The 144,179-nt window shown below is 39.6% G+C and overlaps 1 protein-coding gene across 3 annotated transcripts; it reads left to right on the forward strand.

Annotated features, from left to right (window-relative positions):
• Nucleotides 1-36,954: 36,954 nt before the first annotated feature.
• Nucleotides 36,955-115,112, forward strand: LOC124876634 (polypeptide N-acetylgalactosaminyltransferase 10-like). 3 transcript variants are annotated; one of them, XM_047379569.1, is made up of 15 exons: nucleotides 55,165-55,286; nucleotides 57,943-57,982; nucleotides 59,196-59,292; nucleotides 61,386-61,524; nucleotides 69,913-70,079; nucleotides 94,572-94,757; nucleotides 97,360-97,543; nucleotides 99,916-100,033; nucleotides 102,922-103,029; nucleotides 105,674-105,895; nucleotides 109,411-109,527; nucleotides 110,344-110,493; nucleotides 110,735-110,968; nucleotides 114,439-114,599; nucleotides 114,725-115,112. In XM_047379569.1, exons 2-13 carry the CDS (start codon nucleotides 57,956-57,958, stop codon nucleotides 110,897-110,899), a joined length of 1,680 nt encoding a protein of 559 aa, XP_047235525.1. In that variant the 5' UTR covers nucleotides 55,165-55,286; nucleotides 57,943-57,955; the 3' UTR covers nucleotides 110,900-110,968; nucleotides 114,439-114,599; nucleotides 114,725-115,112. The 3 variants fall into 3 exon arrangements, with proteins under 3 accessions (XP_047235523.1, XP_047235524.1, XP_047235525.1); XM_047379567.1 differs by lacking the exons at nucleotides 55,165-55,286; nucleotides 57,943-57,982 and adding an exon at nucleotides 36,955-37,196; XM_047379568.1 differs by lacking the exons at nucleotides 55,165-55,286; nucleotides 57,943-57,982 and adding an exon at nucleotides 49,300-53,150.
• Nucleotides 115,113-144,179: the final 29,067 nt, after the last annotated feature.

A 144,179-nucleotide genomic window follows, 5' to 3' on the forward strand; every position in this document is an offset into this window, starting at 1 on the left:
ATTAAGGTACACGCCTGGCTTGACTTTCTCTCTGAGGCCTGCAGAAGCAAACGATGTTCCAGAGAAGTAGTAGAGAAGCTGTCTCTAAGCCGAGTGAAGCGGTTTTCCCTGCCTGAGAGGAGGACAACAGGAGCTTAGTTCCAAGACTAACTTCACGTCACTTCCAGATTCTTCAAGATAATCCTTGATTCTCAAACATAAACATTGCATGGTAATATTGCATCACTCTTTTGGTCATGGTTTCCAATCATCTTTAATCAACTTGTTTATATTGTACATAGTCCATTAGTCTTCCCTATTCTTTAATTCTGCTTGGTAGTTTAGTTGGATTGTTTTAGCATAGTAAAGAGTTTGTTGATTGAAATATGTTTAACTTTGAGTTGACTTATTTTTGTTAATAAATTCTTGTATTTTAAGAAATTGTGTGAATTCATTCCATGTGTGTGCAGAGTTGTGCTGTTCATCTCACACCTTTCTATTTTCTCCTAATATTATGGCCTTACTGGGCTGGTATTCACAGGACAACACTTAACAGACCGAAATATTATTTGATAAAATATTAAAATATTAATATTAAATAATATTCTCAGATTCATAATCACAGCACTGTTTTTCTCTTCCTAGATGCTACATCAGTCCTGGCTCTGTGTTTAGCAGTGGCACCTTCCTGGACGGGGACATCGGATGAGCTGCTGCTGCCAACAACCTAATGTTCTCCATCTTTAGATGATACACTTGCTCCTGTCTTTCAGTGTTTAACCCTGTCTCTCTCCTAGACATAACTACTGGCTGAGCTTTGACTGTGACTAACTGTATGTGCTCTCTTTCATACTCTAGACTTGAAAACAGGCTCAGAGTTCACCTGCTTATCTGTCTTTCTCTCCTAGATGAAGCCACTAAGGGAGCTCCAACCATTATTGTTTTACTTTTTTCCCACAGAAAGCACTCCTGGATCAGTGCTTCTGTGTTTTTTTTCTGTCTCCGCTCTGTTCTCTCAAACCCCCAGTCGGTTGTGGCAGATGGCCGCTCACACTGAGCCTGGTTCTGCTGGAGGTTTCTTCCTGTTAAAAGTAAGTTTTCCTTTCCACTGTTGCTACATGCTCATCTAGGAGTAAATGCTGCAAGTCACTGACTCAATGCAATCTGCTGGGTTTCCTTAGATAGAAATACTCTTTAACCAGCTTGAATAATAAACTGAACTTGACTGCACTGTTAAATAGTAAGGATCAAATGGAATGTATGTACCTGACTTGAAATCTGTATGATGTCATTGAATGGACTTTGTAAAATGCCTTGAGATATACAATAGTGATAAAAGGTTTTAGACACACTAATTTACTCAGTCAGTCATTTTCTACCGCTTATTCCACAGTGGGTCGTGGGGAAGCTGTTGCCTATCTCCAGCAGTCTATGGGCGAGAGGCAGGGTACACCCTGGACAGGTCGCCAGTCCATCGCAGGGCAACACACAAACAACCATGCACACACTCATTCATACACCTAAGGGCAATTTAGAGTGAGCTACTAACCTAACAGGCATGTCTCTGGACTGTGGGAGGAAGCTGGAGTACCCGTTGAGAACCCACGCATGCACGGGGAGAACATGCAAACTCCATGCAGAAAGACCCCCGGCTGGGAATCAAACCCAGGACCTTCTTGCTGCAAGGCAACAGTGCTACCAACTGCGCCACCGTGCACTAATTTACTGTTTTTTTCATTCTCATGACTATTTACTTTGTACGTAGATTTTCACTGAAGGCATCAAAACTGTGAATGAACACCTATAGAATTATGTAGCAAACAAACAATTGTAAAAGAACTTCAAATATGTCTTATATTTTAGATTCCTTAAAGTAGTCGCCCTTTGCTGTGAAGACTGAAATATTAACCTTTGACTGTCTCTCAATGAACCTCTGGGAAGTTCTTTCAAGACTCTTTGGAAAAACATTTCAGGTGACCACCTCATGAAGCTCATGGAGAGAAAAGAAAGAGGACAAAGCAGTAATCAAAGCAAAAGGGAGGCTATTTTGAATAATCTAAAATACAAGAATGTTAAGACTTATTCCACACTTTCTGTTTACTATATAATTCCATGTGTGTTCAGTCACAGTTTTTATGTCTTGAAATATAGTCATGAAAATAAAGAGACCCATTAAGTTAGAAAGTGTATCTAAAATGTTTGACTGGTAATATATATATATATGTATATGTGTGTGTATATGGGACTTTGATTTTTGTTTCTTAAAATGCGATTAAATGGATTTTTCCAGACTTTAAAAGAGCCTGAGTTTACAATATTCATGCCTGTGTTATTATTTAATAGATCTGTCCACTAAAATCTATTTAAAATAAAAATGATGCTGTTTATGGCAAATATTGTTAATTTAGATTAAAATGCGATTAATCAAGATTAATTAATTACGAAACCTCAAATTAATTAGCTTTATTTTCTCTAATCGAGTCCCACCTAATTTGAATATAATATTATCTTTGAAATTAAAGAATTTGTTTGATGTGAAGCATTTAGTTGTGGCAATACTGAAAAAAAAACTGCAAGTAGGCAAAAACTTTAACTTTAACTTGTTAGCTTGCTATTTTGTACTGTGTAAATATAGGTACACAATTTAAAGAACACTTGCTAGAGAGAGGAAGACATGCAGCAAAGGTCAAAAGGCTGGAACTCTAACCCATGCGTTGAGGACTGTAGCCTCTGTCCGCTTTACCCCTGCGGCAATGTCACACTCTAGCTAAAACAACAACATTCACAATATTTATGAGGTGAATGATTTAGTTAATCTTAAAGTAGTGTACAGCATGTCTGTTTTGGCAGCTTAATGCAGGCATATACCAGTTAAAAAGTAAAGCCCAGGAGGAAAGAGAGAAACTGAAAACTCAGCAGATAGGGTTTTGCCTATCAGTAAAATTAATAGGCTTTTTACACAGTGGATGGCATCAGCCAGGGTAGCGACTTAAACACTGCAGCCAGATGACTCTAAAAAGATATGTTCATTCCATTACGGCAATGACAAACAAACACACAGACCCACTCATATATCTCTCTAGGATGATCCAATTACAGTAATGTTGTCCTATGTAATGCTCAGCTAACACTGTACAACAAAATGACACAATTAAACTAAAATGATGTCGAGTATGAGAAACAAATCTCTTTTCTTGGCCCCAAACCTGCTTCAATTCTGTTAGCCGTTTGTTGACTGCCTGCTCATATGCAGCTTTAGGGCAAATTTAAATACAAAACCTGGGAAGCAAAAGAAAACACCAGCGTGCTTTATTTGTAATGCAAATACTTCATGAATAAAAAAACATTGAGAAGATGTTCGTTTTCATTAGGAAAAAACTACATTTGGACTTTCAAAACTCAAAGCTTTAACTCCCTTAGCTGTTTTTCCTGCTAAATTAAAGAATGCAGGCTGGCTTGGCCATTTCAGGACCTTAATGTGTATCCTCTATAGCCACTCTTTCATTGCCTTGGTTCTAAATTTGGGGTCATTGTGTTCTAGGTAAGGGAATAAGATTTTCCTCCAAGATTTTATGCTATATGACCCTGGCCATTTGCTTCTCGATATGATGAAGTCATGAAATATACCCAGCAGAAAAACAACCTCATCTTTCAACCTCCATGCCAGCTGCGTGAAGCTGGCACCCCACCCACGTGGAAAATTCCAGCAAGTAGATTGAGCGGTTAGTGTTCCGTTTGTGCTGATTTGTGCCGTTGAAATTTTCGTTTGTGCTGCTTTGGTTTCTGAGATATTGATGATTATTTATTTAGGTCATCCAAATGTCCCCATCCGCCCATCTTGCTCCAAAACAAACCAGAGTGGTCTGCATTTTTAATGCTCCGTTTGTGCTGGTTTGTGTCGCCAAAAACCATTGTTTGTGCTGCTTTCGTTTCTGAGATATTATGAATTATAATTTCGGCCAATGACGTCACCATCCCCCCATTTTACTCCGAATTGAACCAGAGTGGTCTACTTTTTTAGTTCTTCGTTTGTGCAGGTTTGTGCCATTAAAATTTGCGTTTGTGCTGTTATGGTTTATGAGATATTATAAGTTTAAATTTCAGCAGATGACGTCACCAACACCCCATTTTGCTCTGAATTGAACCACAATGGTCTCATTTTTTAGTGCTTCGTTTGTGCAGGTTTGTGCTGTTAATTTCAGACAATCACATGACTTTACCTGTGACTGTGGAAATGGATTTCACCAGCTGCAGGCTGTAATTGGCAATTGTTTTTAGTTTCACGTTGGTTTCATATGTTCCAGTACATCCTTGTTCACAATTTCAGTTGTTTCAGAAGTTGAAGTTGGCAGATGTTACCAATGTATCTGTCCAGACAGTGGCAGGTGGCGTGGCTATTTTGGCGTTTTGGAGTATAGCCTTTTTTGAGAGTACTGCAAAAAGGGAATTCCTGTCTCCCGATGGCTGTCGGGGCATATAATTAAAGAATAGAAAAAGAAAAAGCTTTGATTAGCATTGATCAAAAGATTAATTCTGGTCACATAATCTGTCTGGAGCCACAAAACATATCACTCTACAGCAATACCTGGACACTTACTGCTTACAACCTTCAAATCACAACTCATTAAACCCCATTAAATTTGGAAAGTGTTCTTGGGTGTCTTGAAAGATGCCACCAAATAAAATGTATTATTATTTTTACTACTTGGCTTGCAACTAAATGTACCTGTTCAGTTTTGAAAATGTTTCTTAGCCCTCTAGGGTCACAGACGCTCCAAAGCATCCGTTAATGAATATGAAAGTCATATCTGTGAGACAAAGCCTAGCTGAGTCTTCATTTCAACACGTATCAAAAGTGTGGATGTCAAACTATATTACCAGTTTTGTATTTACTTGAATGCATGATTGCAATATCCATCCAACCATTCATCTCTCCTAATCCGGGGCAGATTGCAAGCACAGCAGACACTGGGTGAGAACTTCAATTATAAAGTTGCAAAAACTGCTCTTTTTCGTAAACCTTGAAGAAATTTAATAGGTCAATTACGAAAAGAAATGTGATTGACAAAGTAAAATTAAAACAATGCATTACAAATTTGATTGATTAAAGTAAAAGTACATTATGCACAATATATTTCTTAACCAAACTTTATTTAACAAATTTACACAGAAAAGCATAAAGTCATTTTAAGAAGACAACAAGCTGAGCAGCATCAGATATTAGTTATTATAAATGTTATAAACATTACATGATAACGGTTGCAGGCCATAGACGTCATCAGTTCCTGTCAAGGTAGGCTGCAGCTGGTGAAATCCATTCCCACACAAGGTGGTGTTGTTGTAATCGGACGTAATCAATTCAGGTGAAATAATGTGATCATCTGAAATTAAAACTTATATCTCATAAACAGCACAAACCTGCACAAACGAAGCACTAAAAAATGAGACACTGTGGTTCAATTCAGAGCAAAATGGGGTGTTGGTGACGTCATCTGCTGAAATTTAAACTTATAATATCTCATAAACCATAGCAACACAAACAAAAATTTTTCCTGCACAAACAAAGCACTAACCATTCTGTCTATTTACCAGAATTTTTCATGTGGGTGGGGTGTCAGCTTCACTCAGCTCTCCAAGCCTCACTGTGGGGATGGTGTTCTTCAAGACATTCCTATAATTTATCTTCCTCCAAACACAATGAGTCATGTTGGAATTATGATTATTGATTAATTAATATTCATCAAGAATTATAATTAACAATCATAATTTGACAAAATTAATTTCTTAACCAAAATCCTCATTTATGAATCGAAGCCAGAGATGTCCTCTGGTGTTGTAATTGTGGCTCTAAGCCTTTGATAATTACAACCGTTAAATACTCAGTAATAATTGATAACTACTACCAGAGATGTCACTGTTTAATCAACCGTTTCTGCCAAAACGTGTGGAACTTTAACCTTATTTTGACTGACAAATCACTCTTGCACAAAATAAACACAAAAGCCTTCTCTTTATCTATGTGAATATTTATTAAACCAATCAGCCTGATACAATCAGCTCTTCGATCCAATGATCTTCACCTACTCAAACAGTTCTACACAAAAGGGCAAAATACCTAACTAAACAAAATAAAACAAAACAGCAGTGGGTGTGTATGAGGTCAAACCAGCAGTTATGGCAGTTATGGCAAAATAAAAGGGGAATATGGTTGAACGAAGCTTTAGGTGCGCCCCTCCCAAAGTGTAGCTCAGCGGGACACGGGCAGTCATAAACCTTCCCCCAGCAAGGTTGTAAAACTCAGCCCACACAAAGGATCATGAACCCTTTTGGCGGCAAACCAGTAAAACATGAAGTTTAAGACAGAGAAAATGGTTGATTTTCACCATAAGGTTATTACAGCGGTCCAGTTTCACAGTGCACCTGCACGCAGGTGTTCGCACAGTAAAGACACACTTGCGAGACACTGCGGCCTCTGACAGTACCAGCAAGTTTGAAAACAATGGCATGCACATACAATTCAGAACACATAGACTCTAAATGGCGACTCTAATCGCATTAAAACCTCCTACTCTATCCTGCCCACGCTATTCCTAATAAAGAAATAAAAATAAAAGGATGAGTTTTACTTTGTTGAAGTCTTCCTTCTGAGCAGAGGAAGAGAGGAGGAGGGGGAAAGTTGGAAGTTAACGTGTGTCCACAGTTAACTTTGGGAAGAGCGGTCAATCTTCGTCCTTTGGCCTCCTTGGCAAAAAGGAAAAATATGATCTGACCGTCAGCAGTCGACTAGAACCAAGCAAGGAGGGAAAGTTGCGTCTCCTTGAAACTCCGTGGTTTTGGTTACGTGTTAAACTCACGTCTTCGATCGGCAAAGTGAAATTTTTGGCCTTCTCAGTCCAGAAACCTTTCATGAATTTTTCGTTGGCCAACGAAGGAGAATAAATGAAGACTCCACATGGGACCTCTTCTTCTCCAGAGAGAGATGCTTCAGATGTTGGTCTGGTATCCAACGTAAAAGCGCTTCTTTCAAATGTTCTCCTTCCTATATTGCCTCCTGTGACGTCAGACCTGGGACGGCCCCGTCATATCAGCCGCAGTGGCCGCTGGGTTTTGTAGGACAGACTATCCTGCGGTACAAAATGACCGATGACGTTGGAAAGGCATAGTGGCGTCCAACAACATACAAATGGTCCAATATTCAGCAAACAAGTGGTCCAACAGTCATGTTATAATAAGGAGTTCAATTTCAGTTGTATCTGACCACAGTATTTTCTCCCAGGCAACCTCTAAATCACAGGTGTCAAACTCCAGTCCTCAAGGGGCAGTGTCCTGCAACCTTTAGATGTGCCTCTACTTCAACACACCTGAATCTAATAATTAGATCATTAGCAGGATTCTGGAGAACTTGACTGCATACTGTATTTCGGCCATAGATTCAGATGTGTTGGACCAGGGACACATCTAAAAGTTTGAGGACACCAGCCCTCGAGGACTGGAGTTTGACATCCCTGCTAAATCATTTAGATGTAAAATTTGTCTAATTAACTTGTATTGCATTGTATATTTGGTTGAAGGATGGGATTTCATAAGGCATATTTTGTTTTTACTTATAAGTGGAAATATCCATGTTCCAAGCTGGGAAAATAAACAGGAAATCCATGGGGGTCCATGTGGGAAAGTTGGAGGGGTTCTGACCAAAACAGACCTAAAATCCAATAGGACAGCTGTGTGTAATACGATGTTTATTTGCACTGCTGGTGATTTGTATCTAATTAAAAACTTAATTTAGAGTACATTCTCATTTACTGTTGGAACACTTCTAAAATGCAGAGAAGTGGGTCTGCACTTTTATTGGGGTGTAATGCTAATGGTACTTAGCATGTCACTGAGCATAGCAGTTAGCTTTGTTTTCTGTTGGTTGATTGAGCTTATAGTTCCTAAACCATTTCTCACTGCACTTCCCTTTTGAGTGATTTTGGTTTGAAGCAAAGATCAATTTGTTTAAAAATTTGCTCAATTTTACTGTTGATTAGCTTTGTGTTTACCTTGTAAATAGTTGATGCAACAGCTAATAAATTACTTATGAGTACCAGTAAAATGGACCCAGGTAGTACCAGTGGTACTTGTACCACAATTAGAGAACCATGAATCTAAAATCATTCTATTGTAGCTCTTGCTATATGTTTAGAGTCTGCGTCCTGATGGAAGGTCAGTTTTCTTCCAGGAATGGCCCCCATTAAGCTTTATCTTCACAAAGCTTCCATGAAAAACATCTCAACAGTATGATGCTGCTGCACCACCAGCTTTCAGATGATGCCAGATACAGAGGACGTTTTCAAAGATTTATTTTAGAAATAAAGCTGGTAGGAGTAAAAAAAAACCTCTCTTGGAACACAATGGGGACACTGAATGGGAATGTTGATGCGGATGATTAGGTCCTTAAGACCGGTCTCCAAATCCAAATGGTCCCTCTTAGACACACAGTGAAACTCTTCTTGATAAATAGTGCAGCTCACAGGTGCGTGCAATAAGGCTGATTGCTGCAGAACAGGTGGGTTTGGCAGAACAGGGAGCATACACACACCAATCGTGACAGCTGTACACTTTTTCAAAACCTTATATCTGACCTTTCAGCTGTGTGGCTTCGTCTTGGTGTTTTTTTTACTAATATTCACTAACAAAACCCTAAGGCCTTTATAGAGCAGCTGAAGTTATACAGTTACACGCAGGTGGGCTCTATTTAACTTTTAGGTGACATCTAAAGGCAAATGGTTGCACAGAAATGTATTAATGGGTGTCAGAGTGAAAGGAGATGAATACCACACATGGATCGTTTTCTTTCCCCTATTGCTACACTACCCACTCAAAAATGACCAATCAATACTGTATTGATGTTTCTTGATGTATAATGAATTTCTATAATAATCTCTATCACAACAATGTGCTGTTTACAGTCTCCTCATTGATGCATGTTAACACACTCACAATACAGATCTGCTGATGCAACACCAACCCAATCACTGTCACTCTATAACTGCTCAGATTTTCCTTCTTTTTCATTAGTTGTTATTGGCTGTGATTTGTTTCTCTCCTCTCAGAACACTACCTCCACATCCCCAGAAATCTTCCATCACTTATTTTGCAATCTAGCCCAGGAGCATTCTTGGTTGGGCTCCATATGGCAGGGAGCTGAGGCAGCAGCTGGCCCTTTATCACCACACAGAACCTGGCCAGATTACACACTAACTCACTTCAGAGAATCAGAAATAAAATAAAGCACGCAAATGCAAAAAAAACATCACCACCTGCACTCCTGTAAACCCGTGGCCAGATTACACAATGCATCACAAACACATGCAGTGCAGAATTTACATGGAGGATTACATGAAGCGGAACGAGAACATAAGATTTATGTGAATGCACACTGTCAGAAATCTGGCACTGTAGAATGTGTACACATTTTAACCAAAAAAGACAGACGTCATGCATGTTCAGACTCTGCTTGTATGATTTTCTGTACTTCTGTCACATTGCCTCTTCATCAAAGGTTTCTTTTTTGCGTTTTGTCGAAGATGTTGCCACTTCAGAAGTAGAGAACCTTCTGTGCTTGTCCCATCTGTCATTTTCAGCCACTCCACATTTTGTTCAAAGAAAGTGATAAAGTGCTCCTCATGTCTTGGATCGAAGTTACTTTCTTTAACCGCTCACAAGCTTTGAGCTGCAATGCACATTGAAATTTTGCAGCTGTTTAGACATCATGTTACTCACAAAGCATTTCTTTTTGCATTTTTGCATTAATCCCAGAGATAAAAGAGCTAGCTTTATATTTTTCCAAAGAACATGATGTGTTACTCAAGTCAAACAGTTTTATCATACATCAAAATTTTGTTTGTAAGCAGTGTTAAAAACTAGGTTTTTATATTTGTTTTGAGCTAAAATAACGGCTAAATTTATTTAATTTTAGACTAAATTGAGTTATTAATGCACTTCAGAAGCAAAACAAAATTTCTAAAAATTATTTGAACCTAAGCTCAAGTGTACAAAACATAGAACATGTTCCATACTATAATTAGTTATTAAACTAAGATAAAGTCAAAAGTGAAAGTGTAAGTCCACCCTAGTCGTTCCAAAAGATTTGAGGTGTGAACGGCTTCCTGTCATGTCTGCAGTAGAAGCCATTCAGACGGTTCGCCAGGCGAGGACTCTGTTCAGGAAGGGTGGGGGGGCTCCTATAGGCAGTCAGGTTTCTCAGACCGGTCCATACAGCTGAAGTGTCACCAGTAGAAAGGCTGTTCTTAAGCTTCTCACTGTAGCTTCTCTTGGCTGCTTTGATCTCCTTTGTTAGTTTGTTCCTGGCCTGCCTGTACCGCGCCCAATCTCCACTGCTGTGAGCTTCTTCCTTTTCCCTGCGCAGTGGATGAAAGTTAGGTTCATTATTCAAATCGGAAAAAGGTTTTCTGTGTAAGGAAACCCAGTCAAGAGCATTCATGTTTGGCCAGTGGAAATCAAATCTCCCCCGAAAAAAACCCTTTCATCCACTAGCTTCTGCTTATGCAAAGTCAGGTCTAGGTTGGTAGCCCTTTACCTCTTTCCATCAGCACTCGCCAGCCCCTTCTGGATCTTCCTGGGATTGGACATCCTGGTGAATTCTCCTCATGGTCACACTGTCCAATGCTCAGAGAAAAAGAAAATCAGAGAGCTCCACTTCTGACTCTACAGGCGGGTAAATATCAGTCAAACTTAAACGTATAAATTACGAATCATGGCCATGTTTGGTTCCAACAGGACAATAATCCTATATACATATGAAAACTGGAATATGCAGGTTATAAGCAAACTGCGTTTGCCATTTTCGCTAACCTTTGCTTGAATAAACAACACAAAATGTGTGCTTCTTCAGACTTAATCAAATTTAAGTTTTGTTAAAACTCAAATAGCATCTCCTCCTGTTTTCTCAGGTAACAAGTATAGGAAATGTCAATATTTTTCATATAGTAAAAGTATTTTAATGGTTTTTTGTTTTTTTAGATTAACACTGGATGATGTAAAAAACAAGTAATACACATACACAAAGAAATGAAAGCAGATTAGTCAACAAATAAAGTTATGGTTAAAAAATTGGAATGAGACAGGGAATAACGATTGAATACATTCTCAGAAATTTATTAAATGCTTTGTAGAAAACCTTTATTGTCTCCACCAGAACTCTATTAAGCAAGAAAAAACTTTGATGTGTTCAATACATATTTTACCCATCGTATACACAACAGAGGTAATATAAAATATTTAACCCACTGCTCTTTTGCAATCAATACTTTTGTGACTGCCCTACTTCACTCTTGATGCATTGTGTAACAGATGGGTCCCAAAGCTGAATCATCCAACCATCTAATTTATTACCAATTACTTGATTTCTGCCTTGTTGTGGTCAGATACATTGATACAGTGAGGACTGACAGTGAAAGCTTCATTGTGCACATGATCAATACATCTCAGCTAGAGGCTAAATTGGCATGAGCCAGAGCTAAAGATATATGGCACCGTCAAAGGGCAGCTCATTAATCAGGACCAGTTATCTACTCTATTATCTTTAGGTTGGTTGCTGACTGACCAAAGATAAATCCTTATCTGTACTTTGTAATTTCCGTGAGTGAGGGACACTAGCCATTGTGGGCCACTTTTATACCAATGATTTGAAACTATGCTCCAAGTAAAAAAAAAAAAGCTTTCCAGTGTAAACTCAATAAATGGCTTAATGACATTAAAGAAGATGTAAAAAGCTTTTTCTCAAGCAGGCATCTTGAGGATGTGATGAAATATCTGTAACTACTATAGTTGACTTTTTTGACTACATTGGCTGTAGTGTTAAAAAATAAGTATACCCCATTATTTAGCACTAGTTGCTAAAAATATAGACACAGAAAAAGATTAAATAAACAAGAGCTGGAGTACCATCCAAAGTGATGCAATACTGAGTCAGATCTATTTTAAACCCTTTCTCATGGTTGGTGAAGTTTGTACTGGACCAAAGTGCAGACAGGAACTCAGTAGCAGCATGGTGAATGGAAATAATTCAGTAATGAAAAGTTTTGGAAAGTAGGTTAAAAAAATGTATTAAACGCCTGATACTGTGTATTGTACTTGCACAACACCAGTTTGGAAATGTTCCAACCATACTTTACTCAGGAACAGGACAAGGTGGTTATTACAGATGGATGCTTAACACCAGCAAAGAGTTTCAACAGATTCTCATTTTCACTTCACTTTCTAAACATGTCATTTGTTCTGTCTATGTTTGAGTGTGCAACCCTTAAAGCTGTCAGATTCCCCCCCCCCCCCATGAGGGTTCACATCACACACATGCACCTGTCATTTCTAAGCCTCACTGCTACATTTCCCAACTGTTCCGTCAAACGTGTTGGCAGCTGGAGCTCAAACATAGCCAAACACCTAAGCTGTAAGCAGAAAAAGTTGCCTTGAAACTTTGAAACTTGGATTGAAGAATGGCCCGCTGGACCATCCCCGTTCACCAAGTTACTTTGAATGCTCTGACAAGCTATTGCTTTACTTTTCAGATAAGTTAACAAGAGTTTGAATGAGGGGAATTTAAATGCTCTGCACAAGGATGGTGATCCCTGCAGTAAGCTGTTAATGTTAAAAATGCTTCATAGATTATCAAAATCCATCCATCCATCCATCCATCCAGAATTAGAAAAACTTACAACAATCCAGACTAGTATCATATCTGCTGGGTTGTGTGTGTGTGTGTGTGTGTGTGTGTGTGTGTGTGTGTGTGCGTGTGTGTGTGTGTAGTGTGTGTGCTGCACACTCTGTTACAGACTGGCTGACAGGTTCAACAAGCTCTAGCTGCATAAAAGAGTGGCTGAAGGGACAGAAAATGACCAGTTCATTCTTCATGTCTCTGTGGTAAACTAGCTTCTTGTTGCTGGGAATATTTTCTCACATAATCTCTCAACCATTTCGATTCCTGGATTCCTGAAAGTCTAAGTCGGAGTGTTTCCTCTGCTCCCTCATCAGTCTGGCTTCAAAATAAACAACTGTTTCAAATAATCTTCTCTTTATTTATCACTAACCAAACCTATGTGTCCTTCTTCCAGTTCTCCAGATAACCCAACCGCCGACCCAGAAAAAGGAAAGTATTATTTCTTATTGCAATCGAAATTCTAGAACTGCTGTGTCTGTAATCTTTGAAACAGTACTCGTACTCGTACTCGTCGTCTTCCGCTTTATCCGGGACTGACTCAGCAGAGACGCCCAGACATCCCTCTCCCCAGATACTTCTTCCAGCCCCTCCGGGGGGAGCCCAAGGCATTCCTAGGCCAGCCGAGAGACATAGTCCCTCCAACGTGTCCTGGGCCGTCCCCTGGGCCTCCTCCCGGTGGGACGTGCCTGGAACACCTCCCGAGGAAGGCGTCCAGGAGGCATCCGGTATAGATGCCTGAGCCACCTCAACTGGCTCCTCTCGATGTGGAGGAGCAGCGGCTCTACTCCGAGCCCCTCCCAGATGGCCGAGTTCCTCACTCTATCTCTAAGGGAGTGCCCGGCCACCCTATGGAGGAAGGTCATTTCAGCCGCTCGTATCCGGGATCTCGTTCTTTCGGTCATGACCCAAAGTTCATGGCCATAGGTGAGGGTAGGAACGTAGACCGAGCGGTAAATCGAGAACTTCGCTTTTCGGCTCAACTCTCTCTTCACCACAACGGACCGGCACAGCGCCCCCATTACTGTGGCAGCCGCACCGATCCGTCTGTCGATCTCCCGCTCCATTCTTCCGTCACTCGTGAACAAGACCCCGAGATACTTAAACTCCTCCACTTGAGGCAGGAACTCCCCTCCAACCTGAAGAGGACAAGTCACCCTTTTCCGGTCGAGAACCATGGCCTCAGACTTGGAGGAGCTAATCTTCATCCCAGCCGCTTCACACTCAGCTGCGAACCGCCCCAATATAACAGTGTCAATATAAAAACAAACATAACATTGTTCTAATTTCCTCCGCTCTTCTATAAAATTTGTTACATTCAGTTTTGATTTGATAAAGATGAATACCTTTGGGTTCTTATCGAGGTGAATTAGGTTTTAGTCAACATGCTATTTTACTTTAGTTTTTCCAACTTTATTTCTGTTCCATTGTTCAGTCAGTTTTGCTTTCTATATCTGCATCAACCCTGGTTTAAATCTCTGATTAATGAGCTCAAGTTTAAATGTTTATTTCTTTTCGCCATGTTAGTGTCAGAGTCTGAGTCTGTATGTGTGTGTGTGTGAGCGTGTTTGGTATACTTGTCTTCATAATAATTCAGTGTTTCAGTTGGTGCTGGAGCTCTCAGGTGCGCTGGATGGCAGGTGTCTCCTATCTGCTGATTGCTTGGAGGAGTACTTAAGCGGGAGGCTGCCAGGACTTCGATGCCAGAGTGTTTGCCTTAGTGGTAACAAGCTAAGCCTCTACTGATCTTTTGCTTCGTTTTTGGACTTCAAGTAATTTTGTATTTTGTTCCCATGCAGGTTTTTACCTGAGGCTTTGTTTACCTTGCTGAGTTCTGACTTCGTTCCAGAGCTTTTCTGAGCATCTGGATTATCAACTACGGAGTTAAGGATCTATCCTCCTGTGGATTTCTCTCACTACTGTCTGTTCCTCTCGGACACGGACTAACCTGCCGGCTTCCCGTTTCCTCCAACTCCAGGACCCAGGCATCAGCATACCCTGTCCCTTCCTCCACCTCAAACATCGGCACCTGAGGTCTATTTGGCTGGCACCAAGATCATAACAAAGCAGACAACTGAACAATCTTCCTTCGCAAGTTAAGACTCGGAATCTCTCTGCCCCTGGTGGTTCAAGCTACAACAATTTAGTAAGCAAGATCCCAGATCTAAGTAATCGGTTACTTCATATCATTTGTTTGTTCACCAGTTCATTCTTCTTGCTTCCTGTGCAGTTGGTGTTTCCAGTCCTCATCCCAGATTACTTTGCTGACAATAAAATCTGTAAAACTTCTGAGTGTTCTCTGCATGTGGGTCAGATCTATACCGGAAATGAGTTAGACCTGTGGTTTCCGTTCTTTTGCTTGTTAACCCTTGTGTGGTGTTCATATTGTTTTTACTCAGCCAATGTTTCTGGGTCTGGTGGACCAGTTGCATTTTGTGATTTCTAATGCCTCGCAATCAAACACTTAAACAATTAAAATCATGATATGGGTGGAAATGTAAAATTAATTTACATTGATTGTATAATTTTTCCTTCAGTAAATAATGAAAATGGGTCCCACAGACTCGAACACCACAGAAGGGTTAATGAGTTTACACTGCAATTGAGCCCTTCACCCCCTGACTGACACACATGGAAAGAATTATTGAAATAAATGTATAGCTTTTTACTTTGAGTTTTAAACTTGCCAAAAGACAGATTTTCAGATTTCTGGCTCCTGTCAAAGCATCTGGCCTCATTGATTTTGCAGTATTTGACTAGAATGAATAAAATATTCTTGTTTTAGCTAAAAAGACTTTATTCTCTTTGACTCACAACATTGTGTATGTCTGTTAAATTACAAAGGCAAAGCATTGGTTGGAGGACTGGATGAAGTAAGCACTGAAGTGTGTCTGTGATCTTTTCCTTCGTGTTTTTATTCCACCAGTCTGTTCTGTCTTTCTGTGACATTTAGACTTCAGAACTTAGTTGGATCGTGTTTGCCTCCTCTTTGGATTAAAAACTACCCCAAGACTTGTATTTGCATATTTTAATAGTGTGTAAGAATTAATGTTTGAGGCCCGAATACTTATTCAGTGCCTTACAACATATAAAACATTAATATAAAACAATGTTTTGGCTGGATCATAAATATTTTATGGCCTTAAGATGTCACTAATCTGTAAAGACAGACTTCTCCATGATAAACTGACTTTTATCCTAGCTCCCTGGGAGTGTTTTTTTTTGTATTTTTGTTTATATTTAGCTTAGACTGTGTTGTCCAAATGGCATATATGTCAGGGTTTTGGGTTCTGTGTGTGTGTTTTGTTTTTGTCTGCACTTTTGTTGCCAGTTTTCAGATGGTGCTGGAGATTCTCAGGTGTGCTTGGTGACAGGTGCGACTGATCTGCTGATTGCATTGAAGGAGTATTTAAGCAGGAGGCTACCAGCACTTCGATGCCAGTGTTTGCCTTCTGTGGTAACAGCTCAGCCACCTCTATGCTATGCTTTGTTCTTTGCTCCTAAGCTGATATTGTTTGTTCCTTCACAGGCATAAACCTGAGCTTACTGATCATTCTTTGTTGAACTTTGGCTTCGGTTCCAGAAGTTTTCTGGACAATCAAGATTACCTATGTTTGGTGGATTTCGTTTGGATTTCGTTTCCAAGCATTAAGCTGGCAGCTTCCTGTTCTCCTCCGTCTCCTGAACCAAGGCAGAAGCGTAACCTGTCCACCCTCCCACATGAGTACCTGAACATTGGATTAACTCCTGAACTCACCAGAACCCACTCTACAGCTTAAGTAAAACCATCTGGTTTTCTCCGCTACGCTCACCTGGGCCCCGACTCCCTCTACCCCTGGCGACCTGACTACACTCACTTAGTAAGCTATTTAACTGTCAATCATAATTACTTCTCATTTATTCTGCAACATTATAGTTCTTGTATTCACCAGTTCTCTTTCCATACAGTTGGCGATTCTGCTGTTCACGTTCCTGTGTCACTACTTGTAAATAAAACACCTTTTACTGATTCAGTTGTCCGTCTAAGTGTTCTTCTGTATGTGGGTCAGATCTATCTCGAGCAAAATGACAATATATAGACTAGGTGAAATCAGTGTCAAACATTTAAGCCCTGAAAAATTTACTTTAAGCCTTTGTTGAATAGGCATATATTATCTTTTGGGGAAATGTCAATCCAGACCTTCACTCAATTTCTATCTGCATTTAACTCTTTACAAGGTACCATACCATACCTGGTGCCTAGCTCCAGTGGTCAATGAGCAAGTTTCAGGGTCTACCCTAGACAGGTCAAGAGTCCATCAAAGGGTAGAAAAACAAACTGCATACATTGATGCACAAACTCAGGCCTGAGAGCATTTTAGAATTAACCTTTCATGCACATTTTTGGACTGAAGCTGGAATACCCAGAGAAAACATTAAAACTCTGTGCAACAACACCCACCATGCAGCTTATATGCAGACAATAAAAAAAAATCACTGTTTAAATACCAAATTATCTCCACGTTTCAACCATTTACCTTTTTTATTTGAAGTTCAGTTGGACATTTTAGAGATAACCCTCCTTCTTTATGTTCTATCAACTCGGTGTAAAGCACCAGAACCACTGGCAGGGAAATATTTCAACAGTGTGATTTAACCACCACCATGCTTGATTCGGATAGCCACACACATGGATAAAGTTTCCGTTAAGCTTGGAGGTATTTGGGCAGGGTCTTCTTTCTTATTGAGCACCATCTCAGTCCGTGGTGATGCAAAACTGGCTTCACTTGGACCTTGACACAGTGTTCTAACAGTGTCCTTGATGGTTCCTGACCATCACAACCAATTTCCTTTTATCTAAAAAAATATGGGACTTTTCCAGACCTTGGCAAAGTGTTGAAACATCTGAATAATGTGTACTTATGTACATATGTGTGAATAGATGATCTCCAAATCTGCACTTGTTACGAATGGGCTATGAAAGATATTACCAAGTTGAAAATCCAGAGTTCACTTTTTTAAATCATTGCTGAATTCCTTGGACTTTCCCATTGTTCTGAGTATTGGTCAATCAAATATGTGCTGTCAAACAAATGTATTTTATGCTGAAAAGACAAACTTCCAGCTATAGTCAATCATAATCACATTTTAGAAGTTAGGACTTCTCCTTGTTAAGTTGAAAAAGAGAATATTCAAAACTATAAAGCTTTAATGAATGTAAATGAGGCATGGTAGTGGTAGCAACATGCTATGGGGCTGTTTTGCTGCAAGAAGATCTCGTGCATTGCACAAAGTGAATAGGTTAATGAAGAAGGAAGAATAACTCAATATTCTCCAACTTTACTTCAAATCAACAGCTGAATGGTTGAAGATTGGGTATAGCTGGTTGTTCCAACAGGACAATGACCGAAAATAGAGCGCTGGTTTTAGCTGTGTGCTAAAACCAGCCGCCACATGCTTTTTCTCTGATGAACACTTGACAGTCAAAGTTCCAATCAACTCCATGCATACTTGGACTGACCTCACATTATATTCTACTGTAAAGTCAATTGTGTATATATGTACATTTAAAAAGATATTTAGGGTTAGTTTGTCTACAAACGTGACAATTAAGCTCATTCTGATTCTGAAATACCATCAAAACAGGCTTTGAAATGGATGAAGCCTGATATTAGGCTTCTACAATAGCTCAGAACTTTACATATATATGAATATACCCTTGTGATTGCAGGTATAAAATCCCTGAACATAGTACTATATACACTACCGGTCAAATGTTTTAGATACACTTTCTCACTTAATGTCTCTCTTTATTTTCATGGCTTTTTATATTATAGATTCTCAACAAAGGCATCAAAACTGTGAATGAACACACAAGGAATTATATTGTTAACCAAAAGTGTGAATTAACTCTAAACATTCTTATGTTTTAGATTCTTCAAAATAGCCACCCATTGCTTTGATTACTGCTTTACACCCTTAGCATTCTCTCCATGAGCTCCATAAGGTGGTCACCTTATGAACAAAGCCTGGGTGAAAAAACTGTCTCTGTGGCGGCTTGTTTTAGTGAACAGTGCTCTGTAGCGGCGGCCTGAAGGTAAAACTCTAAACAGTTTATGTGCAGGGTGTGTGGGGTCTGCAAATATTTTAGCAGCTCTTTTCTTGACCCTAGACCTGTATAAGTCCTGGATGGAGGGAAGGTCAGCTCTGATTATTCTCTCTGCAGTCCTGATTATTCGTTGCAGTCTGGACCTGTCCTGTTTTATGGATGAGCCAAACCACACTGAGATGGATGAAGACAGGACAGACTGAATGATGATCACAGTATAGAAGATCACCAGCAGCTCCTGTGGAAGGTTGAACTTCTTGAGTTGCCTCAGGAAGTACAGTCTCTGCTGGGCCTTCTTTTGAACGGTGTCTATGTGTGAAGACCATCTCAGGTCCTCAGAGATGGTGGTTCCTAAGAACCTGAAGTGGTCCACAGCGATACAGTGTTGTTGAGGATGGTGAGGGGGGTGTATGGAGGTGGTGTTCTCCAAAAGTCCACCACCATTTCCACAGGCTTGAGTGGGTTGAGTTTAAGGTAGTTCTGACCGCACCAGTGTACCAGCCGATCCACCTGCTGTCTGTATGCAGACTCATCACCATCCTGGATCAGTCCAATGACAGTGGTGTCATCTGCAAACTTCAGGAGTTTCACGGACGAGTCCGATGAGGTGCAGTCATTTGTGTACAGGGAGAAGAGGAGTGGGGATAGAACACACCCCTGTGGGGCACCAGTACTTATTGATCTGGATCGGGAGAAGATGCTCCCCAGTCTCACCTGCTGCTGTCGGTCCATCAGGAAGCTGTTGATCCACTGACAGGTGGAGGCTGGGACGTTGAGCTGTGTGAGCTTCTGGTGGAGGATGTCTGGTATGATGGTGTTGAAGGCCGAGCTGAAGTCTACAAACAGGATCCTGGCATACGTCCCTGGGTGGTCGAGGTGTTGCAGGATGAAGTGTAGACCTAAGTTAACAGCATCATCTGCCGACCTGTTTGCTCGGTAAGCAAATTGCAGGGGGTCCAGCAGGGGGCCTGTGATGTCTTTCACAGGCCCCCTGCTGTGAAAGACACCAGCCGCTCAAAGGATTTCATGACCACAGATGTCAGGGCTACAGGCCTGTTGTCATTTAATCCTACGATGGTGGGTTTCTTGGGAACTGGGATAATGGTGGATTGTTTGAGGCAGGAGGGGGGACCTCACACGTCTCCAGTGACTTGTTGAAGATCCTTGTGAAGATCGGAGCGAGTTGATTTGCACAGGCTTTCAGGCATGATGGGGAGACGTTATCAGGTCCTCCAGCTTTCTTTGTTTTCATGCGCTGAAAGAGCCTGTTTACATCTTCCTCTGAGATCTTTAGTGCAGGCGGAGGATCTGATGGTGGGGGGTTGGTTGTTTTTTGGGTCGAATTTGTTACTGAATGGGATGTGGAGGAGTTGGTTTGGGGTGTGAATGGCTTCTTGTCATGTCTGCAATAGAAGCCATTCAGACGGTTGGCCAGGCGAGGGTTCTATTCAGGAAGGGTGGGGGGGCTCCTATAGGCAGTCAGGTTTCTCAGACTGGTCCATACAGCTGAAGTGTCACCAGTAGAAAGGCTGTTTTTCAGCTTCTCACTATAGCTTCTCTTAGCTGCTTTGATCTCCTTTGTTAGTCTGTTCCTGGCCTGCCTGTACCGCGCCCAATCTCCACTGCTGTGAGCTTCTTCCTTGTCCCTGCGCAGATTCCTGAGATGTGGAGTAAACCATGGTTTGTTGTTCCCAAAGGTGCAGAAGGTCTTGGTCTGCACACACATGTCCTCACAGAAACTGATGTATGATGTCACCACATCAGTTAGTTGGTTTAAGTCAGTGGCCGAGGTTTCAAAAACAGTCCAGTCTGTGCATTCATAGCAGGCCTGTAGCATCTGCTTTGATTCCTCAGTCCACTTCTTAACAGTGTGAACCGTGGGTTTGGAAGCTCTTAGTCTCTGTCTGTAGGTTGGGATGAGGTGGATAAGAGAATGATCCAAAGAAACCCAGAGCAGCCCTGGTAACAGCTTGATATGAGTCCTTTAAAGCTGTGTAACAATGGTCCAGTGTGTTTTTGTCTCTGGTGGGACACTTAATATGCTGCCTGTATTTGGGGAGTTCATGGGAGAGGTTTGCTCTGTTAAAATCTCCCAGTATTATGATGAAAGAGTCCGTGTATTTTTTCTCCACGTCTGTAATGACTCCAGATCAGGACTACATGTTTTTCCCAGCACTTTTATGTTTGTGCACCAACCTTCATTTATATAAAAGCAGATTCCGCCTCCTCACTTCTTTCCCGACAGCTCCACTCTAATCCGCGGAGGTCCGTGTTTTTACTGGTGAGAAGAAGCAGCTCATCCATCTTGTTGCTTAGAGAGCGGACATTTGCCAGGTGGATTGAAGGCAGTGGTGTGCGAAGTCCTCTTTTGCGGAGTTTTACCAGGGCGCCAGCTCGCTTTCCCCTCCGGAGCTTCCTGCGCAGTGTCCCGTAGAGTGCCGCAGCTCCGCTTGCCAGGAGCTCAGTAAACCTCGGATCGATGAAAGATGGTGAAAAAATCCCAAGAGGACTCTCTGATGTTGAGAAGTTCCTCTCTACTGAATGAGACCACAGGATTGTGGCCCGGGACCACAGTACTGTGGCTCGAAAAACATATAAACACACAAAATACACAAACAAAGAGAGAGCGAAGCTCCGAGGCGGCCATCGTCGGCGCCCTCAACACGTTCATACGAGGTTTGGTGTTTGGGCAGAGTAATAGGGAAAGATTTAGATTGAAATGATCCAAACGTTTTTCCTTTTATGAAGTTTTGGTTTTGTTTGTGTTGAACTCCGCTATTTTAGTGCTAGCAGGCTGTCTGCAGCACATGTGCTCAGGTTGTGTTCTGTGTTTGTGGGTTTTTAAAGTTAAGATAAACTTTATTTAAAGGGTGATTTTAAACACAGAAGATTGATCATAACGTGCCGTTCGCGCTCATGCATTTTAACCCTTTTATTAACGGTATTTTAAAGGTGTGTGTTTGATTCTGGTGCTAAGCTATGAGCTTCTTTTTTTAGCTTTCAATGCTAACAGGTAAGAACACATGTTTGCCTGCTAGGGAACATTTAACAGAAAGGTTGTTAGTTTTCAAGCTAGTGAATAATAGTCCCTAAACATTATTTTACTAAATTTGATAACTAAGAAAACACCATTAAGCCCCATTTCTCCAGAAAGATTTGGCTCTTTTCCAAAATACTCCCTTAATAATATTTCTTCAAATATTATTTCAATAAGTAAAGGCAGCTAATTAGACACCGTTGAGAAATGGTCATCCAGAAGGTTGGTTTTATTCAGCAAATCATTTTTTTAAATATTATTTTATTAAATAATATTTTATCTGATCTTGCATTGTGAAGGGTTGTCTAAAGGTGTGCTGATTATTTCCTAAGTTGGTTCCAAGACTAACTTAACTTCATTTCCAGGTTCTTCAAGATAATCCTTGGTTCTCAAACATAAACATTGCATGGTAATGTTGCATCACTCTTTTGGTCATAATTTCCAATCATCTTTGATCAACTTGTTTATATTGTACATAGCCCATTAGTCTTCATTATTCTTTCATTCTGCTTGGTAGTTTAGTTGGATTGTTTTAGCATAGTAAAGAGTTTGTTGATTGAAATATGTTTGACTTTGAGTTGACTTATTTTTGTTAATAAATTCTTGTATTTTAAGAAATTGTGTGAATTCATTCCATATATGTACAGAGTTTATGCTGTTCAATAATGTCAGAGCTCGTCTCACACCTTTCTATTTTGTCCTAATACCATTGCCTTACTGGGCTGGTATACAACCCTTAACAGACCCAAATATTATTTTATAAAATATTAAAATATTAATATTAAATATTAAATAATATTCTCAGATTCATATTCACAACACTGTACATGACAAAGACAAGATAAGCACAAGAATGAGTGTTTTAGCTGTGTACTGTTTTGTCTTTGGAGGTCATCTGTATGAAAACTATTTGAAAATGCCTTCATCTTTCAATCCTAGGTAAATTCACAGCTCCCGAGCAGATAAATTGGCACACCATCTGCCCAACTCATTAAGACTGCACTGTTTATTTAGAGGCTGATGAAAGAATAACGGCAACAGACGGGAGAAGAGAAATTAGAAAATGGGTAGAAAAGTGGATGGCTGTGATTTGTATATATGTCAGAGATGGAGGGTTTTGTGAGGATTTTTAGAGTGCAACAAAATACAGATAAACCCGTTTGGCTCACAGGGTGTGATCATCGAAGCTCAGAGTAGATGATGACGCCTTGGAAAAATACAAACTGAGAAAGCAGAGATGGACAAATACTGGCAGAGAGATAAAAATCCACAAACAGAGAAAGATGAAAGTATTAACATGGTGGGAATGGAAATACAGCCTGTCTGACGGTCTCCATGGTTGTTTATGAATGCTCTGAAAACAAAAATCTCATCTGTAGTCGTCTTTCAAATCATTCAACTTCTCATTTTAATTAAGATTTTATTTTTATTGACAATTATCCCACAGGAAAGGTCATGTGGCAGGAGCTCCAAGGTCAGGTACTGAACTCCAGAAGAACTCATTGAGTATCAACAGTTCCCATGTATAGGACGCCTGATCTATCACTATGCCATGTATGGCCCCATTACCTCTCTTCCAAACCTAGCTTCAACAACTTATTCCTATATCTTCATTGACTGGGTCATCAATTTTGTATCTCCACAGTTACTACAACTCTGCATATCACCCTTGTTACTAAAAGATACAGAAGTACAAATGTTCTCCTTTGTTTATCCATGTACTTACTCTTTAAGACTATGTTAAGCAAACTGCTTTCAATGCCTGTCTATTCAAAAATAAAAATAATTGCACAGGAATTTTATTTGTGGAGGAATCTTTGTGTTTTTTGTATGGTGTCCAGAGATTAGAAACCTGGATGGGGCTAAATACATACAACAAAAAATATATAAAGTACATTTTGCAAATTCTCTTCTTATTTTGCCATATTTGCTTGGCTTTCTACATGTTAGTCACCAAACATTATAAAAAAAATCATGAGATAATTTTAAATACATGAAGGACAATTTTCACATACTTTTGTGCCCATTTCTTCTCATTTTTATTCTTTCAGCTTTTCCTAGTGTATAATCAAGTCATCTCCAAGACAGAATAATTGAGGGCGCAAAACTGAACCAATAAGTACCAGACAAAAACTGCAATTACATCATTTATAGGTCCAAAAGTGATAATAACCAAATATTCATCGCTGAGTGGGACTTGGAATGGTTTTTGCCCTGCAGAACCAATCTTCTGGTTAAAACATGTAATTTGCAAAACTGCTCAAACTGGTAAAGATGAAAAACCAAAGATTGATGGAAATGCAGAACATAACAGTCAACTGATTCTACATTTTAAATTCCAAAATATTTCCAGGGCATGTGATGAAAGTTTATTGTAACATGCACTGATATAAGGAAGAAAAAATTAGATCTCATGTGCATTTCTTTATTGTTTTATGATTTTTAAAGAAGCTTTAGTTGCAGATTTGCCTGGATGGCCTCATTGGTGAAATTCTGACCTTGTTTGACCTCCAAGCAGATATTTATATGAAATTTCTGGGGAAATTATTAAATCAATTGTTGAAAGTCATGGCATTGAGCTGAATTGTGCCTTCCAAGAAGACAATCTCTTCAATAACAAGCAACCAAAATGAATCAGGCACACAACATTGTCAACAATTTGGTGTGGAGCACTTATGGCATTTCTGCCCAAATAAATTATACTTATCAAATGAAAAGATAAAGGAACGTGACAAGAGTATAAAAATAACCTTCGTACAAGCTACAGTTTTCTGGACAAGTTGTTTTGTTTTATTCCCCTAGATAAGTGGCTTGGGAAGAACAGAGATTGCCTTATGTGACCATCAAGTAGCATTTGTGATTTTTGTCTTTTTTTATTGTTTACCCTCACAGCCAAAGCTGTGAGGGTAAATAAATAAATACCAAGAATGTTAATGTGATGTAGGAGATGTAATTACCCTGGGATCAGAGATGACACATTAACAGATGGCACTGTTTCAGAAACAGCTTGGGGAATATTCCAACCTAATCTCTTTTCTCTGCCAGTGATACCACGAGTCAGAGGGAACTCTCCCAACGAATAATTATTTTAACAGAAATCCAGTGTGGGCTTCAGCATTGGCAGTTCAGTCCGCTCCCAGAACAGCAACATGTTGGCTTTGGATGGTACGGGCACTATCAAATAGAGTGGTTTGGACTTCATGAACAACTTCAGCTATATGCTGCTCTTCTACCATGGCTTTTCTGGTGTTAAATTACAGCTGATACTGAAAGTGGTTCTGTAAAAAAGAAACTGGTTTCCAAAGCCAGAACACCAGCTCAACCTTTGTTCTGGTAAATGTTCAATCATATAGATTATCTGCTCAGATTACAATATGTGTCTTTTTACCTTTAAAAACAGATGTTTTAATACCATAAACACAACATAAGATGACATACCATTGGTACCATAAGTTGCAATGGTATGTCAAAAAAAGCGCCAAAACTAAAGATATTCAAAATAATGTTTACAAAATAAAAGTCTTGTATTTGTTGTATAATTACAAATGTAAGTTTTAAATACTTACTTGGCCCCTACAAGCAGTTTCACAACAATGTTCACAAATACTTTCAAAATAAAAGCCTCAATACTTCATTGATGAAAATATTGCAAAAGCAACACCCATGATACTAATAATAAATCAGTAGAGTAAAAGGACTAGTTAGCCCTTTAAAATAAAGTGTTACACAAACTCTTTAAAATCAAAGTCTAAATGTTTTATGGGTTTGCTTAGAGCAGGGGTGCTCAGGTCAAGTCCTCAAGAGCTACCGTCCTACAACGTTTAGATAAAATAGCCAAATTCCCTCATTAGCATCAGTCATTCCGCTCTGCAGATGCAACGAGCCATTCATTTGATTCAGGAATGTTAGAGAAGGGATGTATCTAAAAGTTTCAGCATAGCAGCTCTAGAGGATTGGACTCGGGCATCCCTGGCTTAGTGCAAAGCCATGTTTTTTTTCTAATTGATATTTATAAAAAAATAAAAAATAGAATAAGTGTAGAAAAAAAGTAAAACAGAAATAAAACGTCCAACACTGAATGAAACAGCAAAAGGTGTTTGTCAACACTTGGTACAAGGCCAATCATAATTTGATATCTCTTTTCACATTTATAAACAGCTCTGCAGAGAAGAGTTACACAAACCCTTTAGGCACAATCAGCAACTTGTTACAATAAAAGGCCCATCAGTTCAAAGAAATACAGCTACTAACCTTGAATCTGAATGAATTTGTAATCATTTGTTTGCACTATCAAAAAATAATAAATAATAAAAACAATAAAAACAATATTCTAGCAGATGGAGTGACTGAAAAATAAAAATAAAACAAAAAACAAATCCTATGTTTTTTTAAAAACTGAAATTTTCTGTAATAAATTAATTAAGAAAAGTTGTTATTAACTGAAATTTTCTATTGTTATTTAACAAAATAAAACTGTGATGTAAAAAACAGAAATTTATCTTTTTAAATCAACAGAAAATAACTATCAAAGACACTCAAGTCAAGTCAACCTCTCTTCCCTAAGCCCTTTGTTCAATGTTGAAGCTCATTTTTTTTTTTTTTTTTGCCCAAATTAAGCAAATCAAAAGGTAGCCTTACCTTTAACATTCAATCATGGTATTCAAAGCAGCTTCTTGTGTGTTTGTCTATGTAAACCCTGTCATATTACGCCAAGGTCTAAGGTGCAAACAGGAGTGTGGGAGCTGCATGGTTATATGATATGAATGATATGATAAGATATGAACAGGTAAACTTACACGGAGACCTAGGACACGGAACATAGGCATGGAGCAGGCTGGCAAACAGAGCCAAACAGTATCATGGGGAATATGGATATGGAGCAAGTCACCAACAGTCTAGGCAGGAGAAACAGTAGGATCTAATGGCAAGCAATGAAAACAAGAGAGCTTAGATATAGAGGTAGGGTGGATAAATGACCAATGGACAAGAAGGGCTAATCAGGAGAAATGTGGAGCTGCTGGTGGCAGTGAGGCTAATTAACACAGGTAAGTGGGAACACAGAGGAATAACAGAAACACCAGAATGAAAAATTTATCTAATCTAATAAGAAGAACAACAGAAACTCAACAGGGAAGTGCAGGAAAAAAGACAAGAAACTCAAAACACAAACAGCTAAAAAAGAAGAATCATGACAAACCCAGCCCTGGTCACTGACAAAAGCAGTGTTCTATAGAAAACAGTTAATAACCTAATGCTTCTGTTTCACTTTTAACAGAGAGTTTGTGAAAGACCATACTATATGTCAGATTTATTCCTGCAAAGCCATGTTTGAGTCTCATCACTTCAAATTAGAAACACTTTTCAAAACAACAGGTAGTGCTTGTGCAGGCTCTTTGCAATACCAAGCAGCTTTGCTCACCCCTTCTCAATAATATAAAACAGCAAAAGAAAAGGGGTAAGGCAAGGGTTTTCAAGTATGTTTGATAAGCACCACATAGTTTTCACTGATACGTTTCAGGAACACAAAGAAGAGCAGCAATTTTAAAATCAGCTTCAAAAGTAGTTACAAAATGGACACTACAAAGACAACAATACAAGGTAGAACGTTAATGCAAATTCAGTGATGATTGGGAATTTATTCATGCTGATATTGATTTTGCACAAATAAAACATGCCGGGACAAACAATTGCTTTACATTTTATAACAAAAATAATCTATTATCATACCTATTTTTTGTATTGTATTGAAATATTCAAATGCAGTTTCATGAATTCCAGTTTATCAAAATCACAAACTTCGTTTATTATCACAATTGTCAAAAAGCTTTAATGACAGGTGTAAAACTTGAGAGGATCACTCTTTCCAGGCTGCTGCACTGAGGGAGTTTTAGCACAATATCCCAGGGCAATTCAGCTGATCCTCAATGTTCTTAAGTCCAACCTCACAATGAGTTGAGGCTTGCTCATCTACACCTACAGCCTCCCTAATCTTCTGAGGTAGTCCTGCTTCTTTAGGCAGCCTGGCACCCTCATGAACTTATCGTCTTTGGTACTTCTATGTCACATTATTTTCCAGCTGTTAATTCTTTATATTGCTCTGCCTTCAATCGTTCTATTGCCTTGTACCCTCTTTTTATTTTTGCATTTTTCTGCCTACTGCTTCAGAGCACTTAAATTACTTTGTCATCCCTCATTGAGGTCTCAACTGATTGTGCTTCAGGATTTCTCAAAGATCTTTCAAAGTTTTTCCTAATTCAAGGCAAAATCAATGAACAAACAGGGCATCGACCTGAATAAAATGCTTATATAATGATTGAACATGAGTACAGGATCTTGCTGTGTTGTTTTAATGTCACCTCTGCTTTTTGAAGTTCTGAAGGATTTTGGCTCGTTGTGCTACTCAGTTTTTGTTTTGTGCCAGATTATTTTAAAGAGGTTTCAAAAGTATAATTTTTTGCTCAACTTTGAAAAGTGACACTGTTTTACAGATTAATGGGACTTTATCCCCACCAAAGTGATCCTGAAGGAGATATTAGCTGAAAACCTTACAGCAGATGATCAACTGCATCTTCAAGGTCCTGTCAGATCTTGACTTTCAGATCCTGTCTCTCTTCTGCAGGTAGTTTCTTTTAAGCCTTACACTTCTGCTTCCCACTTTTTCACTTTCTTTTATTTTAAGCACACTGCTCAAATGTTGTCATGGTTATGAGACGGATTAAAAAAGCTACCAAAATACCGGAAATACCTTAAGCAAGCTTAGGAAAACTAAACATGAAAACACCTTAAAAAAACTGGAAGAAAGTCTGTTTGCTTGGAAGGAAAATATGTAGAAATTAAAGTTGGTAAAAAAAACCTTTGCACAGTGCTGTAGTTTGACACTTTAAATACACAAATGTATTTAAAGCATGTGGACGTTTTTATTTCTTGCTTCGTTAGATGAATATCCCCCCCTTGAACTCTTTCGAGTTTAGCCCAATGATTGATTCCTGCACTGTATAGACACAGCCAGAAAAGCTGAACATTTATATGGGAAGCATCTTATGAGAACAGTAAAGTGGAACCATAAAACAATTGTGCCTCCGTTCCATTTGTCCAACCACGATCCCAGTCATGCCATTTATTATTCTCCTCAGTCTTGCATTGTGCAGCGGTCATTTCTACGGTGAATTACCACTTCTTGACCTTTCATGGCATTACGAAAGCGCACTTTCACACATAAACTGTGCGTGGAGACTTCCTCCAGCCTGTTTAACAGCAAACCAAAGAAAGCAAACACAGCAAGGGTGTGTCATTATTGCAGTTTGTATAGGAAATACTAGTGATAAACGCTATCACCTTTTGCAGTGGTGTCACCAACAACAATGACAAATCTTTCAGGGTTTATTTTGTGTGAAAGATAGGCCTAGTTCTGCAATTAAAGTTATTAAACTGAACTATTCTTCATTCAACATGTGAACTTTGTCAGCATCCACTGTGCTCATGCTCAAGGATCAAGTAGCCATATGAAAAGTGACACAACAGACACAGAAGACCATGAATACAACCACACTAAACTGAATGAAATGGACAACTCATTTTTCCAAAGATGGGCTCATGGAGACCAAAAACCAATTAAAATGTTTTTGAGCAGCAAGTTTAAAACACATGAGTTGGATTTAACCTCTATTAAGACTAACAAGACATTTACTGTGTTTCAAAAATGTCTGGTCAGATAGTACTTGTAGGTCAGCATGTAGTGCTACGTTAAACTGTTTTAAATTTAATTTAAAAAGACTTTTGCAGCCTTATTTAAAACCTCAGTATTTAAAACTTTAGCTGGCAGTACTATTAAACACTGATTAGATGTTGTAAAGGCAGCTCACTATTGTAAAAAGTCATCAAAAATGCACTGTTTTAAAAACAATGCTATTACAGCACCCTCCACACTTGTGAAAATCCTTAAAATAAATTTGCCTTTATTGCAGCTGCTTAATCTGATTCTGAAATGGTTGGAAAACCAGTCTTCCATTTTAAGTAACTTTTTAGGAGGGGGAAAATGCAAATAAGTAAATATATTTTTTGACATAAGTTAGAAGTGGTACACTCATTGGCAACACTGCTGTTAAGACTTTGTAGACACCCAATTTTTGCTAATAAAATAGCACCTTCACTTCCTTCCATCCATCTAAAAAAAGTTTTGTACAAGATGGTAAAGGTTACCAAATGCATCAGCATCCATCCATCCATCCATCCATCCATCAATTCCATCCATCCATCCATCCATCCATCCATCCATCCATCCATCCATCCATCCATCCATCCATCCATTGTCTATACCTGCTTAAACATGTTGAGTTGTGGGGAAGGTGGTCTCCATCTCCAGCTTCATCAGACAAGAGGCCGGGTCCATCCTGGACAGATCACCAGTCCATCCCAGGGCAAAACAGAGACAGTCAGGACAAACAATCATGCATGCCACCCAACAGCCTGCACCTAAACTCCTCCTACAATATAAACTGTCAGCATACAGAAAGAGTGCTCTTTGACCATTTGACCATTCCTCTTTGCACAATCTTTCTAGCTTGTCTAGGGTCCTGGGTCCTCATGTGTTCTCCTCTAGCAGCACGCTCTGGAGATTTTTTGTTTTTGGTAGGACTTAGCTCTGGAGCACAAGATGATCATGGGAAATGGTTGCCTATGTTTGTCACAGATGACGGTTGCTTATGTTGCAGATGTTGCATGTTTCTGTATCTGATGAACAATGTCTGTGTTTAGTTGTCAATATGTTTTGGAGTATTATTCTGCTTAAAGACCTAATATCAACTCATTTTACTGAATCCACCAGATTTGTACTTAAATGACCGATTATTTCGAAGAATTTCTGATTCCATGCACAATCAAAAGATTCTCAAGCCCTTTGAAAGAGAAACTGACCAACAGCATCCCAGATCCTCTACCAGGCTTAATGTAACGTGTTGTTCCACAGATTGGTTATTTGTTACAGCCAAAACCATCTGGGGCGTTTTGTTTTTGCTTAATCTCAGTCTCATCTGACTAAAAAGTTTTGGTTCCAGGTACATGTTTTGTTAACTCCACATAATGATATTTGTGATGGTAGGACAGAAGGTTGTGTTTTTTCTGGGATCACTCTCAAACAACTTGTTGACATATAGATAGTGTCTATTTTTTGAAATGGAGACTTTGCCACCTTAAGATGCCACTCTTTGTTGTAGTTCTCTAAAAGTGAGCTTTGGAGATTTTTTTCATTACCTCATTACCATGTTCCTCCCTTGGGTTGTTGCCCAGCCATATTTGCCATGGTCCCAATTGTTAATCTGTGTAGATATGAGCAGGTTCAGGAAAACGTCTTCCTTTCCTTGTTGCCATTTCAACACATGAGACAGACCAACACACATCTGCATTACTTGAATGGCATGTTCTCAAGTTTTGAGATGCTCAAAGACAAGCTCCTATGTCACATCATGTTTAAACAGAAAATCATGGATTACTTAACAAATGTTTTTAGATTCTCTGATCAACTTAAAAAAGTAAATAATTAATAAAAATGCTTCAGTTACTGTCAGGCACGCCAACAAGAGGGACAAAGGAGTTTGTTGTCCCGGGCCCAGCATGGGGGAAGGGGCCCATTCTGCAGTGCAGTTACAGTTATTTTCAAAGCAGTTGTTAGAGGATGGCAATAAATGCTGTACCAATAATTCTGTTAAAAACAAATATTTCTGAACAAGGGATATTTTCCCTTCCTAAAAATTGACTCAAATCAATAATGAGTGAAATTATTTGTTTTGCATGGCTCCTTAATGGGGGAAAAATATGGCTCTGAGCTGGCTCTCTGGCTGTAGAGTAGAACAACTATTTTCTGTTTGTCTACAGCCAGTTAAGAACCATCTCTACAACATGTGTAGGCTCAGCACAGATATGGTTTTGGCAGAAACAACCTAGCTGAAGCAGGAGCTGACATTCCCAACCTGTTTCCCAATCCATTTAGCGAAGGGTGAAACTGTTTGTGTTACAACCATTTACTCTTCTAAATTGTCAGTAAAAAACTAAGCATGGAAAAACATTTCTCAAAATTCAATAGTCTTTAATGGAAACCACAAGTTCGTTACTAACTGGATTACAAGCTAACAGATAGTAGATGGTGAATCTTTACTGGCAGGTTCCCTTTCGTAAAGAATGAGCATATATTTGATGTTTGCTCTTTGATGCAGTTACCCTCCATGCACCAAACTTCAGAGCTATTGAATCCATGTTCTCTGTCCCCCATTTACATTCATTTTGCTGCCCAGCAGACATTTGCTCAATTTCCTGTTTGTAATTATTCTCTTTTCACTGACGGATGTATTTACATTGTTCTATGTTGCAGCTGAGTTGGCCTCTATAACCTCTGACACACGATGAACAAACCCTCGTTTCTGAACCAGTGAAGCGTCACACTAATCTCCTCTAAACCATTGAATCTGCTAGTCTAGCATATTAAAGCAGAAATAGAGGGTGGGGAGGGAAATTTTCAGACCATTTAAATACTTAACTTGATCCAGCAATGTGTTGAACTCTCTCATTACTTTTATCTAGAGCAGAAACAATAGAACATCCTTTCCCTCTCTTAAATTTTCTTATTTTGTAGGAGTTTAGAAAGTCTGTTTCTGTTTGAATTATGGAAGAATTTTTTTTGGGATCGGGCTTCAAAATCTTTCCTCTTATGTCAAAGAGCCAATCTAAAAGATGCTCGCAGGAGGACGAAAAAAACAGCTAGGTAATTTGGAGCACATCAAAGCTCAAGGAAATGCTAGTATCATTATCTTCTGATAGCAGAGAGCTGATTGACTCCTCCTTGCTGAAAGCCATTAGCAGAGCTGATTCAGAGAAGACTGGGCCATGACTTTGCTGATAAGCAATTACCAAGGTGTCATTCTGTCGCGATGAAGTGAGCTGTGAAATCTGCTCCTTCGGGTCAAATAGATAGAAAGTTTAATCAACGCTCTCTAAGGAAGAGCAACAAAAATATAGAAAGATGCATGAAACAAGAAGTGTAAAAGAGCATGTTCTTGTAATGTTCAGTTTTTTACACTGCATCAATCTCCAAATATATTCGTCTTTTCCAAATCCAAAAGATAGAGTTACAGTGCCCTATTAATTTGTAGATAGCCCTTGACCTTTTTCACATTTCATCACCTTACAACCACACAGGGGTTTTGTGCGGTAGACTGACACAAAGTGGTGCGTAATTTTGAAATGTAAGAAAAATGACAAATAGCTCACAGAATTTTTGTTAAGCAAAATGTAATAAGTATAGCATGCAAATACATTTAAGCCCCTTCATACAGATACCCCTTATCGAAGTCAAGTCCAACCCATTAGTTTTAGAAGTGACCAAACTAGTAAATATAGTACATCTTCATGTTATTTAAAAATCAGTTTATATCCATCTATTCTGTGAAGGCCTCACCTTCCCTGATCCTGAACCCGATTGCCTGAAGTCATCCCTTATTATTCTTGTAAATAAACATTTAAACTGCTTCCTGAGTTCTGTCTGATTCCCCATGTGGATCAAAACAAAAACTCTCCAGCATCACGACAAGAAGAGCATGGCACGACTGCAAACTTATCAAGACATCACTCTCCACCTAAACTGACAGGCTGGGGCAAGCAATTGATCAGAGAAACAGCCAAGAGGCCCATGGTAAGTCTGGAGGAGCTGCAAAGATCATCAGTTCAAGAGAGCCAATTTGTCAACAGTAGTTGTGCACTCCACAAATCTAGTCTTAATAAACAAGTGGTAGGAAGAAAGAAGGCACTGTTGAAAGAAAGCCACAAGTCCCTTTGTCGTGATTTGTGGGTGTTTTTGGGTTCTTATTATTATTATTTCTGATAGGTTTTGAATCATGCTTCTGTTTATTATTTTCCTGGTCATGCTTTAGTTTTTGTCTTCTAGTTCATGTTTTATCAAGTTTGGTTGTTTTGGATCTGGTTATGCTTTAGTTTCATGGTTTACTAGTTGTGTTTCTCTTAGTTTGAATTCAAGAGTCTCTGTTTTGCTTCCGCCACATTTTGTTCTCTCCTGTCTGTCAATTAACTTTTTGCTCCATATATACACCTCGGTTCTGTTCATTCCTCGCGGAAACATTACAGATCATGCTATGCCTGTCTTGCCTGCCTGTTTATTGTTCCTGCCTCCTCTTATGAGTGAGTTGTGTTTTTATAAAGATTAAACTCTTCTGCTTTCAGTCATGCTGCCTGTCTGTCTGCATTCTGGGGTCCTCCGCTACACCTTGACACCCCTTTTTTCTAAGTTATATGCTAGGGGATAAAGCAAACATGAGAATAAATGCGCTCTGCTCAGATTAGACCAAAATGTGACTTACAGTATTATATCCAAAATAATATGTGAGGTAGAAAATGAGCACTTAACATCTCACTGAGCACATGATATCCATAGGAAAAACATGGTAGTAGTAGCATCATGATGTGTGGGTGCTTTTCTTTTCAGCAGGGACAGTGAAACTGGTCTGGGTTGATAAAAAGATGGATGCAGCTAAATTCAGGGCAATCCTGAAAGAAAGCCTAACAGCAAGACAATTGCCCTAAACACAAAGCCAGAGCTGCAATGCAATGGTTTAGATCTAAGCATTTTCATGAGCTAGAATGACCCAGTCAAAGTCCAATGTTTCATAACTCCAACTGAGAATCTGGTAAAAGACGTGAAAATTGCTGTGCTCTCCATCCAGTCTGACCAGTCTGACTGATCCTGATTACAGCAGCTGTAATAACAATGATCGGTTGTTCTGAGTGAACACATGCGTTCAGGTGGCGCTGAACACAAATGTATACCAAACTATTTAGAATTTTGTGAAAACAACGTGAACATTATTTATACTTTTCCTCAAAGTCCACATTAAGCTGCTCTTTGTGTTGGTCTGTCTCATAAAATTCCAAAATAATATATTGAAGTTTGAGGTTGTTACATACTTTTACATATCAAAGCATCATGACATAATGGTGCGGGTAGCCAGAGGGTACAACAGGTCACCTCTAGTAATGATTCAGGGGAGCAAGTGGGACTGCGTCAGATGTCAGCTCACACCAGGTGGCCAGTTTGTTGGGCTTTAAGGGTCACTATGGTTATGGGTAAACAAAAAATATAATTATGTCCATCCATCCAGCTCATTTAAATGGCTGAATTTGTCTCTAAGTATCTCAACAAGTTCTGCAGGGGGTACTATTGACCTATTGATTTGATTTAGGTGTGTTGAACCAGGGGAACATCTAAAACACTCAAGAAACTGGCCCCTGAGGACTGACCTTTGAGAACTTTTGAGAGAGATTATCAGTTAAGACAAGGATAATTTAGCCAACAGGAAATGAGAAAATGTTTGCCATCTGTACATTGACCATTGTCAGAAAAAATCCAGTATGAGGCAGAAACTGTTTGTTTGTGCTCAGTGTAGCAAGGTGAGCCGAACATTAATGATCATAAACCTTAAGGGAACATGGAAATTGGTAAACTGGTATGATAAGTGGGAAACAAGTTGGTTTGATCCATTAAAGCCTGACACTCTCTCAGTCTGAATACATTAATGTGTTACTCCAGGGTGTTATTATGCATTTCAGTGACAGTTTGCGCTTTTTCTACCCTTATTAATTGTTGTCAAAACAGCCATTTGCCCTCTGTTTGAATATTTAATTACTTCTTTAAGCATATCCTCAAAAAACATATGCATAAACCGAGTTAATCTATTTTATGATAGGCAGTCATGGTATACATTAATCAGGACATCAGCCTTCTATATACGGTCAGAACACGGCTCCATTTGTGATCCACTACATTATACTGCTAATCTTTAAAACTGCTTCAAGTTTCAGAGAATCACAACTCGCAGGAAAAAGACCCTTGTATCTTTTCAAAATAAAGGTGGCGCAAGCCACACAAAGTAAATTTGGACAAATTAATCCAGTAAATAATGTGATATTTGATTATTTACTTTGTTGAATATAGAAACCTCACTGTCATACTACTGAAGAAAAATGTTTTAGTGTATGCTGAAGAAGAATGAAAAAGGGTGTTAATATTTCAAAGAGATCTTTTTTTTTTTAGCAATTATATTAAATTTATCTGTAATTTATCATTAATATTGAACAGGTTCTGTACTGGTGCGAGGAGGATTTTTCCTTGGGCTTCCTGGACCTCTTAGTCCTTTTTTTCTGCAGCTGAACATCTTATCTTGAGTGCAGTTATCTGAGTGCAGTTATCTGCAAAGCAATGATTACTCCACATTTCGTTCCAGGTAAACACAATGACACAAATGCATTCCAGCATGTCTGCCACTCTTTTAGCACAACCAGTCTGCTATTAAAACAGTTTTTAGTTGGAGTCTTTGACAGTCTTGCCTGTGCTACTGAAATAAAGTCAGCTGATCATTTTTGGCAAAATACAAGGAAAATAGGTTTTGCAAGTAAATCTGTTAAGATGATAAAACTTTCTGCAGTCCATTAATGTCCATCTGATCACTCTGCGCATTAATCTAAAAGCAAGTGAACAATCATCTTATGAACTGGAACAGACGAAACATTGGTGTAACTGTACAGTGACACACATTATATGCAATGGATTGATGTAAGCAGGAGAAAGGTTATGGGGAATGAAGGAAGCAAATGATCCAGTGTAATGCACCAGAAAAGTTGCAGCCTTAAAAAAAAGATTAATATTTTATTTTATTTATCTATCTATCCATTTCCAACACCAACTTAATCCTTGAAGGGTCACAAGGACCATAAGGCCATTTACAGAGGCCAATCAATCAAATTTGTTTTGATGGTGGGAGGAAGCCAGAGTATTTAAGCATTCCCAGGGAGAAAATAAAAACTCCAAGTGCTCCACCATACAGCCTAAATTACCAATTTGACTGAATATCAAAGATAACAATAATAATAATTATCGTTATAATAATAATAATAATAATCGTTACCATTATTATTAATGCTTATTTGTTTGGTTGTTGTTACCAAAACCAACTGTTTGTTTGACGGAGTCATGAGTACGTTCAGTATTTTTGTTTTGAAAGTCTCATCCGGATGTGACATCAATCCTGATCCTGACGGAGCTTTTAGAACAGTGGCTCCTCCGTCAGTTGAACTGAAAGTTGTCGCTGGAGCGGACCTCCGTCAGGACCCGGCAGCTTATTTACTTCCTCCTCCCGGACAGAGACAACGAGATGCGGCGGAAGGAGAAGAGGCTGCTGCAGGTCACCGGGCTGCTGCTCGCTGCGGCTCTTTTCTTCCCGAACGTTGGCCTGTGGTCTTTATACCGGGACCGAGTGCTGGACAGCGGCTCGTCTGGCTCAGCGGACGGACCGAGCCGGATCTCAGCGCTGCTTCAGGTAGGGCTGTGATTTTCTATTATTACTATAATGACAACCTCGCTGAAAACATCCACACATGTGCGACCAAAGTCAAACATAAAACATAACTGAGATCGGTAATTAGTCACATTTTCATCTGTCAATTTAAGCTAAGAAATGCAGAATGAGAACGCTGGAAAGTTCTCGGCACAGCTTCAGCACCATGGAGAGCGCAAAGACTGTAAAAGAAGAACCAGCATGTCCAGTCAGCAAGAGTTGAAAGGATTTGCTTCTGTAAACGGATAAAACATTACAAGCACAACTGAACCCATCACCCGTTTAAACCACGATCCTCTGAACCAGACTTAGATACGGTTTTTCCAGAAGATTTCCTTCTTCAGCATGATTTCAGCCATCTGTATAAATCCAGAAGTTATTTATTTACCACTTTCCATACAATGAAATGTAACACAAAGTTCTTTTATAAAAATTAAAACAAAGGAACATTCATTCAAACAATCAGATATCACAGCAAAACATGCTGAATTAGGTAAATATATAACATTTATTAAACAAATCAGAATCAGAATCAGAATCAGAAAAGCTTTATTGCCAAGTACGTTTTTGGACATACAAGGAATTTGTTTTGGCGTAGTCAGTGCAATACAATACAAATTAAAAAGTATAAACATATCTACAATATAATATAAATATATGTGCACAGTTTTAAGTGAGTGAGAGTAAGTATAGAGCAGTATAAGATGCAACAATACAACAGTGCAGGTGATCATTGTGCAAGTATGGCAGTGCAAGTAAAGCAGGAGTCCAAGCTGAGCGTTAATGTAACGCATAGAGTTACAGGTTACAGGTGTCCTGTCAGCAAAAAAAAAAAAAGGGGGGGGGGGAGTGTCAGTGTGGTTTGGTTTCCGGGCTTTGTTAACAAGGCTGGTGGCAGATGGGAAAAAACTGTTCTTGTGGCATGAGGTTTTGGTCCGGATGGACCGCAGCCTCCTGCCAGAGGGGAGAGTTTGTGACCGGGGTGGGAGGGATCAGCCAGAATCTTCCCTGCCCGCTTCAGGGTCCTGGAGGTGTACAGTTCCTGGAGCGACAGTAGACTGCAGCCAATCACCTTCTCAGCAGAGCGAATGACACGCTTCAGCCTGCCCTTATCCTTGGCTGTAGCAGCGGCGTACCAGATGGTGATGGAGGAGGTGAGGATGGACTCAATGATGGCTGTGTAGAAGTGCACCATCATAGTCTTTGGCAGGTTGAATTTTTTCAGTAAGATGTCACCTAACATATTGAAAAACTATAAATTCTAGAATTCTAGAATTCCTAGAAAAAAATGAACTCTTACCACAAGACGTACATGCAGATAAAACCTAAAATTACATTACATTTATGATGAATTATCCAATAGTGGTAAACGCTAGATATAGTACAGAAATATTATGAAACGCATTAACATCTAAATTAAAAATGCCATAGAACCAGACTAAGATAAACTTACTTAAAACCTAAATAAAGCAAAGTAAAATATCTTTAAATAAAAAGACAGACGAACTGAAGTTCAAATAACAGCCAGACTAAAAAGCTGGTTTTGCTTTTAAAATCATCAACACTCTCAGCTGTCTTCAGGAAAACGTGTTCCAATGTTGAGGGCTGTAATAAATGAATAATGCCTCCTCTCTCAGAGGACCTGAGTCTGGAGCGCAAGTAGAGTAAAAGCAGATCTGATAAAGATGTTAGACTAAATCTATTAAAATTTCATTATTTAATAAATGCATCATAAAACCAATTCTAAAACACACAGGTAGCCAGTAGAGGTATACTTTGTATTAGTTTTATGGAGTTCAGCAGGTCATTAGACATTAGCAACACCTTAATTACCGTAGTCAAATGTTACATATGGTCTCGTCATGTGATAAACTTAACATACAAGACTAGACCTGCACAGTAAAAATAAATACCCAGAAATCATCAAGCAGCATTTACATCAGCTTTGTTCCTCGCTAGCAATAAAAACATGATCCAGTCATTTGGTCTGTCAGCCAATTTGTTAAATAGGAGAAAAATGGACCAACAGGTTTCATGATTTCAGTCTATATTTTGTTTTAGTAAAAATAAAAACTCATCCAAAGCTTCTTCTTCACCACGGCAAACCAGAAAAGATTATGTCAAGACCTAATTTGTCTTTTCATTTATAATTGTTTAAATTTATTTCTGATGAAATTAAAAGGATAAAGGGAGAAGTGTTTTATCAGACTGATGAGTGAGGGTGTGATTGTGGGACAGAGATCTGGCAGAAAAATCAGTGTCACAGTGCTCTGATGATGTTGGGAAAATTGGTTTTCCATCAGAGCTGCTTCTTAAAGCAGGAAAAGCAGAAACACTTTTCATAGAAAAGAACAACATACATTGAATAAGAAAGCAAATGTAGAAACAATAAGCATGTCGATGTTCGAGCGCTCCTTGTAGGCTGCTATTGCTTCACTGAAGTAGATAAAAATCGATACCATAATCCCATTCAGGTTTTCCCACAGTCCTGTTGGAGACATTTGAAGCTGAGATTCTCTTCCTCCCTTGCTGCTGTTAAAAAGAGATTTGAATAAAACGCAAATGGGATGAGCTCATTTGCACACTCACTGATTTGTTAGATAAGGCAGAATTAAAATAAGACTCTTACAGATCTATTTGCACACAAAGAAATGCTTATAGTACAGAAAAGACTGCTGTAGTTTGACACTGAAAGTTTGAATCGGGGTGAATAAGACTGACAGCTTTGTCTGACTGTAAGTAAACATCTCAAATAAGGTCCTATTTACGATTTTCTCCAAACTCCACTCACATGTCTCCTACAAAGGAATCCACAATCTGCATTTAGTTGTAATGAGGGTTCTAAAATATGTTTTTCTTCAAAGTAAAAATCATCCCCCTTAAGCTGGACTGAAATTTGCAGAACCCACGTGTATGTTTGAAGAATTCAAGTTGGGGCCTTCAAACCTCAGAACAATGTACCAACTGTCAAGCATGGTGGTTGTAGCATACTGCTGTGGGTATGTTTCCCTGTCGGTGGTACCAGTACATTGCACAGAATGGGGGAAATATTTATGGAGGAGGTCAACCTCCAAACTCAACTCTAATCAACAGCTTTGGACACAATTGGGTATTTCAACAGGAAAATGATCCCAACCAAACATTCAGACTGGTTTTGGAATTGATTGTACAGTTTCTTAATATTAATCCTATTCAGTTCTGTCATACTTTAGTAGTCCCAGAGAGAAATTAGACAGTTCCCAACCTTATTGAAAATGGATGAACCATGCTTTGGTCCATTTCAGGAAACCACCTAATCTCATTAGGTGGTATGTACAGTATATACACTCACTGGCAACTTTAGTAGGTACATTTTGCTAGTACTAGGCTGCACTCCCCATTAGACTTCAGATCTAGTTTAATTGTTCATGGCATAAATTCAACAAGGTGTTATTGTCCGAATTTGTTGAGCCTTTGTAAATTCTACCATCAGTTTTCAGTCCTTAGCTGACAAGAAACGTTTGGTCTCTTGCTGCTGTAAACACATCTGCTTTAAGGTTTAACATGTACATTCAGAGATGGTATTCAGCATAGCCTCGTTGTAACAAGTGGTTAATTGAGCTGTTGTTGGTGTTCTATCATCAGGAACTAGTCTCCCTTTCTCCTGTGACCTCTGATCAACAAGACATTTTAATCCACACAACTGCTGCTCACTTGATATTTTCTTTTTTTATAGATTTTCTATAAACCAGTGAGGAATGATTCTGTATGAAAATACCAATGTGTCAACAGTGTTTGAAATATGGGATGTGGCACCAACAACCTTGTTATGTTCAAAGTCACTTATATCCCCTTTCTTCCCCTTTCTCATGCTCTGTGTGAACTTAAGCAACACTTCACCATTTCTAGATGCCGGAATGTACTAAGTTGCTGCCATGTGATTGCCTGATTCACTATTTGCTTTAACAAGCAATTACAGGTACACCTAAGAAATTAGAATAAAATGGAAAACCCAAATTCAGGGTTTTACAAAATCTGAATTTTGTGAAAAAGGTTTGATGTTGGAAACTCATATTGTCACACCTTAAACAGCTAATTAACTCAAGACACTTGCAAAGGTTTCCTGAGCCTTTAAATGGTCTCTCAGTCTGGGTTGGCAGGCTACACAATCATGGGCTGGACTGCTGATCTGACATATCTCCTGAAGTCATTAATAGTCAAGTCAAGTGAAGTTTATTTATATAGCGCTTTTCAGCAACAAGGCACTCAAGGCACTGTACATAAGGAAAACCATAACAATGATACAGAAAATCAAACAACAGAGGTAATTTAAAAAAAATAAAATGAAGAGAATAGAATGATGGATAAGAAAATGAAAGGAAAATTGGACTAAAACTTAACTAATAATGTTTAGATAACATAATCAAAGGCCACTCCAAACAAACAAGTTTTTAATCTCGATTTAAAGCAACTTAGGGTTTTGGCGCTTTTACAGTTTTCTGGGAGTTTATTCCAGATTAGTGGAGCATAAGAACTAAAAACTGCTTCTCCATGTTTGGTTCTGGTTCTGGGTGTGCAGAGTAGATTTAAGCCAGAAGACCTGAGAGGTCTGGGTGGTTGATACACTGACAACACGTCTGTAATGTGTTTTGGTGCTAAGCCATTCAGTGAATTATAGACTAACAGAAGTATTTTAAACTCTATTCTCTGAGCTACAGGGAGCCAGTGTAGGGACTTTAGAACCGGGGTGATGTGCTCCACTTTCTTAGTTCTAGTGAGGACGCGGGCAGCAGCGTTCTGGATCAACTGCAGCTGTCTGATCGACTTTATAGGCAGGCCTGTGAAGACACCATTGCAGTAATCAATTCTACTAAAGATGAATGCATGAATTAGTTTTTCAAGGTCCTGCTGAGACATTAGTCCTTTAATCCTGGAGATGTTCTTTAGGTGATCGAAGGCTGACCTTGTTACTGTCTTTATGTGCCTCTGAAGGTTCAGGTCTGAGTCCATCATTAATTCAATTCAATTCAGTTTATTTATATAGCGCCAATTCACAACACATGTTGTCTCAAGGCACTTCAAAAACTCAGGTACATACATTCCAATCAATTGTAACCATTGAACAGTGCAGTCAGATTCAGTTATTTATTCAAATTGGATAAAAAGTTTTTCTGTCTAAGGAAACCCAGCAGATTACATCGAGTCAGTGACTTGCAGCATTCACTCCTCCTGGATGAGCATGTAGAGACAGTGGACAGTCACTGGCGTTGACTTTGCAGCAATCCCTCATACTGAGCATGCATGTAGCGACAGCGGAGAGGAAAAACTCCCTTTTAACAGGAAGAAACCTCCAGGAGAACCAGGCTCAGTGTGAGCGGCCATCTGCCACGGCCGACTGGGGGTTTGAGAGAACAGAGCAGAGACACAAAGAGAACAAAGAAGCACTGATCCAGGAGTCCTTTCTATGGGAAGGAAAAGTAAATGTTAATGGATGTAGCTCCTTTAGTCGTTTCATCTAGAAAGAAAGAACAGATAAACTCTGAGCCTGTTTTCAAGGTTAGAAAGAGAGCACATAGAGTTAGTCACAGTAAAAGCTCAGTCAATTGCCATGTCTAGGAGAGAGAAAGGCTTAAACACTGAAAGACAGGGCCATGTGGACCATCTGTAGAAGGTGAGCATTAAGTTGTTGCCAGCAGAAGCTCAGACAATTCCCCTCTCCAGAAAGGTGTCACAGGTAGACACAGAGTCAGGCCAGGTGTAACTTCTAGAAACAGAAAAGAGAGAATAAAGTTAAAATCTGAGATAACAGCAAATAATGCAAAATTGGAGAGTAGTGTGAGAATGTAGCGAAGAGGGTGAAAGTGGTCATTATGTCCTCCAGCAGCCTAAGCCTATAGCAGCATAACTACAGAGATAGATCAGGATAACCTAAGCCACTCTAACTTTAAGCTTTATCAAAAAGGAAAGTTTTAAGACTAGTCTTAAAAATAGACAGTTCGTCCATCTAGAGCCCACTGATGGCCATTGTTATACTAAAAACCACAACGATTGGGATACCTCTCTCTGTCAGATTGACCATAACCATTGGAAAAGAGAGGGGGTCATACAGGTAGCAGAAATGGAGGGTGTGTTTGCACTTCAACCATAACTGAGCCGGTTTAGGCTAAACCTGACTCCCCCTTACTCCATCCAACAGGGAGGGAAGAAGATGGAGGTAAAAATAAGGAAGATAGCTCAGGATAACCTAAGCCACTCTAACTATAAGCTTTATCAAAAACGAAGGTTTTAAGCCAAGCCTTAAAAGTAGACAGGGACTAAAACTGGGAGCTGGTTCCACAGGAGAGGAGCCTGATAACTAAAAGGATCTGCCTAGGAAATCCTAGAAACCTGTTTAATATGGGATTTAAATGACATGTCCTGGTCAAAAATAACACCAAGGTTTTTTACTTTACATTGCACCCAGGCTTCGAGCCTGACTGGTGGTTTCTAGCTGTATTAACTGAAGCTGTGTGCTAACTTTTAAACGCTCTTCCTTTGGTCCAAAGATTATTACTTCAGTTTTGTTTTGATTCAGCTGAAGAAAGTTTTGGCACATCCATGCTTTGATTTCTTCTAAGCATTTACCCAGCGCATGACTGGGTTCATAGTCACCTGGTGACATCGTAACGTATAGCTGTGTGTCGTCTGCATAGTTATAACTTACGTTGTTGTTTATTAAAATCTGAGTTAGGGGGAGCATGTAGATATTGAATAGAAGGGGCCCTAAGATGGACCCTTAGGGAACGCCACGTGATTTTTGTGGTCTCTGATGTAAAGTTACCTACTGACACAAAAAAGTCCCTGTCCTTCAAGTAGGATTTAAACCAATTGAGTGCTGTGCCAGAAAGGCCGATCCAGTTTTCCAGGCACTCTAATAAAATGGAGTGATCAACAGTGTTGAATGCTGCACTAAGGTCCAGTAATACCAGCACTGTGGTTCTTCCACAGTCTGCATTTATACGGATGTCATTGAACACCTTGACAAGAGCAGTCTCTGTACTGTGGTGAGCAGGAAGCCTGTCTGGAAGACATCGAAGCAGTTGGTCGTTGTTAGGAAGATGTTTAACTGCTGAAACACAGATTTTTCAATAATCTTACTGATGAAGGGGAGGTTTGATATAGGCCTGTAGTTCTGTAGTAGCAGCTTGTCCAAGTTGCTCTTTTTCAATAGAGGTTTGATAATTACTGTTTTCAGGGCCTGGAGGAAAACACCTGACAAAAGGGATGCGTTTATTATTTGTGTTAAATCAGATGTTATTACAGGCAAAGCTTTCTTAAGGAAAGCTGTGGGTAAAAAAATCGAGACAGCAGGAAGAAGAGCTTAGTTGCTGTACGATTTATTCTAAGTTTTTGTAGTTTATTTGGTGAAATTGGGAAATTTTGTCAAAATCAGTTCTAGTTGGAGACAACATTGGTACTGGAGTTGATGTGGATGTGCTGACTGCCTCTCTGATCTTTTGGGTTTATTTAGTAAAAGATTTAGCAAATTCATTGCAGGCCCTGGTAGAGTGGAGTTCAGATGCTACAGTTACAGGAGGGTTTGTTAACCTGTCGACCGTGGCAAATAATGCACGAGCATTGTTAATGTTTTTGCTGATGATCTCAGAAAAGAAAGATTTCCTTGCATTTTTCAGTTGTAGGTTATATCTGTATAGTCTCTCTTTATAGAAAATATAGTGAACCTGGAGTCCAGTCTTTCGCCACCTGCGTTCAGCTTTTCGACACTCCTTTTTTTCCACTTCTGACTGGTGGAGAACTTCTCCACAGAGACATTCCCTTCCCAGAAATGACTTTCACTTTAATTGGAGCAATTGAATAAATGGTGTCCGTAATTTTAGAATGAAAGTTTTCTACCAGCTCATCTACAGTGTTACAGGGCAAAGTGGAGGTAGAAGAGTAAATCTGGTTACACCGTCCTTAAAGATGCGTTTTCTTATCATTTCTCTTTGGCAAACTGAGTCATTGCAGATGATGCTTTCAAAAATAACAGAAAAGTGGTCAGATAGGGCAACATCAGTTAGACACCTTGGAAATGTTTAGACCCTTAGTGATGATCAAGTCCAAAATATGTCCCTGTTTGTGCGTTTGCTGTTTAACATGTTGAGTCAAACCAAAATTTCTAAGAGTGTCACATAGATCTATTGCACTTCTGTCTTCAGGATTGTCCATGTGAATGTTGAAGTCTCCCAGAATAATTAAACAGTCATAATCAACACATAACACAGATAAAAGCTCATCAAAATCACTGAAAAAGTTTGTTTTGGACTTAGGAGGCCTGTAAATACAGTACAGACCAAACGTTTGGACACACCTTCTCATTCAAAGAGTTTTCTTTATTTTCATGGCTATGAATATTGTAGCTTCACACTGAAGGCATCAAAACTATGAATTAACACGTGGAATTATATACTGAACAAAAGAGTGTGAAACAACTGAAAATATGTCTTATATTCTAGGTTCTTCAAAGTAGCCACCTTTTGCTTTGATTACTGCTCCGCACACTCTAGGCATTCTGTTGATGAGCTTCAAGAGGTAGTCACCTGAAATGGTTTTTACTTCACAGGTTTGCCCTGTCAGGTTTAATAAGTGGGATTTCAAGCCTTATAAATGGGGTTGGGACCATCAGTTGTGTTGTGCATGTGGTGCATACAGTACACAGCTGTTAGTCCTACTGAATAGACTGTTAGAATTTGTATTATGGCAAGAAAAAAGCAGCTAAATAAAGAAAAGTGAGTGGCCATCATTACTTTAAGAAATGAAGGTCAATCAGTCCGAAACAATTAGGAAAACTTTGAAAGTGTCCCCAAGTGCAGTCGCAAAAACCATCAAGTGAAACTGGCTCACATGAGTACCGCCCCAGGAAAGGAAGACCAAGAGTCACCTCTGCTGCAGATGATAAGTTCATCCGAGTCACCAGCCTCAGAAATCGCAGGTTAACAGCAGCTCAGATTAGAGAACAGGTCAATGCCACACAGAGTTCTAGCAGAAGACACATCTCTAGAACAACTGTTAAGAGGAGACTGTGTGAATCAGGCCTTCATGGTAAAATAGCTGCTAGGAAACCACTGCTGAGGACAGGCAACAAGCAGAAGAGACTTGTTTGGGCTTAAGAACACAAGGAATGGACATTACACCAGTGGAAATCTGTACTTTGGTCTGATGAGTCCAAGTTTGAGATCTTTGGTTCCAACCACCGTGTCTTTGTGCGGTGCAGAAGAGGTGAACGGATGGACTCTACATGCCTGGTTCCCACCGTGAAGCATGGAGGAGGAGGTATGATGGTGTTGGGGTGATTTGCTGGTGACACTGTTGGGGATTTATTCAAAATTGAAGGCATACTGGACCAGCATGGCTACCACAGCATCTTGCAGCGACATGCTATTCCATCCGGTTTGCGTTTAGTTGGACCATCATTTATTTTTCAACAGGACAATGACCCCAAATACACCTCCAGGCTGTGTAAGGGCTATTTGACCAAGAAGGAGAGTGATGGGGTGCTGCGCCAGATGACCTGGCCTCCACAGTCACCGGACCTGAACCCAATCGAGATGGTTTGGGGTGAGCTGGACCGCAGAGTGAAGGCAAAAGGGCCAACAAGTGCTAAGCATCTCTGGGAACTCCTTCAAGACTGTTGGAAAACCATTTCAGGTGACTATCTCTTGAAGCTCATCAACAATATGCAAAGAGTCTGCGGAGCAGTAATCAAAGTAAAAGGTGGCTACTCTGAAGAACCTAGAATATAAAACATATTTTCAGTTGTTTCACACTTTTTTGTTCAGTATATAATTCCACATGTGTTAATTCATAGTTTTGATGCCTTCAGTGTGAAGCTACGATATTAATTGTCATGAAAATAAAGAAAACTCTTTGAATGAGAAGGTGTGTCCAAACCTTTGGTCTGTACTGTATTCAAGAACATGGTTCGGATCGGGCTCTTTACCTGGAGAGCCAAATATTCAAAAGAGTCAAATTTGCCCAGAAATACATTTTTACACTAATAAATCTTTAAACAAAGTGGCCACCCCTCCACCTTTTCTTTGTTGTCTGCTCTCACAAAGAAAATTGTAGTTCGAAGGCATCGACTCTATCAGCTTCATTAAATTCATCTAACCATGTTTCTGTTAAAAACATAACTTCAAGATCGTGGTCAGTAATGAAGTCATTGATTAAAAATGATTTTTCTGACAGAGATCTAATGTTCAGTAACACCAGTTTATGTGACTTAGTTGCTGATATTAACTCTGTGTCTGGTTGTACCTGACAGTTTATGGCTTTTCTTGATTGTTTATTACTGTCTCTTATCCTTTTGGCTTTGTTCTTACTGTCACGTATAAGCGAGATTTTACAACTATCTCCTATTAGGGACCCAAGTTTAATACCCTCCACAAGGAGGCTTAGCCATAAAAGGTAATGGCTAAAGAAGCAGGTTGTTCACACAGTGTTGTATCCAAGTGAAACCCGTGTTACAGGTGAAACTGAGTCTGAGTCGGAGTCTCTCGAGGAAAATGTTTCTTCCCAACAAGAACTCGCACTAATTCCAGAGCCACTTAACAATGTAAGCGACTCTACTGCTCCTGAACTCTCCAGCCCAGACTTGCCTGTCCGACACTCCACTAGAACACGTCCGCCACCTAATCGTCTACAGTATACGACACTTGGTCATTCACTTCTACAAAGCGTCCAGTCCCTTTTTCAAGGATTTAGTACTGCAATTAATTCTGCCCTGCAACTGGAGGACACTGTTGTGACTGCTACTCCTTGTCGAAGTGCAGTATGTCACCAGCCACTGGCATGTACGAAGCCGTACACGAGTTTAAGGGGGGAACCTGTAATCCGTTTTTAGTCAGATGACTAACTTTTGCAGGCCAAATTCCTCTGTGCCCCAACGCCTTTCCGTTCAGCTTCTTTAAAGTCATAGGAAACTTCCGGGTCCGTCTTCACTGAGGCTGTGACGTACTCTGTTGGCGTGTCTCGAACCGATTGTAAAATTTGCGCTCTATACAAACTTGATGGCATGAATTGGCGGCAATTTATCTTCCAAACTCCATTGGTATGGGGCTGTAAATAGCTATTCGGCTGTGTATGAAGTTAAGTCACCCTTACTCCACTGAAAGGGTCGGGTTTTTTTTTTTGGGACAAGATTCTTCACCTGGAATCACAGATGGCAAGCTAGAATCGTGGACTTATATTGATGGACTTTGAATTGAGCTTTGTCACTCAATCCATTTTGTTTATTGTGTTGTTATCTGGACCAGTCACTTTAATACATGCACCAAAACTAAAATTGAGTTTGCTGCTTCTTGGTTTTTACCTCTCAGGCTCTTTCAAAGGACATTCTTCTGATGCTGCATTTGTAGTCCAGTCAGATTGCCTAGTCTTTATGTGTTACACAAGCATATTAATCAAAATTTGAGTGGTAGAAAAAGGTGCATCAGCAACAGGGGTAACCGCAGGCTTGAAAAGATTCTTAAGCAAAATCCATTCAAGAAGAGTGGGCTGATGCTGGAGTCACTGCATCAAGAACCACTGTGACCAGATAAAACCTACACATGGGCTACAGGCATCTTAGCTGGGCCAAAGAGAAGAACTGGACAGTTGCTCAATCCAGTTCTCTCTTTTCAGATGAAAGCAAAGTCTGCATTTTATTTGGAAATCTAGGTCCCTGAATCTGGAAGAATGTTGAGAGGCTTCAATGTTGCTTGAAGTCCACTGTGAAGTTTCCACAGTCAGTCATGATTTAGTGTACAAGGAAACTTTAGAATGCTTCATGTGCTTTAAAGTTCTGACTGGACTCCCTTATTGTTCAAGCATTAGTCTCCTTTTTCCCTTTCCTTTACAATAGATGTGGTTATTTCTTTAAACATAAATGTCTTATTTTAGGCATATAGTCTAGTATTAGCTAGTATTTTTTCTTGTAATATTAAAGATGTTTGTTTTAGCAGTGTGATGATTTTTATAGCTAATTTTAATAATAAAAATGTTCTAAATGTAAATTTTAGTGCAAGCATACATTTTAATTGTGTTTTTATTGGATGCTGCTCTGCTCTAAATTAATACATCTCTCTAACCACCTTTTATAAGCAGTAAACATTGACATCATTCAGTGTTTCCACTCTCCACTGCCAGAGTAGATCTTACTTGTTTTAGCCTCAGGCATGTTTGTTGCATTTGTTTGCACAGACATTCAGCCAAGTGTACATCTGTCATCTCAATGGATGCCTGTTTACTGTACGTGTGGCCATCTGAGCAGAAAATCTAATTTACAAAAAATATCACGATCAATATTAGGCTGTCTAATTGATTTAGTAGCAGTTCGTATCTCTCTAGTGCCCCACTGATGATGACCAAAGAGAAATGTTCTATGATAGTTTTACAACCAAACCCCAATCTGAGCTCATCTGTTTCAGATGAGAGGCAATAAAACCTTCCTAAAGGAAACTTTTAAAAAAAAAACATGGCTTGTGTTGTAATCTTTGACTTTCTGACTGAGAGAGAAGTCTGAGTTTCCACAAGTGACGGTCTCTGTCTGGTCCTCTGTCCACTTTGCAGCTCAGCAGGATTCTGCATAATGCTGCCTTTTTGAAAATAATGGGCTGTACAGTGGTGTTACTGCACTGTTTTTCTATGGTGTGTGGAGTCCTTCTCTGCAGGGTCTTCAGAAGTCTGGAGTTAGGCAGAGAACAGATATCTTTGTGGGATTTACACGTGTGTCATAACACGCTTGTGCAGCTGTGAGCAATGTTTGAAGGTTCTATTCAGTAGCTATCCAGGGAATACTAAAAATACAAATGTCATGCTCTTCTCACTGTTGCTCTAAGTCTAGTAGAGGAGGAAAAAATTAACTCCATCTTGAAGTTAATTTATGGGCAACATTGGGATTGGAAACATGTGAAAACAGTCCACAGATATCTTAGATTAGGTTTGGTATCAAAGCAAAAGATTTGAATGGACCTAAATATGTCATAAAGCTTTCATTGTTTGCTTTAAGCTGTGATTTCAATGTGTTTGGACAAAGTTAGCTTGATCTTTACAAGGAGACTATAAAGGTCAAATTGCTAAGGTGCTTTTTAAAGACATCAACATTTTGTAATGATGGTGGTTTGGTATTTGACCACTCGTCTTGGCAGAATTTATTGAGATCAATTAAACTGGTTGGTTTCTTAACATTGACACAGCTTTTAAGTATAGTCTACAAATTTGTAACAGAGTGGAGTTTGAATCACTGGGAAGAGCATTCCAGAAACGTAATGTCAGGCAGCTATACAAATTCCAAAACCAGTTTTGATATGTTTTTATATTCAGTGTCCTGTTGGAATGCCCAACTTTGTCCAGGTTTCAAACATCTGTTGTTTTGAGGGGAAGTCCAAGAATCAATCAGTCCTGCTTTATTATTTCAGCCACTGCTAAAGAAATGGGCCCTTGACATGACACTGCCACCACTTTGTTTGACAGTGCTTTCACAACAGACCTTTGGAACATTTTTTACTGCACCAGAGTCTGGTTTCTGGAGCAGATTACTCCAGTGTACCCATCCCGGACTCTGAAACAGACTAGAGACCAGTACCCTGGCACGGTTACAACAGTCACTTGCAGTGTGAATGCATACCATTCCCAGCATACCATACAATAAGACTAAACAGCAGCACATTTGATTTCATTTCAACATCAAAGGAGCAACAAAAACCCAGATGAGACAGACTTTCTCCTTTGTGCTTTTTAAACTCTCCGTCAGCTTAATACTGGAACTGCATGACATCTCTGTGTGAAAGCAAAGCGCACCAACTGAAGGTGTGAATTGTCTCTCTATTACCGATCCCTGGACCGGACCAGCAGTGTGAATGCGCTCTGACAGTCTAACTTTAAGTCATCCAACATATTTCTTGTTATTGTGGTCAAACAGGTTAGAGAAACTACCAGCTGCAGTAAATCATGAACACTAACCAGAAGATAATTGGCCTTTCTCATAACAAGTTAATAGATTTCAGAACTTTCAGCACACATTTTTAAAAACAAATATTGTATTTACAGCTAAATTAGGTAATTGTGTTTGACACTTTTTATATTTTTAACCACATTTTTTTGCCTGTATACATTTTTTTAATTTGTAATTTTCATCTTATACATCTAATATACTTTCAGCTGATTGTTACATTATGAACTGAATATCACATTGTTTTGAGTAAATGTGATCTAAACTAAGGGGACTAAATTCAATGTTGAATTCACAACTACTGCTCACAACCTAATAGGACACAGATTCATTCCTTGAACTGAGACAGAAATTAGTATTTTTGTGCACACAAGTTGTATTCCTGGACACAGTAAAAGGATGCTCTCAGCTTCCAGCACAAATTGACTTGTCTGTGAAGTGGTTGAAAGGGAATAAGAGGAGCAGAAGGTGAGATAAAAACAGGAAAAGCAGGTAATTGTCTCTCTGGGGTTCTACGATCTAACAAAAAACAGAAAAGAGGGAGGGAAAAAAGATTCTCCTCTAAGTCCAACATTCTGAAGGCTTTCATTTTTAGCAGGAAAAGAGGAAACAGACAAGGGAGGCGCTGACCCAAAGTGGTCTGACTCTTTGGTCCTCAGAGAACAAACGATCAGATCTGTTCTTATCAAATCCACATATTTGCTCCCCCTTTCCCCCTGCCAAACAAGGCCTGTTAAAATGTAGCCATCTCTCTTTCTCTTTCTTCAACTATTATCTTTTTTAAGTGATTGAGAGGAACTGAGGAGTCGAAAAGAAAGTATTGTACAAGACGGTAAAGGTTACCAAATCCATCCATCCATCCTAAGTGACCCTGTCCTGCTCCAGATCCTAAGGCACTGTTTCTCAACAGTGGTCCTCAGTGGCCACTGTCTTTCATGTTTTACATTTATCTCTGCTCTTGTACACCTGATTCAAATGATTGCTTTACCTCATGCATGCCACCAAGTGCTGCAGAACCCTTTTAATTATCTCTGTGCAGCAGGATGGAAAGACCTAAAACATGCAAGACCCTGAGGCCTCGAATCCCTCTCAAAACTCCTGAGACTTAACAGCATGCAGAGGCTCAGGAACAGTAGCTGTGGACGAAGGCTGACCTCCAGCAAAAACTAGAGCTGGAGCGTCTGTCGTCCTCTCAGTGCAAGCTGGATCTGGAGGCTTGGCTGCGTGCTGAGGTTCTGGAAGATTGGTTGCAGGATCCTTGGGGCTCTGCGCTGCCCTCACAGCAACGAGAAGAGGGGCAAAGAGACCTTCAGTGGAGATTGGAGCTGGAGCGCCGAGCCATCCCTCTAAAATAAACTCTGCTTGCAGAACTGAGTGCACCAAGTCCAAAGCTTGTGGGTTATCCATTAAATAAAGCAAAAACTCATAGCAACGTGACTTCATGAGATCCATCTTAACAAACTCAGACCTGGCTTGAACCCATACTGGAACTGGAGGCCGCACCGACGACAGGGGACCTGCAGTGGGCGCTGAGTAGCCGCCCACCAACTCCGGGGAAGACAGCCACGAGGAGGCCATGTTGGGTGGACCCTCTGTGGATGAGTAGGAGGCACCCAACCCAAACCCTCCCGGTGGCGACTGACCCCCGGCGACAACGTCGTCCTGGTCAGGAGGAAACTTTGCCGCGGCTGTGGATGGCTCGGTCAGGGCTGTTGCGAGCGTGAACGGCTCAGCTGGAGCCGCCACGGACCTGGATGGCTCGGTTGAAGCCGCTGTAGACTTGGAGAGCTCGGCCGGAACCGCTGCAGCTGGAGTGGAGCGCTTGCGGCGAGGGCGACGTCGCTTAGAGGAGGAATGTGCTGGAGAAGAACGGTTCCGATCCGGCCTGAAACACGAAGACGCCCAATCGGTCTCACCGAAGCACTTCTCCATTTCCTCCAACAACAATGGCGAGGGAGAAAGTTCCACCTCCTCCCCATACAAAGCCCGTAAGCTCTCGATCTGCTGCTGCACCCATAGTTTCAGCTCCTCACCTGTTGCTTGGACCTCCTGTCTGCTTTGTACTGTCATCTGTGAGGGTTTTTTGTTGCGGACCAAAGTGCAGAGACAGGCGAGGACTTGGCATGGCGAGGCAGAACGATGATTTATTAAATCCAGACTTAAGCAAAACTCAAAGCAGGCAGGCAGGTTGCAGCAAGTAAGTATCCAGGTCAAAACAAAGTACTAAAACTAAAAGTACTGGACGAAGCGAAGGTACACTAAGCGAGACGAAGAGACAAACAACAAACAAGCACCAAACAAAGAAACTAGACTAACTAATATACAGAGGGTAACAAAGGTCAGGTAATCAAAAGAACTACGAACAGGTGTGACATGGAAGCAGGGAGAGAGAGGGAACAGGTGAAACTACTACTACTACTAATAATATAATAATAATAAAGAGAAAACTATTCTAAGTAATAAATAAGAAAGCAACACCAAGAACATAATTGAGTGGAACTAGAAAAAAATGAAACAAAGTGACACATTCACTTTATGTAGTAGGAAAGAAATGGATGTTCCAGCAAAAAGCTGGGTTAATGCGATGTCCGGCTTCATTTCTTGCATATTAGTGTTGAATTATTAAGACAGCTTTTCTGGGAGTTTAATTCCCCTGGCTGTTTGTTCTCTGCAAGGTCCTCTACATCTGCTGGCTCCTCGCCTGTGCGACTGTATGTGTGAGAGAGGTGGGGTTGGGGAGGTGTGTATGTTGGGCCAGATGGAAAAAAAGACTGTTTTAATCACCAGCATCTTTTCCCTCATGCTGTTTCATACAACCTCGGCCCACTCATGCAAAGCATAGACACATGCACACAAACAGGATAAGAGTTATGCTGAAGCTTTCAGAATCACTGATTGTTGAAGTCTTTTATTCTCTGTGTTCTGTTGCTCAAGGTCTCGTTGGAGCGGAAAGTCTCAGTGGAATAAAACATCTACAGTGGCTGAAATTTTAATTAGAAGCAAATGTGTTGGCTTCTGTTCATTTAGAAAACACACAGATGAAATCACACTCTACTTGACCCACTGAAAGAAGCAGAAAAGGTTTATTTAAAATGCCAACAGGAATAAATTCTTAACCGTCTTTGTGTTCTGGCAAAAAACTTTTAAAAAGATTTCATACATTTAATTTCATTCTTGGATGAGGATTAGCACCATCAAGTCTAAGACCAAAGTCCTCACTCTTGGACAAAGTGGGTTTTCACCTTATGATTGATTTACTGCTCTTAGAATTGGGATGGGCATTGCATCCGTGGACTGGGGCAGCATTTGCAGGGATGAGGAGGAAGCTGATCCAAAGGTAAAATGCTCCCACTTTATCAGATTTGTGTTCCATAAGGTGCCTTTTCAGTGCATTATAAAATACCAAAGGACAGACCCAGGATTTTTTTAAAGGGACAGTATAGTCATGGGGAAAAGAAACAAAAACGAGGTAAACCCTAAGAATCAACAGCTTATAGAACTATATTTCGCAGCCTTATCTCTCAGCTGGGATTTCCTGTCTGACTTTATCAGTCTCTTACATTGTTGTAAGAATTATGAACCAACCACTCTTCTTTCCAACAGTGCTTTAATGCACTTAAGTCTGCATACTATAGTTCCTGAATAACGTTCTTAAGGTCCCACCACAGCATGTCAATCAGGATGAAGCCCGGACTTTGACTATTGCTTCATCTTCATCTTTCATTTTTTACCCATTCTGCTGTAGAATAGCTGCTGTGATTAGGATCACTGTCCTGTTTGGTCATGGTTTCAACTGTGAGGCAGATGGTCTAGCATTTGGCTCTAAAATATTCTGGTATTATGGTTGAATTATAACTCCAAGATGTCCCGGTCTTGGGGCTATCCTGCAACTTTTAGATGCATCCCTTGTTGAACACACCTGAATTAAATGAATGGCTCATTACCAGGCCTCTGCGGAGCTGAAAAGCATGCTGATGAAGAAATTCAGCCATTTCAACCAGAACAAGACTCACTAAGAGGGCAACATTGATCCTAAAAGACCCTCTGCATCCTCTGCACACTGAGTTCAGGCTTGTATCATCAAGAAGGAGGTTTCCTTATGCCCAAAGTGCAAGATCAAACTGGTACCTGAGGGCTTTTAATTATTTTAACTGTTGGGTTTTTTAATTATTCTAGATTAATTGTGCTGCCTGGAGTCCTGATATAATCTTTTAAATGTTTAGCCTTTCAAGGACATTAAAGTATTTAAATTCAATTCATTTAAAGGGAAAGATGGGACAGTTTGAGTTAAAGTGCAAAATTGTGCATTTAATCTTCTAATGACAGTCTGTATTCCTCAGTGTGATCATCAACATGGGACATTTAAGGAACCTGAAAAGTCGCTAGCCCTCACTACTCCAGGCAATAATTAATGTCTGGTGTTTTTTCTTTCTTTCCACAGAAAGAATGCCTGGCCAAATGCTTTGGTGTTTAGATGTGTCTCTTACCTTGATTTGGTCATCAGCAGGGCTATTGTGTCTCACCTCTTGCACTCTCCTAGTCTTTTCCTCCCAATAGTGAATGCAGGATGGAGTCATCATTGAAGCTGTTGAGGGCCATTTACTGTGTACAATTTTCTATTACATAGAAAGTACTCCTGGCTCAGTGGTTCTGTGTTTAGCTGTAGTTTATTCTGCAGGTGTCATTGGCGGAGCAATTGCTGCCATTACTTTCGCTTCCTTCTTTTGAATAGAAAGTTTCCCTGGACTCATAGGCATTGTATGATCAACTGAATCTGGCTGTATTGTATTATAATTTAGATTTAACTGGACTGTATGTAGCTGGATCTAAATCTGACTATATGATTTTTTTGTTTTTTCTCTTATTAATCAAATTATTTAGCAACAAATTATTAAAAAAACAACAATGTTGTTTTCTGTGAAAACTAATGGAAGTAAAATTAAAGCATTTAGCCAGTCTGTGATCAAATTGGCATATTTTGTAAAGGTTATTTTTCTTGCATCCACCAACCCATAAGTGGAGCAAATAACACTAATTACAGTTACATTGGTTCCTGTCTTAGCTGGTATCATATATAGCAGCATAAAAACTGTTACCTTTAATTTGACCTCAACATAAATATAAGGCATGAGCAGGGAGTGGCTTTGAGAAGGAAGAGATCCAACAAGTTATTATTATCCGCTGATTTATATTTGATTTTCCATTACGAGGTCTGGTATGTGTCAGGTGTAGGATATATATCGGATAGAGGCAGTATTAAGTTGAAATGGTGAACTGTGAAACGGTTGCTTCATTTGATGTGTAAGACCTACATGAATAGTGTTACACACCACAGAAGGCGTTAACATTTCTAATGCATCCTGACATGCTATCAAAAGATTTAGAAATGTTTATTAAAGCAAGATGTAGTTTAAGGTGTTGATTTGATCACCAGATTCATTGAATATTGTTGTATTTGTGCTTTGAAAACAATTTCAAAGATTGGGATGAATGAGTGCAGCACCAGAAGGGGTTTTATAATAACAGCATCATAGACAGGCGGTGTCACTTAGCAGGAGGATGTTTGGCTCCAAGTTGTGGTGATGTTTAATTTTCTCTCACTAGCCTTAAGAATTTCACCTCAGTGGGAATTGTAGTATGCACTGTACTTGTTTCAGCTTTAAAGCAAATCTTTAATTAGACGGCTTTTGATTGTATTACTTAACCCCTTAAAAATGACTGCGATTTCTCTGAAAATCAAACCTGAAGGTGAACATTATCGACATTCAAGACCAGGCATACTCATGTAGTTGATAGTGTGGTGGCTTCTCTGTTTCCTCAGCTTTAAGAGAACTGATTACAGGCTCTTAGTGGAGTTAAGATCTGGGGATTCTTTGTTGCCACATAATTGTCTTTTGAATTGTTACACGGTGGTCAGCCAGGCTTGAAAATATATAGTTTAACACCAGACTGTAAATGGTTTTTTGGGAGAAGTTGATCTCAGAGGAAGTTTTGATCCCACTCTTTATTCAAGGCTGTGCTCTTGGCAAGAATTGGTAAAACAACACAATTTTGGATGAGACAGAAGCATGATTTCTTTCAGAGAAAATACCTTTGCGCTAGTTTTCAGCTATCCAAAGTTCCACTGATAAATTGATAGGTGATTAATATGTTTTTTTTTTTTTAATAGTAATGGCATCTTTTGTTGCCTTCCTTCGTTAGTCTTTTTCTCTGCGTGTGTACAGACGCACTCACACCCACCAGCTGCCAATGTTGTACAAGCTCTGATTTGGTGGAATCTCATTTATATAATGCCCCGCTCAGGATGAGACAAATCTGCTGCTTGCTGGTCCCTCCTGAATCTTTCTTTCTAAAGGAGGCAGACAGATTACAGCCTTCTGGGATTCATACTAAGTGAAATGCCTAGCACAGATCAGACCAGTGGAGTTTAAATAAAATTAAACACTAAGATTAAATTAGCTGCATTTTGTGCTTTTTCAATACACAAACCTTGTGTATGATCTACACAGATTTACCAAAAACATTATCATGCATCTAGGGGAAAAAAAACAAACAAAAAACATCTCTTCTGAAAACATGAATGTTCCAAGGTCCAGACTATTTGTAAATAAAAGGGGTCAACTTGAAATCTTGACCTTTAAAATTAAAAAGGTGAAAAGCTGGCTTTCTAGATAAACATTCCTTTTATTGAGAACTAAAGGTATTATTTGACAGAACAATTTGCTTTTACAAGAATGAACTACCATCCATCCATTTTCTATACCTGCTTCTTCTGTACAGGGTCACGGGGGAGATGGTGCCTGTCTCCGGCAATCTACGGGTGAGAGGCGGGGTACACCCTAGACAGGTTGCCAGCCCATTGCAGGGCAACACAGAGACACAACCACGCACACACCTAAGGGCAATTGAGAGAGACATGTTAACCTAACAGTCATGTTTTTGTACTGTGGGAGGAAGAGAACCAACGCATGCAAGGGTAGAGCATGCCCAGAAATGGACTTATAACTGTTGCAGCTGGCAACTGATTTTACTCCTTCGGTCCTTCAGGTGGATGCAAGTCCTACCCAAATAAAATTAGTTTGTTCAACAGGAAAAGATAGAAACAATGTTCTTATTTAATTGTCTTTTAGCATTTTACAATGAATTGATCTGCATTTGATCAATTTTTCACAATCATCAAAAAACGTCCATCAATTTTCTTTGCTGTCATCAGTCAGTTAACATATAGTTTGTCATCAATATAAAAATGGTAACATATAAAATGTGAAATACACCACTGACTCAATGATTTATTGTTCTGTGGAGTGTCTACCACCTCCACTGATTGGCCTTTCTCTTGAAGCCATTGTGAAGCAGAACAGAAGCAAACAGAGAAAAATTGCAGAACAGCTGCTTCAGACACTTTACACGGTCTCATGGCTCATCACTGCAGTTTGTTTGACTGTGCTGTGCTATCAGCCAGCAGCCCGGTTAACAATATTCCACACAGTCAGTCGTGTTTCTTGTATTAACAACATTCCTCTAATTGCGTCCTCCCATGGAGCTAATTAATTTACCATTGTACTGTGATCCTATAACATCTCGAGTCACCGAAAGTCATTTCTAAAGCAGGCGGGAGAGAATTTCATAAACGGCAGCTTGTGCATTTCAATGCACAGCAGAGAATAATAGCTCATGGTGATGAGTGTGTGTTCACCACAGAGATGAGACTGAATGTCATTTTCCTGCATGTCAAACAAATAAAGAGCAGATTTCTTCCCTTTTCCTTTGTGTAAACCCCCAGCTGTCAGCAGAAGAAAAAAAAACTGCAACGAGGTTTTGGATGGCAGCCAAAAACAGAAAGTTGATGAGGATTTAAAGTCTGTCTGATGTGCATGTTTGTTCAAAGAACTTTTTAACATACGAAACAAATAATTGGCCCCATATATCATGACCTGAAATGATAAATAAAGTTAGGTTGATATCTTGGTGTTTAATATTTTGGCAACACCTGTTGGAAGTCTTGATGAGCTTTATTGTTTCTGTTCCTGTAGGGGTTCAGCCAGAAGGTGGTTCAGGTGGGAGTTGACGGCGTGCGACGAGTCGACTGGCATGACTATGAAACAATAAGGAGAGATGCTGCTCGCATAGGTAGGTTCAGTATTTGCTGAATCTGCTACTTTGTTTCATCTGTTCTGACCACACAAACACTCACGATTTTCCATTTTTTCCTCCTTCTTCTCTTAATTCAGTCCAAGTGGATTTTCTCCCACATAACTAACATGAATCAATATGGCTTGTAGCCCTGAGTTCATAATTAAACACACTTAATCTTCTACAATAGGCATTGATTCTGCCCCCGGTGTTGAGTTGGAAACAAGTGCAAAGGATTTAATTGGCTTTTGTGTAGTTTTGGGAGGAACTTAGGGTAGAAAATTACCTGGATTTGTGAAATCAGAGGTCTAAGCCTAAAAGATCTAAAAGATCTACTTTCAAAAAATCAATACTCAGGAATGTGCATGGTGGTTAAGTCTTAGCTCCTGGGGCTTGGTCAGGCCCAGCCAGAAAAACGGTCCTCAAGAGCAGATGCCATGCCAATTGGGTAGAAGGCAAGACATTTTGCTTGGGGACCATTTTCTGGCTTTAGGAACATGGAATAGATAGAAAATAATATTTTTTCAAAGTATTTTATTTTTCCTCTTAATAAAAGAACTGCCTGAGTAGTCCATGTAAGGTAGTTAATTCAATGGGGCATTTGCTTCAGTGTATCTGTTGGTAAAATAAACAACCAACAGCAAGCACACTAGATCTCATATCTTACTCCTTCAGCTGCTTTCAAAACAGCGTTACCTCTGTGATGGGTAGTGCTCCTCAACCAAGTCCTGACCTCAACCTTATTGAACACCTTTAATAATGAATTAGAGCAGAGGCTGCAATTCTAGTTTTCTCATCAAACTATGAACACACTCCTAAACCTTGTGGAAGATGTTACTGAAGAGTTAATGTTGATATTGCTGGAAACGGTGGGTCCATCAACAAATTGGACTTTATAGATTAACAAGGATGTCATCAAAATTGGTAATATTGTAAAATATTGCTGTAGCATGAAACATTCAGACTTGAATTAGTTACATGCTAATGTATACATTTTAAAGATTGTCTAAATATAAAATTTTAAATATTCTAAATAAAATACGTTTTAGAATTTAAGCACATTTTTTATGCTTGGTGGACAGTGAAACAGATTAAAGTCTGTGAATAAGGTTTCTAGCCTGGTTCCGGTATTTTAAAGTAAAATCTCGAGTAAGAAGGTAGAACTATTGTTCAACAGTATCCTTTAGCAGTTGAAAACTATCTGAGTTGCTTGAAACTCCTAATGAATGTTCGTTGGAAGCAGCAAAATGAGCCACTTTAAGTAAAGACGTTTATCTTGGAAATGAGCCATTTAAGTGAGAAGTAATTTTTCACAGTTGTTAACCTTCTTCAATACATCCAGATCATTTCTGCATAATGGGACTAGGCAGCTCAGTTTAATCTGACGCTCTCCTGCAACTATGAAGCTTCCACACTTGCATCTGTGCATATTGGTGTTTGCATGGAAAGCAGTGATGAGTAGCTAATGAAACAAGCAGCTCAGTGTAATTTGATGGACTTCTGAAATGAGTTCAGGCTTCATGGAAGCCATGGAAGAGAAAGAGTCAAAAATTGTTAGGAATGACTTGTGTTTGTTACAAACATCTGAACCTCAGGCTGAAAACACATGCGCAAGCTCTGCTGCCACCTACTTTTGACAAATTAATAGCTCTAGATATATTAGATGGTATTGGCAAGTAAAGTAACTGATTGTATTTGCTGCACTTTACTGCACCACAGTGCGGATCTACTAGATTATTTGAATATGCAACCAAAGATTTATTATCAGATCATTTGTACTCCTATTTAGAAAACACCAGAATAAAAACAATATTTTCTGGTCTGAATAACTAAATTACTTATATTAAAAATACTGAAAAAATCTCCAGGCTTTGTGAAGAGCTTTATTTAGAATTTGTCAGCTTTTTTTTAAACTCTTATTCAGTTCATCCAGCCTTTATTCCACGAAAGTGGACGACAAAATTTAGGAATTTAAATAAAATCTTCATCAGCGTCTTGCAACATGTACAAAAATACAGAAATGTGGACATTTGGACATGTAAAACGGGTAGAAACTCAGATTTTCTGACAGAACTGTATGTGTTCTATAGGCAATGGTGAACAGGGGAAGCCATTCCCTCTGACAGAAACTGACCGGGTCGACCAGGCCTACAGGGAAAATGGCTTCAACATTTATGTCAGCAACCGGATCTCTCTGAACCGCTCCTTGCCTGACATCCGCCATGAAAAGTGAGTCAGTTACACTTGTATTAGGTGAAGAGTGTAAGAGTGGGTAAATGTCTGAAATACCTTAAAGTCTGAGTAAGAATTTATAATTTTAACAGAAAAATCTTTGTGTAAAATATTGACACAGGTTCTTCTTCACAATAGCAGCAGGGCACCTGGGGGATGTTTTGTATTGTGTTTATGCATGGATGAAATAACTAGAAATGTTTTCCTTAAAAATAAAAAAATATCTAGATCCCAGTGTGAACTTTCAGTCTTTCAGCACCACTGAAAGCCCTCACATCGCAGTTTTCATATTTTCTGGCAACCCCTTTCTGCTGACACTTAATTTTTCCTGTAAAAGCACCTATGATTGCTTCCATACCACTGGTTTTCCCAAAAGGACGTTTTCTTTTTCAATTTGTGTTTTATGAAAGCAGGGCTTCCTTAACCTTATTTCTCCACCAATATCAATGCAACAGCTCTCTAACAGGTCTTGTTATAAACTCAGATGTAGATCAACAACAATGTATTTTGAGAAGAATTTATAGGATTTTAAAGATTGCTAATGAAAATGTAATCTGTTAGAACAATTGTTGTTATTGCTGTTGCAGCATTGAACATAACCTTATATTGCATAAATTGAAAAAGCTTGAACAACACAGAATTACACTTTCATATTGAAAATATATCTAAAACATTGTCTTCTCATCAGGTCCAAACAGGAGATGCAACAGGCTGCAAAATGTCAAGCTCAGAGCCAGAAAAAAAGCACAGACTGTTTTCCACTTCTTAAGTTTTAAATCACGGCATAGTTTGGATATATCACGATGTACTGTACAATATTTATTCATGCAGCTGTAAAAGACGAGTCAGTCTCTAACCCATCTTTCAACAGCAGGACCAGAGCAACCATCAGTTTCTAAACAAAGCAGCAGTTTGACTGTTCAGTTTGAAACAAGCGTTACATTAGACTGAAAAACATCTGCAAAACAAGCCATAACTCATATTCTAAAACAAATATAAATCCCTCCGATCAGTAACCAGACCACATGGATGCAGTGGGAAGACCCCAAAATCACCTACTGAACACACTTAACACAGTATGATACTGTGTTTATGAGCCAAGCATCAAAATATTAGACCAATGTTCAGGGTTCATTGAGCGAAAGATCCATTCTTCCATTGTATATAACCACTGACTGCAGGCTACTGTTTTATCTTTTTTTCTAAATACAGTGTATTATTTAGAAATAGTGTTGGTGGTGATGTCTGTGTCTGTTCTTTTAATACAGGTTGATGGTTCATTATAACAAAAAGGTGGAGAGGTCAATGGCTTAAATAATCAGGAGGATATGTGAGTCTGAGATCAGGTATTGCGGGTCTGAGGCAGAAGGTAGACTCTGGGGTACAGTAAAGTAGGTTGCTTTGTAGCGTCAGTGAACAGGCAGGAGGTTGGATGTTCCAGAAGGTGGGAGCTGTTGGAAGCCCGCTGTGAAAATAAGCGATTCGGAAGGTTATGGTTTGAGGTGAATTGAGGAGCGGATCCAGGAAGTCTCACAGGAGAGAATCACCAGGCATGAAACCACATGGGTTGACACTCAGGCATTGAATGACCGGCAGACAGCTCCTCTTATTCTCCAGCTAATTGGGCTTGTGGAAGTGCAGATATGCAGGAACACACCTCTCAGACCTGCCCTCTGGGGAAACCTGCAACTCAGAGGAAAATACAACACACAAACATAAACTCTACCTAGATCCCTGGCAGAAACATTCTCAAATAATCCATATTTGCAATATTGTGTGCAATATAGCGGCTGTTTCAAATAAACCCTGACAGATGCTACAAGACAGGAAATAAAAGCTGTAAAAAACAAAATAAAATGCCAAACACAAAAAACTGCATCAAAAAGTTGACACAATAATATTGTGCAGATACAAGCTTAGTTCAAAGAACTGCTAGAACAGCAGGCTTTTAACACAATGTTTTGTTACAGAAAGCAGTAGTAGTTTTTAGGTTTAACATAAATACTGCAATGGTGGTGGACTTTTGGAGAACACCACCCCCATACACCCCCCTCACCATCCTCAACAACACTGTATCGGCCGTGGACCACTTGAGGTTCTTAGGAACCACCATCTCTGAGGACCTGAGATGGTCTTCACACATAGACACTGTTCGAAAGAAGGCCCAGCAGAGACTGTACTTCCTGAGGCAACTCAAGAAGTTCAACCCTCCACAGGAGCTGCTGGTCATCTTCTGCACTGCCATCATACAGTCTGTCCTGTCTTCATCCATCTCAGTGTGGTTTGGCTCATCCACAAAACAGGACAGATCCAGACTGCAACGAATAATCAGGACTGCAGAGAGAATAATCAGAGCTGACCTTCCCTCCATCCAGGACTTATACAGGTCTAGGGTCAGGAAAAGAGCTGCAAGAATCTCTGCAGACCCCACACACCCTGCACATAAACTGTTCAGAGTTTTACCTTCAGGCCGCCGCTACAGATCACTGTTCACTAAAACCAGCCGCCACAGAGACAGTTTCTTCCCCCAGGCTGTTTCTCTGATGAACATTCAATAGAGTACAGAACAACAGCATACAGATGTTGCAAATGCACCTTTTTTATTAGATATGTGTATATTGTACATTGTAAATATGTATATTCTGTAATGCAAAAACAGAACAAAAGAGCAAAGTGTACCGGAGGCAAATTCCTTGTTTGTATGCACGAACTTGGCAATAAAGCTGATTCTGATTCTGATTCTGCACAATGCGGAAGGGAACTTAGACCAACACTATGCATTAAAGCAACATAAGTTATAGCAACTCAATGATCTGCTAAAAGAACAGCATCGCTGAGATGAGAATAATTGCTGTTTTACAAAGCTGAGCAAATTACATACTACCAAAGTATTCACCCTTTGACAAAGGCAGTATTATTAAAGGTCCATCAACCCTTTGTCAGGGAACCCCTGGCATCCATTAAACCTGAGCAGTTTTGATGGAGAGGAGCTGAAATCTCTCATACAGGCTGAATTTGTGCTAAAAGTCCTTTTTGTTTAATGTCTGTCATCTCTCCTTGATTTAGAGCTCTTTTTCCTTTATAAACAAGTAATCTTGTCTATTAATCAAACATCTCTGCGGTGGAAACCTCTGAAGGTCTCTTCATTTCTCACAGTGTAATCACCTCATCCTCAGCTCACCTGGCAAACAATATTCAAGCTCCATAAATTTCTGCACATTCAAAGGAAGAGGATGAGTGATGTGTGAAGAAGCATTAAGAAAAAGTAACCTTTCAGCAGATTAGATGAAATGGACATTTATACTCAAATGGTTAAAATATTGTCATTTTAGACATTGCTGTTATATAAATATATATTTTTTGTTATATCACCCAGCCCCACTTTGGTATTAAAGGAAGTTCATTGTCAGCTCAGTGACAGCATGAGCTCAGGTCCTGTGGCTGCAAAGCAAGCCCAAATCATCACCTCTCCACCACTGTACTTGACAGCTGATAGGAGCTGTTGGCCCTAATACAGGTCCTTCTCAAAATATTAGCATATTGTGATAAAGTTAATTATTTTCCATAATGTCATGATGAAAATTTAACATTCATATATTTTAGATTCATTGCACACTAACTGAAATATTTCAGGTCTTTTATTGTCTTAATACGGATGATTTTGGCATACAGCTCATGAAAACCCAAAATTCCTATCTCACAAAATTAGCATATCATTAAAAGGGTCTCTAAACGAGCTATGAACCTAATCATCTGAATCAACGAGTTAACTCTAAACACATGCAAAAGATTCCTGAGGCCTTTAAAACTCCCAGCCTGGTTCATCACTCAAAACCCCAATCATGGGTAAGACTGCCGACCTGACTGCTGTCCAGAAGGCCACTATTGACACCCTCAAGCAAGAGGGTAAGACACAGAAAGAAATTTCTGAACAAATAGGCTGTTCCCAGAGTGCTGTATCAAGGCACCTCAGTGGGAAGTCTGTGGGAAGGAAAAAGTGTGGCAGAAAACGCTGCACAACGAGAAGAGGTGACCGGACCTGAGGAAGATTGTGGAGAAGGGCCGATTCCAGACCTTGGGGGACCTGCGGAAGCAGAGTCTGGAGTAGAAACATCCAGAGCCACTGTGCACAGGTGTGTGCAGAAAATGGGCTACAGGTGCTGCATTCCCCAGACCTGGGCTACAGAGAAGCAGCACTGGACTGTTGCTCAGTGGTCCAAAGTACTTTTTTCAGATGAAAGCAAATTCTGCATGTCATTCAGAAATTAAGGTGCCAGAGTCTGGAAGACTGGGGAGAAGGAAATGCCAAAATGCCAGAAGTCCAGTGTCAAGTACCCACAGTCAGTGATGGTCTGGGGTGCCGTGTCAGCTGCTGGTGTTGGTCCACTGTGTTTTATCAAGGGCAGGGTCAATGCAGCTAGCTATCAGGAGATTTTGGAGCACTTCATGCTTCCATCTGCTGAAAAGCTTTATGGAGATGAAGATTTCATTTTTCAGCACGACCTGGCACCTGCTCACAGTGCCAAAACCACTGGTAAATGGTTTACTGACCATGGTATCACTGTGCTCAATTGGCCTGCCAACTCTCCTGACCTGAACCCCATAGAGAATCTGTGGGATATTGTGAAGAGAACATTGAGAGACTCAAGACCCAACACTCTGGATAAGCTAAAGGCCGCTATCGAAGCATCCTGGGCCTCCATAAGACCTCAGCAGTGCCACAGGCTGATTGCCTCCATGCCACGCCGCATTGAAGCAGTCATTTCTGCAAAAGGATTCCCGACCAAGTATTGAGTGCATAACTGTACATGATTATTTGAAGGTTGATGTTTTTTGTATTAAAAACACTTTTCTTTTATTGGTCGGATGAAATATGCTAATTTTGTGAGATAGGAATTTTGGGTTTTCATGAGCTGTATGCCAAAATCATCCGTATTAAGACAATAAAAGACCTGAAATATTTCAGTTAGTGTGCAATGAATCTAAAATATATGAATGTTAAATTTTCATCATGACATTATGGAAAATAATGAACTTTATCACAATATGCTAATATTTTGAGAAGGACCTGTATGTTATGTTATGCATTTTCTGAGCATGGCGCTGTGCATCTTGGCCAAACATCTCTACTTTCATCTAATCTGTTAATAGGAAGTTATTCTTTTTAGAGAGGAAAGGATTTCCTCTTCAATCCTTCCAATATATGTGTGTGTGTGTATATATATATATATATATATATATATATATTTGCTCTTCGAATGAACTTATTTTGCATCTTTTGCTGACCTGCCTGTTTTTTTTTTGCCACCACAGTAATGTTATATAGTTGCCTTCATAGCGTATTAAATTAACACGTTTTAAATAAAAACATCCGCTATCACCTTGCACCTTCCACACATTGTTACCTCACCTGTGTTGCCCTGCGGCCTCCGTCTGTTTCCCTGCGATTAGCTCGTTGTTGGTGACTCTGGGGCAATCAGACACAAACCTGCAACTGGCACTTCTGGGTTCTGAAAACTAGTGATTTTTCCTGGAAGCACACTCTCCAACAGTTACCTCCATCTCTTGGTGGAATTGAAAAGGGTTTGTTAAAATAAACCACCCAATCAGCTGTCCATCAATCCCATCCCTTAGTGTTTATATGTAAATAAACAACATGCTGGCTGATGTGCACCACCTGCATCTATCGACTGTCACTGTTCATTTGAGACTTTCTCTGGGAACATAACTCACCTCCCATGATTAACACATCTGCAGGGGTTGAGCCACCTGCTGGGGTAATTTATGTGGAGATTTCTGTAACTCATCATTTGGAGCACATGTTGGGGCTGATAACCTCTGCTGCTAGTAATTAAATTAAAGCTGTCTGTATTGTAATAAATTTGTGGCATCACTAAGCTCTTTCCATTCAGCACTCAGAAGGTCTTTGGTCTGTTAATCATCGTCTTCTCTGTTTGATTATTGCATGTGTTTAATTTCATTTTCTACATATTAATAATGCAGCTAATAAACTCCAAACAGAAAGCTTAAAGCTCACAAAAGTCAGATATTCTTTTTAAAAACTGAAGCAGTCTCTAAGTTGTTAATTATAGTCAGTTATCTCCCTGTTCACCTTTAACAAGACCTAGTTTTAAATTAAATTCTGCCAGGTTAAAATGAATAAAATGATTTCATAGTTCACCACCTGAACAATCATTTTAATTTCACAGCTCCCACATGAGCTAGCTCACATTTATGTATCATATTTTGTCTGAAATAAAGTTTAAAAACTAATACATGGGCCAGGAAGTCATTTACCAATTAGCATATTAGAGATGTCATCCCTTAGCATGGGTCACCAAGCCTTTGTCATCTTATTTACATTTGTTTTATTCTCTTCCGCTCTTTGCTTATGTTAATATATTTTATCTTGGATAGCCAAATTCCCAACAAAATTGCTCATATTCAAACGTTATTGCTTTTGTCATCAGAAAGCAAAGTAAGTCAATAATTCTGACTGAAAAGCAGTCAATTTAGGGTACGTTTGTAATTTACTCCTGTTTAACCCTCTGATAATCATATAGAATATAATAAATAATAAAGAGATTGTGTTGTCACCTCTCATGGTTTTGGAGAAATAAATTCCTGAAAGTGGGACAAATGCATATAATGGTTGAGCATTTTGAGATATTTTGACAAGATATTTCTCCAAAACTGTAGAGTAAAATATTAAATATTTATTCTTTTACATAAAACATGAATGTGAAAGTTGTAAAAATGTAATTAATATAAATGTTCTGTAGGTTACTTTTCTGTTTTTCTCTTATTTTCTCAACCGTTGCCAGGATCGGCGTCCTTTCTGCTCCATTACCGTAAAGCACCTTGTATGCGCGACGCTAATTTTTAAGAGAGAGCTGGTGTCGGCTGGCGTGACCGCGTATTTCTGACTGTCGGCTCACTTAACTGCAGTTTTCGTCTGTACAGTTGATGTCTCCTCACTGAAGCGACGCTGCAAGCCCTGCAGTTCGAGCAGAAGTTCAGAGATACGGGGGGTCAGAGTCTGCTGCTTTAGTCAGCGCTAACCAATAGGGAAACGTCTTACAGCGTTCGTCTTTAGGCCCCGCCCAGGATGTTCATGTTCCCAGAACTCAAAATTCTTTGAGTTCAACCAAAAACAGAGAGCATCAAAACCAAAAAAGCGAGACTCGTAACCAAAGATTTTTGACATGCGCAAATAAAGTTTATGTTTTGCAAATAACTTTTTTCTCTTCGTGAGAAAAAATGAGTCATTTTAATAAAAAAAAGTTTTATCAAACAAATTTTTTTTCTCCCCAAAATAAAATATTCCATTTAAAAAAAAAAAAATCATTACAACTCTGAAAGTTTTGATCACAACTTAATTTTTTGTTGATTGAAATTAGTTTTTTTTTATTGAATATTCCAAAAGTTTTGACCACAATTAATTTTTTTGATTGAGTTTAGTTTTTTGTTTGATTGAATAATATTGAGACAAATTTACCTCCATAATCCCCCATGATAGGATGTGAAATCCTAGCTAGTATGCGCACACAGGTGTCATCTGTTCTTTTCATATTACGTTTTGAAATAAAAATTATTCTGAAACATGTTTTGTTTTACCCCCAAAAAACAGCAAAAAAGTTCCCCCAAAATTATCATACGTCATAAAATCAGTCGTCTTTTGAACTTCATAGCTCAGTCATAGTTTAAAAACATTATTCATAGTTTAAAGAAGCCACAGAAAGTTTGACTTACCTTACAATTTTTATGCAATTACAGTTAAAAATGTTTTCTGATCTTTCGAGACGTGAATGATGTCCAGACGTCTGGAAAATATTAAACAACTAATTTTAACTACTTTCACGTTTGTAGTTTTATATCCACATGATAAGTTTATACATCAAAAATGAACCAGTTTATCAAACTATAGGTTATAGGTTATATAGCTATAGGACTCAAATCACCCCAGGGGTAAATGCATTGTCAAAAACACCTAAGCACCAGCTGTAATGATTCAGTTTGTTCACAATTTGGTGGAATGTGTGGAATAAATCCTTTATTTTTCTTCTTGCTAGGAGAAAAGCAAAGACTATTGTCTCTGAAATAGCAATTTGTAGAAATGGTTACAATAATGTTCTCTGAGAAGATTGCTCATGGAATCCAGCCTGGTGAGTAGACCTACTGTGAACGAGCCAAACCCATCCATTTCAACTCTGAATAATACCCTTTGTGACCCAAGATCTGCTGAAGAGCCGACTGAGCAACAAAGGAATGGCTGAGGCGAATGTGAATGAATTGTTGTGCTCCTTCGTGGAAAAAAAGGAAAAAAAAAAAACAACAGTATAAATACCACCAAAATAATTTAAAAAATGTTGTTTGTGTTTGCAGCTGCAAGCAGACGCTGTATGCAGAGAAACTACCAAATACCAGCATCATCATCCCATTTCATAACGAGGGCTGGTCCTCCCTACTGAGGACGGTTCACAGCGTGATCAACCGCTCTCCTCCAGAGCTCATTGCAGAAATCATCCTGGTTGACGACTTCAGCGACAAAGGTATGGTCTTATACGTTGCTTGAGCTGAAATACAAAGATGTAAACCAATGATTATTTTTACCCAGTTCCTTACTTTTTCCATTGGGAATTTATAGGAGAAACACAAACTAATACATAATTGTTAAGCGGAAGGAAAATTATGCATGGTTTTTAAAATAGGCTATGCCGTGAAGCTGTTGGTGGAGCTGTTGCCTTGCGGCATAAAGGTCCTGATTCTTTCCCATGGAGTTTTTATGTTGACCTTGTTGCCCTCCCACAGTCCAAGATATGACTGTTACGTTAATTGGTCTCTCTAAATTGCTCTTAGTTGTGGGTCGTGCCTCTTCCAGGTTTACAAATCTAGAGACTGAAATATTTGCCCAGTCTTCTTTGCAAAATAGCTCAAGCTCAGTCAGATTGGGTCAAAACTGTTTAAAATAAATGTTTAGGTCTTGCCACAGATTCTAACACATGTGAAGAGAACTCCAGACTCTGTCTCAAGTCTTTTGCAGCATCTAATAAGAGTTTTGTTCAGTTACAGAGTTTCTCTTAGTCATCTATCTAAACTTAAAAGTATCTACCTAAATATGCTGTTATCTTACCTTATCTTAAAACTTTGTTTCATTACAATGATTCCTGAAGCTTTAAAAAATCTTTTGGATGTGTTCAAGAGTTTAACATCTTAGAGGAAGTTCCGTCAGATTTTTGTCACACTCACTTCACTTAATCATCTTAGAGTCTCTAAAAAAGCTATTGTCATTCAGATTTTTAATGCTTTTCATGAAATGTATTGCAAACGTTTCAGTTCTGCAGAACTGTTTGAGCAGCATAAAATTGTAGTTGTTGGATGATTTTCTCCAGTTGAACAAGGAGAAAACTGAAGTTCTTGTTTTTGGTTTGGAAAGCTTGGTGCAGCAGATTGTTGGAGACCTGAGTTCAATTCAATTCAATTCAGTTTTATTTATATAGCGCCAATTCACAACACATGTCGTCTCAAGGCACTTCACAACAGTCAGGTTCTTACATTCCAATTAATCCTAACAATTGAACAGTGCAGTCGGAGTTAGCTTTTTATTCAAATTGGATAAAACGTTTTTCTATCTAAGGAGTTCACATACAATAGACCCCCATTTAAGGCCAGATCAATCAAGAACGTGGTCCTTTAGACTGACTGAGTGGTAGAATAGAGCCCTTGAAATGTAAACCTATGGGTCAGATTAACACCTGCTTGAATTAAAGGTAGCTTTTGTCAGTTATTATTCCTTACAGCTCTAAATGAAGTGTGTTACATCTTATTAATTACCGCTTACCGTCTCTGTCCCTTACTGAAGGATATGTTTACTGCCTGTCCTGTCGACTGTAATGAGATGTTCCACTGCCTTAGGCTTATTTAGAGGTTAACACACATTAAGAGCTTTGAGACGAAACCATCCTATTGCCAAGTGGAGCAGAAACAAAAATGCTGGTAAGCATTGCCGCAATTAGTGGGACTTTTAGTCTGTTTGGAAGATTTTTTAGGGTTAAAAAAAATCATGGCTTTTTCATGAACAAGAAAATCTAGTCAAGGAGACTCGAGCTTAAGTATATTTGTTGTTTTTAAGTGATTTTCGAATTGAGTAAGACAGATGATAGACAGATCAGAGCTTTGTGGACAGTAATAAAGGGATGGCCCCTATATGTCTTAGTGAAAAAAAGCTGAGCTTAAAACAAGCACCTGAAAATTAACTTCTTTTGTAGGGTCATTAAGCTCTTTCTTGAATAGGTGAGGTGCTCAGATTACAGCTGAGGGACACCTCAAAGTTATAATCAGAACTCACTGGGATTGCTATATATGGCCTTGGAACATTGTTAAATCCATCATGGGAAGCAGGAAAGTGTAACGGGGACATTTGGGTTTGTTGTCTTGAGGCTGTTACCTCCTCAACTCAATCTCTGATAACCCAAAGATGATGGATGGATGGATGGATGGATGGATGGATGGATGAATGGATGGATGGATGGATGGATGGATGGATGGATGGATGGATGGATTATTTCCCAGTTTACAAAGGTCACATGGTCCATAGGTTTTATTATTTTCTGGTTGAGAAATAAAAAAATTCTTCATGGAAAAGTATTTTTTTCCAGACTTCATCATCTATTTTCATTTATTCAGGACATAAATTCACCAAAGGTGTTGGAGACAGTACTCTGAGGTTCTGGTCCATATTGACATGATTGCCTCATACAACTGTTGCAGATTAGTCAGCTTTACATCCATAATGCCAATCTGCTATTCCACCACATTTCAAAGGTACTCTATTGGATTAAGATCTAGTTACTATGGAGGCCACTGGAGTACACTAAAGTCATTGTCATGCTCAAGAAACTAGTCTGAGATTAATTGTGTTCGTGGCATTATCCTAATGGATGTGGCCATCAAAAAATGGCTACACTGTCGGTACAAAGCTCAGTTCATACTAAGGGACCCAAAGTGTGCCAAGAAATTATCAACCACACCATGATACCACCACCATCAGCCTGATTTGTTGCCATATCACAGGACAGATCAATGTTTTTATGTTGCCCACGCCAAATTCTGACCCTATGCAAAGTTGTTAGTAGATCATCAGTTTTGCGGCACAAACAACCACAGGACATTCAAAGCCAATTAAATCCTCCTTCTTTCTCGTTTTGATGCCTGGTTTGAACTTGTACTTAAAGGTACGAAAATAAATAGTTTCTGCCTTGTGACTAGCTGAGTCCCTTTGTGTTAACAACGAATTGAATGGGTATTCTAATTACACTTTCAATCTGTCATCAGACTTAAATAAGTTAATCCATGTGAAGCTTTGTTAAAGACAGTGTTAATAACCAGCAAGAGAAGAGGTTAATCAATTATGACCTCCTAACACTTTAAAAAAGACAAACCATCCCTTTAACAGTCAGCAGTTAATTGTTGCAGATGTTTTCACTTACAGACTTTTGACAACTTAACAGGTATTCAGGGATGTGTAATAATAGCTTAGGTAAAAAAGTGATTAAAAAAAAAACACTCGTACATTCTAAAACCTATTCACATAAATTTGAATAAGTACTTTTCAGATCACAGATAATAATTATGAACATAAAAGAATGTTTCCTCCAACAACTGTTTTAGTTCTTCTTCAGTAGATTTTCTGATATTTTATAGTGTTTTACAGTACTGTACAGTACAGTACAGACTTAAATTTATTCCCTTTCAGTATCAACTGCTTTATTTTTTTTCCAGCTATTTACACATCGGAGATGTCTGTTTGGATTCAAGGTTTTTCTGCTGCTGGGTTGACAGTACCCTTCATGTCTCATGACATGATTGAACATTTTAGCCTTTTCCTGAAGGAAGAGTTTCTATGAAGTCATCTCCTTTTTATAGTTCTTGTTTCCACACTTCTTTCCCATCTGCCTCTGAGTTTATGTTTCTCTCTTTTATTTCAGATTTTTATTTTTTAAACAATTATTGACAATTAAATGTTAAAACAGTGTCACATTTATTGAAAGACATATTAAGAACATTATTGAATTTATAATACAATGAAATAGGGTCTAAATGTAAAGGGTTGCACTGGGGACCTGCAAATTAGGTTTATTGATTCATTGCAGTTGGTGCAGTTGGTAGCACTGTTGTCTTGCAGCAAGAAGGTCCTGGGTTCGATTCCCAGCCGGGGGTCTTTCTGCATGGAGTTTGCATGTTCTCCCCATGCGTGGGTTCTCACCGGGTACTCCGGCTTCCTCCCACAGTCCAAAGACATGCCTGTTAGGTTAATTGGTCTCTCTAAATTGCCCTTAGGTGTATGAATGAGTGTGTGCATGGTTGTTTGTGTGTTGCCCTGTGATGGACTGGCGACCTGTCTAGGGTGTACCCTGCCTTTCGCCCATAGACTGCTGGAGATAGGCACCAGCTTCCCTGTGACCCACTATGGAATAAGCGGTAGAAAATGACTGACTGACTGATTCATTAACAGATCTCAGGTTCTGGAACCAGATTCCCGCAAGCTCTGCGGAGAGAAAGAGCAGGTTAGTGACAAACACAAATGAGGCAGTGTAAGCTTGAATTGGTCAGCTGACCTGCAGTGCAGAGAAACAGGCGGAGAAGCAGCAGCTACGGTGACATTAGAGAGGGTGACCGATTGCGTGCTTAAGGAAACCACCTGATTCAGTGGATAGTAAAGAAAGGTGATAACGGAAGTTTTGGTATCGATCCGATTTCAAGTAAATACAGAAGTAATATCGCCGATACCTAAACTTTTTTACTTGAAATGGAGTGATCATTGAATAATTTTGTGATTTTGCTTTTCATTAGTTGATTTTAAAAGACTTAACTTACTACAATATGAAAGAATTTAACAGTATAAAAACTCAAATCTGTCGCTCTTGGGGAATTACCTAGGTTAAATAACCAAATGATTAAGATAATTAAGTCAGTCAGTCATCAGTCAGGCAGTCATTTTCTACTGCGTCTTCCATAGTGGGTCGCGGGGAAGCTGGTGCCTATCTCCAGCAGTCTATGGGTGGGAGGTGGGGTAAGATAATTAACTCTGTAACTGTAATCTGCATGTAGCCTAAATAGAAATACTCTTTCTCCTTCAACAGTTAACACAAAAGGATTATCATATTCAGCCATATCCATATTTTAGGTTTCAGGTATACATCTTTATATAAGCGTATATTTCTGTGTTCCAGTAAAACAATATATATATATTTTTTTTAACTGGCTGAATATATTGGGAAACCCACCTAATCTGGCAACATTGCTCTGACCCTCCACTTACCGTCAGAGCAAAGAGAGAGAGAGGTGTGCTGTTTTCACAGACAGATTTAGAGAATATCTGCAAATTTCAATCATTTCAAAGGTGTCAGTTTTAGGGCAGGGTTTCCTTCTTGGTTGCTAGCCTCTGAGTCCATGGTGATGTAAAATTGGCTCCTCTGTGGACAGCGACAGTGCTGTCCCACCAGTTTCCAGGTCATGGATGGCTTTGGCCTTGGTGGTTCTTTGGATGGTTCTGAACATTTCTTTTCAGCTGAGGAGGGCAGTATAGATCCAATTGTTGTAATGTGGACACATTTGAGTGTTGCAAAGTACAATGATATCTGGCACACATTAAAACTGCACAAAAAGAGCTAGCATTAGACTTATGACACCCAACCTCAATAATTTGACAACCATATTTAAAAGCCAGGTCCATGTCAGAAAACTAAATTGAAATTTAACTGAATTAAAGCCCAACAATTATTATGACATCCATCCTTATATGCCTTGCTTTAGATTCTTTTGTTTTAAAATGATTACAAAATGGTAACCTTTTTATACACCTTCAATGTCTACACTTTGTTTTTTGTTTATCTTTGGGTTTCAGTTGCAACCAATTTAACTGTTAAAAGGAGAGTAAACACTACCTCCAGCTTTCATGTTATCAGGTCAGAGATAAAAATAGTATATATGTTTTCCTGGTTTACCTACTTTTATGATTGTGGCTAACCCTGTTCTCCTACATAGCTTTAACTTTTACTTTCCGCACACTTTAAAAGACATGGAAATAATTTTTAACCACAATGCCCAAATCAACTCATCTGTAAGGATACTGAGGCAGAAGAATATTCCTTTTTGCTTTCATAGCAGTAAAGTGATTCTTAATCTTCTATCTACTAAAAGTTTATCTGTGCAGTTTATTTTGCTTTAGAGCATGAGTGATGTATTCTGCTGGTGGAGCCCAAGTCATTTCATGGACTTATAGCCATACAGGAAACAGAAAGTAGCTGTAACTCCTCACGTGAGGGAGAAAAAAAACAATGTAAAGATGAGTTTGTCTTCTCTGCATCAGTAAGGATAGATACCTCTTTAGGAGGTGAAGACAAGCAAACCATGTGCAAAAAGTAAAGTGATTTCATAATACTTAAAATGCTGAACTGAACATGGCATTATTGCAACATGCTAAACATTTGGTTTAATTCCAATCAACCATCTGTCTGCCTATCTGTCCATTCATCTGACCATCCTTGGTCATAGAGAAAAGGTCCAGGATATCCTGCTCCCCATCACCACTCTGTTTTGGTGAACCCCACGACATTCCCAGGCTAGAACAAATGAAAAGCAAGTAGCTATCCAGGGTTATCCAAATCAGATACCTTTTAACTACCTCAGCTGACTCTTGGGTGTTCGAGGATCAATTGACTGGTAAATCAAGAGCCTTGCCTTTTGGCAAAGAATTTTCTTCACTTAGATGGATTGAAGGTGCAATCTTTTTACTGCAGAGGAAGCCTAGATTCATCTATCTATCTCCTGCTGCATTCTGCTATCACTCACAGGCTCTGTATGGATTTTGTGCAGGCTGGTTGGGTATTGAGTGAGCCTGGGCTAACAACGTCATTGCTTTACTAAATAAAATGCATATTGGTAGAACCAGTTGGTCACCCTATGTAAGTCTTTGTGTTGTCTTAAATCAGTTCAAATTGTGCAACATATCTAACACCCACATGGGATCCACGTTTTACCCAGAATTGTATTGAATTCAATCTATCTTGGCAATTAACAAAAAGCTACTATGTAATCCTGTTTGGGGCCCATTTTTCAGCCATTTCCAACCTATATGGGTCCCCTACGTAAACCTTGAGTGGGTAAGGTTCTTGGACAGAAATGTTCAAGTCCTCAAGAGCTGCCTGTTTTAGATGTCCCCCCTGGTTTAACACCCCTGAATCAAATAAATGGGTCAATCCGACCTTAGGACCTTTGTTGCATGTCTGCCCCATCTTCTCTCTGCCCAATTCCTGTCTGATGATGTTCACGAAGCCCACTAGTTTCACACAAAAGAAAGGTTTTTCCCAGAGAGACTGAAGTCTCTGTACATTATTTGGGTGTCATGGTTGGCACTGTTTTCAATGTCACGTAGAGATTCGGGACAACACCTATAGGGTAGCAGACAAATTTTGGTGCCCTTTTTGTACAGAAGGGGACCTAAAAGTATATTCTTGCTTTTGGGAGATTGCAATTTACACTTTCCCCTCCTGCTTCCTCCCATTGCCTTCATTTTAATTGCCCTTATTTAAATATGTTTTAATCAAAGAATGATAAGCCAGATATATTTACTCACAGTTCCACATGTAACATTTTACCACACATGAATATCCACAATGTAAGGTTCCAGCTCATTAGCTAACTCGTAAAAAAAGCGTTTATAGCCATAGCAGCAGGTGAGAGTCTTGCCCGGTGAAGCTCTCACACCTGGCAGCCTGCCAGCGGGACCACCTGCGACTCTGCTAGCGTATTAGATCAAGTTGAGGCAGAAAACTTTGCTCAGGATTTACTGATGCAGGGAAAAGTATTATTCATTCGTCTCCCCTGGCTGAGTCACAGCAGGGATTTAAAATGGAGATGCTGAATGGAGCTGCCAAAGAGTCTGATTTCAAGTCACAACTTCTCCCTACAAAGGTGGCGCTCTGGAAAATTAATATTGCAAAAGCAAAAAATAAATGAATAAATAAAAACATTTATCCTTGTATTTCCTACAGAAACAATAACACAGTCAGTGACAAATGGACACACAGAGACCAGAAAATCATTCTTGTGAAGAGACTTTTCAAGCAAATTCAGGGCTACAATTTCAGTAACAAAGATATGTTTACCTGTCTGTACCTTTACCTTTTCTGTCTATTTAAATTTCTTAGGAAGATGAAAAAAAGGTTTGTGGTAGAAATATTAAATTTATTTTTTGTTCACAGCTGTTTTTGGAGGTGAGCCACAGAACTGTTTCTATATTTATCGGTTGAGCAAATCTAGACAATGGATGGATGGATTTTCATTCTCCCCAATAATTTTGTTCTCATTTATTCATTAACAAAAACCCTTTTAGCCATAGTTCTCGCCATTCCAAATCAGTTTTTTTTATTAAGTTTACATCTAGTTTTTATATGAAAAAAGGCCATTGACAAAATATTCTCATCAGCAAAACAAATAGTGCACAATATCCTAATAAGGGCTTAGTAACCTTTGATTTGTTTGACAAACCATTGAGCATGCACTTGCTCTAATTCTTTTTATGCAGAATAAATTGAAATAAAGGTTATGAAATTACATCTATTTTTTGTGCAACACTTCCTGTAGAACCCCCTGTTTGTCAAAATCTTCAACATGGCTCTCACTTTCAGCTGTAGGAGTATAACAAGTGAATTTCACTTCAAAGTAAACAGTGCTGAACCCCAGAGAGATCCTTCTGACTTGCAAAGAAAAAGTTTAAAATACAAGCTTTTAACTCTGGACTGTAATTGGACTGATGTGTATATATTTGTTTGGTGCTGTGAAAAAGTATCAGATCATTTTATCTGATTAAAAATCATTTGAAATGACCTGGGTAACCCAAGTAATTAGTCTTATATATTGCTGTTGAGGACTTTTGGCCCGCTCTTCTTCACAGAAATGCTTTAGCATGATTAGAAACACACCTTTCATACTTGAGAACCTTGAGAATGTTTTAATTCAGTAGCACATTCTCAAGGTTCTCAAGTATGAAGGGTGTTTCTAATCATGCTAAAGCATCTCATTTGAATTTAGGTCTGGACTTTGACTAGGCCATTCTAAAACCTTCACCTCACCAGAGATGGACCTGTTAGTGTTCTTTGGATCATTGTTAGGGTGCATAACCCATGGACACTCAAGCCAAAGGCCAGACATTCTCCAACATAATTTACTCATAGATGGCAGAATTCATGGTCAATTGCAACAAATTGTCCAGGTCCCGAAGCAGCAAAGCAGCCCCAGACCACACACCACCACCACCAGTGTGCCACAGAATAGCTGTCTTTGTGTGCTTTTTGAATAGCTGTGTTTTTGTTATTGCTCTTGTATCTTTTGTGACTTCCTGGGAAAGTTGTCTGTCAACTCTTGAGTAATTTCGAAATTGGTGGTCTCTTAAAAGCCAGGTAAAAACATTTCTTTTGAAATTTGCTTTTTGCTTATTTACATTTTTTAACTGTAATAAAAATGTTGTTGGCTCTTAGGATGTTGCATTGGTTTATGGTAAAGGACTTTGTGATTTTTATATCTTGGAAGGTACTATATAAATACACCTCTATTAAGTTACTTTTGCTTTTACTTTTACACACAAGAACACACAAACACACGCACACACATGCAAACATCTCAACCCACTGAAAACAGTCCCTTATTTCATTGATGTGGCCTAGATACATTGGGGCTCAAGCGTAGTCCTCAATAAAGTTGGCTACACAATTAGGACCATCTTGAGATGTCCTTTTTAGAGCAAAAACTGCCCTGTCACATGTAGGCAACCACCTTCTCTAAATGGTATGTATGCCTGTAATTCCATGACAGGACATCCATTCAGGCATGTCGGTTTTTGACTCTAAAGCAAATAAAAACATTATTGTTGGAATTTTGAGCATCACTACAAAATAACTAGGATATTATACTAACACTATTGAGACTGTATAATACAAATACATAGTTTAAAGTATAATTGTACAGTTTTATGGTTCACTACCAATTAAAACTATAACTGTAATTATAATCCGAATGTAAGTGTTAACCTAAATCACATATACAGGATTTATATACGTTTATTTTAATTAATACATTGTAAAATTCTACATGTTCTGAGTTTGCAGTCTGTTAAGAAAACTAAAAATATCTTCTAAAGCGCAGATAAAATATTTTTTTATTAAAGGTTCTGTGTAGTTAAAGCTGCTGCTATGTATCCTTTGGGACAACGACATTCTTATTTGCCCACTGCCTGAAAACAGAACTCCTTCTTCTGTTATTTAATTTGCCTCATGTGTAAATACTTCTGTTGCATTTGTCAATCACACTGAATGCTCATTCAGGAGTGAAAAAAGATGTGTCATGTAATCAGAGACAGAAACAAAGCCCATATTTATTCAGCAGGACAGCTCTGGCATGCTGCATTATCAGCTACTGTGTGATGGAAACCTGTCATCAGCAGATTGATTGTCCAATTACTTTCCCACTTTCTGCTTCCCAAAGGGATCAGCTAGGCAAATGGCTGCAATACTTCATTTCAAATAAGAGTGTGGGACTGAAGTATGCAAAGGAACTTTTGATATATCTCCGGTCTGGCTGTAAAGGCGGTTTTGGTGGGGACAAAGAATGGCTCCCAGCAGGAAGCAGAACTGCATTTAGTCTCAAACCACTGTATGGCTCTGTGCAGGAGGTCTGATGCTATGTGTGCAAAAATATATCAGTAGCAAATTTGTATGATATTGTGAAGGAATATAACTGACTTCTCCCACCCTGCAGGTGTACAGTCAAGGTAATTGTTCCCCAATCCCCCTTTTTTCAGGGTGAAATCAGTCAGCTGGAATGACCATATCAAGAGGAGAAAAGTTTTTCCTGAACCAGGTTTTTCATCTTACACCACAATTCAGGATACAAATTACACTATTGGAGAGGGAGCTCTGACATTATTTGTTTCTAACCACTTTTATGAGTAATTTCTGGGTTTCTGTTTGTCTTGTGAACATTTAGACTCTTTGTACTCACTGTTTTTTAATTTATGTAAAGTATAACCAAAGTGACAAGGTCCATATTAGTTACAAAGGTATTTTGCTGGAGAAACATAAACCCAAAACAAGATTGCTACAAAGGCAGGAAGAAACATCTGAACATGTATGACCAAAAGACAAAATCATGTCATGATTTGTGGGTTTTTGAGTTTTGTTTTGGATTTTGCTCACAATTGTTCATATTCTCCAGGTGGTGCCTTATTAGTTCTTGAGGTTTAGTTTCTTATTTATTCTTGTATTTTGTTTATGGTGTGTTTGAGTTCTGTTTTATCTTCATGACATTCCCTTATGTTAGATTGTGTCCTTTTATTTCTGTTTAGTTCCATTCATGTTTTGATTTCTCTCTACCATTGCAGTCAGCCTCATTCAGTCCACTTGCTTTACGTAATCAGTCTTCATCTATGTCATGCTCTACATATACCCTTCTGTTCTGTTTACTCCTTGCTGGAGTATACTTTTTGCCATACTGTGTCATGCCATGCCAAGCCAAGCTAAGCCAAGCCTGTCCTTAACTATTTTGCTCGTGCCATGTTCATCCCATGTTTTTGCCGGCATCTGCTAGCTCCTGCCTACTGTGAGTTTTCATTTTTTTTGTTATTTATTAAACTATTTATTTTTACTTGCCACACTGCCTCTGCCTGCCTGTCTGCACTTGGGTCGCCTCCAATACCTAATCTTGACAAATCATATATACTCATAGTGTAAATCATGATCGGATATATTATTAAAGCAACCCCCAAGCCAAAGTCAACTCCAAATAATTTTCACTTGTACAGTATTATATCCTTTCATTTTGCATATGAATTAAATTTACACATTGATGTTAGGTGTTAATGATAATTAACAGTTTTTCTTTCAAAAAATCTTTGATGGATAGGCAAGAAAAAAATTAAACTTGTATCAGACACAGTCCACTGAGAATATTTGTAGAATAGTCATTATAGTGACTTTTATTTAAATTTGGGATAAAGTACCATTACAGTTATTATAGATTGTCTTGACTGTCAACCTGGATTATTGAGTCTAAAAAAGCTTATTATACAATTCAGTTTGACATCTCTATGTAATTTAAGAAGGGAATAACAATGTTTATCTCTTCATGATGAATCCTGGTTCCTGTTGGTGGGTGGGATATATCCGGCAACAAGCGAACATTTTGTCTTCAAAGTGGATGTGTGGAAGCTGGAAAAATTGGCAAGTGAAAAGATTTAGGGGGGTTTAACAAAGGCCACAGTGTGATTTCTGGAGGACTGGATCAGGGCATCCCCAAAACTGCGGCTCTTTTGGGGTGTTCCAGGTCTGCAGTGGTCAGTGTCAATGAAAAGTGATCGAAGGAGTGGCTTCTGATGCAAGTAGATTGCAAAGGTTGGAATGCTTTCTCTCAGGGTAAGGTATCAATACACATGGCGCTTTGTTGTGTCAGGTACGGCATAACCGCAGACCAGCCAAAAGTACGAACAATGAGCACATGAGCACCAGAACTTGGCCATTGAGCATGAAAGAATGTAGCCTGATCTGATGAATAATGTTTTGTTCTACATCACATGGGTCGCCAAATGTGTGCATATTGTTTAACTGGAGAACATACAGGGGTTGGACAATGAAACTGAAACATCTGGTTTTAGACCACAATTATTTATTAGTATGGTGTAGGGTCTCCTTTTGTGGCCAATACAGTGTCAATTTGTCTTGGGAATGACATATACAAGTCCTGCACAGTGGTCAGAGGGATTTTAAGCCATTCTTCTTGCAGGATAGTGGCCAGGTCACTGCGTGATACTGGTGGAGGAAAACGCTTCCTGACTCGCTCCTCCAAAACACCCCAAAGTGGCTCAATAATATTTAGATCTGGCGACTGTGCAGGCCATGGGAGATGTTCAACTTCACTTTCATGTTCATCAAACCAATCTTTCACCAGTCTTGCTGTGTGTATTGGTGCATTGTCATCCTGATACACGGCACCGCCTTCAGGATACAATGTTTGAACCATTGGATGCACATGGTCCTCAAGAATGGTTCGGTAGTCCATGGCAGTGACGTGCCCATCTAGCACAAGTATTGGGCCAAGGGATTGTCATGATATGGCAGCCCAAACCATCACTGATCCACCCCCATGCTTCACTCTGGGCATGCAGCAATCTGGGTGGTACGCTTCTTTGGGGCTTCTCCACACCGTAACTCTCCCGGATGTGGGGAAAACAGTAAAGGTGGACTCATCAGAGAACAATACATGTTTCACATTGTCCACAGCCCAAGATTTGCACTCCTTGCACCATTGAAACCGACGTTTGGCATTGGCATGAGTTACCAAAGGTTTGGCTATAGCAGCCCGGCCGTGTATATCGACCCTGTGGAGCTCCCGACGGACAGTTCTGGTGGAAACAGGACAGTTGAGGTGCACATTTAATTCTTCCATGATTTGGGCAGCCGTGGTTTTATGTTTTTTGGATACAATCCGGGTTAGCACCCGAACATCCCTTCCAGACAGCTTCCTCTTGTGTCCACAGTTAATCCTGTTGGATGTGGTTCGTCCTTCTTGGTGGTATGCTGACATTACCCTGGATACTGTGGCTCTTGATACATCACAAAGACTTGCTGTCTTGGTCACAGATGCGCCAGCAAGACGTGCACCAACAATTTGTCCTCTTTTGAACTCTGGTATGTCACCCATAATGTTGTGTGCATTTCTGAAATAAGCGTTCACACTTGTTCTAAAAAGTCTGACCTGGTCACTTGACCCCCAGAAAATCAGATTTGGGCCTGTTTTGCCTGCAGTGTGAATGGGACCTTAGATCCTGCTGTAGGTGGATATTACTTGGATGCTGCTAAAGCATTGTTGCAGACTATGTATGCCCTTTTTATCAGTATTTCATGATGGCTGTAGACTCTTTCAACAAGATAATGTACCCTGTTACAATGCAGAAATAGTTCAGAATGGTTTAAGGAGCACAACAATGACTAAAGTGTAATTCCTGAGATCTCAACCAATCAAGCATCTATGGGACTTGCTATACAAGAAAATCTGATCCATGGGAGCCTGACCTTGCAACATACTGGAATTTAAAGATCTGCTAAAAAGATCTTGCTGCCAGATACCACAGCACACCTTCAGGGGTTTAGTACAGTCCTTGTCTTAACGTGTCAAAATTGCTTTGGCAACAAATGTGGCACCAGAACACACTATGGTGGCCACATAGTTGTTCTTGTAAGAAATTGAACTCTGGAGAGATAAAAACGTTTTGTTTTTTTTGACAACTTTTTGACCAGTTTAGAACAGACCCCATACTTTAATTGAATAAACACTGTGTTTAAGTTTCAGGACTTTTTTTTTTAAATAATTGAGCTCCTCTAGCTGCCTGAGAGGGCTGCTGTCAGCACTGCAGAGTTACTTTGAAGCATCTTATCAACACATGCAGCCTCACCATCAGAATGATGGAGCGGTGGGGAGAGGAAGTCTCGGCGATGGGGGTGATGTGGGATGATTGTGAGACAAGCGAAGAAGGGAGAGAGGGAGTGAGGCAGCAGTGCAGAAACACTGGACAAAGTTCGACATGTTTATTCATTCTGGTCTGTGTGTGCGTTTCTGCTACTGACAGAGACGAAGGGAGATAATGAGGTAATGGTGCTCAGCGAAGTGTGACGGAGAGATGGCGGATATGAAGCGGGAGACCATTGACAGAGGACAAAAGCAGCTAATTGAGAGTTGCCAGAGATGTAGAGCCATCAGTTGGAAGGTGTGAGTGTGTGTGTGTGTGTGTGTGTGTGTGTGTGTGTGTGTGTGTGTGTGTGTGATGCATTCAGACATCTTCCTAGAGAGGATAAAATGGTATGAGTCAGGTTTACGGTCAGAAAACAACATGAAAGACATCAACTGTAGCCCCACTGATATCAATGTGTCAAAGTGTCATGAACAGATATAATCAAATATTCACATAAATGTCAGGGGTGTACTTACTTTTGTGAGATACTGTACTTATTGACCATTATATTTTTATCCAGTTTTAAATTTCATTTAAAGGCCAGCTTTTTTAGAGAATCTTATGTGTAATGTAGCTCTTGTTAATGGGCTACACCATATTTCCAGAACGTCGTTTTTACTTTGTTAAAGCAAATGAAAGGCCACACACACAGTAAGGATGTTCTTCAAGGTAGACATACTGAAAAAACACTCTACACCTGTTTTTCCATTTCATGCTTGGTTTTGTATTCTCTGAGCTCATCATTACTCCCTGAGTGTGAGACACTTAGCTGTGGTATGACAAATACACTCACAAATAAACAGTTGAGCCCCAGAAGGAAATAGTCTGATGTGGACATAATTTGGTACACATGCATTGAACACATGCACAGAACATCAGTTTTCAATATCCAAGCAGTTGACACTCGGGGTGTTTGATATTGAATGGGATTGCCATGAAAATAAAAATTTCAAACTTGATACTGGCACTAAAGAATACCCAATGCCATTTTTGATAGTGCAGCAAACTCTTTTAAAGGCATAGAGTTCAAAGTGTGATAATATTTCCATTGTATTCATAAGGGTATTTATAATTAGACCACTCCATGTGCAAAACCCCTGATTTTCAACATCTCTTGGTGATCACAGATTCTTTACTTCAAAAGTTGTAATAAACTTTGTAATTAGCTCTGTATTTTCTAATGACTTTTCCTGTTCATCTGCCTCATTGGCAAAATAAAAAGCAATGCTTTTGCATTCACTTTTTTGATGAGGGCCTCAAAGGCTCTTCTCCAGATGTACTTCCTAAGTTACTGGAGCTTTTAACTTTTAGCAGCCGCTCACTGTTCTACTCAGCCATGATCATTGAGGTGAGCCTCTGCAGGGATTGTGTGTGTGTGTGTGTGTGTTCCTGTCTTGGCATCACAGTGAGAACCATTTTCCCGATTTCACCATCAAATTGAGGACCGTTTGTACCAAAGTGAGGACATTTTGCTGGTCCTCACGACCTACTTTGCTAACGGTTAGGTTTAGGACTAAGATGTGAATTGAGTTTAGGTTTAGGTTAGGGTTAGACTGGTGATGGCTAGGTTTAGGGTTATTGTCAGGGTTAGGGCATAGAAAGGGTTGAAAATGACTGAAAATCAATGGGAGTCAACACATGGTCCTCACTACATATAGCAAAACAAGAGAGTGTGTGTGTGTGTGTGTGTTGGGACCATAGCCATGAGTTACAACGTGAAAGGCCAGTACAAACTTTCCTGGAACTTTCAAAATAAATTGCATTAACCTACTTCTGGCACAGCCAGGAAACAGGGTAACTACGAACTTCCTGTGACGTCACTGGCCAAATAAAAGCACCCCTCTCCAACAAGCCAACCTCTACCACCCGGGACTCCGCTGAGAGACTGGCCGGAGAGGAACAGCGCGCTAATGTCTCTTTGCTGGCAAACAGACATAAACTCTTCAACTGAATCCAAGGGTGTCATAAGATCATGCGATCATATGCACAAGATAAGTAGAAATGAATCACTGTCTGCGTATCCAATGATTTTCATTCAGGAACGGGGTAATCAAGGTACACGCATTGCTTGACTGTTCTCTCTGAAGCGAACTGTTTCCAGAGAGTTCCCAGCACGACGCTGAGTGCAGCAGCAGTCTCCCAAGGAAGGACAACGGAGGCCGCATCACCGTGGTAGCGTGCATTTTGGTGGGCCCGACAGAGCGTCCACACCTTCAAACCCCTCCGCAGCTAAGGAGGTTAGCTGTAGCTAACCATTGTTCACTGTGGATGCTTTCTTCAAACTTCGCTGCCCCGGACAGCTTTTCCTCAGCATGGTCAGAGGTTAGGTTTGGACAGAACAGAGAATGATTTAGATTGAAATGATCTAAATGTTTTTCATTTTATGAAGTTTGGTTTTGTTTGTGTTGAACTCAGCTATCTTGGTGCTATATGCAGCACACGTGTTCAGGTTGTGTTCTTTGTTTGTGTGTTTTTAAAGTTAAGACAAACTTTATTTAAAGGGTGATTTTATACACAGAAGATCAGCCATAACGTGCCGTCCGCACTTATGCATTTTAACCCTTTTATCAACGGTATTTTAAAGGTGTGTGTTTGATTCTGGTGCTAAGCTATCAGCTTCTTTTGTTAGCTCGACGGCTAACCGGTAAGAACACGTGCTTGCTACTAAGGAGTATTTAACAGAAAGGTTGTTAGTTTTCAAGCTAGTGAATAATAGTCCCTAAACATTATTTTACTAAATTTGATAACTAAGTAAACACCATTAAGCCCCATTTCTCCAGAAAGATTTGTTTCTTTTCCAAAATACTCCCTTAATAATGTTTCTTCAAATATTATTTTAATAAATAAAGGCAGCTAATTAGACACCGTTGAGAATTAGTTATCCAGAAGGTTGGTTTTATTCAGCAGATCATTATTTAAAACATTATTTTATTAAAATAATATTTTATCCGATCTTGCATTGTGAAGGGTTGTCTAAACGTTGCTGATTATTGCCTAAGTTGGTTCCAAGACTAACTTAACTTCATTTCCAGATTCTTCAAGATAATCCTTGGTCCTGAAACATAAACATTGCATGGTAATGTTGCATCACTCTTTTGGTCATGGTTTCAACCATCTTTAATCAACTTGTTTATATTGTACATAGCCCATTAGTCTTCATTATTCTTTAATTCTGCTTGGTAGTTTAGTTGGATTGTTTTAGCATAGTAAAGAGTTTGTTAATTGAAATATGTTTGACTTTGAGTTGACTTATTTTTGTTAATAAATTCTTGTATTTTAAGAAATTGTGTGAATTCATTCCATGTGTGCAGAGTTTATGCTGTTCAATAATGTCAGAGCTCAGCTCATCCTTTTCTATTTTGTCCTAATACCATCGCCTTACTGGGCTGGTATTCACAAGACAACCCTTAACAGACTGAAATATTATTTGATAAAATATTAATTTTAAATATTAAATAATAATCTCAGATTCATAATCCCAACTGTGTGTGTGTGCCTGCAGTGCTGCTCTGCACAGTTTTGCAACAACCTATCAAAATAAAAATGCTTCAGTTTGTAGAATTTTTTCTGCAAATGAAAATATCTAAAGAATACGTTATTTATGTATTGATTGTGCAGTTTAGCTTTTTGGAGGCCCTTTGGGAGATCATGTTTGGCCCCCCCTTTTTTTTAACCCCCCTGATCTGTGGCAATGCCTTTGTAACTCACTAGAACACACTAGGTTCTTAAATCTGAAAATAAAAACAAAATTCAAGTGATCCAAGCAACCTAAGACAAGGTAATAATAAATGTAAAAAAAATTATTTGCTTACTTATTTCCACATTCCAACAATGTAAATATTTTAACAAAAATGTAAAATTTAGAAATTTACCACCAAATTTAAAATACTTCGCCTTGCCCACCTGTCAATAACAAATACCAATGAGATAATAATTAATAACTGGTTCACTGTGCAAATGAGTAGAAAGTCAATTGAACTCCACTTAAATATCACCAAAATATGAATATATAAACTACAACACAAAGCGATATGAAATAGCTTAGTTCCTATTATATGTCTTTCTTATGTTAATGTTGATTATTGCAAGACGAGAGAGGCGATCCTGTCCCATGTTGACCTGAGGTAAGTTTTGATAAGTGTCATCTTTGAGAAGCTCCTCAAGGCTAAAAGGTGAGTGCAGGCGATTCACTTGATGTGGCTTTCCCATCTTGTGTCATTTCAAGATGTAAAAGCAGTAGTCACACGTGTTTTTAGGATCAACCATCTTTGTGGAGCTGCTGAAAAATGGTAAACAGTTTCTGTACATTGACAAAGACGTTGATGGCGTTGGATGATGCTTTTCCTGCATTAGCTACCACTAAGTTTAATAATGGTGCCCCACAGGGAACGTACAATGCACAAGGATTTTTCTCAAACAGTCTTGCTTGGCCACCTTTGTTGCTCTATCTGTTGGCTCTATCATTGGCCTGTTCTCTGCAGTCATCAAAAAGGATATTGAGTTTTTTAGGTCCAAAATCAGAGATGACAACCAAGACCTGTTGTTTTGGAAGCCACCAGAAATCTGATGAAGTATTCCTGGATTTCTACTTCTTCGTCCATGTTGACAGTCCTTATGGTTACAGACATCTGCTTTGTGTGGTGTACATAGGTGTTCAATTACAGTTAAGTAATAGAATAATACTTGGACCTCTTCATCTCAGTCACTATCATGTCCAGTATTTTTCCATTGATTAATTTGGGATCACATTTCCAAAATAACTGGAATGACTAAACTCACAACTTTTCACAGATCAAATCTGGCAAGTTGCACCCCATTAAAGAAGCTTCCTTTATTTTGCTGTGTTTTGTCGGACTTCTTAATGCAAGATCTCTCTCAGCTGAATATTGGATAATAGAGATCAAAGCCAGGCCCACTCAAAATTTTCCCCTTAGAAATAATAATGACGTAAACTTGTAACATCGTCTCTCCTGGAAAACGTAAAAGCTGAAATGGCCCTCTACCTATTATATCTGTCCTACGGGAATTAGACAGAAGTGAAGGTCAGTCTGCTGGATCAAGTGCTGGACTGTCATTTGCTACGGAGATGCTGCAGTTAGGTCAGGAATTGACTCAGATGCTGCAGGTTTGTCACATGTAGACCGAGATGCTACTGCAGGGCCATCAGGACGCACAGAAGTTTGAAATTTAACAAACTTCAGGATAGCATGAGAGATTTTTAAAATACCAGGAAAAGTCATTAATATATATTGAAATCAGATTATAAAATTGAATATTTTTTACATAAAGTTAATTATGTATAGAAGAAAATCAAAGACACTTCCCAATTGTGTACAAAAGTTATTTTATCCATGATTACAGAGCAGAATTGTACAGAAAAATAAAACATGCTTTTCTGTTGATTAATTTTTGACTCAATAGTTCCATATATATATATAAAGACCAAAGGTTTGGACACACCTTGTCATTCAAAGAGTTGTCTTTTTTTTCATGACTATGAATATTGTAGCTTCACACTGAAGGCATCAAAACTATGAATTAACACATGTGGAATTATATACTGAACAAAAAAGTGTGAAACAACTGAAAATATGTCTTATATTCTAGGTTCTTCAAAGTAGCCAACTTTTGCTTTGATTTCTGCTCCGCACACTCTTGGCATTCTGTTGATGAGCTTCAAGAGGTAGTCACCTGAAATGGTTTTCCAACAGTCTTGAAGGAGTTCCCAAAGATGCTTAGCACTTGTTGGCCCTTTTGCCTTCACTCCGTGGTCCAGCTCAACCCAAACCATCTCGATTGGGTTCAGGTCCGGTGACTGTGGAGGCCAGGTCATCTGGCGCAGCACCCCATCACTCTCATTGGTCAAATAGCCCTTACACAGCCTGGAGGTGTGTTTGGGGTCATTGTCCTGTTGAAAAATAAATGATGGTCCAACTAAACGCGAACCGGATGGAATAGCATGCCGCTGCAAGATGCTGTGGTAGCCATGCTGGTTCAGTATGCCTTCAATTTTGAATAAATCCCCAACAGTGTCACCAGCAAATCACCCCAACACCATCATACCTCCTCATCCATGCTTCACGGTGGGAACCAGGCATGTAGAGTCCATCCGTTCACCTCTTCTGCACCGCACAAAGACACGGTGGTTGGAACCAAAGATCTCAAACTTGGACTCATCAGACCAAAGCACAGATTTCCACTGGTCTAATGTCCATTCCTTGTGTTCTTTAGCCCAAACAAGTCTCTTCTGCTTGTTGCCTGTCTTCAGCAGTGGTTTCCTAGCAGCTATTTTACCATGAAGGCCTGATTCACAGTCTCCTCTTAACAGTTGTTCTAGAGATGTGTCTGCTACTAGAACTGTGTGGCATTGACCTGTTCTCTAATCTGAGAACAGGTCTTTAATCCTCATGTGAGCCAGTTCCTTTGTAACGCTTGATGGTTTTTGCGACTGCACTTGTGGACACTTTCAAAGTTTTCCCAATTGTTCGGACTAAAACAGCTCTAATATCCACATTTGTGATTGTATGTGCTCCCGCATTTGGAGATATAGTTAATCAAATAATGTCAGTGTGAACATGTGGTACTTAAGTATGGTGTGATCACTATTTGGAGAAAGGATTAGATTATCAGTTCGGCTAAGTCACCAGTCATAGTCAGTCAGTCAGTCTTATTGTAGTCCCCTAGCCGATTTCTTGGTACATCCCTTCTCCCATCTTGCCTTCCATGCAACAGTTTTCTTTGCACTATGCCGCAGAGGGAATTGGCCAGACTTCCTGACCATTTTTCCCATGATTCCAGTCATCACATAAATGGATGGAGTTGCATTAAAATTTGTGAAAGGATATTTTTTTATTGATTGAATTTATTTTATTTTAATTTGAAACATTATATGCCGCGGGAATGTTGTCCACGGGCCAAAGCCAGATCAAGTGTGTTTTATATACATGGTGGACGTTTGACAGTTATAGCATACAAGCAATAATCAAACAGAAACTTGTCTTGTCTTTCATCTATTTTCTCTAGATTCACTTCCACCAGCTCAATGTTTTCAAACACCTAAACAGATACAGCCACACCTAGTTGTAACATCTGTGATGCAGTACAGGTTTTCTGTGAGTTTAGTATAGAAATACTTGGAGAAACATCCAAAAATGCACTGGGATGTGTGAATGTAAAATTATGTCCAAAATATTATTCATCAAATGAATAATGACCTCAGGCTCAGGGGGAAATTAAAGCATAGTAATAGAGTTCTCAAGCACAAGGGAATAGTTTAGGAGAATAAATGAGCAGCTCTAGTTATTGGTGATGTGCCAAAGAGTCTGGGGATTAATCCACCGCTTACCACATTCGATCTGAGACTAATGGAATTTTGGTGAAATGTCCCAGTCTAGCTGTGGCCAGTGGGATTCCTCCTGAACATTTACATTATCACATCTAAGGCTGTGGACGAACATACCATGATTTGCAACATAAGTACATAAAGCAATATCTTTTACTTGTTACCATGGTAAAATTAGTGATTGTTTAATTTTATAACTTCAAAGATTCTTCTTTTGTAGCTTACCATGATTTTAAAAGATTCAGTTAAGCTTTCAATTATCCAACAGACACTGTGCCCCAAGGGTGGGATCCTTGAGGTGATCAAACTCCACTATAAGTGAAGATTTTGCAGTCAGAATATATTGGTCTCTTGTTCATAAGCGATGACAAACAGAATGAGGTCTCGGATACAAGTGGCTTAAATGAGTTTCTATTGGAACTCAGAGTTACGCTTCTGCTCCTCGGAATCAAAAGGAGTCAGCTGAAGTAATTTGGGCAGAGCCAGCAGCGGGGGTTACATGTCCCTTCTGGCTATGGATGGATGGATGGATGGATGTGTCATGGTGTGACATTTTGGACTTTGGTTTTGGTGTCTTGTGATGGTTTATTTTGTCTAGATGTTTCTATCATGTTTATTAGTTTCTTTTCCTCCCTCTACCATCTCCTTGTATGTATTGTGTCCCTCTAACTCTTAGTTCATTTTGTTGTTGCTTTCTTATTTTTTTTTTGTATTATTATTATTATTATCCACCCTTGGATTCTTATTTAGTATCTCTGTGTTTAGTTATGGTTAGGTATTTGTTCTTATTCCAGCTTTAGTTATTGTTTACGTTTGGTTTGCTTATTTTGTAAGTTACATTCTTCTTATGGGCTCTTTGTTTATTTCATAGGTTATTGTTTTGTTTCTGTTTTCCCTCTAGTTCTCTGTTTACTTTAGTTCATAGTTATTCTAGTTCTTTATTTCCTCCTTTGATTTATTCTCTTGCTTAGTTTGTGTTTTCTGTTTATTGATTATTCCTTTCACTCTTCCTCAGCCTTTATATTTGTTTCACCTGTTCCTGCTGCTCCCCTGCCTCCTTGTCGCACCTGTTCTCAGTTCCCTTGATTACCTGCTTTTGTCTTTCCCCAGTATATTAGTTGGTTTGGTGTCTCTGTTCGTGGCTGGTTCCTTGTGGTTGTCACACCTTGTTCTCGTCTTTGATTATGCTTTGTTTTTGCATTACCTTGCCTTGGGAAACCTGCAGTGATTTTTGTAAGCTCTGTATCTAGGCTCTGGTTCATTTCCTGCAGTGTTTTTTCGCTACGTTTTTGGACCTTGTAAATAAATATTTGAATTACAAAGATGATCCTGCCGAGCTCTTGTCTGCACTTTGGTCCGATCCTAAACCACAACGTGACAGGATGGATGGATGGATGGATGGATGGATGGATGGAAAATTCTTCAACTTTAGAACTCTGATACCCAACTAGAGAGATCTACTGGTTAGACAGAGTGCTTCATCTGAATGTAATGACTACTTGATTCATATCCCTTATGATTTACCTCTTCTTGTGTGTCAGAGATAATTTCTGACAAGAAAAACTGAATATTTCTGAAGGTTTCCACTGATTTGCAGGCAGGCGTCCCAAAAAATCAGCTGCTAACAGTTGCTGATGTCAAATTCCTAAAAATTTATTTTTAGTACAAAGAAACCTTATTGAAATGCAAATTACAAAATAAAAAGAAAAGAAAAATGTATGCTGGAAATTTGAAAAGTTACAGCCTATTTTAATTCCCATCAAAATATGATGTAATTTGAGCGATTTCAAAATCTTCTCTAAGCTCTGAAGTGACCTCAACATCCTCAGCCCTCCTCTGTCCTCCTGTGCACGTTTTAATAAAGACTAATGTGTTTATCAGCTTTCTCTCATTACATTGATTAATAGCTTCCTTGCGTTTGGTAAACATTATGAGCTGTATTCCAATTTATTCTGGGAAATTAACCAATCATAATTAAATGCTCTGATCGTATTCCCTCACCTCTCCATAAACAGAGCCTTTTCTCACAAGGGCCAAATGTGCTCTGATTAATTTTTCCTTGTTTTCTGTCGCTACGGGGATGATGTAAGCCCCTCTTTGTAAGGCATAGTGTTCATAAAGACACAGCTCTCTGTGTAATGGTCCGTTTTTAATAGGTGTGCGGGAGCACACACAGAGGACAGCTTACGAAGCTGACCTCTAGGAGACTCTGTGTCCTTGCTGCAAAGTCAAATTTCACAGCGTTTTGCAGGTCAGTTGGTGTTAAAGAAGTAAACATAGATGCTCTCAGTAAACAACGGCCTTCAGCAGGTTCAGATGTTATCTGCAAAAGGGAGAAAAATGGATCCATCCATTCATCCACTACCTCACAGTCTGTGGTTTTTATTAAAGCCTGACCACTATAGAAATAACCTCAGTAAATTTTTCATAATTTCCTCCCATATAGTAAAAACATAAAAGGATTGAAACTCTTTAAGATTTCCTTTTCTTTTACTGCAGGTCAGAGGATATTTCTGATTCACACTGTGCAGAAATGCACCACAGATAACTCCACACTTGTCAGGAAAGCAAATAAACATTTCTGAAAGATAAATTGAAAAGGTCAACATTTCAGCTTTTCTCAGTCTGTTAGACAGGTGGCATTGTGGCTGTTTGTAAAGAAGCTGTCAAAACCATGTCGTGTTTTGACTGCTTTAAACCACTGAGAGCTTCCAGAGCCAACGGTTATCACCCTTCAGTATTCAATCCAAAGCCTGAAATAAATGAGAAACTGAAAAATCTCTCTTACCTGTAAGAATAACCATTAATAAATATATATGTATATATGTGTATATATATCTATATATCTATAGATATATAGATATATATTAAGTGTACTGCCCAGGAGAATAATATTTATTGTTGCATACTTTGCCTGATGACCAAATAAAATCAATGATTTAGTTAAAACTGGCTGACATATGCAGCTCAGATAGGCAGTCACATTGGCAATAATGAAGGGGCTGTGCTGGTCTGTCGTGAGGAAGAAGGAGCTGAGCTGAAAGCAAATAATGGGTGTATAAAATACAAGTTTTTAAAGCAATTACTGCAAGCAGAACAAGCAGAAAATCCCTTCACCTTACTCTCTTTTCTTCTGTGCAGAACACCTGAAGGTGGCCCTGGAAGATTACATGATGAAAATACCCAAGGTACGCATCCTGAGGACTAGAAAGAGGGAAGGTCTGATCAGGACTCGGCTGCTGGGAGCCACCGCTGCTAAAGGGGAGGTCATCACTTTCCTGGACTCTCACTGCGAGGCCAACGTCAACTGGCTGCCTCCTCTGCTGGGTGATGAACGCACTAATTTTTGTACCAGCTATATTCAAATGAGTATAAACACTTAAAGACACATATCCTTCAAAAACGTGTTTTAAAAAAATATATATATATTTTCTTTTTTAAAATGTCTGCTCTTTTATATTTAAAATCATGTTCGAAGAGTTGTTTAAATTTTTTAAAACGAACCTTTGAATAAAAAGATTAACAAAAGCTGGTGTAGGGTGAACTTCGGAACAGCCTTCCTATTTGAATCACATCAGAATTTCTGAAGGGTTTTTCAAGGAATTTATCATAATGGTTGTTAACTGACCCAGACCAGTAGACTAACCAAATAATTTTAGCTTGTTTTTTTAATAATGCACTTATTTGTAATTATTCTAAAATGTTAAAGTAAGGTTAAAATGTTTGCATAATAATGCACTGCATAATGTTAACAATTAAATTCTAAAAATGTGGCACAAGCTTGCTTATGCAATGCTAACTTAGGCCATTTCTTTTGGTGTGCAACATAATCTTGGCATTAACCACAACCAACGGCTTGGTCTAATAATTGTTGTGTCTGATATGTGGAAAAGGAGGAAACAGTGTCTCGAACCCCAGATAATTTAAAGTCTTCTGATTCATATGTAGAAGCATACAAGGGAAATCAAATGCTAAAAAAAGGTAAGATGCAATGAATTCTAAATGTGGCTTGTGTTTACCAGTATGGGAGAGGTTAACAGTAAGCTGCATGACAGCATTTGTTTTGACCAAAATCTGAACTGTAAAAGGCCTCAAACAGTGTTTTTTGACCAAGAGGGTCCAGTTCTTAATTTTCCTTTTCAAACACTTCGTTCAATCGTTCGTCGTTTTCCGCTTATCCGGGACCAGGTCGCGGGGGCAGCAGACTCAGCAGAGACACCCAGACGTCCCTCTCCCCAGACACCTCCTCCAGCTCCTCCGGGGGGAGCCCAAGGCGTTCCCAGGCCAGCCGAGAGACATAATCCCTCCAGCGTGTCCTGGGCTGTCCCCTGGGCCTCCTCCTGGTGGGACGTGCCTGGAACACCTCCCGAGGAAGGCATCCAGGAGGCATCCGGTATAGATGCCCGAGCCACCTCAACTGGCTCCTCTCGATGTGGAGGAGCAGCAGCTCTACTCCGAGCTCCTCCTGGATGGCCGAGCTCCTCACCCTATCTCTAAGGGAGTGCCCGGCCACCCTACGAAGGAAGTTCATTTCAGCCGCTCGTATCCGGGATCTCGTTCTTTCGGTCATGACCCAAAGTTCATGGCCATAGGTGAGGGTAGGAACGTAGGCTGACCGGTAAATCGAGAGCTTCGTTTTTCAGCTCAGCTCTCTCTTCACCACAACGGACCGGCACAGTGCCCCCATTACTGTGGCAGCCGCACCGACACACACATTCTCACTTTCTCAATTACCCTTTTTGCCATGAAGGACACGTGTTCAGCTCTCCTTCCCAAGATGACTCCGACCAACTTGGACTCATTTTACAGCACAACGTTTAACCCGGGTTACCGCCCCATCGAGCTGTTTACAAATCCAAATGTTCTTTTGATGAGAGTCTGTCACTTGGCTTGTTGTCAGTGTAGATATTCTACAGACTGTAACAAGATAATAAGCATTTCAGGTTTGCCTTCAAATAACAACGCAAGAAAGATCTATGGAAGCTTGTGATTTGCAGTGATAAAGAAGCCTTTTGCAACATATAGAAATTATTAAGCCATATTTTTTTCCATTAGACAGCATATGTAATGTGGACTTTATTTAAATAGCACCAATTTATCCATCTCAGCACATTATACAAGACCAATTTGTACATTTAATTTGTATAATTTAATTTAAATGAGTCCTGTTCCTTTCAGTACAATCCCATCATATTGTCAGATCCAGGTCCAATGTCTAATTTAACCCTATTAATTCTAATACAATTCTATCTGATCATGAAATGCCAATTGGTATATTATGACAGAACCAACAAGGACATTCTGTAAAGAAAATGACTGGTACAAGAGAATACGTTTGGGGAAGAAAAAATGGAGAAACTGAGAATATTCTCTAATAATAACCTATGCCAGTTATTAGTATCACATATTGTAAATTATTCGAAGCTATCTAATCACTCTCAGTGTTGAAATAACAAAATATACGACTGAACAAACATTCCTACAGCAGCAACATTACGTGAATCAATGAATTAACAAAACACTGACATTACACCTTCTATGACAAACCTGCTCTTCTGTAAAAGCAACAGCATGTTGCTCCCCATCATTTGTTGTGTTGTTCTTGCTTTGCAGTCACACCAAACTAAGAACACACTAAATATTTCCTTTTAAATGTGGAGGGCAAACTGTTTTTGAGGTTCTGGCACTCTACCATAGTAATAATATAAATATAAATAGGTTACTTTTTTTCTCAAATTAGATTGGTTGAAACCATCAAATTTATAAATTAATCTAAGAGCAACATCTCAGACTGACTTCTTACTTAACTATGATGTAAGAAAGGCAACCTCACAGAAAACATACAGGGTTTCTTTCTTGAACACACGTGGAACGTGTTAATACTATAGTTTTCGAGACATGATCGAACATGTCCTTCTGTGCTTTTTAGACCGGATTTCCCAGAACTGGAAGACCATTGTGTGTCCCATGATCGATGTCATCGACCATGACCACTTTGGGTATGACACGCAGGCAGGAGACGCCATGCGGGGGGCCTTTGATTGGGAGATGTACTACAAACGGATCCCCATCCCTACGGAGATGAAAAAGAACGACCCTACTGAGCCTTTCGAGTGAGTAACTGTAAACTTCAGTAATTATAGTGGAGTTAACCATAAACTTGGAAACTTCTCCAGCTTTAAGTTTAAATTTGATTATTTTTCTAAGGTTTTGAATATCAGGATATAATTAAAATGACCTGACATGTTCTCATATTATTCCAGTATAATCTCAAGTATACAATAAACACACGGTAGATTTAACACAGTCATGATTTATCAGGGCCTGACTTGATTTAATCATGACTTGATTTGATGCTCGTGCACCTCCAAAAAAGCTGACTTTTAAGCGGTTTGTTGCTCTGTAGAGTACAGGTTCGTGTTACCACATTGCCAAGACATAAAGACATTCCAATAACCTCAGAGAAGAAGATATTGTATGAAGTTTATTATTCTAAAGCCAAAAAAGGTTTTTCTCTTCTCTTTTTATTAATATATTCTGGAGTTAAATTAAAGACCATCTGACCAACTTGGTTCAAGTTGAAGCATGGCCCAATCTGGTTAATGGGAGCAATAAAGTACTGTTGGAAAGAGAGATATAACAAAATTTCTTAATGATGTGAGACACAACTACTAAGAGGTATTGCCATCCATCCATCCATTGTCTTCCGCTTATCCGGGGTTGGGTCACAGAGGGCAGCAGCCTAAGCAGAGAGACCCAGACTTACCTCTCCCCAGCCACTTGGTCCAGCTCGTCTGGAGGAATCCCAAGACGTTACCAGGCCAGCCGAGAAACATAGTCCCTCCAGTGTGTCCTGGGTCGTCCTCTGGGCCTCCTCCCGGTGGGTCATGCCCGGAACACCTCACCAGGGAGGCATCCAGGAGGCATCCTAACCAGATGCCCGAGCCACCTGAACTGGCTCCTCTCGATGTGGAGAAGCAGCGGCTCTACTCTGAGTCCCTCTCGGATGACCGAGCTTTTGAGGGTAGGAACATAGATGGACCGGTAAATCAAGAGCTTCGCTATTTGACTCAGCTCTCTCTTTAGCATGACAGACCGGTACAGTGCCCGCTTCACTGCTGACGCAGCACCAATCCGTCTATCGATCTCCCGCTTCATTTTTCCCTCATTCTTGAACAAGACTCCGAAGACACCCCCCCCCAAAAAAAAATCTGATAAGGTCATACAGCATTGTACTGACTGTATTGTCTTCATAAGGCTTCCATGTATGTCTTTAGTATCTGCTATGGTGCTTTGATTATTTTAACACCTTGTAAAAACTGCACAGACCTGTCTGTTTTTCACAGTGGGAACCTGTTTAGTAGTCCTGTGGTGCAAAGGAAACCTTGGAGGGTTTCTCTTGGCTGACTGTACAAAATCTGCCCTGTTTGCCTATAATTGATCCTCCTCAGGTACAAATTTGGCAAGAGCAGACCACCTGCTGGGATGCTGCCTCCAATCTTCTATGTAATCAAAAGCCAGTAACTATAACACAGATAACATAAATAAACAGTTTAGTGTATTCCTTGCACTGGAAATTACAGTTGGTGAGGGGTAGACAAGACAGATCAGCTTGTTTAGGTAATGTATTTGCCAGAAGGAGATTTCATTGAAGACTGACACAAACACGTGTTTGCGTTTGCACTTGCTGCCCTGATTTTTTGCCTCAGGTGTGCAGCAGCAGCAACCAAGTTCAGCAGGCACGCAGCAGCTAACAAGCCCTCCACTAAGCAGCACAGAAACTCTATAGTGGGCTAATTGGTGGTGCTCTCTTTACATCATTATCTGATAGGAAGTAGTGTCGCTATAAAAACACAATCTCTTTAAAAGTGTCACCACCAGGTTAAACTAAGCAAATAGATTAGACCCTCCTACTTGTAATATTCATAGTATTTTACATTTCAAACAGTAAATAGCTTGCTTCTGATAGGAAATGAGATGGGTATCTCCCAATAGATAAGAAAATTGTTTAAAACAAGTACCAATTTTGAAAAAGTATCTTTATTTACATTTTCATAAAAAATTATATGTCGAAAATTATTTACACTCTTCCCAATAAACATTGGAAAAATATTTGTTAGCATAACAGCAATCAGACCCTTTTTACAATTACTGAGCAACCTTTTGTGTGTTTTCACATGTAATTTAACAAGTGATCTTTGATGTCAAGCTTCAAGACATTGTAAGACCTCCTGTCCATTACCCTAATCTTTAGCTTCCTCCACGGATTCTCACTGATTCAAGTTGAGACTCTGGCTGGTTCAATCCAAAATGTTCATATTACTTTTAGTCAGAAGAAAAATCTTGGTTAATTTAAATCTAAAATCTGCCAGTGGTATATTTACTGGCATATTTACAGTCTTCTCTCATATTGTCCACTTTATTTGCCAGATATGCCTGACTCAGATTTAAAAAGAAGCCCAGGAAATCACTATCTCTCTTTTAGATCTCCAGTGATGGCAGGTGGACTGTTTGCTGTGGACAGGAAGTGGTTCTGGGAACTGGGAGGATATGACACAGGGCTAGAAATCTGGGGAGGAGAACAGTATGAGATCTCCTTCAAGGTAAGATAATATATGTGTACAGTTGAAAATAGAGATTTACATACAAAGAAACATAAGCTCTTTTACTGCCAGACATTACATCAGACAAAACCTTTCTGTTCTTGGGTAAGGTACCCAAATTTATATTTGCTAAATGCCAGAATAATGAGAGAGATATTTTTTTCAAATGTTTTCTTTAGCTCACTTCAGTCAGAAGTTTACATACATTTCCTTACTAGAGTTAGACTTCCTTTTTAAACTGTTTTACGCGGGTGAAATGGCTGGAGTTTTCATCCACAAGCTTCTTCCAATAGTTTGCTGTAATTCTGACTATTCCTCCTGACAGAACTGGTGTAAAAGGGTCAGCTTTTCAGGCTGCCGTGCTTGCATCCACCTTTTCAGCTCAATCTGGAAGACAATTCTGTCTCTAAGCTTTAACGTCATGGCTATTGTCTTGAGATATGGCTTCTGTTTGAACAGAATTAGGATAGCATCTTTAGACATCTGGAAATTGTAACCAAGGATGAACCAGACTTTGTGGTGTTTTCTGTATTTCACATACCCCTAATTTTGAAGTGTGCCCCTGAGGATCTCAGTTTTAAGGGGCCAGAAAGCCATGTCCCATTTAGTCTCCAACTACAACACACAAACAGTTTGGATGCATCACAAACTTCTGAAGAAGCATTATGGTGAAGAGGTGAAACTGGATTCAGCCTCTTTGGGTCATAAGCTGAAAGGTTTGGAAACCATTTATTTAACTGATTGTCAAACTGAGTGTTGGCGATTGTCTGGCATTTTATCACAATTTACCAAGAAATGTAAATAAGGTCAGTCTTTTTCCTAGTTGGGTCAAATTCCAATGGTTATAGCTGGATGAGGCTCATTTAAGCTGAGAAACACAGAAGACGGTGCCAATAAATATTAAATAAACACAGCTACAAATTTGTGTTTTGAATGTGGCATCAATTATCAGTCAAAAATAGTTGGAAAATAATTGGAAATAAACATATATAACCCAAATAAGTTTGCCTTGGAGCTAACCTCTCTGTAGAAAGTGAAAATTTCCTCTATTTGAAGCTGGGAGTGTGAAACAAAAGATAAACCTCCTCCTGACCCAATGCTGGCCGTGGTGAAAAAGGCTCTGATGTTTTTAACTCTCGTTTAAAGTTTTTCATCTTATTTATGTAATTAGTGAGATAATATCCCACACCAAGGTTATTATTTCAGCCAGGATTATCATGGTAAGAAATTATGCTATCAGCACATGCCTTGCTGTGCCTACTAGGTCTACTTTATGTGCTCAGATATTCAATTTGGTTTCCTCTTTATTAAGATCCCCATTAGCTGATACGGCGCAGACAGCCAGTCTCCTGAGGTGAGGAGATTAACAGGCTCTCATACTAATCCCTACAAGCAAACTGCTGCTCCCACAGACAAACCAGACCCTGCTTGTGAGTGGAACACAATCATTTTGTTCACTGCTACAGTTAATCTGCAGCTCTGTACTAGTGACACTGGTGTGGGACCACCGAATGTTTCCAGCTCACACAGTAAGATAATGTCTGAACATACAAAGGCACTATGACCTCACATGCATAGTGAGGGGATAGAACATTTTCCCAATACTAGCATTTCACATAGACAGAGATGCTTCTAAGACAATTTATTAAACACACATTAAAGAGCCAAAATGTATTTATTCAGGGCTGAGGTAAAGTTACAAACTCAAGAAAAAAGCTTCTGCTCAATTTAACAACTAGATGACCTCAATTATTACATTATTTCAAAATTCAATGTTTTTTATTCATATTGTGGTGCAAACCTTCCCAGAGTTCCAGGCTCCTACACAGTCTGGCATAGTGCTGAAAAGTTTGGAATTTAAACTTTACTTACAAGTATGGAAAAAGAAAGTCGAAGCTGTATTCCTTGTTCCATTTTCTATGTTCCCCCAGTCCGTCGTTTTGTTTATTTCCTTCTTTTCCTTCCTTCATTCTACCTTACCCAGTTCATTAATTTCTTTTTTCATTTATTCCCATTTTTATTCTCTCTTTCTTTCTTTCTTTCTTTCTTTGTCTTTCTTTCTTTCTTTCTTTCTCTCTTTCGTGCGCACTTATTAACTTACTTCAGGTTTTGTGTATGGAGTCTCACCTTAATTTAAATATCTGCCATAAATTCAAGGAGAATTAGTTGCATTTTTATGAAAACAAAATTATCATGCCAGTGTTCCACCATCTTGGTTTTCAAGGCCAACTGAACAAACACTTTTGGAGCTGAACATGTTGAAGCCACACTTAAGCTCTCATCAACTGATGACTCTGCTCTGCAGGAACACACCTCTGTTTCTCTCTTTCCCTCCAGTTTCTCTTTTCATTCAGCTATTGTTTTGAAAGACAAAGTCCTTTTTCTAGTTTGCCTGCTGCAGTTAAGTCCTCCTATCTATGTCATCCTTTTTGTTTTTCATGGTTTATTTTCAGCATTGGAAGCCAAACAGGAAAATAATGGCTCTTTTCTTTACTTTAAAGAAGGATTAAAGTCAGGAACTATAGCCTAATGTCTGTTATGTCACATAATGGGTAGCAAAAAAACTAGATGAGAACAATTCTTAAAAGGATGATTTGTTTTTGATTTATTGTGATTTAAAAGGAATTGAAAGCTGTGTTGAATGATTTTGAAGATATTTCAGGAAAGTTTTCCTTAATTTATTCTGCAGCTTTTGCTGTTATGTAAACTATCTACATTCAAACACTGACATTGTTTTAGTTGCTATGTTGTCTTCTTTTGTTGCCTTGATGTTGTGTCTCATCAACAGAGACCGTCAAGCCCTTTAGATGCAGCTTTTGCATCTGCCTTTTTAATTTCACACCTCTTTTTAGCCTTTAGACAACACATGCACATGTGTGTTTCTGTAGGTGTGGATGTGTGGAGGTCGGATGGAGGACATCCCTTGCTCCAGGGTGGGACATATCTACAGAAAATATGTTCCGTACAAGATTCCTGGTGGGATCAGCTTGGCAAAGGTGACAGCAGCACACTGTATGATAAAATGATCATTCGTTGTTTTCTATAGAATTTAGGCGTTTATTTGACAAATGTTTTTAATCATCTTACTGAAAAACAAAAGTATGACAAATTTTTACTTTTCTGACAGAGACCTCAAGATCTATTTAAATTTCTTGATCTGCTAAAGAGTCCATGATACCATGTACTCTAATGAGGTTTCCAGTGCTTTTTGCGGAGAAGATGGTTTACAGATCCTCCACGGTAGTTAAAACAGTTTTCATGACAACAGTGGTCTATCACACCTACTCATCGTTTGTTTTAAATCAAACTCACCTGGAGTGCTTGTTGCTGAAAAGGTCAACCCTAGTCTCATGTGACACAATTACACCAGTTAAAGTAAAAATTTCAGTAGAGTTTATGGAGAAAACAAGCCAGTTTGCATAGCATTGTTGTGGAGGCTGCCTGACCCCAAGATGCAACCCTGCTGCAGCTCTCTTGTGGTGAGCTTTGGAGATTATTTTGTCCCCCATACCATCTTACTTACTGTGTGTGTTGTAAGATATACTTGGATCCTCATCCAGCCTGTTTGTCACAGTGCAAGTTGCTGTTTACTTTGTAATTATTGCTTTGACTGGAGATACAGGCAGGTTTTGGGTAGTAATTTTCTTGTCACATGAAGATCCACAGACATCTGATTTACTAAAATGGGCCTCTGTGTTATATTCCTCTCTCGCCAACTTTGAAAATTCAAATTCAGAAATACTTGTTGATGTAGGTCATATTATGCAGGTTTCTTCAAAGAGCCGTTGTAGATGCTGCTGGCTGTGGGCAGGAAGGATCTCCTGTAGCGGTCTGTCTTACAGCAGATCTGAAGAAGCCTCTGACTGAAGATACTCTATTGTTGTACAACAGTCTCATGAAGAGGATGCTCAGGGTTCTCCATAATGTTCTTTATTCTATGAAGAATCCTTTGCACAATGGTCTCCAGAGTTTCCCCAGAACAGAGCCAGCTTGTTGCTTATTAACTTGTTGAGCTTTTTTAAGACCCTGGTTCTGATGCTGCTACCCCAGCAAATAATATAAATTAATAATAATATAAATATAGTATACATTATAAAATGTATGTCGTAGACATAAAAAGCTTCATATAGATTTATATATTACAGGAATAGTTGGTGATACAACTACTACTAATTTTGTAGGCAAAAACATTTCATTGTGATATTTAATCTGTGCAGATGCCGCAACTAATCTCCTGTTAACTGGAATCTACCAATGTTCAACTTAATCTGCCCTGACAAGTGGCAACTCAATCAAAACTAAAGAAATCAAATCTTTTTCCATTTGGTGAATGCTCAATTCATAAGACTCAAAGCTGGACTACAGTTACAGTGTTTAAAATGAAGTCAGATGAGACACATAGAGTTAAATAGCTATTTAAAAGGAAGCAATATTATGTACATTTAGGCTGCAAGAGAGTGAGAAGGAGCAGGACATCCAATATGTAGGGTTGATATGTTTATTCATTTTGAGCTTTAAACCTCTGTTTTGGTGAAGGCTGAATTTGTAAATGTGGGCAGCCTTTTGGAAGCTTAGGCACGGATCTTCATTCTCTGGGGAATAGAGACTGCAGTCCTAAGTGCTGTTGTGGAAAAAAAAAATGTATTTTGTAATTTTAAATATATTTTCATGTTGCTCTCATATGTAACCTTACACTTTTGGCTAACATTGGTATCAGCAGATCAAAGCTTACAAAAAACTGAGATTGGAAATTGGCCTTAAAATTCAGCTTGGTGCATTATCATAAACTGTTTTTCTTTGTTGAAAAAAGTTAATATTTAAGAAACAAAAGCCCAGTTTTTTAGACTTCCTTGTTAATTTATGTCAGACCTGTTCCACACTTTATTAATGAGGGGTTACTTTAAATACCAAAGCTGTGCTCCTAAACCCCATTTTTACCCAACTAGTCCTTGAATCTGGTTCAGTAAACAGAAACAAAAACATTGGTCTGTTGGAATGCAGGAAATGAAATACATCTCTCGGAAAATTAAAACTGAGATCAGTTCAGAAACACTTTTTTACACACTTTACAATACTGGCTGGGAAGTATGAATGCAGCCCGAGAGGTTTTGTTTTCTAGTTGCAAAAGCTTACAAAACAAGCCAAAAAAAACATTGGTTTCACATAAATACATGATCTAACAACATCTAGGTTTTCCCACTGCGAATATGAATGGATCCATGAACCAAAGTGGACAATTCTCTGTGTTTTGGCATGGAATTAAGCAAATATGCAGGCTTAAAACATGCAAGAAAAACATTGAAACATGTATTTGGATGTTGGATACTGTACTCTATCAAAGGGGAGTTAGGTGAAGAATGCAGCGTAGTTTGCATTCTTCACCCTCTCTACTGGTGGTCTTTCATTAGTGAGATGTGGGCCTATGCAGGTGCAACAATGAAGAATTTGAGGTGCAAACTAATTTCAATATCACAAGATTCAATAGAGTAAAATATGCTAACTGAATATTAGATTATCAGCAAACTGTTGGCTTTGTATGATGTGACCTCAACATTTTAATGTAGGGTTAACCTAGTTGTTGAATGCATTTTTCAAATATTCTGTAGCTATCACTTCACAAAGGTTTTTGATCGATTACAGAATCTCAAACGCGTAGCAGAGGTGTGGATGGACGAATATGCCGAATACGTCTACCAGCATCGGCCCGAATACCGCCACCTGTCGGCTGGAGATATGACAGCACAGAAGGAACTGCGCAGCCGACTGAGCTGCAAAAACTTCAGGTGGTTCATGAGTGAGGTGGCCTGGGATCTGCCGAGACATTACCCACCTATTGAGCCCCCTGCTGCTGCGTGGGGGGAGGTAAGAGCAGAACTGGTTCAACTGGGCAAAACATTTGTAAAGTTGCATCACTGCATCCATGTGTTGTGAAGACCCTATAGTGACTTAATGCAATGAATAAAAAGTCAAGTGAATATTACTGCTAACGTTTGAAATTATGGTTATTTAGTATAAATTTTAATACTGAAAAATCCAAGAAATATGAATAAACAATAAAAACTGAAGAAAAGTACATTTTTGCGAAGTGTAATTGAAAACAAAAAGCATTTTTCATGGTTAAATTATTCACTGTTTTGCAACAATAGGCTTAGTTTGGCTATTTGTAATGATTAATAATATTAATAATAATAATGAATAATTATTACAGAAAATATTATAAAATTTAGAACATAACATTTTCAGTCACACTATGAATCAGAGCACCACTGTATGGCAAAAGTGATTGGTTAAATATTAGCAACTGTCAATAATTATAATTAATTACTATTAACAGAATTACTAATGAAGTTAGAATATAGATTTTTAAGTCACAGTAACAAGTCAGGGCACCATCTGATCAGGAATAATTAGCCAAACAACTTTCAGTCTGTCAAGTATTGTCCTGTTAATCCCAATATGGAGTGGGATTATAGAATAACAGATGAAGGAGATACTGGTGTTTGGTAACAGCAAGCCTTGCACACATATACAGAATAAACATACAACTTCTCTCCAAAATATAAGAATTCATTTACAGAATAATAACACAACTCCAAGTTAAAATATTTCAGTCAACAAACTCTTTAACTAGGCTGGTAACACTCAACTAAAACTACTAAGCAAAAATGAAGAGAATAAGGAAATCTAAAGAACTACAAAAATAAATAAATAAAAAGAATAAACTGAAACCAGTAACCAGTAAAATGATGCAATGATATCACAGTTTAGTGTGGATATTTATGTGTAAGAACCAATGTTTATTTTAAGGAATTTGGAATGAGGCCAAATTAGTTTGAAAAATAATAAGGAACAACAATTTGTATGTGTTTCAACAACCAGTTTACAATGCAAACCAAAGGGGCTGATAAAACATTACTTCATGATTATTAGAAAAAAATATTATTAAATTTAGAATATTACATTTTCAGTCAGACTAACAAATCAAAGCACCAGTGTTGGGCAAAAGTGATCACACACACGCTCATGAGATCAGGTGCACACAATAAACACATCATTACACAGCATGCTGAGTACCCTGCTCTGTTTAAATCTCAGATATTTAGTTTGGTGGGGTCCTTATGTGTGAGAATAAACACCATGGTGAAGTCAAAAGAGCTCTCTGAGGGCTTCAGAAAGAAGATAGTAGCAGCTTGTGTGTTCAGTTCATTTCTGTTTATTTATATTGCCAATTCACATCAAAGGGCACCTCACAATAAAAGTAAATTCAATCAAATCATACAGACAGTTTCCAGGTCAGTTACATACATTCCAAATTGATCCTATTGTTATCGAACAATGCAGTCAAGTTAAGTTTTTTATTCAAATAAGTTAACCTTTTTTCTATCTAAAAAAAACCCCAGCATTCGTTCTTCCTGGATGAGCATGCAGTGACATTGGACAGTCGCTTGTATCTTGCAGCAACCCTCCATACTGAGCATGCATGTAGTGACAGTGGAAAGGAATATTCTCCTTTAACAGGAACAAACCTCCAGCAGAACCTGGCTCAGTGTGAGCAGCCATCTGTTACGATCGACTGGGGGTTTGAGAAGATAGATCACAACAACACACACGCGCGCAGGCACACACACACACACACTCTTGTTTTGCTATATGTAGTGAGGACCATGTGTTGACTCCCATTGACTTCCATTGATTTTCAGTCATTTTCAACCCTTTCTATGCCCTAACCCTGACAATAACCCTAAACCTAACAATTACCAGTGCATGTCTAACCCTAACCTTAACCTAAAGTCAATTCACACCTTAATCCTAAACCTAACCGTTAGCAAAATAGGTCGTGAGGATCAGCAAAATGTCCTCACTTTGGTACAAACGGTCCTCAATTTGATGGTCAAATCAGGAAAATGGTTCTCACTGTGATGCCAAGACAGGAACACACACACACACATACACACACACACACACAAAGTTTTCAACTATATAGGACAAAAGGGAGCACATAGAGAGCACACAGAGAAATTCATTGAATATGACAAGACCTTTTAAACAATATGAAAGAAATCAGAAGTAATCAGAACACAAACACAAATGAAAATCAAAACAATGATCATAATATAAACAGAACACCAGGCCAGATGTAGCTTATATTAAGAGAAAAAAACAGAGAGAGAAAATAAAGTTAAAAGCTGTAATAACTTGAAATAATTCAAAATTGGAGAGTAGAAGGACAACATAGCAAAGTGAGGAAAAGTCATCGTTATGTATTCCAGCAGCATAAACCTATAGCAGAATAACTATGGCACTCTTAACTATAAGATTTATCAAAAAGAAAAGGTATAAGCCTAGCCTTTAAAGGAGACCTTTGTCACAAACTTAAACTGGGAGCTGGTTTCACAGGAGAGGAGGCTAAACTAAACTAAACTAAAAGTCATCATGACAGTTTGAGTTATTTAAAAACAACTGTGGTGCAGAAAAATAAAATACTTTAAATACATACTAAAATAATCATAATAGATTCAAGCATATGCTGAGTCTAGATTTTAAATATTTCCATATTTATCTAATTTAATACATTTGACATGTTTGAAATTATTCATAGTTATATGAAACTAGCTAGATGGTCCTGTAGTTTAGAGGGCAACGTTGAGCTGAAATAGGAAAGCCTGATGTGCATGCCAAATTTTAGCAGTATTCTGGTGTGTTCATGCCTCAAATAAGGCTATAAATTGCACATATGATTGCTGAGAAATGCTTACACTTCAGTAGACCCTTCATGAGCTTTGATTTTCCATCTTAACCATGGTTGAATAAAGGGATATGTGAAATGGTCACAAAGCAAAAATGATACCTAAGTAACTAACTTAGCAATAAACTAACTAATTTAGTGAAAATCCAAGAGCTGTACCACCACTGGGACTCCAATGTGAACCCCAACATGAGCATCAGGGGGGACCAATCATTGCTGGCCATGTTCTTTTTTGAGTCTTTGTTCTTCAATCACATTCGTGCATAATAAGGAAGTTATTTCTTTACCTGCTCCAGAAAAATATGTATTGTTGTTTAGAAGAAGTTAGTACATTTCATCCAGTCAGTCACACAGTGGGAGAAACAGTGATGACATTTCTTTGCAATTATATGATTTTTTGACCTCTCTCCCTCAAGCTGTGGCTCCCATCGGGATCACTGAATCCTGATGGGAAGCCCCAGAGCTCTCACATGTGAAATGCATTAAAATTAAACTTCAAACCTGCAGCAGGCCAGCCTTTTCTACATTTTTCTGTATTTCTAAAGATAAGAGAGACAAGTAAATAAATAGTTTGTGTGATAAAATTGTTCTGTGCAAATCAAATTTAATGTATCTATTTATTTGTCTTTAGATAAGAAATGTGGGAAGCGGGATGTGTATGGAGATCAAACACTTTGTCTCTGGGAGCCCCATCCGCCTAGAGAGCTGTGTGAAGAGTCGAGGGGAAGTCAGCTGGAGCCACGGACAGGTAGCTGTGATTTCTTTATGTTCTGACTGGATGTGGGTATTTAATTAACCCAACATTTCTGGACCGGAATGCGTGTAGTTAGTTTTTGAATTCACACTCTAAAAGGCTTCCGAATGTGATACAGCTGTGTTGAACAGGCACAATTAATTAAACCTTAGTGTTTATGCAGATCCAGAAAATGATCTTTGAAGCCAAGCAGAAAAATGAAAGTAATGTAACTTACCAGAATGTGCAGTTAGTCTGGCCAACACATTTGGTCTGTTATCCAGGAATATATTTTTTTATTTTGGGGAGAAGACTTTTAGGAAAAACTCAATACTCCCAATAATTTGATATTTGTAGAACCTCCTTTTGTAGCAATAACACAATATTCTTTTTTCATCCTGGAGGAATTTTTACCCACTTTTGTTTACAATATTAGTGAACTACATTAAATTTTGCAGATATTTCTTTCTACACAACTCTCTTAAGGTCCCACTGAAGCATTTCAATCAAATCGAGGTCTGGGTTAGGGTTTAACACACATTAGAGGTACAAATGGGATCACTATGCACCGGCCATTGTTGCACCAACCACAGACCAAAAGCTGCTCATATAGGTTGTCTGTAAGAAAAAAATAGGAACTTATTCTTTGAACTGCATCTAATGCTGTTGATGTTCATTGCCATTTAAAAGTCTAATAAACATTTAGTTTAAAATCAAATTTTTTACAATTGTATCCCAGACTCTAGGGACAATTTAGATGTCAATGAGACACATTTTCAACCAGAAAATGCTCAGTGGGTTTAGTGTTAGCTTCAATTTTGTTTTCTGCAGGTGTTGACGTTTGGTTGGAGGGAAGATATCCGGGTGGGCGAACCCAATCACACGAGGAAGGTCTGCTTCGATGCCGTCTCACACAACAGCCCCGTTACTTTATACGACTGCCATGGTATGAAGGGGAATCAGCTTTGGCGATACAGAAAGGTACAAAGCCAGATAAATGCTTTGATTTGGCTCTGTATATACAACCTAAACTGGATCCAGGTTATGTTTGTGTATATGGGACAGTGCTGTGATGCTAAACGTAACTGCGTTAACATACATTCCTTTGGCTGAGTCTGCACTGTTTGAAGGTTGAAAACTGATGAATGTAGCTGGGGAGGAAGGAACATGACAAAGAGTAATTAAAGATCTTCTAATAGCATGGCTGTTCTCTGTCCTCCAGGATAAAAGTCTGTACCACCCAGTCAGTAACAGCTGCATCGACAGCAGTACCAGCGAGCGTCGAGTCTTCATGAGCACGTGTGACCCCACCTCTCTGAGCCAGCAGTGGCTATTTGAGCGAACCAACGCCACCGTGCTGGAGCACTTCAACCGCGGCACCGAGTGAGACCACAGAGAAGCGAGACGAGACATCTTCCAAGGAAAAGATTATGAAACAGTGATCACCTTTGTTCAAGTGAGTCACATAATACGTTTAAACAAGAAAAGAGATGTATCATGAGGTCATATAATTTGTATGTAAGATCATGTATTTATATTTAAATTTTAGTACGCTGAGAGCATGTGAAACAGAAATCAAATTCCTTGCTTGTGTGCACAAACTTGGCCAATAAAAGTAATTCTGACTTTTAAAGCATGCATTTGACATTAAGTTCAGTTTTAATACTGGTTTTGTCTTAAACTTGTTTGGGAGAAAAAAGAAACATAATTGATAAGCATTGTCCGGGCCTTTCAGTTATGTACGTGCACAATGGTCTGAAATAGGAATTTAGAAGTGACAAAATGGACATAACAGAGTGTAACAGTCTCACCACACTGCTCACACAACCAGTTGCAACAAAGGTACAAAAGTGTCATAGTGCAAAACATAAGACAAGGTAATAAATAAATACTGGTAAGCAAAATCCTTTAAATCAGGGGTCTCAAACTCGCGGCCCACGGGCCAATTGCAGCCCACAAAACAATATTTTGTGGCCCTCTGCACGAAATCAAAGATTGGTGTTAGTGTGGCCTATGTGTTTTTTGTTTTGTTTTTTTGTTTTTTAAGATTTTTTCAGCTCTAGTGGCCTTTATTTGGCAGTATACAGGCAGGAAAGTAGGTTGCAAGAGACGGGAGAGACATTCGGCAAAGGTCGGCTGGCTGGGACTCAACCTGCGATGGCCGGTAAATGGATTGTGTGTTCTATCTCTACGCAACAGCAGCAACCCCGCTCGTTTTTGCTGACATGCATCTTGGCGTTTATATTTTTTAACACCTGCGGGCTACCGTAGCTTGGGCATGTGATGACAACAACACAAATTAGAAAAGTAACGTGCTTCATGATTATCACCGAGTGGAGGGAAAATTTACCCTGTTACCCAGCTCCAGTCATGTCATTTTCAAAACTTGCCTCGCAGAGAAAGATTGGCGATGAGCACAGACAATTTCACGAGAAGTGGGAGACTGAATATTTTTTTGTTGAGCACAGAGGCATCCCGATGTGTCCAATATGCACGGATAAGGTTGCGGTGCACAAGGAATATAACATCAGACGTCATTACTCAACTAAACATGTCGAGGAGCTTACTAAATACATGGTAAATGAGCGACAGGAGAGGGTCGCCAAACTTAAAACAACTCTACTGAGGCAACAAGATTTCTTTTAAGAAATATGGGTGTCAAAGCTAGCTACGTGCTGAGTGAGATGATCGCTAAGGCGGGAAAGCCATTTAAAGATGGCGAGTTCATCAAACAGTGCACGTTACAGTATGGTCTTCCCAGAAAAAAGGGGTCAGTTCGGCAACATCAGCATTTCAGCCAACACAGTGGCAGAGCGCTTTTCAGGCATGTCACATAATATCTATGATGCGTGAAAAAGCTAAACATTTCCATTCATTCTCAGTCGCTCTTGATGAGAGCACAGAAGTCACTGACACTGCGCAGCTCGCAATATATGTCCGTGGTGTTGATGACATTGTTGAAGTGCTAGAGGAGTTACTCACAATAATTCCAATGCATTGCCAGACCACCTGTCAGGAGATATTCCGCCAGCTGTGTGATGCTATTGCGGATGCCGGCTTCTATGGCAGCCTTTTGCTGGAATAACAACCGACGAAGCACCATCAATGAAGAAAAATGGACTGGTGGCACTTGTTCAAAGAAAACTGGAAGTGGAAGGTTTGGAAGAAGCCATTGCTCTGCACTGCTTTATCCATCAGCAGGCCCTTTGCAGCAAATGCCTGAAGTTTGACAATGTGATGTCTGACGTTGTGAAGTTCATCAACCATAGAAGATCCAGGGATTTACAGCACAGGCAGTTCCATGCTTTTTTAGAGGAAATAGAGTCAACATATGAGGATGTGCCCTACTTCACAGAGGTATGTTGGCTTAGCAGGGGGAATGTCCTGAAGAGATTTTTTTAAGTTAAGGGCAGAAATTAAAGCTTTCATGGAAAGAGATGGGGTGACTGTTTCTGTACTAAGTGATCTCAAATGGCTAATGGACTGAGCTTTTCTTGTTGACATCACACAGAAGCTAAACATACTGAATATGAAGTTACAAGGCCAAGGCCAGCTTGTCAGTGCTGCATATGACAATGTCAGAGCATTCTCCAGAAAACTTGTGTTATGAAAAACCCAGCTTTCCCAGACAAACCTTTGCAATTTTCCTGCATGCAAGGCACTCATGGATTCTGGCACAAAATTTCATGAATGCCATTGGACAGCTACAGGAATAATTTGATCACAGATTTGCAGACTTCAAGACACAGAGTCACTTTTCAAATTTTTTGCTTATCCCTTCTCCTTTGACGTGGAAGATGCCCCCACTGTGCTTCAGAATGAGCTAATTGATCTGCAGTGCAATTCTGAACTCAAAGCAAAGTTTAGGGAGGTGAATGGAAACCAGACAAGCTTGGACAATTTTTGAAAGCATTGCCCCCCACCTTCCTTGAGCTTTCCAGGATGTTCAAGCGGATCATGTCCATTTTTGGCAGCACCTATTTGTCTGAAAAGCTCTTCTCCACAACAAACTTTAACAAGTCAAAGTTCAGGTCAAAACTTAAAGATGAGCATCTTAAAGCCATACTGAGGGTTTCAGTTGCTTCCTCCCTCAAACCAGATGTGGCTCAGTTGTGTAAGAAGAATCGCTGCCAGGTCTCTGGCAGCAAGGACTAGGAATAAGTAGAAGAAGCCTATATTCTGAAGAACAGTTCATGTTCTAACTTGTTAATAGTTATTTTTTTCAGTCAGTCAGTCATTTTCTACCGCTTATTCCATAGTGGGTCGCGGGGAAGCTGGTGCCTATCTCCAGCAGTCTATGGGCGAGAGGCGGGGTACACCCTGGACAGTTATTTATTTCAGTTTTAGCTTTTTATTATTTGGTATTTCTAGTGCTACTGAGTATCATAAAAAACAACAAAACTAGACCCTAAGATTGGCCACCCTGCACACCAAGTCAGCTGCTGGCCAGTCTCCTTGTTAGTTTTAGCCCTGCCCTGTGATGGGGAAGGCTGACATATAAAGTTAATTCAGTATATGGATAGGCATATGGATAGGACTACAAAATAAACATACCGTATATGATGTAAACATAAAATAAATTTTGGTACTGTAATGAATATGACATTAATATAATATTATTTTTTTATTAATGATTTCATATTATGTATTTAGGAAATTTATTTGGGGAAAAATAATTCTGTTTTCTGCATTAACTAAAAGTTTATCTTCAATTGTTTCTCAATTTACAGCAGGTCTTCTCACCTAGAAAAAGCGTTTAGGGTTTCGTGGACATGCCCATTCTAAGATTATTGTAAATACTAACTGCAGGATCAATTCTGTGTCTCTTTAACTAAGTAAATTGTTAGATTTTGATGTTTTGAAAGTTTGTTTTAACACAAGAAAGAGAAAAACAAATCCTAACCTTGTTCCTTGTCTGTTTTCAAGATAAGACTGGAAGTTCCAAGACAGAATTTGCTGCTTCCCAATCATTTCCTGTGGTACAGCAGAGATCTAGCGCCCCAGCTGACAGCTGAATCGTTGTTCAGACCAAACGCCTCGATACCTAGAATCCAATCATACAGCTCAAGCTTGTGATGTGGAAGAAGGTAAAAGAGAGGCACGCTTCCCTGAACACCAGCTACTCTTCACTCAGTCAATCTTCTGCCCACTGAAATTCACTTGCCAGGAATAACAGATAAAAATATCTGAAATTTATTCTGTCCTTCTCCAGGGTGGGAGGACTGCAGTGAGATCTGTTTGACCTGCGGGAAACCTGAGAACTTTCAGAGACTTTCAAAGATGGCAAATATTTGCCGAGTGGCATGTTCCTTTCATTGACAGAGTGCATCTGTCTGCACAGACTGGTGGATTTGAGCGGTGATTTGCTCTTTTGCATTCCTGAGTCTTGTATTTTTCTATTGCTGGCATGTTTGTCATTCATGGTGCTAAACAGCATTCTAAAGTAGAAACTGAAAAATTGATTCATTTCTGCATCAAATCAAAGTATCCTTTTTTGTAAAGGAGCAACATCTTGTTTATATCCATCTTTATAGTAGAAATGTATTCTTTTTTCTATTATGTAATAAAGAAACCATTTCACAGAAGTTGAATTCACTACATTTGAGTGTGTTTTGTCATGCTTAAGTGTCTGCAAATTAACTGAGCTTTTAGAGAGCTGTAAGATACAAATAATAAAACAAGTTATAACAAGGCAGAAAGGGCTTAAGACATAGGATCCTTTGAGATCCTTTAAGGACGTGTCGAGAATCCAATATGGTGACATAAAATACACTGCTCAAAAAAATAAAGGGAACACTTAAAGAACGCAATATAACTCCAAGTAAATCAAACTCCTGTGAAATCAAACTGTCCACTTAGGAAGCAACACTGATTGACAATCAATTTCACATGATATTGTGCAAATGGAATAAACAACAGGAGGAAATCTTTGGCGATTAGCAAGACCCACTCAATAAAGGAGTGGTTCTGCAGGTGGGGACCACAGACCACTTCTCAGTACCTATGCTTTCTGGCTGATGTTTTGGTCACTTTTGAATGTTGGTGGTGCTTTCACGCTCGTGGTAACATGAGATGGACTCTACAACCCACACAAATGGCTCAGGTAATGCAGCTCATCCAGGATGGCACATCAATGCAAGCAGTGTCAAGAAGGTTTGCTGTGTCTGTCAGTGTAGTGTCCAGAGCCTGAAGGCGCTACCAGGAGACAGGCCAATACACCAGGAGACGTGGAGGAGGCCGTAGGAGGCCAACAACCCAGTAGCAGGACCGCTACCTCCACCTTTGTGCAAGGAGGAACAGGAGGAGCACTGCCAGAGCCCTGCAAGATGACCTCCAGCAGGCCACAAATGTGCATGTGTCTGCACAAATGGTTAGAAACCGACTCCATGAGGATGGTATGAGGGCCCGACGTCCACAAATGGGGGTTGTGCTCACAGCCCAACACCGTGCAGGACGCTTGGCATTTGCCAGAGAACACCAGGATTGGTAAATTCGCCACTGGCCCCCTGTGCTCTTTACAGATGAAAGCAGGTTCACACTGAGTACATGTGACAGACGTGACAGAGTCTGGAGACACCGTGGAGAGCAATCTGCTGCCTGCAACATCCTTCAGCATGACCGGTTTGGCAGTGGGTCAGCAATGGTGTGGGGTGGTATTTCTTTGGAGGGCCACACGGCCCTCCATTGCTCGCCAGAGGTAGCCTGACTGCCGTTAGGTACCGAGATGAGATCCTCAGACCCCTTGTGAGACCATATGCTGGTGCGGTTGGCCCTGAGTTCCTCCTAATGCAGGACAATGCTAGACCTCATGTGGCTGGAGTGTGTCAGCAGTTCCTGCAAGATGAAGACATTGAAGCTATGGACTGGCCCACCCGTTCCCCAGACCTGAATCCGATTGAGCACATCTGGGACATCATGTCTCGCTCCATCCACCAACGTCACGTTGCACCACAGACTGTCCAGGAGTTGGTGGAATCTTTAGTTCAGGTCTGGTAGGAGATCCCTCAGGAGACCATCCGCCGTCTCATCAGGAGCATGTCCAGGCGTTGTAAGGAGGTCATACAGGCACGTGGAGGTCACACACAATACTGAGCCTCATTTTGACTTGTTTTAAGGACATTACATCAGCCTCTAGTGTGTTTCTCCACTTTAATTTTGTGTGTGACTCCAAATCCAGGCCTCCATTGGTTAATAAATTTAATTTCCATTGATGATTTTGTTCTTCTCAGCACATTCAACTTTGTACAGAACAAAGTATTCATTGAGAATATTTCATTTATTCAGAACTAGGATGTGTTATTTGAGTGTTCCCTTTATTTTTTTGAGCAGTGTAGATCGGGAGGTTTCCTCCCACAATTCAAAAACATGACTGTTAGGTTAATTGGTTTCTCTAAATTGCCCTCAGGCGTGAAAAAGTGTGTGTGCGTTTGTGTGTTTTCCTGTCTTGGCATCACAGTGAGAACCATTTTCCCGATTTCACCATCAAATTGAGGACCGTTTGTACCAAAGTGAGGACATTTTGCTGATCCTCACGACCTATTTTGCTAACGGTTAGGTTTAGGACTAAGGTGTGAATTGACTTTAGTTTAAGGTTAGGGTTAGGCATGCACTGGTAATAGTTAGGTTTAGGGTTATTGTCAGGGTTAGGGCATAGAAAGGGTTGAAAATGACTGAAAATCAATGGAAGTCAATGGGAGTCAACACATGGTCCTCACTACATATAGCAAAACAAGTGTGTGTGTGTGTGTGTGTGTGTTGCCCTGTGTTCCCTGCAACCCCCTATGGAAGAAGTGATAGAAAATGACTGACTGACTTACTGACTAGATGCAATTAGAACAAAATCAGTTTGAAGGTTTAAATTAAACACTAGGTGTGTGGAAGAATTTACTCAGGAGGGAAATGTTATTGGCTTTTTGTTTTTTAACAAGACATTGCAGCTAGATGGATACAATTTACATATAAAAACACTTGCAAATAATCTGCTGGACTTTACAGGAGTTATGAAGGCAAACAGCTGAATTTTCCCACACACAAATGAAGCTGATGGATTTCACAATCATCTCAACATTTAAGCCACCAGGTTAGTGAGATAAACATGTGGGCTGAAGGCAGAAACACTACCAAGTATCTTGCTTTGGAGCATCAAATCACGGCTGACCTTAAAAACAGAATTTAATTTATGGCATGAAAAAACAACAATATTCATCCAAATATGTTACATTATACCAAATGCAACAAATAGAAAGCTAAACAACATATAAAATTTAATTAAAGCATCAAATTCAATTAGAAATGTACTTTCAAATAGCAACAAGATGGGCTGCAGTTGCAACATACAGTGCCATGAAAAATGTTTTGCCCTTTTACAGACTTATTCTGTTGTTGCTTTTTAATCAAATTTAAATATTTCAGATAACAAAAAAGAGTAAGCAAAAGGGCTAGATAGATAACTTGAGTAAATACAAAAAGCAAATGAAAAGCAATTTCATTATCATGGGGCACAAGGCTATCGAAACCAACCTGGCCCTATGTGAAAAAATAATTGCCCCCTAAATGGCATCACTAGTTGTACCACCTTGGCAGCAACAACTGCCATCAAGTATTCATAATAGTTGGCAATGAATCTTTTACATAATAATGGAAAAAAAATAATCAACTGTAAAGCTCTAAAGCTGGTAATTATCTACTATTATTCGTCAGTTTAGCTAATAGTCTTTTAAAGGGAATAAAACCAGAGGTGCGTTCTTCATCCTGTTCTGTGAACAAATGATGGGATATGTGCTTCTCTTACTCAAAGCTTTCTCCAGAGCCTTGAACAGAAAATATTACATTACAAGAAAGACTGGACAGAGGGCAGAAGGGGGGGCGGGGGGTCTAGAAAACAGTGAAAGAAGAGCAACATTTGTCTAACTTTTTGAAGTTAGAAAAGTAACATGTAAAATTTTATACAATTACTCATTTAAGAATAGAAGTGGTAACTGATGGCATGATTACTGCTTTATAAGTTCTATACAGCTAACCACTACTTCAGAGAGTTTATTAGTGTACATTTTACTTTTTGTGAAGCCTATAGGTAAACAATAGTTCATTTATTCTGGTATTGAGCAGCATGATTTAAAATCATTTAAAACTTTAATAGCGACAAAAATATTCTAATAAAGAAACAAACAACAACAACAACAAAAACTAAACTAAGCCAAACAAGCATCAAGTGAAAATTTGCTAAAACTGGGGTGCTTTTATAATTTGGGGTTGCGGGTTTTTCCTCTTATGTTTTTCACAGTAGAGGTTTTGAATCATGTTTCTGTTTGTTATGCCTTAGTTTTTGTCTTCAAGTTCAAGTTTTGCAAAGTTAGCTTTTTGGATCATGTTTCTGTTGATGCTTTAATTTCATGGTTTGCTAGTTGTGTTTCCATTAGTTTGTATTCAAGAGTCTCTGTTCTGCTCCAGCCACGTTTTGTTCTCTCCTGTATGTTTTTAATAATTTTCATTCGGTTCACCTGCACCTAGCAATCACTTTCCTTGTTTCACCTTGTTCTTGTTCTATATATACACATCTGTTCTGTTCATTCCATCGCGGAAACATTTTGGATCACCATCTCTGTTCATGTCTTGTCCTTTTGATTATGCCAAGCCTGTCTTGCCAGCCTGCCCATGTCTGTTTTTGCCATCACCTTCTGTAGTAAGTTTTGGTAATTCAATAATTTCACTTACCATCATGCTGCCAGCTCGTCTGCATTCCGGGATCCTCCGCTACACAAACTGTGACAGGTGCTTTGTTTTTGCCTTTTATTAGCAGTTTAAAAATATGCTGCGTCTTTTTGGACTAACTGCAATTGATGTTAAGATGAATGCACAAGGCCAATGCAATGTATAGAGAATTGCAATAGTACATTCTAGAGGTGAAGAAGACTACTAATTTTTTGTGAGCTCCTTTGATGCAAGCTATGTTTAGCTTCAGCAGTTTGGTAATACTAGTAATGACTAATCTTGACAACTGGGCTTCTTTGACTGTGCGGATAAAAAACAAGAAGCAAGAAGGCCAAGGCTATCAGTTAATTCAACCAACGGGGTACGCTTTTAAAATACAATCAATTCAGTCTTATTTTCCTTCATTGTAAGAAGATTCTGTGTTACCCAGACTTTGAAATCTTGTAGACAGGTAACTGAATGTTGCAGTGGGATAGGAAAAAACAGTTTAAAAGAAAAATGAATGTAGATGCCATGAGCTGAATAATAAAAGGAAATATTGTTCCCAAATGCAGCATATACTGTATAATTTAAACATGGAAGGACCTAAAATCCCCCTTGAGGAACACCAAGAGGTTGAGGAACAGTAGTCTTTCATGGATGCACCACTCACACAGATAATTCCATGCTTTTGCTGCATGGAGCTTTATATTTTAGATTTAGGGTTTGTTAATTCTGCTGAACTGTAACTTGAAGACATTCCTGTAATGACTTTCGAAACGTAATGCCATGTATACTTGATTAACAGAATTAGGGAGCAAGCTCTTAAAAGAAACACAATAATCAGGCTGTGGTGCAAACATCCCAGCAGCTTGCTTGACTACTCAGCTCACAACCATTCCATAAGATCAAATGTCTTACTGGAAAAATAATAAAACAAACTTATCATATCTGATTAGCATCTCCACAGCCAGCTAACATTTTCCCGAAAGCAGATGCCAAGCCCAAAGTTCATTTGCCAATCCCTTTCTTATTGACAGAGTGAGTCATCACACTGTGTGGCAAATTTAATACCTAAGAGGTTACTGGCTGTCTAATACCAACAAGGGCAAACACAAACAGAAGAGGTACCCTCTGCAAAAAGTGGTTCCTGCCTCGGAGTTTATGAACACAATAAACAGAATAATTAATTTGTTTAAACTGGCATATTTGACCATGAAGCTTTCAGAGTCAGAAATCTTCATGCAACAATGGTCTGCATGCAATTTTGGACTCTCATCTATAAAGATCTAAGTTCAGCTATGAAGGACACAAAACTGCATTCAGATTTTGCTTCACAGGGCAATTAGTTGTCATCAAATACAATAATTTTCTTTCTCAATGTTCAATGATGATCGCGCTATTTTAGCCCAATTTTTGATTTGCACATGGAGTTTACATCTGATGCTTTGAAAAACCATGCAACTTTTACTCAAAAGTAAAATTAGTCACACCCATTAATTTAACTTGGCTAAAAACAGCAAGTGTTAATAAAAAAAGTGATAATATTCTTGTTCTTGAGAATAGACAAACATTTCAGTCTTGACCAATAAAATAGAAAACACTCACCTAAAAAGTTGTCTAAATTGAATTATTTTTTTAACAAAGCAGTGAGTAGGAATCTTTGTATTGTTTGTAAAAGAAACCTTTCCCACAAGACCCCAAGACACTTGAACTCCTCTACTTGAGGCAGGAACTCCCCTCCAACCTGAAGAGGAAAAGCCACCTTTTTCCGGTCGAGAACCATGACCTCGGACTTGGAGGAGCAGATTTTCATCCCAGCCGCTTCGTACCGCCTCAGTGCATTCTGTAGGTCTTGGCTAGAGGGGGCCAGCAGGACCGCATCATCTGCAAAAGTTGGAAAACACCCTCTGGTCACCCTTCTTATGAAGGGGGACCACCTCCCCGGTCTGCCAGTCCAGAGGCACTGTCCCCGACTGCCACGCAATGTCGTAGAGGCGTGTCAACCATGACATCCCCACAACTGAGACTTGAAGTACTCAGGATGGCTCTCATTCACCCCCGAAGCCCTGCCATGGTGGAGCTTTTTAACCACCTCGGTGACTTCAGCCTGGGTGATGAAAAAGTCCAACCCCGAGTCCCCCGCCTTTGCTTCCACCAGGGAATGCGGGACAGCAGGATTGAGAAGATCCTCGAAGTACTCCTTCCACTGCCCGATAATTTCCCCAGTCGAGGTCAGCAGCTCCCCACCCCCACTGTAAACAGTGTTGGTGAAGCACTGCTTCCCCCTCCTGAGGCGCTGAACGGTTTGCCAGAATTGCTTTGAGGCCCACCGGTAGTCCTTCTCCATGGCCTCACCAAGCTCGTCCCCGGCCCAAGTTTTTGACTCTGCTACAGCCCGGGCCGCGGCACTCTTGGGCTCATGGTACCTGTCAGTTGCCTCAGGAGTCCCACAAGCCAACCACAGCCAGTATGAATCCTTCTTCAGCTTGAGAGCATCCCTTACTGCTGGTGTCCACCACCTGGTTCAGGGATTGCCACCGCAACAGGCACCGCAGACCTTATTGCCACAGCTACGGGTAGCCTCGGACCCTATGTCTCCAACCTCCCCCAGAATCTGGTCAATGCTCTCCCGGAGGTGGGAGTTGGATACATCCTTAGCCAAGGGCTCTACCAGACATTCCAGGCGGACCCTCACTGTACGCTTGGGCCTGCCAAGTCTGTCCGGCTTTCTCCTCTTCCAGCGATCAAACTCACCACCAGGTGGTGATCAGTGGACAGCTCAGCCCCTCTCTTCACCCGAGTGTCAACAAAGTTGATCATCGACCTTCTGCCTAGGGTGTCCTGGTGCCAAGTGCATTGATGAACACCCTAATGCTTCAACATGGTGTTCATTATGGACAATCTGTGACTAGTACAGAAGTCCAATAATGAAACACCACTTGAATTCAGATCAGGGAAGCCATTCCTCCTGATCACGCCTCTCAAGGTGTCACTGTCATTTCCCATGTGGGCGCTGAAGTCCCCCAGCAGAATAACGGAGTCCCCAGGAGGGGCACTATGCAGCACCCCCGACAGGGACGCCAAGAAGGTACTCCACACTACCGCTCGGCCTGTAGGCCGAAACAACAGTCAGAGACCTGTCCCCAACGCAAAGGTGCAGGGATGCAACCCTCTTATCCACCGGGGTAAACTAACCCAGCTCGCCACCTCTCCCCGTGGGCCACTCCAGAGTAGAAGAGAATCCAGCCTCTCTCGAGGAGCTGGGTTCCAGAACCCATGCTGTGCAGGGGAGGTGAGCCTGACTATTTCTAGTTGATATTTCTCGACCTCGCACACAAGCTCAGGCTCCTTCCCCACCCAGTGATGTGACATTCCACATTTCTAGAGCCAGCCTAAGCATCCGAAGATCAGGCCGTTAAGGTCTCCACCTTTGTCTGCTGCCCAATCCTCTTTTCACCGGTCCCTCATGGTTCCCCCTGCAGGTGGTGGGCCCACTGGGGGATGGCCTCGTTCGGGTTGGCCCAGCCAGGTCCCACGTGGAGCAACCCAGCCACTAGGCGCTCTCTGACGAGTCTCGACCCCAGGCCTGGCTCCAGGGTGGGACCCCGTGCCTCGATTTTTTGGTTCTCATGAAGGCGTCTTGGACCTCTCTTTGTCTGACCTGTCACTCAGAGCCTGTTTGCCATGGGAGACCCTACCAGGGGCATTTAAGACCCAGACAACACAGCCTCTAGGATCATTCAAGCACTCAAACCCCTCCACCACTTTAAGGTGGCGGGTCAAGGAAGGGTACTTTATTTGTTTCATTTAAATATTTGCTGAACACAGAAAAATTTAAGGAAATCCAATATAATAATGTTGTGACCCACAAGTTCGTCCATCTGTCTTCTTGGCATGACCGTGAAATTATACATTTTTAACAAAAGTTTTAAATATGGATTTAGTCCCGATTTTCTCAATAATCTTTCAAATTGTCAGGCTGATATGTAAATGGTAAATGGCCTGTACTTGTATAGCCCCTTATCAAGTCCCTTCACACTACATTCAGTCATCCACCCATTCATACACTGACAGTGGTAAGCTACATTGTAGCCACAGCTGCCCTGGGGCACACTGACATAAGTGAGGCTGCCATACTGTGGTGCCACCAAGCCCCGCATCAGTAGGCAAGGTGGGTGAAGTGTCTTGCCCAAGGAACAACGACCGAGACAGACATAGTGGATACTCAAGATGAACCCCTGCCACAATCGCCATGGTCGTCCCATATATATGTGGGAGCTTAAAGCTTTGTTTGATTAGATTAAAAGTGTTATTATTGTGTTTACTGTTGGAATTATGAATCTGAGAATATTATTTAATATTTAATATTAATATTTTTATATTTAATCAAATAATATTTCGGTCTGTTAAGGGTTGTCCTGTGAATACCAGCCCAGTAAGGTGATGGTATTAGGACAAAATAGAAAGGTGTGAGACGAGCTCTGACATTATTGAACAGCATAAACTCTGCACATATATGGAATGAATTCACACAATTTCTTAAAATACAAGAATTTATTGCCAAAAATAAGTCAACTCAAAGTCAAACATATTTCAATCAACAAACTCTTTACTATGCTAAAACAATCCAACTAACTACCAAGCAGAATTAAAGAATAGGGAAGACTAATGGGCTATGTACAATATAAACAAGTTGATTAAAGATGATTGGAAATTATGACCAAATGAGTGATGCAACATTACCATGCAATGTTTATGTTTGAGAACCAAGGATTATCTTGAAGAATCTGGAAGTGAAGTTAAGTTAGTCTTTGAACCAATTTAGGAAATAATCAGCAACATTTAGACAACCCTTCACAAAGCAAGATCAGATAAAATATTATTTTAATGAAATAATATTTTAAATAATGATCTGCTGAATAAAACCAACCTTCTGGATGACTAATTCTCAACGGTGTCTAATTAGATGCCTTCATTTATTCAAATAATATTAGAAGAAATATTATTAAGGGAATATTTTGGAAATTAGCCAAATCTTTCTGGAGAAATTGGGCTTAATGGTGTTTACTTAGTTATTAAATCTAGTAAAATGATGTTAGGGACACATTATTTACTGGATTCAAAACTAAACCTTTCTAGGTAAATATTATTTAGCAGCAAGCACATGTCCTTAGCTGTTAGCAGTTAAGCTAACAAAGAAGCAGATAGCTCAGCCTCAGAATCAACACATACCTTTAAAATACCAGGGTTAATAAAAGGGTTAAAATGCATAAGCGCGGACGGCGCGTTATGATCAATGTTCTGTTTAAAATCACCCTTTAAATAAGGTTTGTCTTACTTTAAAAACATACAAAGAACACAAACAGGGCATGTGTGCTGCAGATAGCCTGCTAGCAATAAGGTAGCAGAGTTTCACAAAAACAAAACCAAACTTCATAAATGAAAACGTTCAGATCATTTCAATCTAAATCCCTTCTATATTATTCTGCCCAAACACTTAACCTCATGAATTGTGGTGAGGAATGTTGTCCAAGCGACGATGACGTTTGAAGAAGGTATCCACAGTGAACAAAGGGTTAGCTTCCCGCTAACCTCCTCAGCTTCTCACGATCAGAAGGTGCGTTTGTTATGTGAACAAAAGCGTTAGCTTCCGACTAACCTCCAGCTGTGGATGAAGAACGGCTCGTTGTCCGCCAACGCCACTGCACGGTGATGGGGTCTCTGTTGTCTTCCTTCCAGACTGGGAGACCGTTCCGCTCAGCTTCATGGAGACCGCACGTCTCTGTAGGGAACTTCTCAGGGACTATTTGCTTCACAGGCCTCAGAGGAAAACGTAAGCAACTCTTACACCTTAATTTCCCCGTTCATGAATGAAAATACCGGAAACACAGACAGTATTTCATTCGTAATTATCTTTGCATATGATTGATGATCGTATGACATTCTTGGATCCAGTTGAAGAGTTTATGTCTGTTTGCCAGCAAAGAGACATTAGCGCGCTTGTCCCCCCTATCCGGTCCCTCTCGAAGGCCGTGTGGAAGAGGGCGGATGTAGCAACAGCTGTGCTTTTATTTGGGTAGTGACGTCACAGGAAGTCTGCAAATATCCCGTTTCCTGGCTGTGCCGGAAGAAGGTTAATGCACTTTATTTTGAAAGTTCCAGAAAAGTCCGTACCGGAGTTTAATGTTGAAATCCATGGCTGTGGGTCCCAACATCACCATTACAAGATGAATTCTGTGAAGAATTGTTCACTCTGAGTAAAGATGCAAAGCTTTCTGGAAATAGATTACACTAGGGAAAAGTTCTTGGCCTGAGGAATAATTGATGGGCTTGTTATTGCAGTTCAGCCAGGAAATCTTGTGATACCCTGACCTCTGCCAGGTCAGTGTGACATCAATTCAGCAGTCCAATTTAGCTCAGGAATGAGGAGTTGACCAAAATAATGAGAATGTTATTGTAAACTATAACGTAGGCCAATCTGATCTTTTCCAGATGTTGGGCTGGGGTTGGATTCCCGGAACGGCAACCGAGAATCAATGTTGTGGATGCCAGAAGTTTTATGTAAATGAGTATGATGATTTCAATTGGTCAAGAGTAACCCAATACACACCAATGCTTTGTATCTGTATAAAAAACCGCCCTTTAAGAACTGAAGGAGAGGGAGACTTCTGGAATTGTTGATGATGTTTTGTGCCCTGTGAAAGAACAAAGTTCCCCCCTGTGAAGACTGCCTAAGAGAGATTTCTCTGAGTTCTCTGTTAATTATTTTAGCTCAGTGATAAGACCACCCTCTCCAACAATATATAAATATTAGCAGATTAACAGTTCTAAAATAATAAAAAAATCGCTGTAGACCAGGATGTTAGCATGCTAAAGATGCTTCATTATTTATTTAGTTAAATTGCCAGCTGCAACACCTCAAACACACTGCATCCTTGTGTAACATCATAGAAAAATAATTCCAGGGCCCCATTTCAGACAGCAGGGTTAACAAGCTCTGAGTAGAAAGCACATACTCTGAGTAGACCTACGGCTGTGTGATATTAGCGTTTTCGGTTTCAGAACAGGTTGTAACATTTAGGTTACTCAACTCTGAGTCAAATTAAGCCTTAGTTTAGCACCAGCTCAAGTTTAATATGATTCTCCAAGGCAACAAGAGGAAATTAGTTAATTAGAAGTGTCGGGACCACTGCAAGACTACTGCAACCCCCCCAGAAAAGAGCAGAGGAGAGTCCCAGGGGAACCACCCAGCAGCCACACAAGCCCACAGACCCAGCCGTTTACGCTGAAGCAGATCCAGCCATGGACCCGGAGACCTGAGACCCCAGGGCACATCACACCCCAAGCAGGGGCCCGACAGAGCCAGGGGGCCCTGGCAAACAGCCACAGGGAGTGGCACAGCAAACACCAAAAGACCCAGCCCTGGACACCAGGAACAACCAATACACCAGCTGGCAGAGACACCAGCCACCGGCAGGGAGTGTAGCAAGGGGAGGAAATAGGTCCCACATTTGATGGGGGGCCTAAACTGACCCAGGAGAGGGACCAACCCAAGACCCAACCTGAAACAAAAACAGACACACACAGTCACAATCATACATTCCCACCTCATGCGTATACAAAAAAACTCACCTATACACCCAAAGTAAAGACACACAGCAATGAATGTCACACACTGACACTCCTCATTCATACTCTATACTCCCAGGTCCAGGTACCGATAGCCTAGAGGGGCAACCAGCCCCCGGACCCAGGAGGTGGTCCCCTTCCTTTTGGGGTGGAGATAGGCAGACCGCCCCAGCACCAGCCCAGACCCCGACCCCCCGTTCCAACCCCAGCCCAGACCCCCCATCCCCATCCAGAGAGGGGGCCACTTATAAAAGAGGGGTCTACCTGGTCCAAACAAGCCCGCCAACCAAAGCAGGATGAAACAGTCCCAACCGTCCACTAAATTTCAATCTTAACCCTATGAGCCCCCCACCTCCCATGAACCCCAACATGAATCTTCCCACAGGGCCAACCCCAACCAGGACACAGATATCGAACACATGCCCCGCATAACCCCTGGACATGATAGCCACCGGCGCCAGGGTGGCTAATTGAATACACATGCTAACAGTAACCTCCACCTCCTGTGTGCATCTCTTTACTGTGTTCCATGCCCTTCATTCCAGTTCATTTTTGTCTTTAGCAGCAAGTGTTTTCAGCTATTTCTCTAGTTTTTTGACCCACTTGTGCAGAGGCAGTCAAAACATGATTGAATTTGGATACTTTTGCCTTTTTTGACTGACGTCTTCTGTACCAACCATTTGTGTGTGAATTAAACATTTTCACTCTGGAAACTGTCTGAGTTGTGCATTTGAGTTTAGCCTGTTTAGTTCAGTGTTTGAATACAAAGGATTTATATGTACATTTTTTTATTTAAATAATTGTTTTTAATTTTTATTCTAAAACGTTCCTCACTCCTATCCTGGCATTTGGCAAAAGGTAAATCATTTCTTCACTGACCTAAAACAGGAAACATTTAGTCTAATTTAAATGTTTTGATATTAATTTAGTCTTCACAAGCTGTGTTTGGAAACAAAACACACAAATGTGTTTTATTAGTTTTTCTTTTATTTGTTTTTTGGTTGATTTAACTCTCTTGTATAATTTTTTATTAATGCTATCCTTTTCATTTACACCAATTGACATTTTTCTGAGGTACTATTTGAATAATATAAAAGTTTTACCCTACTACCTAAACCAATCATATACAGCAATATTTTGAAATGACGAGACTGTCTAACTCTTATGTTAGTAATACACTGTACACAGTACATTAAAATGGAGATGTCACGTGTCATTCAACATCATTTTCTACTACACCCAGCTATACATTTGAATCCATTCATTTATGATTCACCAAACTGTACACCACCTTTTGTCATGATGTATGATTATCAGACTGTATGAAACAGAAAGTTGAAAGCTGGAGACCAAACCTGAAAAAGAAAGTACTAATTAAATCCTGAAACCAGTAGCAAAGAGCAATGACAATTTTTTCTTTTGTTTAAACTTTTATCTTTTATATGCGCAAATTTGTTCGCAGAAAAACATCATGGTGGAAATAATTGTATCCTATTTGTTAACCGGGCTAATGTATTAGACTAAACTAAAGTATTAGTTTCATGTTGGAGACATAACCAACAGAATCTGAATGCGACATGCACTTCCCTTTACCAAAGGGCCCTTTTTTTTCCTTTCGTAAATGCTTCTTTTCAGTGTGACTAATGTCCAGACTTTGATTTACTGAGTCCAGGGAGCCAGAAGAAATGTGAAAGCCCTGCTTAACTCACATCTGAATAATTACACCTTGCCTACGTTCTCAAAGGGCTTCTCGGCTATAAATGGCTCCCTGGTCTCATACAAATGGACGATCGTGGCTGCAGCGTGATGCAGTGCCAGACTCAGGTCATCTGGGAACTACTGGACATTTTCGGGTCAAATCCCTAAAGAGGCCTGTGTCTTTAAAAGGAAATTATTAGAGCAGCAAGGATCTATCAGATGATGTACTGCACTATCTTAGTTTCAAATCAAGTTTAATTGGAAAACATCTTTATTTAAAGGTTACACCCCATCCTTATCATAATGTTCTATACAACAGTTGGCTCTTGGTTGATTGTAACAATTGGTTTTCTGAAACACAATGATTAAACACTAAAGCTCTCTTATTGAAAACCAAAGTCAGGGATGCGAATTTTCCAAGATTTTGATTATAAAGTAGCCAGTGACTTTAAGTAGGCAGGGATTGCCACATGTATTAGAATTAATGGATCTAATTTAAATATATTGGTTTCTGGACATAAATCTGAGAAATAAATTAATCACACAATCTTTCCTATCTCATCTAATTATTTCAGAGAGAAATAGTTATGTCCGCTTCTTGAGAATGTCTTTGTAGTTATAGCATTCGAGTAGGTTAAGTGAAAAAGTAGTGATTGAACATTTTCCTTTAAATTAAAATGGTGCAAGAGCAAGCTGCCAACAGTGACCACTATCACATTCTGCCTTGACTTACTCATCAAAACACACCAACGTTCACAACTGTAGCTCCTCAGACAGATTTTCTCAGCTGTTTGTGCTTTTTGACAACAAAATGGTCCGGACTAAATCAGCTGAAAAAAACTCTCCACTGGTATGACAACAGCCTTAAGAGTATGTTTAACCAAGAGTTCCTCAGATGACATTAATGCAGATTTGAAGAAGACTTTCAAAAATGGATAGGCTGTCCTTTGTGTGCATATGAAGGCAGATAACTTGACTTAGGTTTTGACCCTAGTCTGAGTTTAGAATTCATTTAGATTTTTTCCTCCAACTTAAGCCAGTTAATCTATGTGGGAAAAGATAAGAAGATAAATGAAAATACTATTTAAGACTATTTAGGCAGATAAGGTGACAAGAAACTGGTTGTACTAAAGGCATACTAACAGTATCATCATAGCTCACTCCAAATTTTAAACTAGATTTCAGAGTGACTAGGGGCCTCATGCACGAAAGAGTGCACAGCTTTCATACTAAAAGTTGGCAGTAGGGAGAAATCCTAAACTTGCTGAGCAAAAAAAAATTCAGCTTTACGAAACTGTGTGTAGACATGTCACTACACACGTAGCCTTCATACATCCCAATTTACAGTGAATTGGGCGCAGCTGCACATGGCGCTTGAACCGCCCAGTTCCCGCCCATAAATACATATGCAGATGTTGGAATTATGAATCTGAGAATATCATTTAATATTTAATATTAATATTTTCATATTTTATCAAATAATATTTTGGTCTGTTAAGGGTTGTCCTGTGAATACCAGCCCAGTAAGGCGATGGTATTAGGACAAAACAGAAAGGTGTGAGACGAGCTCTGACATTATTGAACAGCATAAACTCTGCACATATATGGAATGAATTCACACAATTTCTTAAAATACAAGAATTTATTAACAAAAATAAGTCAACTCAAAGTCAAACATATTTCAATCAACAAACTCTTTACTATGCTAAAACAATCCAACTAAACTACCAAGCAAAATTAAAGAATAACGAAGACTAACGGGCTATGTACAATATAAACAAGTTGATTAAAGATGATTGAAAATTATGACCAAAAGAGTAATGCAACATTACCATGCAATGTTTATGTTTGAGAACCAAGGATTATCTTGAAGAATCTGGAAGTGAAGTCAAGTTAGTCTTGGAACCAACTTAAGCAATAATCAGCAAACGTTTAGACAACCACTCACAATGCAAGATCAGATAAAATATTATTTTAATAAAATAATGTCTTAAATAATGATTTGCTGAATAAAACCAACCTTCTGGATGGCCATTTGTCAACGGTGTCTAATTAGCTGCCTTTATTTATTGAAATAATATTTGAAGAAATATTATTAAGGGAGTATTTTGGAAAAGAGCCAAATCTTTCTGGAGAAATTGGGCTTAATGGTGTTTACTTAGTTATCAAATCTAGTAAATGATGATCAGGGACTATTATTCACTAGCTTGAAAACTAACAACCTTTCTGTTAAATACTCTTTAGTATCAAGCACGTGTTCTTACCGGTTAGCATTTGAGCTAACAAAAGAACCTGATAGCTTAGCACCAGAATCAAACACACACCTTTAAAATACCGTTAATAAAAGGGTTAAAATGCATAAGCGCGGACGGCACGTTATGATCAATCTTCTGTTTAAAATCACCCTTCAAGTAAAGTTTGTCTTAACTTTAAAAACACACAAAGAACACAACCTGAACACGTGTGCTGCAGATAGCCTGCTAGCACTAAAATAGCCGAGTTTCACACAAACAAACCAAACTTCATAAAATGACAAACGTTCAGATCATTTCATCCTAAATCTGTCTCTGCCCAAAACACTTAACCTCATGAACCGTGGTGAGGAAACGTTGTCCAAGGGCAAAGTTTGAAGAAAGTACCCACAGTTATGAAGCGGTTAGCTCGGTAGCTTCGCGGGGGGTTGAAGGTGCGTTCGCTCTGAACAAAAGGATTAGCTCCAGAGCTGTAGCTGCGCGGCCCATCCTGTCCGCTCCTACAGGGCTCGGAGAGAAAGTCAAGCAATGCTTGTACCTTAATTACCCCCATTCATAAATGAAAATACCGGATACACAGACAGTATTTCATTCGTACTTATCTTTGCATCTGATCGATGATCGTATGACACTCTTGGATCCAGTTTGAAGATTTTATGTCTGTTTGCCAGCAAAGAGACATCAGCGCGCTGGGCCTCCCCTGACCGGTCCCACTAGAGGCCGTGTGGAAAGAGATCGGCTTGTTGGAGAGGGGTTGCTCTTATTCAGACAGAGGCATCATGGGAAGTCCGCTGTTACCTCCGATTCCTAAGTTGTGCCGGAAGTGCTATGAATCAGAAAAAGGCGGACCAGAGATTCAGCCAGACACAGTACTGAAAGTTTAAAAGGTTTATTCAGCCACAGGAAAACGTCACACAGGTAACACTCCTCACAGCTTCCAGGAATCACTGAGGCAGAAAGAGGGATTAGTAACTTGTAGTCTCTCCAGATTTTGCAGGGATCAGAAAAGTCACTAACCTGCTTTTGTCTTGAGTGGAACTTGAAACCCAGAGGGGAAACCTCAGTGGGCGGCAGGCGGTGATCTACACAGCTCAGGTAAGAAGTGACTCCAGGCTCAATAATCCAAGGACAGAAACAGGGTCAACAATCGGAACAAGAGGCGTCAGGCAAGGGGCAAGCAGAGGCATAAACCAGATGCAGGAAACAAGGTCGACAACCAAAATCCAAATAGTCCGACAGGGAGCAGGCAGAGTCATAAATCCAAAAGGCAAGGCAAGGTCAAGAACAATGATCAGACAGGAAGGAACGCTGGATATCTACTCACACAATGGCTTTCAAAAATCTGGCACCGTCTGCTTGTCAGAGTCAGTATATACAGGTCCTTCTCAAAAAATTAGCATATTGTGATAAAGTTCATTATTTTCCATAATGTAATGATGAAAATTTAACATTCATATATTTTAGATTCATTGCACACTAACTGAAATATTTCAGGTCTTTCATTGTCTTAATATGGATGATTTTGGCATATAGCTCATGAAAACCCAAAATTCCTATCTCACAAAATTAGCATATTTCATCCGACCAATAAAAGAAAAGTGTTTTTAATACAAAAAACATCAACCTTCAAATAATCATGTACAGTTATGCACTCAATACTTGGTCGGGAATCCTTTTGCAGAAATGACTGCTTCAATGCGGCGTGGCATGGAGGCAATCAGCCTGTGGCACTGCTGAGGTCTTATGGAGGCCCAGGATGCTTCGATAGCGGCCTTTAGCTCATCCAGAGTGTTGGGTCTTAAGTCTCTCAATGTTCTCTTCACAATATCCCACAGATTCTCTATGGGGTTCAGGTCAGGAGAGTTGGCAGGCCAATTGAGCACAGTTATACCATGGTCAGTAAACCATTTACCAGTGGTTTTGGCACTGTGAGCAGGTGCCAGGTCGTGCTGAAAAATGAAATATTCATCTCCATAAAGCTTTTCAGCAGATGGAAGCATGAAGTGCTCCAAAATCTCCTAATAGCTAGCTGCATTGACCCTGCCCTTGATAAAACACAGTGGACCAACACCAGCAGCTGACACGGCACCCCAGACCATCACTGACTGTGGGTACTTGACACTGGACCTCTGGCATTTTGGCATTTCCTTCTCCCCAGTCTTCCTCCAGACTCTGGCACCTTGATTTCCGAATGACATGCAGAATTTGCTTTCATCCGAAAAAAGTACTTTGGACCACTGAGCAACAGTCCAGTGCTGCTTCTCTGTAGCCCAGGTCAGGCGCTTCTGCCGCTGTTTCTGGTTCAAAAGTGGCTTGACCTGGGGAATGCGGCACCTGTAGCCCATTTCCTGCACACGCCTGTGCACGGTGGCTCTGGATGTTTCTACTCCAGACTCAGTCCACTGCTTCCGCAGGTCCCCCGAGGTCTGGAATCGGCCCTTCTCCACAATCTTCCTCAGGGTCTGGTCACCTCTTCTCGTTGTGCAGCGTTTTCTGCCACACTTTTTCCTTCTCACAGACTTCCCACTGAGGTGCCTTGATACAGCACTCTGGGAACAGCCTATTTGTTCAGAAATTTCTTTCTGTGTCTTACCCTCTTGCTTGAGGGTGTCAATAGTGGCCTTCTGGACAGCAGTCAGGTCGGCAGTCTTACCCATGATTGGGGTTTTGAGTGATGAACCAGGCTGGGAGTTTTAAAGGCCTCAGGAATCTTTTGCAGGTGTTTAGAGTTAACTCGTTGATTTAGACGATTAGGTTCATAGCTCGTTTAGAGACCCTTTTAATGATATGCTAATTTTGTGAGATAGGAATTTTGGGTTTTCATGAGCTGTGTGCTAAAATCATCCGTATTAAGACAATAAAAGACCTGAAATATTTCAGTTAGTGTGCAATGAATCTAAAATATATGAATGTTAAATTTTCATCATGACATTATGGAAAATAATGAACTTTATCACAATATGCTAATTTTTTGAGAAGGACCTGTATCAGGGAAGACACAGGTGCTTGGCATGCCACAGATTGCACTACACTGCAGCAGCCACCAGGTGCATCTAATCTGGTGATTGCAGCCAGGGAGACAGGATAGAGCAGACGTGCCAGAATCATAACAGGAAGTAGGTTAATGCGGTTTATTTTGAAAAGTTCCAAAAGAGTTCGTACCGGAGTTTAATGTTGAAATCCATGGTTGTGGGTCCCAACACAGAGTAGTAGAAAGACTATGAGAGAGACTACGATGTCTGGCATTGTGCCAGCATATTAGGGGGAATCGGACATGTGTGGTATGTATAGATGTATGAAACAGTAATGTGATCATGCTGTAACTTAACACTGTCATATACAGTGACATGTTATCATAATGAAGACATGCTGACTTACTTGTGATATATTGATATTTATTTGCAGGATGGGGGGAAACTGGGGAGTGCAACAGCAGGGACGTAGAGTCACAGAACCCCGGTCCTGCACCAAGCTTCTGCACAACGGCTGACGGTGGGCAACAGGAGGCGTCGGGATCAGATGCACCATTGGCTTCGGGTGCAGTAGGACGGGAGTCCAGCTGGGTGCTCACTACTGCTGTGCTTCAATCACAGATACATTGTTGACAGCATAAAGGATGTTTGCACAGAGTTGCAGCGAACAAATCAACTCTTGTTTGTGAGATCAGCAAATCCCTGGCCAAACCGGCCGACACACAAAGTTTGTACATATATTGGGTCACAATGTCTGTATGAAATCCAAGCAGCGCTGTCTTGCTGCTGCATTGAACACAATTACAGGTGCTGGCCCAGAGTCTGGATCTTGGTTATGAACCCCCACATCTGGCAGAGGCACACCACAAAGGACTGCCACAATGTGCAGCATGCCACAAGCTAGCAAAATGTGACATGCCTTCTGTGGGGCACACAGCAGGACACTACCACTCTTGTCCGGTCAGTGCCAGCGGCCTTTGAGCAGCCCTATGGTGCGTTCAATAATGGACCGTGCGCGGCCATGCGGGGAGTTATACCGCAGCTCTTGTCCTGTCTGAGGCTCAGGGATTGGCGTGAGGAGCCAGGTCGTAAGCGGATTGCCTGAAACACCTAGGAAGAATCACACTGAATCAATTATAATCCACATATTTTGATGTAGTGAATTTGTCTTCCATATTTCTATTAGGATGACTGTCACCGCACACTGGAAAGAACAATAAAATCCCTTGATGAGGGATGTCAAATAAAAAAATTAAGAACCATACCTACCAAAGAGCCATCCATCAAGACCCCTGCTTGAAGTTTGTTCCCAACAGCACTATTCTGCAGTGTGAAGGAATCAGGTGTTGAACCAGGCCAACGTGCCACTAAATATGTGAGGCACATTTGTGCATCACATATCAGTTCCACATTTATGGAATGAAAATGCTTTCTATTCACAAAAGCATTTTCATTTGCAGATGGTGCCCTTATGGCAAAATGAGTGCAGTCAACGGCTCCAATCACTTTTGGAAATTGGCTCTTTTCTTGCAATTTAATTTCCACTTGGTCAGTTGCATTGTAGGAACTTTATATATCTGGGTATCATACAGATAAGGCCATCCCATATGGCTGGCATGGCTCGGCTCAGAAATGACTGTGATATACCCGACATGTCCGGCAGCTCCCGCTGAAATGCTCCTGTTGCAAGGAAGCCCAGCATATAAGACTTGAACCTTAAATAATTCACATGCATTTTATGCCCCTCAGCGCACAGACTATTGAACATTTCAATCTACAGGTGGCAAAAACAGAGGACGCTTTATGGTTCACATCCGACTGATGTTCTTTCCATCTTTTTCAGAGGTGTGTTATTGTATTTGTTTTTGTTATTATTATTCAATTTCATCGCTCTGGTTTAAACCATAAAAGCTCAAACTCATGAAAAAAGCATCAGGTTTGATGCTCCATGAATTAAAAAAGCTGAATAGTCATATTTCAGTGGATTTAGGTGAGTTTAGTTTTTCTGTAGTTATTATTATTATTGCTGATTGAAAAAGTTTGTGTTTTTACGGCAGGACAAAACTTTGCGTGGATTTTTGCACACTTTCACGAAACGTTCATTTTTTTACATTCCGAATTTTGCATAAAACATTGCGCAAAAGGTTTTTGTGTGTGAATACACTTCGTGCATGAGACCACTGATCTTCACAGTTAGCTAGATTTAGCATATTAGCTTGAGTTACACCGAGACCTAATTGAGACCTAATATTTTATCTAAGCTTAGACCCTATTTAGATCAAGTAGTTTAGACCATTTATAATCATTTATTTACCCTACACAAACAACTAACAATGGGGGAGGAGTATAATTAATTTCAGTAAAACATGCAAAAAAAGACAGGAAGCCCAATCAGTGCACGAAATGATTAATCTTGTCTTTTAGATCAAACATATCTCGATTATTTAGCCAATGGGTCTTTGGACAATCCAGACATTCTTCAATCAAAAAAATGCCCAGCGGGTACTTAAATCTTACATCTTAGCCAGGGTTTTATTTTTTGACAAAGTTGGCTGTTTTTAGCTAATTTTACTCTTCAAGAGGACCGGAAACCGGAAATAACAAAAAAAACAAAAGTGTCCTAGGTTTTTCAAACCTTCTATTACACCAATGTTTCAGTTCAAATTTCACTTTTTAATTGCATACACACATTAAGCTAGTTAGGTCCTACTTTGATAGTACTTGAAACATGAAGTAACGAAGTGATCCTAATAAGGATGCAATAGATCAGGTACCATGGCTCTAATTATGCCAGTGTTTGATTTGGCAAAAAAAGTTTAATAAAAAATGGAATTGAATAAGTCCCTGTTTGAATTTTTATGAGTTTGAAATCTAAAGCCACTTACCTCACTGAGCTGCACTTATTTTTTTCCATGGAGATGACTTTCATCTCAATTTTAATAAACCATGGATAAAACTTGTCCAGGATTGATGTGATCAGATAAAATGATCTTTGGCCGTGGGACCCACGTTTTCATCCTGTTTTGATGTATGTGGGTAATGCCATTGAATATATGTAAATATATAAATTTGAAGAAGGAGATGCAGGCTGCAAACCTCTGATGAGTAATGGAGAATCAGAGCCATCTGCAGAATGGCACAACATGCAAAGAGCCAACATAAAAATATGAAAGGGCATTTATCATCATATGGCTGTGTGAGCTAATTCTATGTAAATTCAAACAGAAAAAAAACTGAATAATTTATGCTACATAATGATAATGATAATAATAATAATCTTCAAGATCTTCAAGCGGCCATGAAGGAAGCGGGCTTCCACAAGCCCTGCCAGGTATGAGAGGCTTGTCGCTCCAGCGCCTCAATAAGACGCCGACGTTTCCTCTGATGGCTGATGATGAGCACTGGTGTACTAATTGTATTATTTTATGGAAACATCGCAATCGCGAAATTATGTTTTTTCGACATTGGCAGTATATCGACAAAGTTTTGCGCACATTTGCAATAGAAATGCACCTATTGTGTCATTTTTAAGTAATTAATTTGCATTTTATTGCATGGCATAAGTATTTGATCACCTAACACCAGTAAGAATTCAGGCTCTCACAAGCCTGTTAGTTCTTCTTTAAGACGCCCTTCTGTTTTCTACTCATTACCAGTGTTAACTGCACCTGCCACGTCGCAAACAAAAAACAGATCTTGCCAATCAGAAGAAACTTTATAACACTTTTGTGAAGAAATTGATCAAATTTGTCACAAAACTTTACTCACTTTACTTTAGCTGTTCACCACAAATAGAAGAATGTTTATTGTTGACAGTGTGAGCTATGTTACTCAATAAAAAAATGAAATAGAGTTCACGTAATTAATAATAATGTCACTCATGGGTGAATTTTTACTATCTAAGAAAATATAGTAATATAGTGTAAGACTCTTAAATACATTTTAATTGTAAATATTGAATTCAAGTTGAAGAAGTTCAATGAGATTACAATGTGAAGCTTGAAATAAAACCTTCAAATTTCCCATTAATAATGTCTGAAAATACTGATTTCCTTAAGCAGAAACCCTGGTTCATTCTTTGATTCAATAGGTTGACACTGTGGGATGCAGAACATTACTCACTTAATCCTGTCATTTCAATCCAACATACATGATGATTTAAATGTTATCATAATGCTATTCTGTTAAATAAAATCAGGGCAGGATATGAATTTTAAAAACATAAATGGCAATGATAAAGGAGTACAAAGTTTTGTGTCGATCCTTTGAATTATCTCAGCACAGCTTTGAGTGAAGCAGCGAAATAAGGCCAACCATCGGAAAAAAACAGCCACTTTAAGAAATTTACCCAGGCAGGTTGGAGCTGAGACGAATGCCTTTGACTGTGTTTCTAAAAAATCTGAACTGAAAGCCAGATCGCTCAAAAGAAAACACTTTTTTTTCCCACACTCCAGAGATGGCGTATCATTTTAATTTAATTTCATCTTGTTTAAAGTCTCATCTCATGGCATGCGGTGTTCTCACTCTCATAGAATCATGTACCTGAAAGCTCCAGGGGTTTCTCTGAAAGAATGATGAAAACTGAAGAAAAAACACTACTTCACCCTGTTATATGTCTTTGCTTTGTGACATTCCCCTGCTCTTCAGCAGGTATTTTGATCAAGTGGTGTCATTTGCTCTCTACATTTACACTTAAAACTGTCTTGCCTACTTCTGATAGAGTGTGAAATTTTATACTGCCTCCCATTACTTCTTATATCACTTGAAAATCTGTGTTTGGAAGTAAGAATTCCCTCAATTTGTGTGTTCCTTCTCAAATAATTGTGATTTGTCTTTTTATTCTGTATAGAGAATAAAAAAGATTTTTTCTGAGTTTCTTAAGGCCCTGGATGATCCTGGGTTGTTTTTTTTGTTTTTTGTAAAGCCCTTGTCAAGATTACCTGGAGTTCAGTGACATTCTCTATGGACTTTACCTGGACTGGCAGCTGGGGTGTTTGTTCATATATTTTCAAATGTGTAAATCAGAGGATGTGTTCCAACAATACACTATCCAGGTTGTCATTCACCCTGGGAGTACCTGATGAAGTACTACACTGTAAACTCCAATGCCTGTTGCTGTAAGACCGTGGATCGATGAGGAACAATAAAAGTTTTTGGGTTATTTACCATTTTACTATTTATTGAAACCAGCCATCTCTCCTTGCAAAAATATTTGTAGCTGCAATGGAGTTTGTGTGTTGGAATTATGATTATTGATTAATTAATATTTATCAAGAATTATAATTAACAATCATAATTTGACAAAATTAATTTCTTAACCAAAATCCTCATTTATGAAACGAGACCAGAGATGTCTTCTGGTGTTGTAACTGTGGCTCAACGCCTTTGATAATTACAACCGTTAAATACTAAGTAATAATTGATAACTATTACCAGAGATGTCACTGTTTAATCAACCGTTTCTGCCGAAACGTGGGGAACTTTTAACCTTATTTTGACTGACGAATCACTCTTACACAAGATAAACACAAACGCCTTCTCTTTATCTATGTGAATATTTATTAAATCACAGCCTGATACAATCCGCTCTTCCGATTTAATAATCTTCACCCACTCAAACATGCAAAGTTCTACACAAAAAGGGGGGTAAAATATCTAACTAAACAAAATAAAGCAAAACAGCAGTGAGTGTGGAATCAACCAGCAGTTATGGCAAAAGTGATAATATGACAAGGGAATATGGTGTTGAACGAAGCTTTGGGAGCGCAGCCCGCCAGAAAGTGTAGCTCAGTGAGATGCACAGTCATAAAACATCCCCACCAGCAAGGTTGTAAACCCAGAGGACAAAGGGTAATAAAACGTTTGGCGGCAAGCCAGTAAGCAGTAAAGTTCAAGACAAAAACAATGGTTGATTTTCACCATAAGGTTATTATAGCAGTCCAGTTTCACAGCGCAGGTGTTCGCATGGTAAAGACACACTTGCGAGACATGGCGGCCTCCGAAAGTACCAGTAACTTTCAAAACAATGGCATGCACATACAATTCAGAACAGATTAGACTCTAAATGGCGACTCTAATCACACTAAAACCTCCTCTACCCTTGCCCAGACTATTTCTAAGAAAGAAATACAAATAAATGATGGGTTTTACTTGTCGTTGTCTCCTCTCAGCAGAGGGAGAGAGAAGGAGGGGGAAACTTGGAAGTTAACGTGCGTCCACAGTTAACTTCAGGAAGAGCGGTCAATCTTCGTCCTCTGGCCTCCGTGGCGAAAGGGGAAAATATGATCTGATCGTCAAGAGTCGACTGGATAAAACAAGGTGGCGATCCGTCTCCTTGAAACTCCGTGTTTTTTTTTTTGGTTACGTGTTAAACTCACGTCTTCGATCGGCAAAGTGAAATTTCTGGCCTTCTCATTCCAGATACCTCTTTTTATGAATTTTTCGTTGGCCAACGAAGGAGAATGAATGAAATCCACTTGGGACTCTTCCCCAGAATGATGCGCTTCAGTTGCTGGTCCGGCCTCCAGCTTGAAAAGCAGCTTCTTTCAAATGTTCGCCTTCCTATATTGCCTCCTGTGACGTCAGACCTGGGACGGCCCTGTCACATCAGCCGCAGTGGCCGCTGGGTTTTGTAGGACAGACTATCCTGCGGTACAAAATGACCGATGACGTTGGAAAGGCATAGTGGCGTCCAGCAACGTGCAAATGGTCCAATATTTAGCAAACAAGTGGTCCAACATTGTGCAACCATACTTGGATTTTGTGGATTTGGAGAAGGCTTATGTGCATGTACTCCACGATAGAACATGTAGGTATGCAGGAGAATCCTAGACTTCACTGTCCCAAACATTACTGTCCAGTTTATTCTCATGGTTCCATGGCCAGATGGTATAAAGTACAGACCAAAGGTTTGGACACACCTTCTCATTCAAAGAGTTGTCTTTATTTTCATGACTATGAATACTCACTGGACCTAGAAGAACAGCTGCTGCTTCTGAGGTGGTTTGGACATCTGATCAGGAAGCATTCTGGAAACTTTCCCTTGGAGGTTTTATATGCCCTTACAACTGGGAGGAAACCCTGGGAGAGACCCAGAATTTGCTTGATGGACTATATACAGTACAGACCAAAGGTTTGGACACACCTTCTCATTCAAAGAGGTTTCTTTATTTTCATGACAATGAATATTGTAGCTTCACACTGAAGGCATCAAAACTATGAATTAACACATGTGGAATTATATACTGAACAAAAAAGTGTGAAACAACTGAAAATCTGTCTTATATTCTAGGTTCTTCAAAGTAGCCACCTTTTGCTTTGATTACTGCTCCGCACACTCTTGGCATTCTGTTGATGAGCTTCAAGAGGTAGTCACCTGAAATGGTTTTAACTTCATTGGTGTGCCCTGTCAGGTTTAATAAGTGGGATTTCAAGCCTTATAAATGGGGTTGGGACCATCAGTTGTGTTGTGCAGGAGGTGGATACAGTACACAGCTGATAGACCTACTGAATAGACTGTTAGAATTTGTATTATTGCAAGAAAAAAGCAGCCAAGTAAAGAAAAACGAATGGCCATCATTACTTTAAGAAATGAAGGTCTGTCAGTCCGAACAATTGGGAAACTTGGTCCCCAAATGCAGTCGCAAAAACCATCAAGCGCTACAAAGAAACTGGTTCACATGAGGACCACCCCAGGAAAGGAAGACCAAGAGTCACCTCTGATGCGGACAATAAGTTCATCCGAGTCACCAGCCTCAGAAATCGCAGGTTAACAGCAGCTCAGATTAGAAAACAGGTCAATGCCACACACAGTTCAAGCAGCAGACACATCTCTAGAACAACTGTTAAGAGGAGACTGTGTGAATCAGGCCTTCATGGTAAAATAGCTGCTAGGAAACCACTGCTGAGGACAGGCAACAAGCAGAAGAGACTTGTTTGGGCTAGAGAACACAAGGAATGGACATAAGACCAGTGGAAATCTGTGCTTTGGTGTGATGAGTCCAAGTTTGAGATCTTTGGTTCCAATCACCTTGTCTTTGTGCGGCGCAGAAGAGTTGTACTACATGCCTGGTTCCCACCGTGAAGCATGGATGAGGAGGTGTGATGGTGTGGGGGTGCTTTGCTGCTGACACTGTTGGGGATTTATTCAAAATTGAAGGCATACTGAACCAGCATGGCTACCACAGCATCTTGCAGCGGTATGCTATTCCATCCGGTTTGCGTTTAATTGGACCATCAATTATTTTTCAACAGGACAATGACCCCAAACACACCTCCAGGCTGTGTAAGGGCAATTTGACCAAGAAGGAGAGTGATGGGTTGCTGCGTCAGATGACCTGGCCTCCACAGTCACCGGATTTGAACCCAATCGAGATGGTTTGGGGTGAGCTGGACAGCAGAGTGAAGGCAAAAAGGCCAACAAGTGCAAAGCATCTCTGGGAACTCCTTCAAGACTGTTGGAAAACCATTTCAGGTGACTACCTCTTGAAGCTCATCAACAGAATACCAAGAGTGTGCGGAGCAGTAATCAAAGCAAAAGGTGGCTACTTTGAAGAACCTAGAATATAAGACATATTTTCAGTTGTTTCACACTTTTTTGCTCAGTATATAATTCCACATGTGTTTTTCATAGTAATTCATAATTTTGATGCCTTCAGTGTGAAGCTACAATATTCATTGTCATGAAAATAAAGAAAACTCTTTGAATGAGAAGGTGTGTCCAAACCTTTGGTCTGTACTGTATATAGTCCATCAAGCAAATTCTGGGTCTCTCCCAGGGTTTCCTCCCAGTTGTAAGGGCATATAAAACCTCCAAGGGAAAGTTTCCAGAATGCTTCCTGATCAGATGTCCAAACCACCTCAGAAGCAGCAGCTGTTCTTCTAGGTCCAGTGAGTGTTAAACTCCATCTGAGTTGCACTTCATCACAGATTCTGTTTGTAACCTTGAGGAACAGAATTCCTCCCACAGGGAAAAAGCTGACAGTATCAGTGTTGAGATTCAAATTAGTAATAATAACATTATGATAGATATCAAGCAATAAACATGAAAGTTAGATAAAAGCATCCGAGATTTCCTCCTCAGAGTCAGTTTCACTGTCAAAGTGGGAGAAAAGAATTTGGCTGACCCTCGCTTTCCAGGCAAAGGAGCGCCTAGTAGCCACCAAATGTTAAGAAATTAAGGAGAATAAGCATCATGGTGCAAACGTCGCCAGTCCATCATCCATAGAAAGGTTATGTGCAAATGTGTAGAGGTCTTCCCTGTATGGTTTCCTATGTGTCTCTCACTGTGATATGTGTGCAGTGAGGCAAATAACCTTATGATTTCTAACTTTCAGGCAATGCGATGGCCTTAAGTAGATTCTGAAATAACGTGGCACTGCCCAAGGGATTATTGTGCCCTTGTAAGAACAGTGTTTTTCAACCACCTCTTCAATCACTCGCCAGTGATCAGCTTACAGTTCTTTGTCTTGTGGTGGTCCGCTGTCCTCATACCTTTCAGGCCGTGGATGATCCAGTTGGAAGATGACTTGTGTCCTGGAAGCCAGATGAAGCTGGAGGAGCTGGAGCTTTCCTGCAGCTTTCCTGGGTGTCTAGTAGGATCTGATATGGGCCATTCCAGTGCCTGGACTTCCAGTGTTTTCTCCTAGATTCTCTGACCAAAATCCAGTCGCCAGGAATAAAGAACTGGAGGGTGGAAGTGGCTGTTTCTGGTAATGCAGCCTTCACCATCTGTGAAACTTGGAAAACAGGTTTTGACAGTAAAACAACATCCTATCTTCACACAAAAATGTGGAAGAAAATGATCTTGGCAATATCCCCATGCCCAAATTAGGAGACCTGCCACACAGCACTTCAAAAGGACTGAGATTTGCCTGTGTCCTTTGTCTCAATCTCATATAAGTGAGAACAGAGCCTTCACAACGCTTGGCTAATTTTCAATTCAAAGTCCCATTCTCAAGCCTAAGTGCTTAACTACATGAACTTCATCAAAACATCCAACAAAATCAAAATAATTGATCTTCTGACTTCACCTGTTATTCTAGCAGTGACCATCAGCTAAATATTCTGAATATCAAAAAGGTGACATGATATTTGAGGAAGGCCTGATTACAGATCATTATTTCCATAGTTTCAGAAAACCCAAAGAGAATTTCAAAAGTGGTCTAATCGGTGGAGATGTAAAATTTCACAAAAGAATCAACAGCATACTTTCAGAGAGGTTTTCAGAATGTGGTCTTAGGGAGCTATGCACCATTTATAAACAATGTACAACGTTTCTCTCGCATTGTCACTAAGTCCTCACTGGAGGTATGAGCTACCCTTTTCCCCATGGGTGCTAAAACTTTTGGAACCCCATGTTACTTTATTCTGACATTCCCCTCTCCTGGCGCAGGGTCCAACCCATGCGACAATCCAGCAAAAA

Source organism: Girardinichthys multiradiatus, chromosome 11, assembly GCF_021462225.1.
Source record: "Girardinichthys multiradiatus isolate DD_20200921_A chromosome 11, DD_fGirMul_XY1, whole genome shotgun sequence".
Lineage (NCBI taxonomy): Eukaryota > Metazoa > Chordata > Actinopteri > Cyprinodontiformes > Goodeidae > Girardinichthys > Girardinichthys multiradiatus.

Excerpts from the sequence above, each read along its gene's own strand:
- LOC124876634 (XM_047379567.1), top strand. The coding sequence starts at position 37,032 with ATGCGGCGGAAGGAGAAGAGGCTGCTGCAGGTCACCGGGCTGCTGCTC. Across the intron at positions 100,034-102,921 it reads AGTATGAGATCTCCTTCAAG|GTGTGGATGTGTGGAGGTCG; the intron begins GTAAGATAATAT and ends GTGTTTCTGTAG. Across the intron at positions 105,896-109,410 it reads CTGCTGCTGCGTGGGGGGAG|ATAAGAAATGTGGGAAGCGG; the intron begins GTAAGAGCAGAA and ends ATTTGTCTTTAG.